This window comes from Desmodus rotundus, chromosome 11 (genome assembly GCF_022682495.2).
Source record: "Desmodus rotundus isolate HL8 chromosome 11, HLdesRot8A.1, whole genome shotgun sequence".
Taxonomy (NCBI): Eukaryota; Metazoa; Chordata; class Mammalia; order Chiroptera; family Phyllostomidae; genus Desmodus; species Desmodus rotundus.
In genome coordinates, this window is record NC_071397.1 from 14,797,878 (window position 1) to 14,909,827 (window position 111,950).

At 40.6% G+C, this 111,950-nt stretch overlaps 2 protein-coding genes across 3 annotated transcripts; both read right to left on the reverse strand.

The window, feature by feature from the left end:
• Positions 1-42,369: 42,369 nt before the first annotated feature.
• Positions 42,370-65,037, reverse strand: ADGRF4 (adhesion G protein-coupled receptor F4). Of its 2 annotated transcripts, XM_045193223.2 has the most exons (11): positions 64,807-65,037; positions 63,540-63,570; positions 56,729-56,837; positions 56,051-56,105; positions 53,362-53,513; positions 51,932-52,183; positions 49,698-51,074; positions 47,557-47,598; positions 47,070-47,129; positions 45,987-46,043; positions 42,370-43,175 (listed from the first exon to the last, which is right to left on the reverse strand). In XM_045193223.2, the coding sequence occupies exons 3-10, from the start codon at positions 56,813-56,815 to the stop codon at positions 45,996-45,998; spliced, it is 2,073 nt and encodes a 690-aa protein (XP_045049158.2). In that variant the 5' UTR covers positions 56,816-56,837; positions 63,540-63,570; positions 64,807-65,037; the 3' UTR covers positions 42,370-43,175; positions 45,987-45,995. The 2 variants fall into 2 exon arrangements, with proteins under 2 accessions (XP_045049158.2, XP_024413383.2); XM_024557615.3 differs by lacking the exon at positions 63,540-63,570.
• A 2,009-nt stretch (positions 65,038-67,046) lies between these two features.
• On the reverse strand, positions 67,047-105,048 carry LOC112302403 (putative adhesion G protein-coupled receptor F2P). The gene is made up of 11 exons (XM_045192982.2): positions 104,879-105,048; positions 92,990-93,090; positions 90,611-90,711; positions 86,162-86,204; positions 85,308-85,459; positions 83,130-83,363; positions 80,876-82,237; positions 76,667-76,708; positions 73,444-73,503; positions 69,454-69,533; positions 67,047-68,369 (listed from the first exon to the last, which is right to left on the reverse strand). The coding sequence occupies exons 3-10, from the start codon at positions 90,680-90,682 to the stop codon at positions 69,486-69,488; spliced, it is 2,013 nt and encodes a 670-aa protein (XP_045048917.2). The 5' UTR covers positions 90,683-90,711; positions 92,990-93,090; positions 104,879-105,048; the 3' UTR covers positions 67,047-68,369; positions 69,454-69,485.
• Between the last annotated feature and the right edge of the window lie 6,902 nt (positions 105,049-111,950).

The following is a 111,950-nucleotide window of genomic DNA, read 5'->3' on the forward strand; positions in this document are numbered from 1 at the left end:
ACAGAAGCCGTTGTAGTGTTTCTATTAAATTTTGACTTTGGAAAGTTTACAAAAAGTCTCTGATGGGCTCTGTGCAAACATATGTCACACAATACTCCCTGCCTGAAAGCTGGGATCCTGTGTTATACCTGAAATAATGCATACAGCTGATGTCATGACGTCCTCTGAAATGACTACTGTTGTTTGGAAAGGGCAAGAAACACTGCTATTGTGAACGCTGCAACCTGTTTTGAACTTGCTTATCTCAAAATGAACCACTAGATGTCAGTGTTCAGCCCTCTAAGAAGCCAAGTTGGGCAGAGCCTCTCACCAGGCAAGTGGCACTATTGTATACCTTGCAGTTGGTGACAGGCTGATCAGCAGATGTCAATAAACTTCTCCAAAAGACACAGGTTTAACCCCTTGCTAACTGCCAATTCACAGCTGAACTATGACTTCATAACCCACTCCTGACCCCCTTGCTGCCAAGTTAACTGAAGCCCCTGGCTACTTCCTTCCACACCCAGCTTGAAGAGAGCCCTGTGGTTCATGGTCATTTGAAATCCTTCTTCCCAGGAAGTGACGCTTCCAGGAGAAAACTCTGGCTGCCAATCCATCCCATTGTAACACCTGCCCCAAGTCCAAGTTTATCTTCAGAACTGCTCATTCCTCTAGAATTGACCCATCTTCTGGTAAATTCACCACAGACCCCCCTGCCCACTGGCAGAATCATAAAATGAGGGTTTGAGGGCAGCTGTGATGCCTGCCCTCTGATCTGGAGCAGATTGTTTGAACTCTCTGGCCCGCAAGCATTTTGTCTGTAAAATGGGCATTACCATTTTAACTCACCACTCACACTGTGAGAGGAACCACAGGGTATTGGATTTGCAAGTGCATTGTAAATGGGGAGTCCTGTCTACTTCTTACATGCTGGGACACTTGCTGTCACCTAAACTTGACCATCCATAAAGACACAGCAACTGTGTGACAAGTTTCCTCAAGGTCCTATATTAAATAACTGCATGCTTGTGTAACAATTGAAGTACTTATTGAGCACTTACTATTAGTCCAATGCTATGAGATGGGATAGGACATATGCATCATGCTACCTAGACTTAAGGAGTATAATTTTCACTTTGGACAGAAACAACATGCAACTAATGATCAGAAAATAATAACACAAGAATGTAAACCAAAAAATATTGCTTTATGTGGCTTTGGACAATTTTTAAGCAAGAAAATAATTATGTTATATATATGTATATAACATGAATATTTAAGATCTCAGCAATTAAGTCAATTGTATGTGTGTGTGCTTGCCTTGATTTCAGAAATTGTTCTTTGTATATGGGGAGGTCCCCAGGGAACTCCAGAGTAAAACTCAGTGTGTTGGTATTGATAATGATGTTGCAAAACTTCAGCTGAGCTTTGAGGGCCTTTAATAGGTGGTGAGAATGGTGGACGGTATTTTTAGAGGGGGGAATAACATGAACAAACATCTGGAGGCAAAAATGAACATAAAGCACATAAGGGATGGAAGAAGACTGGTTTCATTGGAACAGTGAGTCCCCATGGTGAGGCGTGATAGCCGCCTTGGCTTGGTGAAATGGGATTCTGTTCTCTGGGGGCTAGAATGCCTGGTGTGAGTTGCTTTTGACTTATATAGGGGTTATTTTTTCTAGAATTACTGATCAAAATTTGTACTATAAAAATAGTTTGGAAATAAAATATTTGAGGGTGTGCATTTTCAATTCTTTTCAAAAACACAGCTTAGGTAGTTTCCCCAGGTTAAGTGAGAGAAGTCAGTAAAGTACCCTAAATAAAAAGGGCATGTGGGAATTCTTCACTTTTCCCCAGAGGCTAAAGGCTCCTTTTCAACTTCACACTTTACAAGTGTTGTCCCTCTACATGTAGTGTCTGTGCCCTTTCTTCTTAGTCTATGCAAATTAGTCTCCTGGACCTCCAGGCCCCTGTCCAAAGCCCACATCCTTCAGAAGATAACTCTGGCTCCTTTAACAGCTGCTTGAGAGAAGAGCCCCTCTTCTCTCCCCTCCCTACAATACTCTGAGGGGCACTTAATCAGGGCACATTTATTTAATTCTTCCTCCTGTTTACCTACACATGCACAGAATAACTTCAAGGCCTCCAGGAAAAGGGAGGAGACACCATTGCATGGGGAAAGGGCATTGGCTATGGGGCCGTATCATTGCTTGGTGGTGTTGGCGTCCCATCATCTGACTGGGATTAAAGCAGGGAGTCGCAATGGGACCCCCACAAGGGTCTCTGGAGGACAGCACTCACTAGATGGCACAAACAGCGAATGCAACGTTCAGTCATGGTTCTGCTCACGCAGAGACCTGTTTTAGGGAATTCCTTTTTCGCTGCTGCACGGCCTTGGGTTACCTCACCGTGTAAGTATTGGTTGGTTATTCCTCCCCCCTCCCCCCATGGCACACAATGTCACATTATACCTCTCCAGGTGCTCAGGACCCTCACCACTGCATCCCCAGTTCCCTGGGACAGCATCCTACCATCAAAACCAATGAGTCTCAACCAGCTGTACATCCAAGTCACCTGTGTGCTTAGTTTTGCTTTTCATATGTTACTTGTCAATTGTATTCTAGCTGTTCTTTAGATAGCATGGTTTGGGGACAACTTCGGAGACTGTGATAGCTACAAAAAGATCATTTCCAAGAGTGCAGAATGCTTTCCATAGGGTGCAGAATTTGCCAAATTTTATGACTGCAGAAACTTTCTTTTCTTTCACAGTATCTCATGGAAATAGTGCTCAGAGGGAAGTATACATGGGGAAATGCTGCTCTAATAAAACTGCATTACAAAATCAACACTTTAAATGACATATTTGTGACTGGGAATTTGAAAAGTATATTGCATCTAGGGAAAATAACTTTAAACTAAATAAAGAAGGTTGTGGGTGCTGGGAAAATACTGCAAACCACTGGAAGTGCTTCTTTGAAGAGTCTAATATTTCGGAAATGATGTTGAGGGTTGAGGGGATTGCTAGAGAAGCATCCTTTTTAAAAGTGGAGAATAAAGTAAATGATTTCTCAAGATTCCTCCTGAATTTATGGTTCTATGCAAACATATAAAGTAAACCTCTTGGAGTAAATTGTATGTAATTATTCACATTACTCACATTAGCATAATCCTTTAAGCAACAAAATATACTCTACTGCCCTCATGTGCTAATTAATGGTCCTTTTGACCATGAAAAGTATTTAAGACTATTCTCAAAACAGCTTATTACAGAAAAGTCTGAGAATGTCCCACCCTCACTGCCCATAAGAGTTATAAATATTTTTGTTACTATGATTAACCTGAAAAAAAAAACTCAGTGCTTTCATAATTAAAATTAAGAGGTAATTTGAGGCATAGCCAGACCCAAGTCCTCACATTTCTAAACTGAATGGACTTGCAAGATGTCTATTTAGCAGGTGTGAAAAAAAGAATGACAAAGTATCACCTCCTAAAAGGAAATAAATGCAATGAATTATCATCAAAGATGACAATCTAATACAGTTCAAATTTATCCAGCCTTAGATTGAACTTCAAAAAATATTAAGTGGATCAAAAAACTGTGGTACATTTATACAGTGGAATACTATGCAGCAAAAAGAAAGAAGGAGCTCCTACCCTTTGTGACAGCATGGGTGGAACTGGAGAGCATTATGCTAAGTGAAATAAGCCAGGCGGTAAAAGAAAAATACCATATGATCTCACCTATAAGTGGAACCTAATCAACAAAGCAAACAAGCAAGCAAAATATAACCAGACACATTGAAATTAAGAACAAACTGACAGTAACTAAAGGGGTGGGGGGAATGAGACAACAGGGGAAACAAGGGGAAGGGTCAAGTCAAGGAACAGGTATAAAGGACCTATGGACAAGGACAATATGGGGTGGGGGGAGGATTGAATGTGGATGCTGGGGGTGGGTAGGGAATAGGAGAGGAATGGGGAGGAATGGGGACAACTATAATTGAACAACAATACAAAGTTCAGAAAAAAGAAAAAATGTTAGGCAACACATTTTCTCTTTCTCATGCTACATTTTCACTAGCTTAAGGCAGGAGTTAGCAAAGAGCTTGGATAGCTATTTATACAAAGTATCTGAAGGTATTCTACTCACAATGAGCTTTCCCACTAGCCTGCTCTGTCCTCTGAAACTTTTACCATGTTTTGCCTTAAGGCATCATGGTTTCTAGATTTATTTCTAGGTATATACTATCCTAAGATTTGAATCTTTCAGCACCCATGAAAACTTTAATAGGAAGGAGTTCATGAAATTAGTTACTTGATACCTCGCAGCAGCCAGTGGAGCTGAAAATAGGTGTGATCAGGTTATGTCAATTATGGCACGGGGAGGTGTGGGGGTGTGTGTGCGAAAACCATGCAATCCCTGGTATCCTGGGAGAACACGGAAGGCCGTGACATGTCCAGAAAGTTAACAAGGAAGCATTCACGAGTAGGGAAAGCATGCCAAAGAAAGACGAGCAGCAATAATTGAAATATTCAGCCTCTAGGGGTAAAATTTCTTAATGTTCAGCCTGATAAAACATAAGCAAAGAAACACAGTTCTGAAAATATTAAGAAGTCCTGTGGACGGACAGCTTACATAGGCCTTTGTCAAATGAGAGTTTGCCCATTCTCACTACTGTCTTCCAGGATTGCCCACATTAAGCCTGCAGGAGAAAGGGTCTCTAGTTAAAGTCACTTAACGTCGACTTCAGAAACTGTGCCCCTGGCTTCAGCCAGTGCTTCATGGTGAGGGGCCAGGAACCCAGGCCCAAACTTCCATGAGCCTGACTGTGATGTCAGCCACCACAGGTCCCTCACTATGTGCAGGAGGCACATTGACAAAGGCCAGAAAGTGTCGTTTTCTTTGCCGCATTTGTTCTGGTCCCTCTACTCTCCAACCTCCAGCTCTGTGGTCCTGTCTGAGCACTATTCTGCCCACCCCACTCCTTTGCTGCCCACCCCACTCCTTTCCTGCCCACCCCACTCCTTTGCTGTTACTTTCTTCTGTAAAGTAAATATGTTTTGTTGACATAATAGGATGTTCATAATATATTCAGTGGGAGAAAATCTAATGATCAGTGTCAGGAAATATTTTGTAAGAGAAAAAAATATAGTGGGAAATATACAGAAAGATATATGTTGAGGGGTTAAATTTTAAATTATGAATAGTAATAGTATAGTTATGATGTTAGTGATGTTAGGAGTAATTTTTTTCTTTGCCCTTCATGGGGGTAGTATTTAATATATCCATTTTCTAATTATGTGATGTTACTTTGATAATATGTATTGTCTATATTTTAAGAAAAGATTCGTTACAGATTACTCATAACATTAGTGAGATTCTCCACCCATTCATTCATTCATTCATTCGTGTAAAGATTTAGTGATGACAGATGATGTGGCAGGCCTTCCTGAGTCCATGAGTTACTTCCCCTGGGGCTTTGCCATTTACGGGGTGCCTCACGGGACCGGAGATGGAAGATTTTTGCACAAAAAACTCCATTCATGGCCCTGAAATCTCTCCATGCAGATGGCAGTTCACATCTGCACTCCCGATCATGAGCCTAGCACTGCCTTCGATGGGTGTCAGGTACAGGTTGGGGCCCCAGGTGAAACCTTGGGGACTTAACCCCAGTAATTGTGTCTCTTCTTACTCACCAAGCATTCTACCACTCTGAAATTCAAAAAGCACAAGCCTGAACTTCATAAGGATTTATTTTTCTGTATCAGCAGCTATAGGTGCTTAATGTACGTCAAGCAGTAATGATACCCATACTAATATGTTATAGATCAAATCTGGATTCTAGTGAACAGATTTGGATTACTTTGGCATGTATTAAGATATAATATTTTATATGCATTAGAAATAAGCTGTAAGCACATTTACAAAGTAGCGATCAAGAAATAAAATAAGTAATTGGGGGGCTGAAATATTCTTGCCTGCTCTACAGGGGAAATGCTCCCAGCCACAAAGAACACTAGCTATCAGCTGAGGTTAGCTGTCCAACAGGAGTGCACACACACTCTTCAGGTTTTTCTGCCATGGTTCAATATGATGCTAGAGAAGAAATAAATCGTGGTTTTCTTCGACCCACTTGACTAGAAATATGGCAGGAAACAGAAATGAAAAGGGGGAGGGAGGGAAGGGGGTAAGAAATAAAGAAGGAAAAAAGGAAGAAAAATTATTTTCCTCCACAAAACCAAGCCAGCAAGAGAGCAATCAATTCAACTCAATATCTTCTGAGCCATGTAAAAAAGGGGCAGAGTTGTCTGTTGAGAATAATAACCTCCGTGCCAGCTTATTCCTAAGCAGTTCAGCTTGAAGCAAATTGACAAGTCGAACATAATGGGAGAATTGTAAGCAACAGAGAGGTCTGATTTAATATTATCTTAAATGTTAATATTAATGTTTTAGAAGTGTCAACTCTCTTATCGCTCTCATTTCAACAAACTGTTCTCTTCTGAATTTCTCAGTAATACATTTCAAATTAATTTATCCCACACTCTCTCCAACCTATTCCCCCCAGGCAAAAGGGATGAAGGGCAAATTTCATGTGATAATTACTATTTTAATCACCAGCCCTTAGTAATTCTCTGTCTCAGAACACAAGGCCTCTCCAACTCAAGTCCCAGACAATGTTGCCCAGCTCTGGCGTGGGGTTCATTCTTCTATCCCTCCCATGCGCCCTTTCCAAGGAAGCAATCAAATAGTCCAAAGTTCTGCAGATAATCAGGGTAGCACCTGGCCTAGAGATTAGCTCAAAAGTATCCAGGACACTTTAAACCTCGGAGACGAAACTAGAACCTTATATTCCCATCAGCATCATTATAGAACACAGGACCTACAAATCCTTCCTTGGGGACATTTTAATTCCTTCTCCAACCCTCCCATTCTGCTGTAAAAGAAACAGGCAACATAAAATAACTTTGAAAAACAGAGTCCAAAATCCGCTACGCACTCCCCACATGCAAATCTTCCTGCTTTGAGATCATACACCTGCACAGGTAATGTCAGCTGTGATTAACGCTTACGAAGTTGCCATCGGTAATCATAACGGTCAACATCAAATACATGCAGAATTTTCAACAATCGAATCTATTCACTCTTTCTTAACAAGAAATGAACCACGCCACGCAAAGTTTGAAAAAATAAAAACTAGGAGGAACAAATTGATTAGACACACAGTTACTTTGACAAGAATCTCAGAGTGCTTCAGACAGATCATAAACTATAATTTTACAGTATCTTATTATTCTACCGCTGGGCACCTTCCTAGTTTTACTCTTGATCTGAAATTGTTTCTGAGATGTCTTTTAAGCATAAGTTGATAAGCATTAGTTGATAGATTTCAGCTTAAACTCAGCAGGAGAAAACAAATTCTGGTTAATGTCATCCATCCCACTGTGGCATTCACAATAAAGATTTGGACAGAAAGGCTCTCACTTGATCTTAATTCTTACAACCACAAAAAGAGGGGGAAGCCCCTGAAAGTGAACTAAGAACCATTGTCTCTGTGCCCTATGAATCATGCCGTGGCTATCATCATAATTTCCATTAACCGGCTCTGCAATCCAGAGTCCTATTTTCCAGACACTACATCTTAGAATTTGCTGTTTTTTAGTTATTTTATCCCCTTGTAAAACTCACCAGTTTAAAGGCCTGCCAAAAAAGAAGTTTCTTTTCCTGGGCTTCTCAGGCTGAATTGCTCAGATCTTGCAATGTCTTACTCTTGGTTCTCCCCAAAGCAACACTCTAGTTATTCTGCACTTCAGCTGATTTCAGACATGACCAAGTGAAAGGTATTCATTTCCTAGACTGTCCTCCTTTCTCCACCCCTCCGTGGAAAGGACCAATCGTATCATTGGAAAAATAATCTCATCTTATTGAACTATGAGGAGAGATGCAATTTTTGGAAGCTTAACTTATTGGTGATTAAAAACCCAGCAGCAGCACTTGGCTCTTATAATTGATCAGAAACTAGAATAGTGCTGTTTGCTGAATGTGCTTTAAGGTACCGCATGCTCGCCTTTTTCTTTTCATATTTAAAAATTCTAATGTTAATCTTGAAATAATCAAGGATTAAATCCTGAAGCTTTTATTAATCATTTGGGTTTTTTTAGCCTAATTTTTATCAAAATGTACTGCCTTCAATTACCTAATATAGATGCTTGAGAAAGAGCACTAACATAGAAAAAAAGAAGCTCACAAATACTCTTTAGGCTCTGTTTCTGTGAGTTTGAATTTCTTTTTACATTCCTCATACAAGTGGTACCATGCAGTGGGTCTCTGGCTTATTTCACTTAGCATAGTGGCTTCCAGTTCCATCTTTGTTGCTGTAGAAGGATTTCCTTCTCTGTGCATGGATTCATACTTGCCACAAGATGAGATCTCTGACTGTGGCTTTGGCAGACCTAGTTCCAGGATTAGTTGTATTTACAATGCATATGAAAAGATAACGAATGGCCACAGAAAGTAAGAATTAAGCATCAAAAGAAAGGCCCGAACATTGGAATTTTGAGGAGGAAGACATCAATGCATTGAAAGGTGTTGGCATTTTCTTTGCAATATAATAGTGTCTATCTGACCATGGGGTGATATTATCTATTTAACAGGAAAATATATTAGTTCGTTCATTATGAATCAGGAAATCCACTAGGCACCGGGAACACAACAATATACAGGACAGACAAAATTTATCCCTGCTTTTATAGAGTTTTCATTTTATTGGAGGTGGATGGTCACTACAAAAAATTGATTTAATTACAATTGGGTTAAGTGCCTCTCCGATAACCATTAAGAAGAATTAAAAATGTCTCCAAAATCTGTATCAGTGAATCCCTCTTTTAGAGGTGGGCAAATTCAAATTCAAAGGCCAAGGGATATGGGAGGGTGTACTTGATGAGCGCACTGAGGTTGGTAAAAGCATCAACCCCGAACAAGGGTCCATTTATTAGATCCAGCTCCTGACCTTTGCTGGGCACGTGGTATCCAAACCAAGAGGAGAACCTGTAAAATGCTCATTTCACATCTCAGGGTCTCAGCCAAAAGATCTCGGTGATGCCACCATATGTCAATTGTAGTTCCCAGCATCTGGTCCACTGAATTGTGTTCCCCTGTTACATATTTCCAAATACCCTTGAACTTCTTGTAAAACTAGTGACTATCTTTTTAATGCATCTCTTCTCCCTGAGAGAAAACTTCATGAGAACGAGGACTGCCTCTTGGTTGCTAATGGTGTGCATAGGGCCATACACAGTAAGAGAAACATGCTCAGTAGGCATTCAATAAGTATCTTTTGAATAAATCAATTAAAGACTGGAGAAGAGTTCCATGTTAGCAGTGGGCCCAAGGGGCAAGGAACCAGAATGAAGTTGCAGAAGTCCTGTACAGTAAGACTTAACAGCATTGATTTGTTCTCTCATAAAATAGAGCAGAAATTTCAATTTTTTAAATCTCTCTTGCTTCTAAATTCTTCAAATTATTAGTCATAGTACCATTCTCCTCATCCTTCAACACACCTTGAACTTATAAGCTCTTTTTAAGCTTTGGGCTCCACATTTTGATTTAAAAAAAGATTTTTCTCATCCATTTATTTTTCCATAGTTCCCTTTATCTGTCACTTTGACTTACCACCAAAAACACTCAAGGAGATGGTTGTAAGTTAATGCGGCTTCCCTGGGATTTCACATATAAACCTGGGCTTCAGGATAGAGGAGGAAACATTCCCCCTTTTACAGAAGGAAAGCAATCATTGTAAAAATCCATCTCAATGAAAGTCCCTTCCACACAGAAAGAAAACGCTATGCCTTAGCTAAACTGAAATAATCCGAAACTGAAATAATCCAATTTGTTGCTTGAGCTAGAATGAATATTATGCCTAGCAACACTTTCTCCAGAATGTTAGCCTGTATCCAGCTCCCTGGGTCCATGTTTTCAAAGAATTGCTTCCATCTTCACTGGGAACAAACTGAATTTATCAAGTTATTTTAAGAGATGTTTAATAATTATTTTTAATATCCTTGCCCTATAACAAATTACTTGATAAATACATTAGTGCAGCACTTAAGTTTTAGTATAATTAATTATTTAAAGTTTTTCTTATTTCCACTTTAGGGCCTTGCCACTTTCTCTGGCTGGACAGTTCAAGCCCCAGATACCTTCAAGGACATCTTCACTTCCCTCATCTTCTGCTCCAGAGACACCTTCCCAGTGTGCCATTCACAGACCCCCTCGCTCTGCCCAGCTTTGTGCCTTGAGAGAGTTTCCAGGTGTGACTCCGGAAGGAAGGGTCCAAACTTCCTGAGTTGAAGAGATGGAATTAGGAGATTAAAACAAACAAACAAACCAAACGCAACCAAAATAAAACAAACCCAAACAGGAAGATGCCATCTCTAATGAGGCAACTGATCAAAACTGATCCAGATCTGACACAGATGTTAGAATTATCAGATTAGTACATATAAATACATGTTATGACTGTATTCCATGTGTATGTTCAAAAGTTAACTAGAGACATGGAAAATATAAAACTGGTAAACTTGAGGAAAAAGCAATAGAAACTAAAAAAAATAAAACATGCTGAGACAACAGAATATTTTTAAAAATTAGAAGTGAATCAGTAGGCTGTGGAAAAACTTTAAATAGTTCAATATATATGTAGTTAGAGTTGCTTTAGCATAAAAAGATTCAAATAAGTAATTACTGAATTTTCCCAAATTTGATTAAAATTATAAACCTATAGATCCGACAGTCAACAAACTCCAAGTATAAGACACATGAAGAAAAACTACACCAAAACCTCATAATTGATTTCCTTAAAACCCGTGATTAATAGAGAAATTTAACAGGAGCCAGAGGGAGGGGGTGAGGGGGGGATAAAACCACATCACACACAGAGGAACAATGATAAAATGACAGGAAATTTCTCACCAGAAATAACCAAGAGAAAAAGCAGTGGACCAGAGCATTCAAAGCAGTAAATGGTGTAGAGGGGATTTATCTAGAACTCTATAACCAGAGAAAAAATGTATTTTAAAAGCAGAGGTAAACACGGACACTTGAAAATATACAAAAGCTGAAAGAATTCAGCAGCAGCAGATCCACACTGTAAGAAATGTCCAAGGAAGTCTTTAAGGCAGAAGAAAAATGATGCCAGATTGAAATATGAATCTACACAAAACAGTGAAGAGCAACAGAACTAGAATTATGTGGGTAAATATATACATTTTCTTTTCATTATTTAAATCTCTTAGAAATGTAATTGCCTAAACCAAAATAATAAACATATTATACAGAACATATAGCATAGGTAAAAGTAAAGCAAGTGAAAACATTACAAAAATCAGGAGTGAAGGAAGAGAAGTATAATATTGTAAGGTTCTCATGTTAAATGTAAGGCACTCCATAACTGACAAACACACAGCCATTATTAAGACTACTGATTTATGAGAACTGAGACTATATTTCTCCTATATTTATCTTCATATTAATGTGAAGAGGTAATGAGACAGGGTGATCCTAAAGCAAAGAATTGCTCAGAAATAAATGTGTGTGAGCAGTGATAAAACATCAGGAGAGTAAGAAATGGGAATAGCATTAGACCCTTCCCTTCCACATTGTAAGAGAAAGCAGGTCCAGCTGCCTGCCACTGAGAAACCTAACACTCAAGAAGCAGGTGCTGATGGAAAGGAAAGTTGTTTATTTTCAGGTGCCAGCCACTTAGAAGATGGGGGTCTCATGTCTCAAAGCCCATCTCCTGGGAAGAGAAGTGATTCACGTCTCAAAGCCCATCTCTACCTCTCAGCACAAGCAGAGGTTTTTATAAGGGGGGAGAGGGGAACAGAACAAAGAGATTGAGGAAGGGGGCTGGAAAGTTCTCTACTTGCAGACCAGCACAGTCCCTTCAGATGAGGCGAGTGATGGTCTGGCATGCATCATCCTGGTTTAGTCACCCTGGCTTCACGTCATCCTGGCTCCACAGCTGAAGATCAGCAAATCTCCTAGAGCTTGGATGCCTGAAGGTTAGAGCCTATATCTTTTTGAAATTAGTTCCTAGGATTCTTATACAAATATGCTGTTCATCTACAAGCTACTTATTAGTCAGAGTCAGCACTTACAGAAACAATGTCAAAAGAATGGTGGGGTGGGTTACAACTTCCCACTGTTACTACATGGCAACCTGCCCCCACCATAATGTGAGATGCCCTCTCTGACAACCCATAGCAGTCCATGTCCCCCAGGTCTGTGCCCCAAACATGGTAGAATGTGAAACACAACTAAATACGAAATCATCTGCACACAGTATAAAATATTGGTAAGGGTCTATAGGCTCAAAAATAATGAGAACAAAACAAATTCTTTTCAAGAAAAATAAAAATTAATCAGCACCTCATGGAGAAATTTGTCACTACTACCCAAAGAACTTCTTTTCACCTGTGATTAAGATGGTACTATGCGGCTATAAAAAAGAAGGAACTCTAACCTTTTGTAACAGCATGAATGGACTTGGAGAATACAATGCTAAGTGAAATAAGCCAGTCAGAGAAAGACAAATACCATATGATCTCAATTATATGTGGAATCTAATGAACAAAATAAACTGATGAACAAAATAGAAACAGAAGCATAGATACATGGAGCAGAGTGACAGCTGTCAGAGGAGCAGGGTCAGGGGGGCGCTGGATGAAAGAAGGTAAAAAGATTAGCCAAAGAACACATGTGCGTGACCCGTACACAGAAAAGAGTGCTGTGATGCTGGGGTGGGGTGGGGGGCAGAAGGGGGTGGAGATGGAGACATCTGTAATAACATAAACAATAAAAACAAAAAAATTTCAAATTAAACAGTTTAACAATAAAAAATAACGGCAGTTTTGCTAATAATAACAACTCCTGTATTAAGTGGCTACTATAGGCCAAACATATACTTGTGTGTGTGTCTGTGTGTGTGTTTGTCCAGTAGTGCTGTTTACCTCATAAATATGAATAAGAAAGCAGTCCCCAAAGGGACGTTAAAAAAATTGCTGGTCTTAGATCAATGAGCCAATTACGCTCATCACAACCATATTTTAGATTCTTAAGTTATTATTCCTTGTTTAAACCCACACTACCCTGGCTGATCAGTTGAAGACCCAATGCTTCCTCCAACAATGCTTCCTGCCCAAATGAGGCAGTAAGGACGATGAGCCTATTCGTGAATGCTAGTCGAACTCCCTGGGAAGTGTGCAAATACTGAATGTTGTGATTAAATGAAACATAAACCCTGTCAGATACGAAGACTTGGAAAAGAGCTCTGTGGGTGTGTATTTTGAAGGGAATTTATATAAGTTCTCATTGAATTAGGTCTCTGGAGAGGTACAGGGAGCAAAGTGCAGCTATACTTCCATTCACAGAAAGTTTCAGACAGAAAAAAGTGGGGTAAAGTCAATGGTATTTTAAGACATACTTATTTTTAGTACTAACTGGATTTTCATTCAGACATAATCTGAGAACCCCTCAGGTGACATTTCTGTGCAATAGAAAAAAATACTACAATAACATGAGGACAGAATTTTAAAAATCTATCAACCCTCAAAATGTATTTTAACAGTAAACAAAAATTTCCCAGACCCTCTCATGTAAAGCATAACATAAATCTGACAGCTAGTCAGCTAATGACAGGAGGGATAAGGGACCAGCAGGGGTCAGGGATAAGATATTATAATGATACATGAACAAAAATAAATTTCATCTACAAATTGTATATAAACTGTTAATGTTGTTCATTATGTATTTTCAAGTCATGCAGTTTATACAAGTATTTTTTGCTTATTCCTGTGTCCTAGTTATATTCTTAATATTGAATGAAATAATACAACAATGTATATTATAAATAATAAAAACAGAAAACAGGAATAATCATTAAAGGTTCTAATTACATACATACAGATGGGGGTGTGTGCATGTTAGAATCTGTTCGATCAGGTCCATGCATTAGTTACTCTTGCCTTAGACCCAATTCTAACGAGCTTAGCTATTTAGCTTCTCTGGCAGCAGGGTATTGGAAAGAAGAGATTAAAAGTACAGAGGTAGCACAATGTCCTAAAAGTTCATCCATGTTGTGTTTTATGACAGAATATTCTTGCTTTTGAAGGCTGAATAATATCCCATTTTAAGTATATGTGACATTTTCTTTATCCATTCATTCATTGCTGGGAAAACTTCGGCTGTTTTTACATCTTGGCTCACGTGAATAGTGCTGCAGCGGACATTGCAGTGCAGATACGTCCTTGATGCACCGTTGTCAATCCCTTTGGATAAATACTCAACAGTGGGATGGCCGGGTCATATGTAGTTAAGGGCAAATACTGCATGATCCCTTACATGAGGGTGTAAAGTAGTCAAACTCATGAAAGCAGAAAGTACCAAGTGTTTACAAGGGCTGGGGGCGGGAAGGCAAAATGAGGAGCTGCTGCTCAAGGTGTGCAGGCTTTTAGTCATGGAGATGAAAGACTTCTAGACATTTGCTGGGCCACAGTGTGCGTATAGTTAGCAATAGCATACTGTACACATAACAACTTAAGTGGGTAATCTCATGTTAAGGTGCTTTTTTTACCTCAATTAAAAATTTAGAAAACCTCAGAGGAAAACTAGAGATGTCAGAGACTGAAGCAAGAAGAGGCTGGATTGCAATAGCCACTTCAGAAGATAGTTGGGTGGTTTCTCTCAAAATTAAACATACCCTTACCATGGTCCAGTAATCACGTTCCTTGGTATTTACCCAAATGAATTAAAATTTATACTCACACAAAAACCTGTACACAGATGCTTATAACAGGTTTATTCATAATTGCCAAGCCTTAGAAGCAGCAAAACATTATACATTTGTCAAAACCCATAGAAGAGCCCTGGCTGGTGTGGCTTAGTGGATTTAGTGCCTGCCTGTGAACCAGAAAGCCACAGGGTTTGATTCCGGGTCAGGGCACACGCCTGGGTTGTGAGCCAATCCCAGTTGGGGGTGTGTGAGAGGTAACCGATGGACATCGATGTTTCTCTTCCTCTCTTTCTCCCTCCCCTCCCTTCCCCTCTTTCTAAAAATAAATAAATAAGTAATCTTAAAAAGAGAAAACCCATAGAATGGGTAGCACCAAGAGTGAACTCTAGTGTAAACTATGGAAGTTAGATGATAATGATGTGTCTAGGTAGGCTCACCAATTCTAACAAATGCTGATAGTAGGAGAGGTTGTGCGTGTGTGGGAACCGGAGGTGTATGAGAACTCTCTCTCCTTGCTTCTCAATTTTGTTGTGAACCTGAAACTGCTCTAAAAATAATTTATTAATTAAAAAAGAGGTGATTGTAAGTCACAAGCCAGCAAGGGAAACTCAAATATATATAATAACCAAAGTAGAGATTCATTAAAAAATGAAAATGCAGAGATACTGAGAGTTGAGATAAATAACTCTATGGTGGTATATGGTTGTAGCACCTGGAAACATCAGTGAATGCTACAGCATGATGTAATAAGGAATTGCTATTCATAATTATGACCTCAATGTAGTCGTGACACCAATATTTATTATTTCCCAGGTAACAGACATTGAAGGGAGAGAAGATGTAGCTACAGTGATGTCAGTCATGCATGCTTAGTTCTGTGGGCTTTAGCATGGTAAGAGCCAAAAAATGAGGACACGCAGTGCGGTAACTACACGGCAATGCAGAAGGTTTTCGGTGCTGTAAGTGAGGTACAGGCCATATACATGACGCTTGGGAGCTCAGCCTGAGACAATAGCAGACAGCTTGATAGTACAGATGACCTCAAGTGTGGGAATTTGAAGGATAACTAAGATTTCAATTAAATACATTAATATTATGTTATATGCATTATTATATATTAAATAAATATACATAAATAAAAATAAAATGTGACTAGCTTCTGGAGTCCTACTTCCTGGGTTCAAATCCCAGCCCCAATACTTACTAGTTGTGTGCCTTTTTGGGCAAGTTACTTAAGATGAAATAAGTTAATATAGGCCAAGGGTTTAGACAGGGCTTAGAAAGGCTTGGTGTCCACATTTAAACAGGGGCATAGTGAGGATGAATGAATCCCAAGGATCTGTGCAAAAGGAACAATATGATTTATGTGGTCAGGCAACAATAAACAATCCTTGTATATGAGCATCCACCCATACAAGTCTGTGCTAAAAGTAAGTCTGAATGAATAGAAAAAAAAATAGCAGCGGAGAGCACGGGTTCATATATCAGGTCAGGAACTCTCTGAAGCTCATTTCACCAGCAGCAAAATGGGGATGCCAGCATAACGCCTATGTTAGTAACAGGGCTGAGGTGAGGAATAAAGGAGATTGGCTTGTGAAACACACTGCTCAATAAAATTATTAATAGTTTTCTGACTACCAAAAGGAAGAAAACATTTTTGAGTGCAGCCAGATTATTAAAAAGACTTTGAAATATATTTATTAAGCCTTAATAGACTCATAAACCTGATAGCTTGTTCTCTAGTAGAATATGACTTTTCTCAAGAAGACTGTCTTTATCCCTAATACTCTGTCCCCACCCCAGAGATTTGGGGGGCTGGGGCTGGGGCCCACTGAAAGTTCCCACCCTCTAATTACGTGGTTCTCTCACCTGCAACCAGCTCTCATCCTCAGGTTACTTGAAGGCGTCCCAAAAGTCATCTCACTGACATAACGAAAGACACCTTTATTGCTCTCAGTATTTAGGAAATCGCAGGATTTCCCCGGCTCTCTGCCAGAAGATGAGGATACCAAATAGATATTTCTTATTATAAATCAAAGTATCACAGATCACAACTACCATTTCAATGAGAGTTTGGTTAAATTAAGCATCTGGGTCTTCTTCAGATCAGCTCTCCTGGTACCTTATTGTACTTTTTATTCTTGTGAAACTAAAATTATAAATTAATTTATTAAAAGGACCATATATATATATCTATTAAATTTTTTGTTGTTGGTTTATTCTAAATTATAAAGATCTTTTTAATTACTGTTTGGTAAGTTCACTACCCTCCCCAAAAAGGGGGTAACCCATAAATCCAACAGGAAGTGAAAGGTTAATTGAAATATGGTACGAATACTGGAGGTCATTAATGGGTATCCATGAAAATGGTATGATAGTATGAAAAAATGCTTGTAGTGCAATATTACACACATAAACTAAACTTTGAAAGCTTTACGAATCTAATGTATCACAAACATGTAAATGAATATTTGCATAAAACTACAGCAAAAGGTTCATTCCAGGTAGTAAAATTAAGGGTGATTTTTTTGCTATTCTTGGTCTCTCTTCCCAAATGTTCTATAGTCCTTTGCTGACTTTTAAATCAAAGGAAAATGTTAAAAAAAAAACAAGGATGGAGATTTTAGATTATTATTCTGAGAAATCAAAAGAAAGTAATTTTTTTCAAAATTATTTAGCAATTTCCCTAGTTCCTGCTTCACTGCAGTCTTTCCAGCCTGGCATCCTGTATGGCTTCAAATGTGTTTCCTGTCTGCTTTCTCTCCGAGTAGGGAAAACCCATGAGCCAATAACCATGTATCTCACTGATCCCTAATTACCGACGTGTTTTTGTGGCTCCTGCATCTGGTCCGTGACTCTTTCCACCATTAGTCTCATGCCACTTCTGTCATGAAGTATGTTCATCTTCCCCAACTGGAGATTTTTTTCTTGTAATTTTCCTCTAAACTGTAGTCTGTTTGCCTTACTTTTTGCTCATGCATTTTTCTGATCGTAGGCTGCAATTTTGCTCTAGGAGAAAGGCTCTAGAAGTACGACTTAGCATTCTGATTTCTTGGTTAATTTGCAAGATGGTCCTCCTTTATTGAGGGTCAATATGCTTATTCCAGGAGGAAGAAAATAAGCTACTTGTAATAAAATGAGTAACAGCAAAAACCCATCTGATTCTCTCAGCTACATTGTTTATGGGGAAAAGAAAAATCAAGAGACTAGGCTATAAACCGAGAGGAATAGGGCCTGCAATTCTCGCCCGACCCTCTCAAATTCTCCGGCTTCCCAAGGCATGAGCAGACGCCGCCCTGACATGCCACTCCCCACTCTGTCCACCAATGACGCTCTTTACCTCCAGTTCTTTGATGACTCTTCCCAGTGTTTGTTTCATCACTAATCCACCCAGCTTCTCTCGCCCTTTCCAATTCCTCCTCATACGATCTTTCAGTCCCCAACACTGAGGATGGCCTCATTTGTTATCTACCCTCTGAGCGTCTCAGCTGCTTCCAGCATAAGGCAGCACACATCTCCTCAGGTGTTGCAGCTCTCCCAGCCCCTCAGTGGCCCATCCCTAATCACTGATTACCTCCCACGGCCCCATCTGCAGACACCATCACACTGGGAATTAAGGCATCAACATTTTGGTGGGCACACACATCTAGTCCATAGCTTATGTCAATGTTAAAAGTAATTACCAGAAAGATAAATGACTTCCTTTAATATTTTCTGGGTCTTCTATCTAGATTTGCTAAAACAAATATTCTTTTATGTAATAAAGAAAATCTACAGCAAGTGCTTAGAAAGGCTCCTGCTTCCAGCCATAAAGGTTTAACTTGGAGAAAACCAATTCTCCTACTGAGAATAAAAACGGAAGTTTGTGAAATGCAAAACAAAGAAACAAACAGAAAACCCATCTGAATGAAAGTATCAAAATGGGCAGCCAGGACCTAAGTGGCTGAGATCACACAGGGGTGCTTGATATTCTTCCAGGCTTTTCCTTTCAAGGCACTTGCTAATTCATAAGTAATGTGGGCAAGTAGGCTCAGAAGTTCAGTGAAGACTGGATAACAGGAGAAATTTTAAGTAGCATTTTCAGCAGTCTCACATGTCTGGAAAGATATATTTGGTGTTTAGAGCTACCAATACAATCAGAACTTGACCAACCAAAATTCTGTAGACAGGAGAAGCTCAGAAAAGTGAATTTAATGTCTATGGCCAACAAAGAATGCCTGGTAAAAAGGCTTAAAATCTCAGCAAAACTATTGGCAATCTCATTGTGCTAAGCAGATAAAAACTGGAGTTATGTGTCTGTTTATTGGGAAGGACACTTATAAACAATCCAAGGCTTCAGAATGACTGCATCTTATATTAAGGTAAGGTGGAAATAGATCAGGTCTTTTAAAAGACTGAAATAAAGCTTAGAATCAGCCTAAACCCTGATTGAAGTAAGATCATCTGCTCTTCTCTGGAAGGTAATCATCCAGACTAGAGTGAGTGGGCTCATATATGCAGAATCATGCTGTATTATATAATATTCTGGCTCCCTGCTGGCTTTGTGTGCAGTTATTATATAAGGGAGTTTGGGGATTCCTGCTGGAAGGACATGTAGCTTGCAGTGTGCGTGTGGCTTGCCCACCCTTGAAAAAAGGCATGTCAAGCATCCCCACAGCTCCATGACTTTTCTTCCATCTGCCTAAATCCAGAGGGGACCTGCCAGGCCTTGACAGGCTGCAACACATATACTAAGAAAAAAGAAAAGACATAGAACTAATGATAAAAATACAGGAATACACATGTTACAATTTAAACAAAATGGTGATTTACATGTTTAATATTTATCAAGATAAAAATTTTACCAGAGGAGTAGAATCAACAATAAATATAAAATGGAAATTTTAGAACTGAAAAACACAACAGAAATTAGAAATGCAAAAGATGATAAATTAAAAAGAAAATTAGACACTAACATAGCTTCAAAATATAAAGTTGACAGAATAAAAGGAGAAATAAACAGTTTCCTAATCATAGTGGGAGGTCTTAACTCTATTTTTAATAGAAGTATTGGCAGCAAGGAAAACAGCACCACAATGCTACCGGCATTCAGCAAACTTGGTACTTGAGTTCTGGGTAAGAAAGAATTCAGAACCAAAGACTAGGGCATGCTTCTGAGAGGGAGAGCACACCGGGTCCTCTGTCATAAAAGGGCTTTTATTTTATTTGGGGGGAGGCAGTAAAATAAGTTTAATTTACAAAAAACAGGTAGACAGCAATATAGTACATAGAAAGTTAAAAGGAATAAAGACCCATTATGAGGTTGATACAATAATAACATAAATAATATTACCTTATTCACTGAATCTTAGATACCACCTATTAAAAGATGTGTAATTATGTATTGATTATTCTAGAATCAAGAGACAATTGACTCTGGCATATAATCTATGACACACTATTGATGATAAAATACAATCTTATTTGTGAAATGTTAAAATGTGAAGAAAGTATTGAATATGTCATTCAATGAATGAATACAATATTTCCTAGTGAGTACAATGATATCAACTATTTAGTGAGTGCTTTTACTTGTTAGAAATTGTGCTAAATGCGTACATTAATTCACTCTCTAAATCTCTATGAACAATTAATATTTCAGGTATTAAATCCCATTTCTATAAACTCAGAAAACCATAGTTTAGAAAAGTTAGGCAACCTGCCCTTGGCTATGCATCAAAGAGAAAGAGTCAGGATTTGTACTTGAATTTTGTCTGATTAAAAAAAAAAGATAGGAAATGATGAGTGACTGAACAATCATTTAGAGGGAAAGAGAATTCTCTTGTCTTAAGGGCTTTTAAAGATGAGGATTTCAGAGGAGGTCCCAGGGGAAGATCTCAATAGAATATTCATCAGCTTTCCAGGTATGTTCTTTCAGGGTTGTGATCATCTCCACTGATTGGTCAGTGCCAAGGCAGGGGTCCTTAATCGACGCAGCTGGTCCTGATGTCAGCCATGACATTGCTTGCATGGTTTTGCTGCTTTTCTGGGTCTGGAGCTGAAATGCTAGATGAGGCCTAGCTGAGGCCTAGATGTTATCGCTAGGAGTTAACGCTTAAGGGAGTGGTTGTGCAAGGGCCCAAATGGGAGTCATATAAGGCCACTCTTTGGTCCCTTGTACCTCTTCCAAGGGTTCTACCAAATGACTAGTGACATGCCAGGGAAGGAAATGTCAGGAGAGGGTTCAAAGTGCATGACTCACAATATGAAAGTTCAGGGGATCTAAACCACATGACCAGTGATATGCTAGGGGAGGAAAGGTTACCCTCAGGGTGAGGTCCTTGTTTTCCCAATTTTGCCCATTGCTAGACACCTGGGGCTTTTCACCCTGGAGACCTTCTGTACCTGGCTTTTGTCCTTGACCTATTTATGTCTAACTGCCTACCACAGTACAAATGCAAAGTAAGTAAATAAGAAAATAGAACTATGCTGTCCAATGTAATAGCCACCAGGCACATGTGGCTATTAAACACTTGAAATGTGGCTACTGCAACTAAAGAATTAAGTTTTTAACTTTTCATGTAAATTTAATTATAGTTCCATTCAACTTTAAAAACTGAAGGACTCGGAAATACATTTTGTTAAATACAAATTTTTTGTTTTGTAGGGCTGCATAATACTTTAAGTATTTCATTGAACAAGATATTATTGCTGTATGTATTCAATGTGCCCACTGATTGCCCAGGCCTAGTATTAAACATAAAGATATCATCAGTCTACTTGGTGTTACCAGATTGACCAAGTTGAAAGAGGTCTTTTCTGCAAACCAATGCACCATTTTAATGGGTTTATTTGAATATTTTATACACATAGCCAGAATCAATCACTTTGTAAAGTATATATGTAATTAATTAAATATTCATTGTAATTATAATGTAAATTATTTTTCTAACTTAAAAATTAGTAGGGACAAATTTCTAAACTTGAAATTGTCTTCCTACAGGTGCAGAAATGAGTAAATAGGCAGAAACTGGAACTATAACTAATACAGTAACTTAAAAAAAATTATTGTAACTTTTTTAAAAGACTAGGGAAAAGAGTGCAGCAAATTTTACAATAAATGGCTATTTTGACTTTTTTATGACAACAAAGTCTATAAGTTGTCGTGTAAAAACTCTTTAAAGATACAGTGAAAAATATTTAGAAAAATGTTCAGTCTTATATAAGAAGTTTACTTTCAACAATGAAAACAGAATTGGCAGAACTAGCCACTGGAAATTAGAATTGGATGTCCAATAAAAAGTGTTAAACAATTTTTAACAAGAACAAGCCTTGTAACCTTGTTGAGCTGTAAAAGAGCTTGGATTTTTACACAAAATGTAAAACATTTTTAGATAAAGATATAGAAAATAAGCAGTAATTTTAGATATGAAAGGTTTGCTGGAAAGTTTCAAGAAAAGCCTGCAAATTTTAGCTTTTGTAACATATCTTTGATTAAGCCATCAAACCATTGCCAATAAAATACAAAAGCTTTCTAAAAATACAAAAGATCAATTGACTGAAAATTTGAAAATTGGAAATTGTTTCCTTTAGGCTTAGATATGTCACACAACACAACAGACTGCCCGATTAATATTTTGGATATGTAACTTCTCAAAGGAGTTGTTTTACAAAAAAAAAAAAAGTTGGAAATTCAAAGCCCAAAAATGTAAGCTTGTGGCATATCCTTAAATCTTTTACATCTGTCAAAGAAAAATTTCAACTAGATACAAAAAAATAGTTTCTGCCACAATAGGTAGTACTCCAATTATATTAGATCAACAATTCATATTGATTGAAAATTTAAATCATAGACTCTTGCTTTCCTCATTACTGTATCCCAATGCATGATACCTATTGAAAACATTTGTGCTCATCTTTTTGAAACGATCTCTATGTAAATGTCAGGTTCAGAGTTGTTAAAATTGTTGGGTATACATATGCAAATGCTAGAATCCATCATCAATTTGTGGATCTATTGAAAGAAATAAAAGACAATATATTTAATTACCTGTGTCCTTTGCCAATATTCATTGGTGGAATTGTACAAGACTTGAACAAATATTTATTGTATTGTTAACTCCAATTCAAACTTTTCTTGAAACAAAAGGAAGGTCTTTCAAATATGCCATAATCAAAGACAAAAAGTCAGGGGTTTGATCTTCTTTTTCTCACTGGAATCACACTGCATATGAACAAGATACATTTTCAAGCTCCAAGGGAAGACAAAACAACCCTAACTAGACAGCTATGATAATTTAACATCAAAACTTTCTATAATACAAGTTGGTAATATGTTTACACATTTTAACATGAATCAACACATAGAAGATTTTAATTGTAATTGGAAATATTATATAAATTGACTAAACACTACAGAAAAATCTGAATGATACTTTCTTGATGTTGATAAATGTAAAATTGCTTTCAACTTTAATTGCTTTGAAATTGATGTTAATAGTACTGAGTTGGCACAAAAGCTAGTAAATTTATTAAACTTGAACATATGTAGATTTGCAAATTATATGCTTTTGCTTAAAAAGTTAGATCAAGTATTCTAAAACAGATAAACCAGTTTTTTCAATGTGAATGTAAATATTCACGTTGACAGAAATGAAATGTAAATAATCACATGACAAAAAAGAAAGTGAGGTTTTGCTCTTGATTCAGGTATTGAGAACTTTTAAGTTTGGTTGAAACAATCTGGATATGAGTCTGTGTTCCCCTTTTCAGCAGTAAATTTATGAAATTTAAATAGGGATTAAATTTAGCACTTGCATTAAGATGTGCGGAAAGTGTAAAATATCCATCAAATATTGAAGGCTAAATATAAAAAAACTCATTAGTAACTTTATATTAATCCTACTTTGAAATGATAATGTTTGGGGTATAGCCCATTAAAGAAAATGCATGACTAACATTAATTTCACCTGTTCTTTTATATTGTAATATGATTACTAGAAGATTAAAAATAAAGTTACATCACAGCTAAAGAGAACAGCATTAAAATGAAAAAAGAACCAACTCTATGGGGAAACATATTTGCCAATGATACCTCAGACAAGGGCCTGATCTCCAAAATACATAAAGAACTCACATGACTCCACTCTAGAAGACAAACAACCCAATTAAAAAATGGGCAAAGGACTTAAACAGACACTTCTGTAAGGAGGACGTACAAAGGGCCCAGAGACATATGAAAAGATGCTCAGCATCACTAGCCATCAGAGAGATGCAAATTAAAACCACCATGAGATACCACTTCACACGGGTCAGAATGGCCATCATAAACAAACAACAAGTGCTGGTGAGGTTGTGGGGAAAAGGGAACCCTAGTGCACTGTTGGTGGGAATGCAGACTGGTGCAGCCACTGTGGAAAACAGTATGAAGTTTCCTCAAGAAGCTAAAAATGGAACTGCCTTTTGACCCAGCAATTCCACTGCTGGGATTATACCCTAAGAATCCTGAAACACCAATTCAAAAGAACCTATGCACCCCAGTGTTCATAGCAACACAATTTACAATAGCTAAGTGCTGGAAGTAACCTAAGTGCCCATCAGTAAAGGAGTGTATCAAAAAACTATGGTACATTTACACAATGGAATTCTACGCAGCAGAAAGAAGGAGCTTATACCCTTTGCAACAGCATGGATGGAACGGGAGAGCATTATGCTAAGTGAAATAAACCAGGCAGTTAAAGAAAAATACCATACAATCTCACCTATAAGTGGAACCTAATCAACAAAACAAACAAGCAAGGCAAATATAACCAGAGACACTGAAATAAGGAACAAACTGACAGTAACCAGGGGTGGGGGAACAGCGGGATAATGGGGAAAAGAAGGAGAAGAGTCATCAAGGGCCATATATAAAAGACACACAGACAAAGCTAAAGAGGGGAAGGATTGAGGGTGGGTGGGGCGGGGGAAAGTTGTGGTGGGAAAATAGAGACAACTGTCCTTGAACAACAATAAAAATAAATAAATAAATAAAATTACATCATGTGATAGCATTAAATTTCTGTTGGACTGTGCTGATATAGGAGATTTGAATAGCAAGACTGATCAACTTTACCTAATTAATACATATAGAACACTACATGTAGCAATGCTGAACATACATATTTTCTATGCACATGGAATAAAACACTACCTTCTGGGCCCCAAAGCTAGTTTCAATAAGATCAAAGAATTGAAATTAATAAAATTATGTTTTAAAGCTTATAAATATATATTCTGCACACTTATAATAGTGGTAAGAAACAAAAGAAATAAAAATTTCCAATGCCAATATAATACTCAAAAACCCGAAAATATGCCAGGTAGTCATATATCATGCAATTATTGAAATGGGAAGCCTGAAGAACACAAAGCAATAGGAGAGAAATAAAGGTTGCATAAAAATATAGAACTCAAAATCATAAACATACCTACACAGATGTAACAGTATGTATTTTAAAAAACAAATATCATGTAAAAGGTCCTTAGAGGATATTTGGATATTATTTTCTTTAAAATTATTAAAGACTATAAAACATTTTAACACATGCTTTTCTAACTTGAAAAAAAAATGAGATCTTACTGGATGCAATTCCTGAATTAAAAAAAAATTGAAAGACGTATAATGAGCAGCACTACAATTACATTTTTTAAAGCTCAACTTGATTTCTCATTTATATCAATGGGACTTCTGATATGATCATTCACTATATTAGTCACAAAATAACAGAACTTTTGATCACTAGAATAACTATAATAATGGGATTTGCTTTGTTAGATATAGTTAACAAAATAATTATTATGATTCATAAATAGATTTTGTTTTAATTCTGGGAGAATTGATGGATGGCTGTAAAGGATTTTCTTTTTTTCCCCTTTTAATTCTATTTTTAAATATCACATAAAACTACTTTTAGAAAAATAATGAGCCATTCAGGTTCATTTGGGTTCACTGCATGCAGAAATAGGATAGAAAACAAGCCATTATAGAAATTGACACTTATATTTGCACGTTCAGTACTTGTTTTGCAAAAACCAAGAAGTGTGAATATCGTCCACCAGTTGGCTGATTTAGAAGAACCTTGCTCTACAAAGTCGCTAGTAGTCTGAACTTTTAATTGGATGCTAAAAAAATATCATTTGCAGTAATCAGAAAATTCAATATTATAAGTAAAAAGAATAATAAACAAGGAGCCATCAAAAGCTATATTTATTTAAAGAGAAAAGATTAAATTGGCTTACTAGGGAGAGCAGAGTGAATTACAGTAAAGTCCCTCAGAGCACCAGGCTCCCATTAACGCACTGCAAGTCTTTGTTGCAAGAACCAAAGAACATTTTTCCTCTCTCCCTGTGACTTCAGGAGGATGAACATAAATTGCTTTATTTCCTAAATTTCCCTTTATCTGCCTTTGCTATTTGTCAATATTTTCTACTTTTTTGTAAGTTTATATTTTTATTTTATAGTCTTCCTCCTTTAAGCTACTTCAGAACCTTCATGGAATAGCTGGTCAATAGTGAAGAAAAATTTCCCAATAAATAGGTTAAATAAATCTTAAATTTTCCTATGTTCTCTGTTGTCAAGATCCTGTATTGTAACCTATTAACTCTACTTCTCAATGAACCATTCTCCATTTTCTGTCTTCTTATCCCAACTTCTACCTTATACTACAAGTTAACAAATACGGTGATCCACAACATAATGGCAGATGCCACCCCTAGGATTCATTCATTCATTCATTGTATATTCACCAAGGAGAGTGCTGTGCTGGCCACTGGTCTTCTGTACTGGGCGGGTGCCAGCACTTTGGCCTACTGGCCCCATGCTTCTCTTACTCTTCACTGGTCTTTGGTATGAACATCAGGTGAAGAGGAGAGGGTCAGGCTGTAGCTCACTGAATAAAGGCAAGAACACAATTCTCTGCTAGAGCATCCGGACGAAACATGGCCCTGCTGATGCCTTGATTTTAGGATCTCCAACCTCCGGACTATGCGATGACACATTTGTAGTAATCTAGGCACCAAGTTTGTGGCGACTCGTTACAGCAGCAATATATCTTTTAACACTAATTCCACTCACATATTTCTACACTGGGTGACACAGCACACCACACAACAGGGGGTTAATTTCTTTGGAAGCAATTGGCAATGTACATCAGCAGACTGAAAATGTTGCGTCATTGCACCTGGCCGTACCACTTCTAGGACTCTATCCCAAAGATATCGTCATAAATTTGAGCAATACTCACTCTGGTACTATTTATATTTACAAAAAAATTGGAAATAACATAAATGTCCAATGATATGGTTGTGAACTCCATAAATTATATAGCATATTAATTATGTATGAGATATAGAGCAATTTAAAATATACTCAAAGAAATGTTAATAACATGGCAAAGTAACTATGCAATAATAAGAAAAATAATAATAATACAAAATTTGTATGTATAGTACATCCTTGCTACATTTTTAAAAAATGCCTGGGTAGGAAGAAAACCAATCAATAAAAATACCATAAAATGTAGAGAATGGTTATCCTCTAGATGAGTAATTTTTATTTTTTAAAGAAATATATTTATAAATTTCCCAATTTTTCTACAATGAACATGTATTACCTTTACAGAAAGTAAAAAGTAATGTTATACTATGTTGTTAACTCACACCACAATTCATTCTGGAAACAGATTGCTTATGAAAAAGGGACCTTCAACACATAACAGGGAACAGCTAGTTTAAAAGGAATCACAGAGGTTCACTCCAACAATAAACCAGGGCACCATCCTCTCTCTGGAAGGAGCTTGTGCACAAGCCTGGGCCTCTGGATGGCCTGGCTCTCAGATCCAACAGGGCTTGCATTCATGAGACCTGTAGGACTGTAATAAACAAATAAGCAGTTCTTAATGGGGTCATGCCCAAGCACTTGCAGAGGTTATGCCTCTGGCGGCTGAGCACAGAGAGTGCAGGCAAAAGCACCAACCCCCAAGTCTTTCCCTGAAAGGAGTTTGATTGCAGTTTCCAAGCTGCAGCCTGAGGGCCCAATTTATACTTAGTACAATTCTAGGGGACGGCTGTGATCCTCCTGGAAGCCTAGGACAGCTAGTGGTCATTGCCACAACCTCCTCTCTCCTGCTGCAACAGTGAAACTAAATGCCGGTATCTTTCCGAAAGCAGCTTGTCCACACATCTAGTGCCCCAACTTATGCAAATGCCTCCTGAGCACCCACTCTGATTAGCAGCAGTGCTTCCATCACAAGTCCCACAGGACCATATCAAGCATTAATAAACTGCAAACAGGGTGGAGCAAAAGCGGTTCTCAGAGGGAAGTAAGTTTATAGCCATAAATGCCTGCATTAAGAAAAAAGAGAGACTTCAAACACCCTAACCTTACAAATAAAATAAAATTAAATTAAAGGAATCAAGAAATAATAATCTGCACATTAGAAATTACAACATATTTTTAGAATATAATTGCATGGGGAAACAATGTGTTTTGCATATGTAACTTTTATGGATAATTAAAATTTACTTTTACACACACTATTTCAAAGATTTCAATACTTTTATGTTCAGGATTTTGGGACTGTGTATCATACATTTTTACTCATCATTAGATTAGTAAAAATGGATCATTAGACGTTGGGAACATTACTGGAGCCGAAAATTTATACTGTAGTTATCACCCAAGGTGTTTGTGGGGGTCAAATGAAATATATCAAAACAGCTCCAAAACTGAATTATACTATAAAAAAGTAAATGTTAGCTACTATATCCTAAGTGATTCAAGGCTATTATTGTACACATCAATGTTTGTTAGACGCTGGAATAAATGATGTCTTGTGAATTGTCAACCTACTCAGCATTTTCGTGAGTTCTGGAGTCTTTTTTTTAGAATTTAGGCTGTGTTATTAAATAAATAATAGAGGAACAAAATGCATCTCAGCCATAAACATAGATTAGTGTTTCTTATTTCATCAAGAATTACTGAAGTCGTCGGACACCGGGTAATGGTCTAGGCGGAGAGGCAGACAGAAACTGAACACGGAGGACTGACACCCGTGCATCTGTGCTGACGTACTTGGTTTCACTGTGCTTTTGTGCTACTGCACTTTGGCTTGTACAGGTTGGAGCTGTGTGGCGACCCTGTCTTAGCAGCCTATCCATCATCATCTGTTGAAGGCTCAAATAATGATTATCACTTTTTAGCAGTAAAATATTTTTACGTAAGCTGTGTACAGTTTTTTAGGCATAATGCCATCAGGGCACAGTTAATAGACAACAGGATACTGTGAACATAACTTCTATATGCACCGGGAAACCAAAAATCCGTGTTTCTCACTTACTGTGACAGTTCCTTCCGTGCGGTGGTCTCAAACCTACCCTCACTGCCACCACGACAAGCTTGTGCACAGATACACACACTCTGTTCCTGCTTATTATCAATGTTGTCATTACATTAAATGGGCAGATATTCTCTCTCTTTTTTAAAGAATCGATACGTTATTTTTGTATAACTAAAACTTTGATCATCAACTTTAAAATAGCCTACCCTGTATTCTCATACACGAGAAAAATGTAGAATCTGATTTCCCATCCTGTAGGAATTTCTTCTTCCCCCGGCCACCCAACTTCGTTCTTGAGTACTTTGTTTTTTATGTACACATGGCTCAGTTCTGAGAAGAGAAGCTATGAGAAAAATAAAGCAATCACTGAGTTCTCAAGAATATTGTATTTACACTTCCTGAGTCATTTTGATTCATACAGGTAAAAGTCAGGGTTTAAATTGGGCAAGTTCTGGCTGGGCGAGTTACGCTGTTCCTAAAATGGAACTTGGAGAACGGAGGTGTGCCAATAGTGCAAAGTGACTCATCATCAGCCACAATTAGACTCTCTCGGTCGCCTGCCAAGTGCTCGACAGACCTGGCCCAGAGCTGCACAGCCCCTGTTAGAGGCTCCCTTGACTCCTGGTAATCTTCCTCAGTTACTGAAAACTATTGATCCTGTTTCCACGCATGTCCATGTTAATAGGCTTGTCCTCAAGTGTCCCCACGGACATCACAGACCAACTCGACCGGTTAAATAAGCAGGTTGAGTTCTATTAATATTTTCTCTCTTCTAAGTAAAAGAGTTGGACACCACCAACTGAGGCAAGTTTTAATTTGTTCTTAAAATAAAACAAACGTCTCTAGTTGCCCCACTCATATGAGTCCCTGCATTTGACAGTGATTCAGCGATATAATTGGTGTCAAGACAGACAGCGGTCCAGGGCAAGACCGAGATAGAAGAAAAAAAAAAATCACAGGCGAGACAAAACAGGCCATATACACATAGAAATCAAAGAATTTAAATTCTTGATCTATCGCTTTTTAGCTATTTGTGATTAGCCATCAAAAAGGAAATAGGAAATAAAGATACTCCGTTCTCAATATTTTAATCTTCAAAGTACAGAAAAATCTTCCATGACGGTACATTAGCACTTCCAGCAGCAGTTTATATGGAGTTTGCACAATGATACATTTTTTAACCTGGACCACATAGATAAGAAAACTTTACTAATTTTTAGTTTGATGAAAACAGGCAATAGAGCAGAGTGACAGATTTTATTATTTCTTCAGGTGCATAGGAGGAAACCAAAATGCTGAGGGTCCTTGTTTGGTTTGACAGAGCAATTGTACAAGTCCTTACCCTGGGAAGGAACATAAAATATCGGGCACCGCATTACTACGGGGGCAAGAAACATCAGGAAAGACAGTTGCGTTTTTCTTCCTGGGATTACTTTCACAAGACAGCAATATTTACAAAACTTCAGACTCTTCAAAGTTCACATTATTCAAATTATATTTCTAAGGAGACCAGGACAAGCTGATATATTAGTAACATTCACAGATGTCTTCACGCTGCACAGGGAACAAGTTGACGGTTTTGCACACGTTCTCAATTACAAGCCAAAAGCAGGCCCGTAAACGTCAATTTTGCCAGCAAGCCGAAATGGAGAAAGGAATTAATAGGGGTTTAGTCAAACACAGTGAAATAAGAAGCATGTACAAAATGCCCACTGGAAAACAACACAAGGAAACAGAAACCAATCTCTGTTTCTCATTTTGTTTTTCGCTTTTGTTTGCCGACATGTTATGAAAGTCAAACTCTAGACAAATAATGAAGATTAAATTTCAACAGTTTTCACTGAGTGGCCTGTGTCCCTCAGGACAGCGCTGGCTTTACACGTAATGCTTCCAATTGTTTTCCAGTTGAGTCTGCTTCCAGGGCAGACTGTGTTTCACTCCCTTTGCCTGCACCCTGCAGCCCCCTGAGCAGGGCTAGACACCCACTCTCAACCGATGAGAAAGAACCCAGGAGCCTATTGTTCTCAGTGTCTCTGAATGTTTCCTGGGACAGTAATGTAAACTTTGGTCATTTTTTTTCAGGTACCGTCAGTTAGGTTTGCCTCTCTTTAAGGGAACTTAACTCAGTTTCCTGGCCTGTTGCTCTTTGAACTTAATACTTTATTGTTGTGGAAACAAGATGAATCCTCCAGCCCTTATTATTATGGGTGAGGAGAGGTGCAATTGGTATTTACCCCATAAATCTTCCAAGATATCTGTAAGGGGGTCAGACAGATAGAAAGGCTTGGGGTAATGCCCAACCCCCAGTGTGGAAAGGGAGAGCTGAGGTACTTTGTCTAAGAACATTTCTCCTTCTACCCCCTACCCCCACTATCTAGGATAGACAGGGAGCTCCAGGAACCCACCCTCTCCAACCTCTACTCAAAGCCTTACCCCACTCCCTCCCTTGGGTTCATGCTGTTCACTTTATCCCTGTTTATTAGAACTGTCTCAAAAGCCCCAAACCCCAAGGTCTTCCCTCACCCCCCACATTGTTGTTGCATGGCCTCCACACATCCCCATTTCTGTCCATGCCTTCCACCTCCCCCCAGATTCTGAGATCTTTCCGCTGTACTGTCCAGATTCACAACAAGTCATAGAGGACAAATCCCCTCTGTTGTCACTCTCTTCTCCAAATGTTTGTTTACCTCTTTGTTCCAGCAGAAGCCTAGTCTCGGGGGCCATTGTGTAGCCTGCATCCATTGCCAGTAGTGGCCACTTCCCCTGGACTTAGAAGGGGGATATGTGTCCTCCTTGCCCCCCTTACCCTCCATGCTGCTTTCAGGCCATCTTCCCCTTAATTCTGAACCTGTCATCTATTGACCCCAAGTCATTCCTCCTCATCTTCCAAGGGGACTCTTTGTTCACTGTCACTCACTCACTTTGGTCCTAACCCTTGGCAACTGCAATATACTTGCAGTTGAGAATTCCATCACCGGAGCCATGTTCACTGTCAGAACGTAAGATCTCACCATCACCATCGTTTACAGAGCTGTCCCCCCTCCATCACTGCAGGAGTGTACGTCCCACTCTCTGCCCTCTAATGTTTTGAGCCAACTATCCTTCCACCTGCTGATGCCTACAACCCTGGATCCTTCATCCTCAGTCTCTTTCCTGTTCCTCACCTTCATGGTGGTTTCACTGTGCTCCTTACCAGCAGAAATTCCACAGTAACCTCTGGCCTCCACCCTTTACCCTCTCATCCCTCTCTCAATTGCTCCCACATGTTTGGCAAACCACAATTAGGTGAAAGCCAATTCGAGGAATTCCCTCCCTACATCCTCTTTAAATTTATGGCCATTAATCAAGTGGCTCCTTTAAGCTGCTCAGCAGTCAAAGGACACCCCACTCTCCAAAATGACACAATCTCTCCCCCCAAATTCCCACACCTTATCCCCCACTTTCATTCTCCCCCACTGGCTTTCCTTCCTGTTTCTCTGAGAAAATTGAGGCAATCAGTGAAGAACTTTCGAAGACTCCCACCATTGCTGTGACTTACCCATCAACAACATACTCATCAACTCTTGCTTTCTACCTGCTACCAGAGCTGCTATTATTTATGCCAGCCCCGACCCCTGGTCACTAGATCACAGCTATGAGCAGTTGTACATGTACAAGTCATGCTAATATTTCCCAATGTCAGGAAGCTTCTGAAAGAATATGAAAAGGACATTTTATTACAGTTCGCCAGTAGAGGAGATTTTGCTATTTTCTTAGACAACAGATTAAGGAAAGACTTATGTGAACATTACAGCAGACCGTGGGCAGCTGTGGAGTAATGGAAAGGCCACTAGTTTGTGTTTTAAATGCTAGTTGAATTAAATCACCTTGAGAAACATCTAGATTCACAAAACCTTGAGTTTGAATCATCATTCTGCTACCAACTGGCTTTATAATTTGAGTAAATGATTAAATAGCAAAGGTATTCATTTTCCTGTACATGACAGCCCTACCACCTATTTTATGGAAGATTAGATATATTGAATCATGTAAAATGTACCAGATATATTAATACATCCTTTTCCTGTTTGCTTTTTTCCTATTTCCATTCGTTATTTTTAATATGTAAGACATTTACATATTTACAAAATTAAGACCATTATCATCATTTTCATACTGTGGGAGGCAGAAAAGGGCTCACCCACCTGCCACATACACACCAAAGACGTCCATATCATAGACTTCCGAACCTGTCAATATATCGCCTCACATGCAAAAAGCGACTACAGATGTGATTAAGGATTTTGACATGGGCAGATTATCTTGCATTATCTGGGTGAGCGCAATATAATCACAACTTTCCTTAAAAGTAGAAAAGGGAAGTACAAGAGTGAAGCAAAGGGAGAGAGGACTACAGAAGAGAAGGTCAAGGTGACCCGATGGGAGGAAGACTCAACCCATTGTGCTGGCTTTGAAAATGGAAGAACAGTGTCTAGGAATGTGAGCAGCCTTAGGAAGCTGGAAAAGGCAAGGAGTTCATTCTACTCTAGAGCTTCCAGAAAAGAACCCAGCCCTGCCGACATCTGATTTTACCTCAGTGAGACTCACTTGAGAACTCTGACCCAAGAACTGTCGTATAATAAACTTGTGTTGTTTTTAACCACAAGATTTGTGGCAACTTGTTACAGCAGCCTAAATACCTAGTGCATGTGCGTATCCAGTCCAACCCTTTCCTTAACCCCGATCCCCTCTGCTGCTAACAGTAACCATATTCCCACTGTCTGCTTATCCTTCCCGTGAACACATATTTTAAATAAACAAACACATGTATTTACCCTAATATTTCTTTCTTTCTTACACAAAGGTTTCTATACTGTATACAAACAGCTAGGCAGGTCTCACTGGCTGCCTATTTTCCATCACCTGTCCTTGCAATACAATGCTGTTTTCTTTTTCAGTGTATTATCTGTTAACCTAAATGAATCATTTCAACGTTTTAAAAATCATTTCCTCACAAACAATAAGCTTAGTGCCATGCTTGGAGTACAGTAAGTACTTCTTTTTAGGGGGTAGCTGTAAAGTGATGTCGTCAAGTTAATCACTGTAAGATTTCAGCCACCAGGTGGCACCTAAGTGTTTAATTTGTTAAGATCAATTGTCTGCACTATCCCTTTGCTACATTTTAAATCAATTTGCGAGTGAATTACTTATGACTCCATGGTTACACATACTATATTGGTTTCTATCACTGCTCGTCCTTTGGGGCCATTATTAAGTAAAAGAAGGGTGACTTGAACACAAGTGCCGAGATGCCACGACACTCAATCTGGTAACAGAGGCCAGATACTAATGGGCAGGTATGGTACAAGGCACGGCTCTGCTGGGCGAAAGGTAGGACAGCATGAGATTCCACCACTACTCGGAACAGCAGCACTTTAAAACTTAGTTGTCAATTATTTCTGGAATTTTCCATTTAATATCTTCAGACCAGGTTTGCCCATGCGTAACTGAAACCATAGAAAGCAAACCCGCAGATAAGAGGGACTACTGTGTTTGCTAAGATTATTGACAGCGTGCCTCTCTGAATTAGGGGCTGGGTGCTGCTTCGTGAGCCCCCTGTAACACTGGCCTCTCCGGTATAGGAAAAAAGTAAGCATTAGGTTTACCCAAAGTTAACCAGGACTTGATTCTCCAGTCGCTACAGGAATCGGCCTCACAGCAGTATAAGAGGGCACTAAAGAGGTATTATGAAGGTATTATAGCTGCAATACAGGACAAAGCTTGGGACAGCTTTTTAACAAATGTAGTTTCTCTCTCTCTCTCTCTCTCTCTCTCTCTCTCTCTCCTGAGGTGTTGTCTGTGCTTAGAGAAATAAAAAATAAATACAAAACAGTGCTAACAAGTTTCTGTGAGTTATGGAGATTAGAACGAAACCCCTACTAACAAATGAGTCATAGAGAGAGGCTCTCACAGCTACACGGATCCAACTTTCAGCAGCTCTGGGTACCACCCACTGCTCACTTTGGCTATGGAAGGGCCACTTCTGAGCACACCTCAGTATGCTAATGGCAATGGAAACTTGAGAAACTAGTCAGAAAAAAAAAAGGATCCTAGGACATCTTAATCGTCCTTCATTTATTCAGATAATGAAGTGATATAAGAACAGTAAGGCAAGAAAAAAATAAGAGATGTGAGTGTTAGAAAAGAAAGGGCTGTCTTTATTTGCATGTAGCTTGGTTGTATATACAGGAAAAAATCTACAGAGGAGCTATCAATATATAAATGAATTTAGCAAGATTGTTGGATGTAGGTGTAATATACAAGACTATTTTTACTTCTACGTAACATCAATTAACAATTAGTCATTAATATTTTAAAAATAATACCAAAAATTGTTTTAAAAAACCAAACACCTAAGAATAAACCTAATGAAATAGATGTAAGACTCCTACACAAAAAACTGCAAACCAAGTGGAGAATTTGAAGGATCATGGATCAAAAGACTAACATGGAAACATACACTATGTTAATGAATTCAAAGACACTGTCTTGCAAAGCTAATAATTCCCTGTAAAGTCAAGGCAATTCCAACCAAACTTCAGCATGTTATTTCTGTGTGTATCAATGGGACAAACTGGCCCATCACAGCCTAGAGTTAGAGTTAATAGTACACCCCCTTCCTGCCCGTGTGATCTGGGCCCGGTCACTTAATGTCTTAACCTCACCTTCTTGGCTATAAAATGGAGATGATATCTCCTCATAGGATTCCTGTGAGGACAAAATGGACTTACTTAGATAATATTGTTCATAGTTATCTTCTACTTCTCCTTCCTGTTTAATCTTCTCCCTCCTTCAGTAAACTGTAAGCTCGCTTGAAGATAGGGACAGGATATTGTTGACAATTATAAGCCCAGTGTAGACACTCAACTCATCTAGCTTACAGCAAATAAGGTTTCTTATATATTTCCCCTTAAGCTCAGAATCAGTCCTGAAGCCTAAGGCAGGGCTGAGGTTGAAGTTGAAGATCAAATGACCTCAGCTGGGGAAAAACTCTGAGGTCCAAGTGGGTCCATTACATATTGGAGACCCTTTCTGTATACTGATTAAGAGATAAAATTACATATACATATATATTTCTGTTTCATGACACCTTATTGGAGAGAACTCGTTATTTTTGAGAACTTCTCTACTGAGCTCTCATCGATGTAAGATGTGGGATGGAAAAGATGGGGGTTCAAAGAATGAAGCCCTTCCTGAAGTATTCTGAGGCCTCAGCAGAAGAAGTTAATGGAGAAGAAGAGGAAGGAAGGGTAGGCTGGGCCACGAGCACTGTCTGAGGGGTTTAATATGTGGCAGAGGGCACAGCAGCCAAAACAGGCATAAACAGTGACAGTCCTTCCCAAGGGGCTGACTCATGGACCAGGGCTGTAGCCAGTTTATGGGACAGTGCCTGGGGATGACTGTCCAGAGGGGGAGTCAGGAGTCTGGTCCTGTAAGTTAGACCTCAGCACAGAGAACTAGTCACAGCGCAAAGGAAGTTCAGCAAACCTGACCCTACCAATACTGGGGATAAAGGAAACAGCACCAGGCTAAAGATGCTTAGGACTCAGGTCTCACCCTCAGCACACCTAAATCAGAGTGATGGCCGCAAATCTCTTGCCCTGATCCTGGGGGCACAGGAAGCTCTGAGTGTGCTTTGCAAAGAGATTGGAATTAGGTCAGAGGTGGGCGGAGCTGAGGTGTTAAGTAAAAGGCTTCAGTACGACAGCAACAGAGGCTAGGACGCAAGGGCTGAAACAGAGCGTGGGCCACAGGTGACTCCACTGACCACAGCAGTGGTTTAAGTAGGAATCCTGGAGCCTGCTGTGTAGACCACTGCTCCAAGATCTAAAGAGAAATATTTGCCTAGATTCAAAGCATGTTTCTTTGATTTAATTTTGGACTTTGAGAGTCAAGATTAGAGAGGAAAGAAACCAAGAAGGACATGTGGCCTTAGGCCGGAAGGACAAAAAGTGTCTGTCCTTGTGGATCCCAGGTACACGGTAGTACGTTTGCACAGAGAAGAGCTCATGAGAAGGAGAAACTGCCAAAGCGTCCACCTGCAGTTCTACTTTGTGAGCTTCTAACAACAGTCTGTCAAAGAATTAGAGATTCCGGATTGTAGCCACCCTTCTTTGCTCTTGGTCCGCAGTGACAGATGAGGAAATGGATGGATGGAGCAGTTATGGCATTCCTCAGGTCACGTGACTAGTAGCACTTGGGTGCTTTCAGAGTTTCTAGAGCCTGAGATTTCCTTGTTTTTCATTCCTATATAATCACCCTAAAATCCAAGAGTGCTAGACTGCCTCCACACTGCGCTCTGTGCTCCTTCATAAGTGGCTTGCTCACCCTCAGGTAAAAGTCACATCCCAAAGTACAACCATCTTGTGTGGCAACGCTCAAGGTCGGGGACTGTGCTTTCTCTTTACAAGGTCCTAGCAGCCTGCAAGGTCATTGATTGGCAGGTCCCTGACAATGGTAGAGTAACTTGAAATGTTTAGACTCCAGATTACTTTGGCTGCCATGTGGCTATATATATTTTTAAGTGAGACTTACTTCCATAGGGCACAACACATCATTAAAGGTTAGAAAATTTTCACCAACATTCCCCCAGTCCACCATGCAGAACATTCAGACTGTCAATTACTTCCACTTACTCTGAGTAAAGAACAGCATTGGTGTATTAATAAAAATAGCAGACAGTGAATGATATCATTGACCACATGCCCTGGAAAACAGCCTTGAGGTGGGGATTTGCTTGCATAAAGTTTGTTGGGGAAGACTCCTGAGGGCACCCATGAGAGATTGAGAGAAGCAGGAGAGGGTTGAGGAGGATTGAACTGTGGTGCATTTGCAACACAAGCCTCCGCCAATCCCACAAGAAGCTCTGGAGCTGGGGTGGTCCTTCAGAAATGTTCCAGTTTGGGGCAATGGAGATGGGCCTATATATACAACATCACTCCATCTTTAGATGCAAGCTGATTTTGGCATGAGCTGGGGAGAGGCAGCTTCCTTCTGTCCTTGGAGGGCAGTTCTTAGGGAGGAACTCGGCTGCGAGCCATCGGCCAGCAACAGTCCTGGCAGCTGGAGGAGTGAGTGTGCTGGTGCTGAAGGGAAAGGTTTCTTCAGGACGGTTGCCTTGGTAATAATATAAACGGGTGATGCCTTTTCACAACAAACTCTTTGCAGTATGGAATCACATCTTATTTATCCATATCTAATCTACTAGCTGTTCTGATGTTCTTCACAAAGTCACCTTCAACAAATATTTGGATTACATTTGATTTAGTTAAAGTCTGTCCTGCTATTTGTATATTGCTATATTTTATTTCATACTCCGTATGATACTCATGATGATGATACATGTCATTGGGTATTTGTCCAAACTGTTAGAATGTACAACACTAAGAGTGAACCCCAGTGTAACCTATAGACTTCGAGTGATCCTGATAAGTCAATGTGGGCTCAGCAGTGGAAGCAAACATCCCACTCCAGGGTGGGGGGCGTTGATAATGCAGGAGGCCGTGCATGTGTGCAGGCAGGGTGTATGTGAGAAATCTCTGTACCTTCCTGTCAGTTTTGCTATGAATTTAAAACTGTTCTACAGAAAACTACCTTTTTAAAAAATCTCTGGGCATGTGTATTAGTTACTGATGTCTTCCATAACAAAATGTCACAGACTTGGTGGCTTAAACAAGAGAAATTTATTATATTTTCTCACTATCCTGGAGGCTGGAAGTCTGAGATCAAGGTGTCATGGGGCTGGTTTCTTCTGAGGCCTCTCTCCCTTGCCTTCAGATGGCTGTCTTCTCCCTGTGTCTTCCCATGATCTTTCATTTGTACTGGTATGTGTCTTCTCATAAGGACATGAGTCGTATTGAATTAAGATACACTCTTATGACCTCATGTTAACTTAATTACTTCTAAAAAGGCCCTTTCTTCAAGTACAATACAGTCATATACACACTGAGGTATGGGGGTTAGGATGTCAACCTATGAATTTTAGGGAGCACAGCTCAGCCTATACAGCATGTGAGGAGGGCTCATGCTTTTTCTGCCATTTTACTGGCAGAAAAACTGAGACAGGGAAGTTGAATGGCTCAAAACTCAGCTCACATTACCTATCTCAATGGGTTATCTTCTTAACTGTATTGTCAATGTAAAAACATCTCTCCCCATGGAATCCTTTGTACACTCTTAATTGTTTAGCATACAGAGGGCTGTTACACTAATCTTTCGTTAAACTTACTTTGGATTGTGAAATTAAGTGCTAAAGTCATCCAAGAATGGAAGGCATCTCCTCCACACGTTGTTACTCTGAAATTATCGTTATTCTATATAGCATTCTTTGCTCTCTTGCACCTGGATCCAGATGCAGTTATAATTTTTATTCCTGAAGCAGATCCCTTGCTCTGAAACCTTCTTCCCTACCCAATGACCAGGCCAGCCTACTAGAAGAACATTTGAAGGCCACCTCTGAGTCTTGTTCATGAGCCTGATGAAAGTTCTAATACATAAGTTCTTGATTTCACTTTTCTAGTCTGTGCCACTAGCCCTCTTGTGCACAGAGCCAAAAGCACCTTCAAAGAGAATGCTGTTACATCCTCACGCTCCCATCCCTGGACAAATAGAGCGACGGGGAAAGGGAACTAACATTTCTTTTATGAAAAAAAATTAATCCTCACTTGAAGATATTTTTATTGATTTTAGAGAGAGAGGAAGGGGAGAGAGAGAGAGAGAGAGAGAGAGAGAGAGAGAGAGAGAGAGAGAGATTGTTGTGAGAGAGAAACATCGATTGGTTGTCCCCCATACATGCCCCAGCAGGAGTCAAACCTTCAACCTAGATATGTGCCCTGACCAGGGATCGAACCTGGAAACTTTTGGTATATAGGACAATGCTCCAACCAACTGAGCCACCCGGCCAGGATGGAACTAACATTTCTGAAGCATCTACCATGTGTTAGACACTGGGGCAAATGCTTCCAAAGATGACATCTTGTTTACTCTCCACAATAGCATAAGATGTGCTTTATATTACCATAAAATGGATGACTGCCAGGGACTAAATAAATTGTCCAAGTCACCCCTAAGAGTATGAAAAGAACAGAATTGAAACACACATCTAGCTCTCTCCAACACCTGTCTTTTTCTACTGGCCCACACTGCTTATGCATGGTGGGCATCCCAGAGTCAAGCCTCAATCCACACCTACCCTATGCTAAACCCTCCAGACCCAAAGGCTGAGATATTGATGCTTTTCACTCTCTGACTCTCACAGCCCATTTGTGAGTCTGAACAAAAGATTCTACCCACTGTCTTAAAATGTCTTCTGTAACTTGATTGCTTCCTGTGTAATGTTTCACCATTATCCATTTTATCAGCTAAAATCTTTCCTCTGCTGGCTCATCCTACCCTGCACTGAAGGCTGTTAAATCTTGAAAGACCCCCTGCAGGAGAAAGTTGTGGGAAAATGCCCGGACATGGGTTTCATTCTCTGGCTGCCTCCTTCAGTGGTGCCACTCCTTGATTGGCTGCTTCCCAAAGATCCTGCATCTCTCTGGAAACCAATTCTCCACTCCCTGAGCAGATTGCTAGCTCTTGGAGAGCTGGGTTGGGAAACCAAACATCCTGTACAAGCCACCTCTTCTGTTTGTAATGTAGAATTTCAGCCACACCTTTTAATGGAATTAACTGGAGGTGGAAGGGTGGAAAGAGATGAGAAAATATCACCTGACCACATAAGGCAAATGAAAAATGGGTTTCTTAGTGCGAGTACAAACACTGAGTCACTGAGTTGTATCCAAGATGAGAATTACCAGGAGAGAAAAATTCCCAGGTGAAAATTTATCTTCGAGCTGTATGCCAGGCATCTTATGTCCCTAACCCAATTTATCCCATTTATTCTATGGATTTTATTGCCAATTTTGCATCACATGGTAATTTTTAGAAATGCATGTGACCTGTCATTGCAGAACTAATTAAACTCAGCACCATATCCCTCTTAATATGCACTGAAAACAGGAAGGGCTTAGGAAGATATGGAAAAGAAAGGAGACTAAATGTCCTCCTTGGACAAGTGTCTGTTCAGGTCCTTTGCCCATTTTTTAATTGTATTGTTTGTCTTCTTGGAGTGGAGTCATGTGAGTTCTTTGTATATTTTGGAGATCAAACCCTTGCCTGAGGTATCATTGGCAAAAATATTTTCCTGTATGGTTGGTTCCCTTTTCATTTTGCTGATGGTTTCTTTAGCCGTGCAGAAGCTTTTTAATTTGATGAGGTCCCATTTGTTTATTCTTTCCTTTATATACCTTGCTTTAGGGGACACATCAGTGAAAATATTGCTGTGTGGGATATCTGAAATTTTATGTTCTCCTCTAAGACTTTTATGGTGCCACGACTTATGTTTAAGTCTTTTATCCATCTTGAGTTTATTTTTGTGTATGGTGTAAGTTGGTGGTCGAGTTTCATTTTAAAAGCTATCAACATTAGGGAATTATTAATTTAACCTTGTCGCAAATGGATCTACTGATCTAAAGGCAATTTTTGGCTTGAATTACATGATGCTCTGGAATTTCTAGGCCTTGCATTGAGAGAAATAAAAGTTGTTTTTATAATGGCAGGAATCAGGAAGGAAATGTTGGTCAATGAATTAGTGCTCAGGAACTTTCATAAATCTGCAAGTTAGATTCATGTTTCTCACTGCGAACAATTTATTTTAATTTTATAAGAGGAGCATAATTTCCAATTGACTGGAAAATTTTATCACTTGAATAATTACTATTGGGTTTGACACCAGTCCCTGTATATCAGTACTTTGAAAGTACTTGAAAGGTTTTGAAAGCAGTCCTGCGAAGAGGTGCACACTCTTTGTTTGCATGTTTTGTGAAAAGGGGCCACTCAATGGCTTTTATGTTTTTGCTTTGATCAGATCGCTCTACCCATAACCACACAGCCAGCCATCTTCAGTCCTGCTGACTGGTTTGCTGTTTAAAACCAAACTGGTGATAGAAATTTCATTGGACATTTCTGAAGGACAGTAGTGCTGTTTGCCACGTATTTCCAGGTCTCACCTCACCAGTACACAGTAGGACTGTATCCCTGGGCCTCCTGTACATCTGATCAATGAGTTCAGGTAGACTGATAAAAGGATTGATACGTAAGAGTGTCGTGGTACTGATGGAAATGTCCATCTTGAATGAAATCACACATGAAGAAGTTGTGGAAGGTAAATATTTCCATTTTCATTTCTAAAATAACAACGAGAATCTTCTTTTCATACAGTGGTTTAAACAGACATACAACACACACAAAAACAACAATAGTAATACCTTCAAGGGTATTTTTCGTGTTTCACAAATGAGGAAACTAATGTTCTAGGAGCTAAATTAATTTTACTCAAGGTCTAAAATAAACTAAAATTAAAAAAACACTTAAAAAAGTCCTCTTATTTCTCTCCTGTTCCCTATCTTTGGGAAATCTGCCATGACTTAACTGTCCCCAAAGCAGATTCAATATTTCTCTTGACACCCTGCTTTCCCACTCGCACCCACAACCCCACCTCTGAAACCGAATCCAACCCTGGTCCCTCTAGATGCCCAGGGTCCACACAGCATGGTGGATGACTGAGCCCATGGAGGCATGGAGCCAGATGTCCCGGGAGTGAAAGCTGATCAAGTCCGGCAGGGCCTCAATGGCCTCAGGCGTCTCCAGAGGTCGTCAAACAGCTTGCAGGTTGAGTCTTAATCTTGCCAAGGTTGTCCAAGAAGCCAAGCTCTTGCAGGTCAAGGGTAGGTAAAAGGGTTGGTAGGTCAAAGGGTCAGTAGATCCCCTTCTTTAAAGCCTAGTCACCAAATATTAGCCTCAACTTTTCCTCAGGAAACACTTTCACACCCAGAACTTAGGTGTTGCTCCAGATCAGAAGAGAAACTCTCCCAAGGAAGCATAGCTGTCTCTTTTCATCCCAGCCTTCCTTCTCCTGGAGCTCAATTCTCAGTCCAGGAGGATGCGGAACATCAGTGGGAAATGGGGAAGCCTAGGCAAAACGGTTGAAGCACGGGTCAGCAGAAAGAATGACGGCTGGCATTTACTGACAACTTAATTTGAACCGGGCACTACTCTACACGTTTTTAATGTATTAGCTCATTGAATCCTGAAATATCCTGGGAGGCGTGTACTCTTACGAGCCCCATTTTGCAGATGAGGAAATGGAGGCACAGGGGCATTACGCAATTGCCTCAAGGTCACACAGTAGGAAGGTTATTCTCCCAGGTTTGCTGGTCAGTGCCCTAGCCTTCCCCACACTCAGTGATCGGTGCCTGGTCTCCCTCCTCCGCTGCTCCCTAAGCTTGGTCTCTAGAATGGCTGCAGCTCTGCATTTACAACTTCACACAGAGAACAAACAGAGTTGCTTCTCCCTGGGTACTTGTCAAACAGTGCTATTTTTCACGGTGTAATAAACAGTGGAAACTGTTAGGTGAATTTCTGGCATAACAAATATGTGGAAGAGATTTTATGCGAACGGAGCCATAAACCTGAAATCGCTCTGGGTGGAACTGGCTCTGGTTGGGTTCTATGAAAGGCCCACCCTTCATATAACCAGCAGAGGGCGCCATGTACCTGTGGCTTCAGCATAAAAATGGGGGGCCCCACCAGACCCTGCCTCCCAAGATGGGGTCTCCCAATGAGAATCTATACCTGAAGCAAACTGCCCGTTTTTCACAGCTCTGCCATCCTTCACTGACCCTGGGACCTCCTGACAAGCCTGTCCCCATCAAGTTTCTAAGAGCAATCGAATCCGAGGTCTCTGGGGTATGAGGAGCTTCCACCACCTTCAGGGACCTCAAATCTCCGCAAGTCCAGTCCTGACCTCCCTCCCTGTTTGAATTCTGCTCATCTCCTGAGACCCCGTCAGTCTTCGATTTTGTATTCTGAATTAAGGCCTGAAATACTACCTTTACCCTGTGATTTAGCTCTGCCCTGGACTATGACCCTGCTTTGCACTTACCACCAATCCCATGCGCTGAGTTGTAATTCCGCCCTAAACACTCTGATCTCTGCTGAAAGACCTCCCTCACCCTGCCAGCTCTCCATTCTGGACAGGGGAAGGTCACTTAGTGTGAATTTCTTGTCCCTGTTCTTAACACTTGTTGGGTCCCACTATGGCCTGCCACAGTGCAAGCTGTTGTTCCTGAATCCTTCTGATACCACATGCAAACAGAAGTGATAAGCACAGCCCAATTACTGAGAGAATTCAATAAGCCCTGGGCCAACAGAGGGGGATATGCTGAAACAATGTAACCCTCGATTCACTCCCACCTCATAGGGTCAAAAATATAAATTGAAGAATTATGTGGATTTCTTTGGGGAGAGTTGTGAGTGCATTCCTACCTACACTTGCTCCTACTACGGGTCTAAGCCTTGTGCACCTCCCCAGTTCTACTAAGTAGCGTAGTCCCTGATCTTGGCTTCTACTGGTTTTCTCCAACTTTTACTACAGCCACTAGCTGGGCGTAAGACTACAACTATGCCTCTCTGCTCCAGAATGGCCGAATATACCATCCCCAGGAGGAAGGGTCTCTGTCTAAAGCAGTTGAATAAACTCCCACACAGCTCCAACTGGGAAGCTGTGCCTGAAGGTAAACTGGAGTTTACCTTAATGGAAAGGTAAACCTAAATAGATCATCTGAACTACCTCTCAATTAGTGACTAATCAGGGAATGGTATAGTGATATTTCACCACAGAGGAACCCTATGGGCTAGAAAATGGGCAGAGGTTAGAAGGGTTAACCTTTGTTAAGTTTCACTAAATCCTCCTACCTCCTTTTTAAAGTTCTCATAAAAATCCAAATTGTAGGATCATTGAATTAGGATAATATGCCAGTGTTTTCCTCTGGTTTTCCAGCACCCCACGTATGCCAGTCAATGTATATAACAGAGCCCTCTTACTCTCCCTCCCTCTCTCTGGGACACCAGCGCATCAGGTTGTACAATGTGTTTACACAGGAAGTCCCTTTAGGGTTCTTTGGTTCCATGAGATTTGCCTTCGCTTTGTCCCATTGCTGAATGTATGAGCCATGACTCAGAAAGGAAAGGAATGTAAGGGAGGATATGTCTGTTGCCAGGTCATGCTCAAAAACAACACCTGAGACCCATCTGCATCCAGGCAGGGAAGCCCCAAACCTTTCAAACACAAAACCACATCAAAATTGATCAATCCTATCCACACTTGTCTATTCCCTATCACCTCTCAGGACTCTGGCTGCCATTGTGTGCCTTCTCCCCTTGGTGGCTGCCTAATATTTGTTTTCCCTTAATTTCCCCCGTGTAGAACGTCTCAGAGGTTGGCTATGAGTAAACAGCGGCAACTCCTCCCAAACCCCTGAGGAATGATTCGGGGTGGGGAGGAGCAACTTCATTAGGGAGAGACAGACTTGTTGTTCTGTGATTTAAATCAATTAAGTTTTCCTTCTGACAATTGGGCTGTTATAAGTGTCACCACTCACTGCCAAGATGGAACTAGGTGTGCAAGCACTGTGGACAGCAAGGTGTATCCCGTGGCAGTGCAGGTGTGATGAGAGCATCCTCTTACTGGGGACAGAAAAAAAAAGTGTGTTTAAGAGCTGGTCCTGCAAATTGAGATGACACAGGTTTTTAAAGAAGATGTGTGTATTTTCATGTACCCGCTGGGCAATAAAGAAGTTTCTGGTCTGTGAAAGCTATGTCCACCTATTCCCTTCCTGCCTGCCCCAGCATCACAGAGGAGGGAAGACCATGCTCAGAAGGGGCACTGAGTGGTCTGTCACAACTTGCAAGTGAAGCTTCTCCTTGAGTTTTTAATACTTACCTCTCATCCTCAACGATTCATTAACTTAGATCCATTGGTTGGGCTTAACGATGCATTCTATACAGGAACAAAAATAACCGTGATGTCAATGAGTAATTGCACTGACAGAAACGCACATACATTATTTACGTAAATGCCCGCCTAGAGATAAACATGTAAAAATAAAGACACGAGGAGAAGGACCTAGACTGACACAGCAGCACAGAATTAAATTATCATGTCTCACTGAAGCTAACATCAGAAGCTCAATATTATTTTTATGTTTCAGCAAGAAAGAAAAAGAACAAAAAAACTTGTCAATTAAACCATAACATGCCATTGATTGGAAGATACATTTCAATTTCGGAGATGTTAAAAGGTGAAGAAAATGGCTGTCGTCGAATTGGTGAACTATGTTGAAAGTCACACTTAATCCTAGATAACCATTACTGCTGATTCCTAATGTGTCCAGAAAGTTTGTTGTTTGTTTGTTTTTAAGGAAGTAGTTCTTATTTAGAAACTGTTAGTTGAGTAAATGACTTCTTTCTAATTAACATAGCAATGGTAGCAATTTTCCTCGGTGTCTGGAAAGAGAGATGACAAAGGTCACCTTCAAGATCTATGCATACACAGATGCTTCAACGCAACAGAGTGTGGTTTACTGAACCAGTCCTGCAAGCAGAACGTTAAATCTCATGGTGAGCTGGGTGGCTTTGGGCAAATCTCAAGTACTCTGAGCCTTGCTTCCCTTACCTGTGAAATGAGTGAGGTACACTAGAATCTCACTTGTCATTCATCTCTCACTTCTGCCCCCTAGCATTTTATGAATCTGTGATCCTGGATCCATATTACCTGTATCAGTGGTACAAATGTCAGGTTGAAATACGTCCAGTGTGGAAAATTCTCTTGAGGGGTATATTCTGCTCACTGTAAGTGTTAGCAGGATACTCCAAAATTTGTTGAATGAAGAAATGAATGAACGAAGGTAGGCCTTAATAGTTCTCTTTGCTAACAAATCCTGAGTGCTGAGCTATGGTATTTTTCTCTGTGACTCTTCTGAGTGCTCTGACCCTCTAGCGTTGAGACTGAAAGGCAGCGGCTTACCTCTGCTACTCTTGGCTGCCCCTTCAGTGAAGCCATCTTCATCCTCAAAGCATCTCTTATCTGAAGAAGCAATGACAGTGTAGAAATGACGACATCCCCAATGCCCAGACCCCTGTCCTGAAACTGTGAGACCAGTAACACTGGCAGAAGCAGCATCGGACGGCTTCGCTCAGTGCTTGGCAAGTAGTAGTGCTTAGATACGGGTTGAGGGGTAGTTGTACCAAGGTTTACGATTAAGGTTAAAATTGTGGTTAGAGTTTTTATTCTTTTCACCAGCTGTACTCATATACAGCCTCCTGCTGACTTGATGAAGTGCAGGAAATGAGAGAATGGAGTTCTTTCCTTTCCCCCTCACAGCTGATACCCTGAACCACCCCCACAAACCCAACTCCCATGGACCAAGTTCTCTGATCAAACCTGCTTCATCCTCCCGCTTCCCTCAGCCATGTGGAAATCATTTACGATGAGTGAAACAAATTCAAATTACCTTGTGGTCCATGATGGTTCCAAATAGCAAAATGAAGAACCCCTGTGGCAAAATTCAACAGAAGTATGAGAGACAGTTGTAGAGGCAATATCCCAGCTGTTATATTAATACCACTCTGGTAGATACCTTCTCGGACCATTATCTCACATTAGAAACTTTACTTTCTGCTGGTTCAAATAAAAATACATTGATGGCTGGTATGTTTTCTTGAATGTACCTCAGAGAAAGAGGATCACTTTTGTGTCTGTGCATCGCAGTTATTCATACTTATTAAATGGCTACAGATGTAGGAGTTTTCAATCTTATTAAATCTGTGTATTTGCTTCCCAAATATTGATATAGTTGTTCTCATTCATGATGACAATAAGACACGACATGGGATCTTGTAGCTCAAAGTCACAATCGTGGAAAGTGTCTTGAGGAAATAAAGTGTATTCTAGACTAATTTCACACCAGATTTTCAGGGTTGGTGGAAGAAGTTTCTGCATAAAAGAAAACTACAGAAACTGATGAAGTCAGTCTCCTCAAGTTTATATATTTTGTCACTTACAAAGTTCCAATAATTGGAAGGCAATCTTTTTAAAAGCTGGGAGTTGAAATTCAAGAAAATTCTGGATCCTGACATGAGAATGGAGGGAAGCCTAGGTTTCTACAGACAGTTTTATGGTGAATAAACACTGATCAGAGGACTGAAATGTTAGCATATGAGTCACAATTGCTCTAGTATTTTCTTTCTTTTAAGAAAAGAGGAAAAATAAATCATCTGAACAAAACCACAAAATTTTCTAAGGATTAATTAAGTTGCAAAGTAAAAATAGCATGAGATCATTAGCCCCCAGAGTAACTGGTGAAAATCTTCTCTCAAGAGTTGGGGAAATTTACATGAGCCCAAGAGCTTTTGGTTTAAAAAAATATGCAACAAAAAACTTAAGGCAAAGGTTTCCCTGTAAAGTAATGCAAGGAAAAGAGTGAAATAAGTGTTCCCCATAGTTATTAAAGAATTATGAGTAAGACGTATAATGTATTTGAGTTGGCATTTATTGGAAGCTTGTTTTATATTTTGTGCCACATTTTAAAATAGAGTGATAATGGCATGTTAGTAGGAATACTTTCCTGCTTTGTTGTGCAGTTATATTTATTTTATGTAAATACCAGTCATTTTTTTCTTTTTGTTTCAAAGAAGCAGATAATAAATACTTTAGGTTTTGTGGGCTACAGAGTCTCTGTTACAAGTACCTCAGGTTTGCCGCTGGAGCTCAAAACAGCCATGGGCAAAATGTAAATGAATGAGTATGGCTGTATTTCAATAAAACTATTTACAAAAACAGTCAGCAGGCCATAGTTTGCCAACCCTTCATTAAAAACATAATTAAGACTATAAACTTGCCAAATTGTCTGTTACCCATGGGTATGGAAAGCAGTGTGGCTAACGGCAGTTTACCACGTGTGCAAGCTCAGTAGCCAAGGTGGAGTCAAAGAGCTCCGAGAGGGGTAATCGTGCCAATCAAGCAGGTTAAGGAAAATGGCAATAGAGATCAAATTCCATCCATCTTTTTATCTTATGGGTGAGAAGGTTGAGTCCCGGAGAAAAGTGGCCTTCTTGGGATTAGGTGACCTGTGGTAAGATTTATTTCTATGTATAACCACCCACAATTACATGACAGGGAATAGAGGCATGGCAACTCCTGATTGGCTAACACCCAACCAGAAGGGACACCATGGAAAATGACTCATTTCACCGAGTTCTCGAACTACTTGAGAAAAGGTGAAAATTGTGATTGTTTTCAGGCATGATATGTGAGGGTAGCCTCACACACCCTTGACCAAAGACTAGTCCTTAAAAAGCGCAGGCCGACTTCTTCTTACATGGAAACTTGAGGAGGGAAATAGGTGGATCAGTGGGGAGAGAAGGAAGGAAATTCCCACGCAACCTGATCAGTTAAATGCAACTTAATAATACTACATTTAAATGTCCCTAAGTTATGGAGGGAAATGGAAGAAATATTTTATGTTCTATATTTTAAAATCAGAGCCATTTTTGTTGGAAAACCAGAATAACAAATTATAAAATAATAATGTCATATGTAAAATATTCATGAATGATATCAATTAATAAAATAAGTCTCCCTCTTGGAACTTACCTGGAAAGCATTGAGCAGGGCAAAGATTATGTGGAATATCAGCGAAGTGCCTTCTATCAGAGTGGCTATTCCAAAACCCCAGGTCAGGCCCAGCAGCGGGGTAAGGATGGCAACATTTTTACTGATCCTCCGAATTATGGCCACATCCTGAGACTTGGAGCTGCCGATAAAGGGCCTCTGAGTGTTGACAGCAACAACCAAAACCACAAGCAGATTCACAGCCACAATGACCAAGGCTGGGATGGCAAATGCTAAAAGGGCTTTGGTGTTATCCCAGTTGAGCCAACAGGCATCACGTCTCACGTAGCCTTTCTCTGGCACAGTGACAGCAACTGTGGTGACAGCAATGATCAGCGGGAAACCATAGCCAATGACAAAGCCAATGGCCATCATGCGGGACTTCATCATCCTATGAAAAACGACCAATATTCCATAGATGATGAGCAGTGCTTTGAAGAGCATCCAGAAAAACAGAGAGAGGTAGAAAAAGTGGCTAAAAAATGTCATTGCAACACACCAGTTGTGGTCCTGGGCCTTTTTGCTAAAGTTAGAGGATACAATGAACCACACGTTAGCAGTCAGGAGCGACACGGCTATGTTCACGATGCACACATGACGCATGTATGATATCTCTGTGACAACAACCCGGGACCACACCATAGCTTCAATGAACAGGCAGAGAATCAAGCTAAGGATGGAGATGCTGAGCCCAATGCAGGTGATGTAGTCCAGGACTTTGTTGTCTATAGATTTGGGGGACATTAGGATGGAGAAGGACATCACGGCGTTGGTGTAGTTACACCGGCACTTCACTTTGTTCCTGGTGTCCGATGTCATTTCACACACGTTCTCATCCCATCTCCTTTTCCTGGGGTGCCAGCCCACGCACTGAGCCCTGGCACTCCGGGATTTATTGATCTTCTCGAACGTGAGTAAGACTTGCTTTAATCTTTCTGGTAAAATCACCGAAAGGACCAGACCATTTGCTGCCCTGGGGGGACTCACATTTTGCAAGTGGGCTTCTTTCAGAACAGCCCCCAAGGTGGGGAAAGCTATGCTGATGGCTTGGGATGTTGATGGCAGCTTCCACAGCTCATGCTTGGGAATTTCTATCATTCCTAAGATATCCTCCGTTGTATTGTTAACGTTCCTGGAGAATCTGAAACTCTTCTCGGAGGTATTGCGGCTGAGGTGAAACCCTTTCGTCTGAATGAAGGGCTCATCCACAATGTTCTCAGTCTCATTTTGGATGTGGAGGTGCCGAGCGAACACATTCGCCGACTGCAGCAAATCCGAGCTGACGTTCTCGTCGGGGATGAAAGCCCAGTTTGAAAGGGCCGCTGTGTCCAGGATGTGGTTGGCCACCATGCTGTAGCTCTGCAATGGAGAAAAGTGGGCATTAGGCTAAGAATTTACACTTTATTTTACAAAGTTGGTTTCTAAAGTCTGAAATTTCTGAATCTAATGATCTGATCTTATTTGACATATTTCTCTCCAAATTTCCCATTCATTGCATCTCATGCTAGTAAGCCTGCAGGGAAGAGAAGTAGAAGAATTCTAAAAATAAAAATAAAAATAAAAGAAAATGTATTATTGATAAAATTTATCTGCTTTATTATGTGCCTAGGGACGCATTTTCAAAATGCAGTCTGTATAACCCAAGTTTCCCATGAAATAATAATAACTATTTAATGAGGGAGGTTCGGGGTAGATTCTCTAACTGAAGTTTGAGAAATACCATATCCCTATGTCCCCCATTCTTACAAAGAGTGCCAACATTCACAATCACATTGAAAGTTCTCAAAAGCCCTGCCTCAAGGAAACCTGTTTAAGTCAAAGCCCCTACACCTGTCATGCTGTGGATGTCTCTATTAAAAATGAAAGCTCGGTTAACATTTCTCAGGACACCTATGTGCTACAGAATAAACATTTGGAAACACTGGAGTAGACATGAGCTTGCTCGCAGCCATCACTATGTGACATTTTTCTGGAACTATTAATTCTGTACAAAAATGTGTAAAAACAATTATCAAGAAATTCTAACTTCTTGACAACTTCCATAAACCAGAGGGAATCAATGTTGAAAAATGGAAGTGAAATTTCTGTTATTGTTTTTACACTTCTTGTGGTGGATGTAATTTTTATCCTGAAAAATATATCTGAAACTGTTAAGATGCAAGATTTCGGGGCAAATAAGGGTCAGTTTTTTAATGGCATTAACAAAGAACACCTACCTTCATTTTCTCTTGGGTAACATTATCAGACAAGTCTGTAGAAATATTTTTCAATATCTCCACAATAAATGCGATATTTCCAGATGTGGCTTCCGAGGATTTCACCACATTGACTATGCAGGCGTAGTCCTGCACACAGTTCTTGCGGATTCCTTGTACCACACCCTCTATGGGATCTGGCGCTCGGAAGTCGAGGATGCGCAGCGGGATAGAGGGGGCTGCGATGGAAAGGCGTGACGCACTATTTAAGTCCTGTTTTAAAAAAATGTTGTTTTATTCAAAAATGGTTAAGCAACTAACATGTATCAGACTAAATGAGTTAAAGGTACAAATGATTCACATGGAGGAACCAGAGAGAGAAGCAAATGGTCCTAGAAAATGGTTTTGGTGCTGAGAAGAGCAGAGAGGGTAAGGTGGGGTCACACACACAGGCAGGAAGTGCTAATCAGATTCCTGCAGAGGTCAGCATTCTGACTTTTCCCACTGGAATTGGCTCTCAGGGCTGTGACTTTAACTCAAGTATTATATAGCAAGGCAATTTTCTCCAGAGGTGTGGAGAAATTCTAGAAACAAAACTTGTCTGATTACTATTATGTTTTTTTTTTTTTAAGAGGAGCCACGTGAAATTTCTGGGGAGGGGGTGGCAGTGGAGGTTGGCAGGTCAAACCAGGAACATAAAGGAAGTGCAATTTCAAAAGCTGAGTTCACTAATAAGAAGAAATTATTCGCTCACTTCCTCTTACTTTTACCCAGCATCACCCAGAATGGGACTTTGGATAAGTCAAAGCAGTAATTCACTACACTTAATTCACTTTTGAATGTCACCGCCTGTGCTAAGTGACAGAGACCCCACAACAACCCCTTTGCAAAATCACTACTGGGGGTTCAGGAAACTCTGAGATCCATGTGTCTCTCCAGGACTGGAGAGAAGGTAGGTGGACGTGGTGCTTAAGTTAAAGAACATAAGATACGATATTTTAATTTGAACTCAGATTTCTTGTATTCATTGGATTTCTATTTCCTTTGGGTCAAACATTTCTCCTTTCTTTTGGTCAAGTGATTGAAAGTATTAGAAAAAAAAATTGAAAATGAATTTGATTCTAGACACATTTAGTTGATTAATTGAATAGCACAAGAGGCATGCAACTCCATCTTTAGAGCTAAAACTTTAACCTCCAAGCATTTACTGTTGTGTATATGAGTTTCAGATCTGTTTTTGAGAAAAGATTCTGAAAGGGAGCAGAAGAGAGTGGGGACAGAGGAGAGAATCTGAGTTTGGGTAAGAAAGGAAGGAGAGACCAATTCAGTCCACTCTAGATCTCCCTAAATCCTGATTTGAGACTTGTCACGCTGAACAGAACACACTGAAAATGCCTCTAGCACCTCCTGAAGGACTGGCTCCTGTAGCCAGTAATACACAAAGGCATCACCTTAAAGAGCATTTCCACAGAAAGGCTTGTACATGTTTCCGTTGATTTTTGCCACTTGTTTTGATTACACGTAAAAGCTATTTCTCCACGAAAGGGCTGAGCACAAGGCTCGCTGCAGTTGGATGGACTGAAGCAAGGTCCACGGCATTTCTCTGAAAAGGAAAAAAGAGGGAGAGGAAAATCTAATTAGCAGTTCTACGTTTTGATGGGGGCATCAAACTCATACTGGAGATTTTGGGTTGCTTCTGGACAAGGTGACATTGACCTGGGTCCTCAGCAGTAAGAAAGGTCTCCTGGGCAGAATGAACAGCATGGGGCAAGGAGGGATCACTGTCATTTAGAAAGGCTGGTTCAGAGCATCAGAGTGGCAGGAGATGAGGAGGGGCAGCAAAGCTGTGATAAAGTTCTGAAGGACCTTGAATGCTGTGCTAACATGGGGGTTACCAGAAAACAAGTTTAAATTTGTTTTTGAAAAATAATTAACATAGATCAGGGGTCTGTAAAAGTTTCTGTAAAAGATGGGATAAATGGCATGTAAAACACAGGAAGCTCAGTTAAATGCTAATTTTATTTTCACATACAGTCAATTCTCATTATTTGCAGTAGTCATTTTCTATGAATTCACCACCACACACACTGAATCAGCAGACTAAACCATGGCTCCTAGGTTAGTTTCTGGGAGCTTCTGCTTGCAACATTTTTGTCAATAAATCAGTATTAATCTATGTGTGGTCTATGTGTGTTTCTATTTAAAGTCACCTTACATAACACATATTGTTGAGTTGTTGACATTGAACTCATGGTCAGTAGCACTATTGCTCATGACAGCATATAAACAAAGCTTGTCTAATGCAAATACGTCCTCCATAAGGTGCATCACAGCTCTGTTAGGAATACTAGATGACACTTCAGCCCTACACTAGGGGGCCATATTAAACAGCAAGATCATCAACAGAAAAGCAAAACGCATGGCACCACGCAGCCCACAAAATGAGTGCTTGTGCATAGCAACAGCTAGAACAAGAAGGCGGAGCACCACCTTCAGTCTCAGCTGGAAACTGCACCATGGCCAACGCAATCTTTTTGCTCTTCAGTGAATGTCTGTGAATAGTTGAGAAAGCTGAGAGTGTTGAGTAGAGATTAGAAATACATTTCAAAGAGTAGGGGAGTTTGCAAGTACAGCATCCACAAATAATGAGGATCAACTGAGGATGTTAAGATGAACAGTGAACAATGTTGTAGGGTATGTATGGCCCATGTACTCATTGTTTTTCCTGAAATTTAAATTTAATCAGACATCCTATTTTTTGTGTGTTAACATGAATACACTAGCCATATAGTAAATATTTTCAACACTGTGGGTCATACAGTCTCCGTAGCAACTACTCAACTCTGCTTTTATAGTAGGAAATCAGTCAAAGACAATATATAAATGAATGGGCATGTCTGTGTTCCAATACAACTTTATTGACAAAATCTGGTGGCAGGGCTAACTTGGTCCATCAGTACAGTGGATTGACTTGAGATTGGGTGCCCAGGAATGAAGCTGTTGAAGGATTCTTGGGAAGAATTTCCCTAGGATAGTGGCAAAGGAATGAAAAGAAGTAAATGATGCTGAAAGCTGTTGAGGTGTTGACATCAATAAGGTGTGGACCATTCGGCTGTGAGTTAAGGAATGCATCCATATTTATGGCTTGGGTAGCTTTGTAGATGACTCCATTTACAGAGAAAGGAAACAAGTGGCTTTTCATCTTTGCTTGCCATTTATCCAGTGTATTAATTTGGCACATTATTTAAGCTACGTTCGTCCATAACATTTGGAAGGGTACCATGACATTGTTACAAACACTGAGTGAGACAGCATCTCGTGCAGCACTCAGGCCATAAATGCTCAATAAAGTTACCTCCCTTTCTCTCCTCCTTCTTTTCTCAGTTCCATCTCTAAGTAGATTGATTGGCCACCAAAATTATACTTGGCCATGACTGTGCAGAATCTAGCCATTTGTATTATTTGGGTGAGAATCATGATTTCACTCTCTTTCAACTAACGATTACTTCCATAGTTTGCCTTTCACTTCCTAAGAATGACCAGTCCAAGCAAAACAGTATCTATCTGACACATTTCAGCATACCTCCCAGCACCAAAGCATCACAGACATGTAAACAATGCCCAAAATATATTTGAATGAAGGAATGAATGAATTCTGTCCTCACCCTTTTCTGCTTCTTATTAACTCATTAATTCAGATTTCCCTTATGGGTTTTAAAATAAACACCCTGGTGTGACTCAGTGGATTGAGTGCCGGCCTGTGAACTGAGAGGTCACCGGTTCGATTCCCAGTCAGGGCACATGCCTAGATTGTGGGCCAGGTCCCCAGTTGTGGGTGTGAGAGAGGCAACTGATTGATGTTTCACACATCGATGTTTCTCTCCTTCTCTTACTACCTCCCTTCCCCTCTTTCTAAAAGTAAATAAATAAACACTTATCTACTACTCTAGAATATGTGAATATTTGCCAACTTGCTTTGTTAACTATGCTATGGATAATGGCACAATTGTAAGAAAACCTATCAGTACTGGTAAACCTTGAGAACTTAATTAGAGATTTTTATCTTATTGGAATACTTGTGGTCTGGGGACATGCTTGCCATGTCTCCAGATGGAAGCAGACTCTTCTGTACCCACATACCTTGTATCTTTCCAGTCTTGGGTTTCTCATCAAAACGCTGACGTTTATCTCCATCCTGTAAAACATAAATCCCCAAAGGTCCTCTTTACTGTGGAACTCTCCTCTGTCATCTCAATTTAGAGGCTCCACGAGGATATGAAGAGAAAATGTGTCCCGGACTGGGAAGAAAAATGCAGCAGGTTCATGTGCTGATGGTGTCATAGGAACTTGCTGAAGGAAACATGGATATGAGCATGCACAGAGAACGCACTAGCCCTCCAAGCAGGCTAGAACCTTGACGGTGGTCACTTGGGCTGTGAAGGTCAAGTTAGTGAATTGGGTACATCTTTTGGAAAGTTTCAGTACCCAGAGAGAACACAGAGACAATTATAGCAATTAAAACCCCTTAAGCTCTCCTATAATTCTCTTATCTGTATTTGTGAAATACAGCGAATGTACTATACCAGATATTATATATTCTTAGAAAAGAATAAGTAAACTGATGCTAGAAATAAACATTAGGTCCCAGCCCCCTCTCAACATTTCTTTGTTCCTGTCTTTAGAAAACTACCATCAGCAAGAATAAAATGGCAATCATTGGAAAATTTCTTTAACATGACATGTTATTCATTATAAATCTAGCCATCAGGAGGACTGCCAGTTTTCCCATAGGGTCACATAAGAATGCATCAAACTTACTTTTGTGTGGATCTTGGTTCTATAGTGAGAACATTCTGTGGCCAGAAACAACATTAAACAGCAAATCAGGGTAGGTGGGGGCTTCATTTTCACACATTAGGATCTTCGCCTACAATAGAGAATGAAGGTGGATGGATCCAGATGAAAGTAAGAATGTCACACACATAACACAATACTTAACAGACTGAAGAGTAACTAACCACTTAGTCACCCCACTGGGTACTCCAAAATGTTTATACCAAACAATCTACCCCAAGGAAGGACACCAACATCTACATTCAAGCCAGCTAAGATGTAAAAAAACAGACTATTGGCTGTTGACATGTTTACAAACAGTAGGCAAGAACGATGGAAATACCAGGGAGAATGTATGTTCACCAAAGCATCACTTCCTATTTAACCCATAGTTTCTTTACTAGTGACTTTACTGTCCTTTAATAGTTTCTTTACTATTTAATAGCTTCTTAAATAGTAAAATTTATTACAAATTTTAATTTGCCAATCACTATTCTAAGCACTTTTGTTTCATTAAACTCATTTAAGGATGTGATACAAGACACTATTACTGTCTTCATTTTATCAATGGAGAAAGTAAGGCTCAATGACTTGAGAAACTATAAGCCAAACACTGAGATAAAAAAATAAAATAAAATGGTGGAGCCAAGAGTTCCACCCATATGGTTTGCATGGAGATCAGTTCATAATCTCCATAGCAGGGTCTCTCAGTGACGGCACTATTGACATTCGGGGCTGGATAATTCTTTGTTGTTGTTTGTCCTGTGACTTACAGGATGTTTAACAACATCCCTGGCATCTACCTACTGGTTGCCGGAAACAGCTCCCTCTTCAGTTGCGATGGCCAAAAATGTCTCCAGACATTGCCACCTGTGCCCTGGGGGAGAAACTGCCCCCAGATGAGAATCACTCTCCTACAGTACACTGTTTCTCTAGGCGTATGTAGTCAAGTGAGTTAAAATGAAATGATTATGGACTATTGTTTGCTATTCGACAAGCACTAAGTCTCCTTATTAGATTAATAAACTATTATGCAGAAAATCTAGAGGCACTAGAGGATGACTCTCTATTCTTTTGCCACATCTCTGTTTCCTGTCTTCTTCTTGATAGTTCCACCTTCCAAAGCCAAATCTCCAAGAAAGTATCTTTACAACAGTTGACATTTATGAACATCATCAGGATCACTATCAGCGCACCTTTCTTTTAGGATAGAGGCAGTGAAGACTCCTTATTGGGAAGAAAGTCCCTTAGAATGACTTTCCTGGTAGTGCAGGTACAGTACAAATGTCATGAATTTTAGAATCAGCAAGAGCTGTATTGTAATCTAGTCCCTGCTGTTGATGAATTAGTTGACCCTTTCTAAGCCTATTTTCACATTTATTTCATGAAGTATAGGATAATCATTCATTTTGCCAATGAATATTTCTCAAGTGCCTTGCATTTGCCAAGAAATATATCAGATACAGGGGTTACATAAATAAAAACTGCTGTCCTTTCCATAAAGGGCATCCAGTAGGCAATACAAGAAAGTCAAACCGATCGTGAGAAGAGAGGTCATCTGCATCTCGTACCTACCGAGCAAGGCCTGGGAGCCTAGCCTCGAGCATACAGAAGTTCCCTTATGTTCAAACAGAGATAAACTGTCTCTGACCCTCTAGACTCACAAGGCAAGGCAAGCAGTGGCCTGGGAGCAGACAAAGCTCACTCATCTGGAGTCAAACTTTTCCTGGCTGGGGTCAAACTTTTTCAAGACTAAGATGGGTTTTCACAACTCCAGTGGCCTTCAGTTGAGATGACGAGACACAGACACTTATAGGGAGGTTTCCAAATGGCCTTTGAGTTTAAAATTGCCTTTGAGTTCCTAACCATTGAACGGGGAGAAAGTACTCTGATTTATACCTTGGTCTCGGAGAGCGAGTCTGAGTGAGCAGGAGAAAGTGCGCACAGCAGGATGACGAGCGGAGTGTGGTGACAGATTGCGTGGGTGCTGGACTGTGTGTGCAGAATTCGTGACCTTACAGTGGGGGCGGAAGGAAGTTCTCATGCACACAGCCTACTGGTGGATGGGCACACAAAGCAGTTTGCCATGATAATATCGTTTAGATAAATTTTTAACTGATGATCATGAAAAGAAGTACCAGAAAAACCAGTATAGGCTGTCCTAAATGTATCCATGAGTTTCACCTATATACCAAATGTTTTATTATGACACAATAGACACAGATCATACATTGTGATTCAGTGTGTACAGATGAATGTATGTGTGTGTGTATGTGTGTATATATATAAACTGAAAAATATGTATTTTTTATATTTTAAAATCTTTTTTAAAAAATAAAGGTACTTAGCCTTCCTACCTACAAGAAATAATGGACACTATGATGTGTCATGATTTTTATCTTACGTTACACTCTGTTCTATGTGACATTCTCTTAAAAGTTGGTTGTTGCCACTAAATTGAATTCAAAAACTAAATTGAATTCATAACCCTATGGACTGTGACCTGCAATTTGAAAAGCATAATTAATATAGACTGTAAGATTCATTACTTATCAAGTTGAAAATTGTTTACTTTTCCCACTAAAGTGGTCATTTCGATTCTTTCTCTTTTGTTTTGTTTATAATTCTGTTGAAACCTCTTCATTGTATCAGGGAGAAAAGATACCTACATTTAGGACCAAATAATAGGACCGATGCTGAGGATAAACACAATTCTCTCCTATCTGCAGAAGATGGTTTGAAATGCACAGTTAAATGGGTGAATGCCTGCTATCTAAGGTTCATAGAAGGGCCACTTTCACTCTCTAAGTTTTCAGTATAGGAATTTTACTTAAGCTAACCTTGCTGGGAGAAAGTCAGGCATTTGGCATAGTGATGTGATGGGGTGTAGTGTGAATTATGGAGTCCACAAATGTTTCCTTCCCCAACCAGTGCTGGGGCCTCTAAGTGTGCAGCTCCTGAAAGGGTTCGAGTGGAGGGTCCAATAGTCATGGCATGTTATGTAGATCGTTATGCTCTCTGTGGAATGTTATGAAATAATAGTACATTTCATGGATTCATATAAATTAAAACATTTACTAGCAGAAATATATGTGCAATATAAATCATAAGCATGGACATAAAGGCATAAACTTTGAATTGAGCATAATTGGTTATTTGTAGGGTTTCAGTTAATTAATTTTAATTAATTTGCTACTTGATCATTCATGTTATTGTAGTCTGCTCTAAGTAACCCACATACCATTTGGTATAATAACTATACGGAAAATTTCTTTCAGTTATTACTAATGTGTGTGGGGCAGGGGTGGGGAATGCTTATGATGCTGCCCAAGAGGAGTTGTAACATTCTTATTTTTGCCCATTTCAACTGGCAAGTATGAGTCCGATGGATAGACGTTTTCAGGTTAGTCCCAGCTGGATTGTTTCTCTTCCTCCCAGAGATTGTCGAATGGGAGCCCTCCCTGCAGAATCAGATCCTGGCTGAGGCCAAAAAGAGTGCTCTGCAGAGTAGACAGCGAGGAGTGTTTAAGGACTCTGAGAATGGAAACATTTTAAAACTAAAAAGAAGCATTTCCAATGTAATTCAAAATCAGAGGTTGCCATTTTATAGAACAGAATGAAGGAAGCACACTTTCTTAGATGTAGCATTGATAAAGATATAGCAATTAAAGTGAACTCTGAGTCTGGCATAGTTCCAAACTGAAAAATGCCTGCAAATACAAATAAAGTACCTCTCCAATATCCAGCAGAGTGTCTGCATATAGTAAGTTATGTCTTGAAATAATGAAAAAAAAAGAAAAGAACAAGGACACAAAATCTAAAGACATTAAATTAAGTGTGACAGGAAGAGTGTGGGTTTTCCAGAAGAATATCGGCGAAGCACGGACAGCACCATTGTAAGAAGCTTTCAGATGTGATTCTAACCGAGGCCGCCAGTCCCTCGGGAAGAGGGGTGGAGTCAGCGCCAGGTCCTTTGCTACACGGGGACTCCAGAGCTGTCCTGTCTACGATATGCTCAGATTACCTTTATACCATTCACCGACTTCTGGTTCTACAGTGTGTTCGATTTATCTAAAGATTGTGTGTATTTGTGAAATCCCTACTTCCATAAATTCCTTGGGCTTGGTGGCTGGGAAACACTGTTTAAAAGAACCATCACTGGCTACTTAAGATCCTAAGGTCTCATTTTTTATCGATCCCCAAATGTTACATTCATAAAATAAACTTTGATCACTAAAAATCAGTCAATCAATCAAGATCCTACTACCCAGTGGGGGGAAAAAAACCAGTAAACAGCAATCCTGACAGAATAGTGTTGTAATAGGCATATTTATGCTTTGGATCCACCATTTGTTTGCCAAAAGTTTGTAGCAGGTACCAAACTAAAAGAAATAAAAATGGAAGAAAGACATTGAGGACGGTAGTACATACTGACTTAGATGTTCTATGAATTCAGCAAGTCTGCCTGCTTTACTCTTAGTTGGAAAACAATACAGTTTTATCTGTTATATTTAGCCAACATACTGTGTCCTGAAGTGGGTTTCTGCAGAACACTGGTCTCACAAAAGCCTAAGGGGTTCCAAAGTCAGATCAGTTTGGGAAACAATGTGTACCACCATCACCACTGCCGCCTCTCACAAATGCATGCGTAGCAAAAGTTCTGGGGATTATTCCAGTAAAACAACTGTTTGACCCCAGTTTTACCGTATTTACTTGATCACCATAAGGGCTTTGGGAGGACTTAGGGCTGCTGCTCAAGGACAAGGTGTTATCTTGGAGTGTAACCCATGAATCTGTCCCAACTCAGGCTCTACATACACTGATTAGGCATCGACCCCATGCCAGTCCCTGTGCTGATACTTTCCAAGAAGTTCCATGAAGTCACTCACTCTGGACCTCAAGCCGCCCATCATAGAGTCATAGTCCTGGCTTTAGTCCATCCTGATTGGCAGTGGACAGGTCATCTTTAATTTGTACAGTGAGCCAAAATTACCCTGAAACATGCTGCTCAGGGTGGAGAGGTGAGGGAAAGCAAGCTTGGGTGGCATGGCAATGAGAAGCTTGGAATGGTCACCAGGGAAAGGAAGGTAGACTCAGAAATGGAGAACAAAACAGAGAAAGAGATAACAAGATGCAAAATAACTCCTGCCGGAGCCTGTGGCAATTTTGCCTTTAGAGAGTTATGTGGCATTTACAAAAAGCTCCCTCCAGTTTGTATACTAGTCAGTCACCCAGTAGAGGCAACTCCGCATCTTGTTCCCAAAGTGTCTGAATGGTGACATTTCAGAGATAAAAGCAACAAGGACCCTGGAATGTCAGCTTCTCAGGACCTATAAAAATAATGTCCCAAATTTCTCACCCCTGCTTCTACAACCTGCCTCTCTGCGCATCCTTGTAAAAGTGTGATTAGCCACTACCATCCACTTGTGTTTCTCATTTAATAATAGACAGCATTCCAGGCTGCTGAATGGAAGCCAGGCTCCCTGCTCTGACAGAGAAAATGCTATTTGCTGTTCTCAGAGGCTTAAAGGAAAATATAACTAGATCCAATAGTTCCAGAAGAAACTGTCTCAGAATCTGCCTTCCAGGGGATTTGCAGAGAAGGGTGCCTCCCATACCACTGCTGTTACTAAGCCGTAATGACTTAGTCACTTTAGCCCCAGGGCCTAAGAGAAATTGGGCTGCACCTAGTGGAATAGGCAAAAAATAAAAAAAAATAAATCATATTGCCATCAGTCAGGATGTGAACACGGAGGGAAGTTTCTCTGTCCCCGGCACCCCAGCAGAGTGTGAAGGACATAAGAGACTGTACAAAGTTGTGGACAAGTGAAAGAATGAATGAATGACCCTTGCAGAGAGCAATGCCAGCTTCTAAAATTGTTGTTTTAGAATCACAAGGCAACCTGTCTATCTCAAAGGGGCAGGTGATCATATTTGTGACTCCAGATAATTTTGGAACATGGTCATGTAAGTAGAAATGCTCCCAGCCTTCTATGGACATCCTTTTTCTTGACCCTGGAGCCTTATGTTAAAATGGATTGTAAGGTCCCATCAAGGTTCAGCCAGACGTAGTGTCATGCCAGATGAGTGATGTCAGCCACAAGCACGGCAGTGCAAGCGCCTCTTATTTATCTCATCTTCCTTGTACTTAGAGCTGAGTTTCTGAATGAGTTGGAATTCAAAAATATAATTTGTCTCTGTTGGTTGTGGAGCTTATTTCTGATGGAGTTGTAGGGGATGACTCACACAGCCTCAGGCACCCCGCCTGTCTGAACAGGCTGAGTGAGCTGGCATCTGGACTCCCAAAGAAAATAAAAAGAGGTACAGCCTGGGAACCGTAACTGCAGTCGGGGAGGAAGGAGTACCTCCAAAGGTGTGATCTCCCAAAACTCTTCATGCAAAACAACACCCTAAGGTGAGCTGCGTGGGAATTCCTATAAACTAAGTAGACACTTTCCCAAAGTGTTTCTCTCCATCGAACTTCACCCTAAGGTGACAGGGAGGGCATTTTTCAGTGGTTTGCTAATCTAGGTGGCATCTCACCTCATAGTCCTTGGCCAGTCCCATTGGTGGGAAGGACCAGTTCTGGAAGGTTAAGTGGGGAATGAGGAACTTAGAGTTAGGTGGCCCACATTTCGGGGTGTGCGTCTGTGCTTTGTTCCCCATAGCCTAATTTCATAACTGCATGCCCCACTATTCCACTAGTGTAATTAGAACTCTGATTATATAGACGGAGGGCTAGTGAGTTGTTGGTGTGTCTTGGCCTCAACAGCACAATGTATGCAGTCACTCTTACCTTGCCATGGATGAGCTGTTTCATAAAGAGCCTTGGGGGAAAGAAAGATAGAAAAGATCTATTAGAATCAGAAACATCTCATCCTTGGCTATTTTAGATGGCTTTCAGCCAATCTCTTTGTAGCTCAACATCTTTTCTGAGAATTGCAGTGTGGATTCAAATGCTGACAAGTTTGAAGTATCACGTAATTTCAGAGTTGGAAGGCATTCAGCATCTTAACCAACTATGTTGATACTGAGATGGTTTTAAAGAAATTGACATACTGAGCAACTGCTCTGCTCCATGAAGAGAGCTCGCTGGCCTGCTGACACTAAAAAAGGATCGCACCTTGTGATGTGACATTTTTGCACTCCTACAATTGTCTTCAGAGAATAAGACACATAAACACCAAGCCATGTGCTAGTGGCCACTGAACATGAGGGGACGTGCTTCTGTGAAAAGGATTTAGCAACTTCTAACTGGAAGAAATGTTTCCTTGTAAACTGATATAAAGACAGCTTTGTCAGCCCACTAGGAGAAAAAACTACTAAAGAATGATTTACTGCCCTGGCCGGGTGTCTCAGAAGGTTGGAGCGTTATCCTGTACACCAGAAGGTTGCAGATTCCATCCCCCATCAGGGCACATACGTAGGTTGCGGGTTTGATCCCCAGTCAGTGCACATACAGAGAGCAACCAATCGATGTTTTTCTCACATCAGTGTCTTTCTTTCTCTCTCTCTCCCCAACCCACTCTCCCCCAACTCTCTCCTTCTTTCTCTTCCTTCCTCTCTCTCTAGGGTCAGCAGACATGTCCTCCCTTGGGTATAGGCTTAAAGGGGGGGGGAGGATGGGGAGAAAATACAGACAACTGTAAATGAATAACAATAAAAATTTTTTAAAAAGTCATATCTAAAAAAAATCTAGCTTTACCTTTAGCCTAAATGAAGGGGATTGAAAGCTAGTTTGCTCATCCTTTTATCAAGTAAGGGGACAATCAGAGAAGAGACAGCCTAATCGCCTGACAAGGTGTTTTGCATTTTCACTCCTAGGAGTGAGCAGTTTAGAGCCTGACAAATTATTTTTTTAAAGACAAACAAATGTAAAAAAGACAGCAAATCACCCAAACTGGTGCCCGCCAATTTCTAGATAATATTAGCAAAGGTTCGTACCTAATCAAGCATTCCAGAAAACTCCATCCTAAATCACACAGCTTCCCCATTCTGTAATATGTGCAAAAGCGATCCTGTCCTCAGGAGGAAAAAGGTGAGGGGGCAGCACGTCTACTCACAGCATCCAGGAGACAGAGCAGCCCCGCAGGAAGGTCGGCGCTGGGCTTCCCACCACCGGGCCCCACCATCACGGGTGTCCGCCCTGGCACCTCCCGTGGGTAACTGTGACCCTTCAGTGGCAGTGGTCCTTCTTCTCCATTTTATTGAAGGGGAAATCCGGGAGGCCCCGTGCAAACCGGCCGTGCGTTGTGAGAGGCCAGCCTGAGAATTGCAAAGCTGCCCAGGGTTTCGAGGCTTGTGTAAGTCTGTGATTCACCCCGCGATGGGGCTGTCAAGTCAAGCACGCCTAAGAGAAATTACAGGTTTCTCTTGTCTGAAGCATATCCATTGAAATGAGTCACTTGTTTGTCCTTTAATTTCTCACCTTTATCTCAGACGATCACATGAGACTCCGTGCTGCCTCTGTTGCACTGGCACAAGTAGGTTGTGGAGGATGAAATGCAAGGTTGTGCCCCTGTTCCTGATGATTTTTAAAGGCTATCAAGTTTTTGCTTGTACTACCGGTGAACTTGGGAAAAATGGCTAGAACATTGACCTGTAAATCCTGATCTAATCCCTACCTTAGCACCAGAGAGATTTTTGTTTTAATTTTTAGTTATCGGGCCACGTTGTTCTTACTGAGCCTCTCACTGGGGCCACAGCCACGGGGTATTCAGACCAGAAGGCACCCTCTCCACTTGCAGCAAACGTCACGTGACCTGACAGGGTAGCCAGTTTGTTTTGTCCTCATCACCAAATAGCCCCACACATCCTCATCTTAGTGTCTTCTATTCATGTACATTCTTGGCCCCAAAGCATGACGCAAACCTCCATTTAAATATCACCAGAGGAAATGTTAACAATAAGGGAGAATAAGGAAAGGCACTTTTATTATATCTTTTACAGTAAGGAAGATCGAGAAGGCGATGTTTGTGGAAATAGGTCAGTTCCATTGAGGTTGCTAGTGAAGTACCAGGTCATCTGGCAGCTGGAAAAGCCAGTATCATCAAACCTTTGGTTGTGTAATTAAAGAATTTTATTAAACATAGAAGACACCTTGCAACTGTAATAGCATAATCAATAAAATATAATTTAAAAAAAGAAGACACCTTGCTCTGCACTTCGGGCTTACAAAATTGAGTACAGAGTAACAAACATGCGTTAGCCTGCCCAGACGTTTACAGTCTTATCTGGGAAATATATGCACACAAAAAGACTACAGTTCAACAACGTAACAATAAATACTAGATGTGCAGCGAATGGCACAGATTATAAATATTGAAGGAAATCAGGTGGGGAGAATCAGCAGTTCCGGTTGGACTAATGAGGAAAGGCTTCGCAGAGAAGGCAAAGAGGGAAGCAGAGCTCAGACAGAGGGTGCCCTGAGTAGAACCCGTGGCGTACACTCTTTCCCAGGCAGGGGGCCGTATTTTACAACCGTGGTCACATTGAGGGAAAGGTTCGTGCAATGGCAAGCTCAGCAGATTTTGCTGGATGACACCCCTTGTGTTGAAATCAAATGCTTAACTCTTTTATTTAGAAGTCATTGGACTAACTCCCACGCGAGTGTCTACATCCAAACTCACGGTTTAGCTGCGTGTTTGCTTGTGTGTGCGCATGAATTCTCAGGCAGTCTACTGAAAACTGCTAACATTTTAACGGGCAGATGTTTGCAAAGTACTATTCTACTATTTACCTCCATCTATTCATTTAATCTTTACAGCAACCCTATGAGGTAGGCTCTAATTTCCTCAAGTTATAGATGAAGAAATTAAAGTCTAAGAAGTTTAAATAACTGCCAAAGATCACCTTGTATTAAGTGTTCTAACCATGCATCTCCCGTAGATGCTGTTAGCACCAATGTTTCCTTGAGCCACCTGAGTCACTTCTCGGTGAAGTGTGAACAGGACATGGAGTGTGTTTTCACCCAGGGTCTTCCACAGTCAACCTAGTGCAGGCAAGTTTATCGACATCTTTCAGGATGGGGCAGACTGGGTTGTGGGCTGCAGGAGACAGGGAACGGCTTGTTCAAGGGATTCCCAAATAATTCCAGAGTATCTCTCTTAGCATCCATGGGCCTTTCTTGGTTAATAATAATCCCTAGGGAGACGTTTTCCCTGCCATCCTGCCAGAGTAGAGTGTGCTTTCATACTAGGTGTAACTGCTCATCACACAATGCATATGAGAGAGCACGCTCTCTCTCTCTTCCCCCCCAGCCCTCTTCCTTGTTCTCAGAGTTCCCATTTGTGAAATGAGACAGCTGGACCCAGTATTTTCTAAAGTTCCATATTTATAACACTATAATGATTTGACTTCATGAGATTCCCTCCTCATTTCAATATAGTACTCTGTGTAAGTGACATTTCTTTGCACTTGAAATCTCTACATTGAGAAACCAGCATTGTGCCTGTCCAATCCTTTCACCTGAAGAGACCCTACAGATACACGGGGAAATGTCCAGCTCAAACCACTTTCTGACTTCATCTGAGAAAGGGGCAATTGTTGTTCCAAAATGAGCAGTGCCACTTGAAACATGATCCATTCTTCAGGTTGGTGTATTTTTCTACCTTCTGAATGACCTTTTTATTTTATTTTTATTTCTAAAACTTTCCTGTCTAGAGGAAATATTGAGAGGGGGGTGAAGAGAGAGAGAGAGAGAGAGAGAGAGAGAGAGAGATGTCCCAGTCATTCACAAAGTGAGTCTCATGGTCTCATTTGTAATGTAACTTCATTAATGCAGGCTTCTTGGCAGGATACTTAGGGGTTTCCCGCTGCCCACTTTTCCTTTATCCACTAATTTTCTTCTGCTGCATCAGCCTGTGTTCTTGCTTTATAAAGGAGCTTTTAAATATTTTTTTCTAAAAGAGCTTGTTTTTGCAGTACTGCTTTCCTGTCAGGTGGCTCCTGCTTTGAATGTTGAATTTGTTTACATACAAGAAAATGAGCAGCACTCTACCTGAAACATGATATTACCCCCTCCTCATCCCAGGTTTCAAAAACAAACATATTGCTGGTGAGGGTTAATATTACATTGTCAGCATAGACAGAGACCCTCAGTGGCTCCCTGTGTTTGCAGAAAGTCCAGGACTGGGAGCCTAAAGATCAGTTTAAATCTGGAGGGTGGGATGTGCCAGCAGTAGGATTCCTTTTGTACAAAGAGCCATCAATGACCTACTTAGAGTCAGCCCAACTGTTGGTAACTATTCATGAGGGCCTCTCCCTCAGCAACCCACAGAATCCAGCCAGGTGACATCCCAGGCCACCTTTGCCAAGATGAGCCACAGCCTGGGGGTAAACGTGACCCACAGCCTGGAGCTGGAGGCCCTGACAAGATGGAGGTCCAGCTGTGGCTCATGTAGTCTTTCTGTTCCTTCGTGGATGCCCAGAATGGCACATAGATGTTGCCAGTTGATGTGGGAGAAGCAATTAGCAGCACAGAAGTAGGTAGGCAGAGAGGCCTTCCATCCTTTCCGCATGTCGCTCCTTCTGCCATCAGCACCACAGCCTTCATACTCCCCAGAGGCAAGAACACAGGAATAAGCACATTTCTCCTGGAGGCTCTGCCATTCCTGGAATGTATGACCTTGGCAAGAACAGAAAATCACAGCTTTAATGTATAAGCAGCAAGACCCAGAGCCTCACAACAACTGCATTATTGATTCACTCTTTCTTTAAGCTGAACCACTTTCTTTCCTCTCGGAAAATACCCCTTTCTTTGTACAAGGCCCTTGGCTGTTGCAGAAGGTTTCAGCGACAGAGATTGCTGGAACCCAATGTATTGGGGTAGGAGTGCTGGGCTCCCTCTACATATCTGGGCACTTCTCTCTGCATCTCTCTCTCCTTCTGTCCCTATCACTCTGTATGTTCTCTGTGAGTCTCAGTCTGTATGTCTCTCTTTCTCTGTTTCAGTGTTCCTCAGGGTCTCTCTCTGCAACCCTTGTCCTCTCTTTGTGTCTCTCTGTTTGGGTGTCCCGGTGTGAGTGTCTCTGTCGCCCTGTCTGGTCTCTCTCTAGATCCAGAGAGACATGGACACAGAGATCGGAAGACTTTTGCACGTGTCTGTGTAGCTGGATGGCTCCTTCCAACAGGGAGTTGCCATGCCCCTGGGGAAGGATCTCCATTTCTGTTTCCCCCTGTTGCTCCACTCTCAAACAGCATTTCTCTCTCTCTCTAACTCTCACAGTCTAAATTCTCTCATCGTGTGTTTGCTTCTGCATTATCCCTGAAGCCTCACATAGATAGTGTTTATCATAATTCCTTGATCCTTTAACGGGAGGAAAAAGGTTTCCTACAGTAGGAAATCTGGGGATATTGTTGATAACAGGGAGGGTGTCCTGGGGCGGGGGAACTAGAGCGGGAAGAGGAGAGGGCCAGGCTGTGTGGAGCTGGCAGCTCTGCTCACTCTCCTCTTAAATACACCCACGCTGATTTAAGAGCATTCTCAGACAGGCCTGACTGTTTCACAGGACAGCCCAAATTTCAGTAGGACAAGAATGAGAAGTGTGAGTGTATCTCTGACCTTCACTAGATGAGAATAGACTGTATAAGGAAAGTGCTTTCAATCAAGAAAAAAATAATTTCTCTTCGCAAGTCATCAGACTGTGATCTATTTAAAGAAATGTCATATATATGGCATGTATATGGGGACCCACTTGCTTTCCACTCACCTCCCAAATTAGGAGCGCAGTAGGCTGGTTTGTTAGCTTGGCCCTTTGGTGGGGTGACAAGAGTAATCAGAAGAAAGGTTCTGTTGAAGACAAAAGTGTGATTTCACTTATTATTAGTCTGTTTACAATTATCACAATTATCCAAAGCACATGGAAAATTGTGACCTACAGCAAGTTATTTTATCATTTTAATTTCTCCCTCTCCTTGTTTGTATTTAGAGCCACTGACAGCATAGGGACAGGCTGGTGGGAGAGATCCCCACTCCGTGGCTGGCCTGGCACCCTCTCTAGAAGGCGCCTCTGGTTTGGAAGGGAAATGGGAGAAGGCAGGTGAGTGGACTCGAGGAAGGGGTCGACACTAACATGTTTGCTAGCCCCCGAATCACTCCTTCTCAGCTGGCCTGCTGAAATCCTCAGTGTTACAGGCATCCGCCTTGTGATGAACCAGAGTCTAAAATACCTTGTGTTTTAGGTACATGTTGCCCAAGATAGGCAATGCATTAATTCACTGGTAGAATTATTACCACATGAGCATTGACCAACTCGCCACATTGAATATCAAATGAACACAGACAAGCACATTGATTATCCTGGGTTTGGGAACCAGGGGCTGACACTCTCCAGGCAGGTATCATAAGAAGAAAGAGTTAAATCTGGACTGTACAAGATTACCACCTAGGGATTAGAGCCTGCAAAGCAGGAGAGGAGAAAACAGATGATAAATTCTGAGTAGGGCTGATTAAACTGACTTGCAATGACCAAAAACTAGTGGGCAGAGTGAAGGAAGGGTTGGAAGAAGTTAGGCTAAATTTACTAAGTACCCAGACCAGCGGTTCTTAACCCTGGCAGCATGTAGAACCACTGGGGAGCTTAAAAAACAAAAGTGACTATGCCCTACCTCTAAGACTTTCTGGTAAAATTTTTCTTGGGTGGGGCCAGGACAGTGGTATTTTTAAAAAGCTCTCTAGTTGTTTCTAAGGGGCAGCCAGCATTAAACACCACTGACTCAGACCATCACAAACTGAGAATAACACTGCGGCTAGGATCCTGACATGTCTTTTAAAAGCAGACAAAAAAAGACTATTTTTCCAAAGCACTGAAGAACAGAATTTCCCTGTGCTGGCTGAATGGATCGATACTGAAAACACAGAAGGAAAGGAGCCATGCTAAGCAGGAAGGGGTTGAGAGTGTCATGCCTCTCTCCAGAGAGCGTGGTGGCAGACCAGAGGGTGGCAGCAGAGAGTACTGTGCCAGGTGGGCTGGTTTGAACAAAATGTTTGTAACGCTAACACTCTTCAGAAAGGCCTAGAGGAGTGTGGGGTCTCAACTTTCACTCCGTTAGGATCACCCAAAACCCAAGCCACACTGCAGACCAGTCCAATTAGAACCTCCAGGGATGAGACCCAGGGAGCATTATTTGAAGCTTCCTGATTAATTCTGATGTTTGGCCAAGGCAGGGTACCGCTGCTTTAGAACACTTTTTATTCTTAGAAAAACTGGGTGGGATTGGTGGGGGCGAGAGTGAGGCTTGCAAATTTGTTTGGTTTTGGTTATTTTCCAGAAGAAAGGGATGTGGAGTCATCAGTCCCTCAGGTATCAAAACCAAGGACTAGGAACAAGATCAAAGCTTTGGTAAGAGTAAGGCAAAAAGGGATAGAAAAATAAAGAGAAGAAAAAGAAGAGAAGAAGAGGACTAAGGAAAGCAAAGGAGAAGGAATGAAAAAGTAAGGATTATAGGGAGGGTCCAGTGCTATTATCCAGGGGCCCTGGAGGGCCCAGCCCCTTGAATGACCAACCCATCACTCCTTTCCCTGCAAATCTGCAATGCCAGCCCATGCTGGCCCACGTGCATCCCCTTGGATGTTGGTGTGGGAAACTGTAGATGGCCTCTTCTCTTGTTTCTGGGTATGTTCCCTGGGCTGACCTGGAATCCCCTCCTTTGCTGACATTTAAATTGTTTTCAGTTTTTCTCTCACTTGAAATGGCTAGTGGGTCACACCTTACATAACAACACTACAAGTGATGATAAATGAAAGGGCATGCATACCATCCGATGACTGAGCCGGCCCCTAACCTTCTTGTACAACTCCAGTAACCATGGCCAGTGGCCTCTCTTGAAAATCAGGTCATTGGATAGTTCTTTGTAATAGGATCAGAATTTGTTTCCCTTGAATTTTCAGTTTGCAGGTGGTTCAACCAATAGGAGTCGTAAAGGACAAGTGGGCTATCATGGGAATCCGAGACTTTTAAAATTCTCTTTTGCTCTTAGGGTATAATCCCAGCAGTGGAATTGCTGGGTCAAAAGGCAGTTTTATTTTTAGTTTTCTGAGGAAATTCCATACTGTTTTCCACAGTGGCCTCACCAGTCTGCATTCCCACCAACAGTGCACTAGGGTTCCCTTTTCTCCACATCCTCTCCATCATTTGTTTGTTGACTTGTTTATGATGGCCATTCTGACTGGTGTGAGGTAGTATCTCATTGTGGTTTTATTTTGCATCTCTCTGATGGCTAGTGATGCTGAGCATCCTTTCATAAGTCTCTGGGCTCTCTGTATGTTCTCCTTGGAGAAGTGTCTGTTCAAGTCCTTTGCCCATTTTTTAATTGGGTTTTTTGTCTTCCTGGAGTGGAGTCTTGTGAGTTCTTTATATATTTTGGAGATCAGGCCCTTGTCTGAGGTATCATTGGCAAATATGTTTTCCCATATAGTTGGTTCTCTTTTCATTTTAATATTGTTTTCTTTAGTCATGCAGAAGCTTTTTAATTTGATGAGGTGCCATTTGTTTATTCTCTCCTTTATGTCCCTTGCTTTAGGGGATGTATCCATGAAGATGTTGCTGTGTGGAATGTCTGAGATTTTCCTGCCAATGTTTTCCTCTAGGACTTTTATGGTGTTATGACTTATGTTTAAGTCTTTTATCCACCTTGAATTTATTTTTGTGTATGGTATAAGTTGGTGATTGAGTTTCATTTTTTGCATGTAGCTGTCCAGATCTCCCAACACCATGTGTTGAAGAGGCTATTTTTACTCCATTTTATGCTTTTTCCCCCTTTGTCAAGTTTAATTGATCGTAGAGACTTGGGTTTCTTTCTGGGCTCTCTGTTCTGTTCCATTGATCTATGTGCCCTAAGAGCTCTGAAACACCAATCCAAAAGAACCTGTGCACCCCAGCATTCATAGCAGCACAATTCACAACCGCCAAGTTCTGGAAGCAACCTAAGTGCCCATCAGCAAATGAGTGCATCAAAAACCTATGGTACATTTACACAATGGAATTGTGTAAATTTACGCAGCAGAGAGAAAGAAGGAGCTTACACCCTTTGCAACAGCATGGATGGAACTGGAGAGCATAATGCTAAGTGAAATAAGCCAGGCAGTGATGGATAAATACCATTGATCTCACCTTTAACTGGAACATAGTCAACAAAAGAAAAAAATCAAACAAAATATAACCAGAAACATTGAAATTAAGAACAATCTAACAATAGCCAGAGGGAAGGGGAAGGGGACAGTGGGGAGAAGGGTTTTCAGGAACTACTATAAAGGACACATGGACAAAACCAAGGGGGAGGGTGGAAGCAAGGGAGGGAGGTGGATTTGGCTGAGGTAGGGGGGAGGGGTATGGAGAAAATGCAGACAATTGTAATTGAACAACAATAAAGTAATTAAAAAATAAAATAAAAATAAATTCTTTTTTGCCTGTTTCATCCATCCCTTGCTCTGCTGCTGCCGGTTCAAGGTTCACCCCTCCAGGCCCTGCCACTGAGTCATTCTCCTCTGAATGCAATTAAGTTTGCTTTCCTCCCTTTGGATGTGGTTTCAGGATTCCAGAAAGAATTTGAACAGCTCAAAGAGGCACTCCCCCAGCACTGTGAAAGCTCTCTGCCACGAAGTGTTAAGGGATAGTTTTAGGAACATTTCATTGGCCAGAAACTCCAGCATCATTATCTTGTCAAACTTTTAGGTACAAAAATGAATATGAAGACTTTACCTCTGATACTCTGGAGATCCATTTTGCAGAAGTTATTCGATCCTTTAAGGCTTCTCTTATCTGGAGAGTTAACAAAAAAATTACGAATTAAAAGATTATGAGAAATCAACATGTGTTTGGGGCTGGCTAATACTGTGGCAGGGGAGTGTGTTACCAACCAGGTTCTGTCGGTGGGACAGGGATTGGTAACTTGGTGACGAGGTCTGGGAAAAAGTGGGGAAATGGGAGAGATAGGCAAAGCAGAGCGGGCACAGGAGATTTATAATCAGGGCCTTGAAATGAACCCAATGGCTAAGAAGTATAGTTTGCCAGCAGTCTGAGGGTACCTCGACATAGCTTTGAGGGTATTTTTTGGGGGCACTTGAGTAGTTGAACATTTCCCCACAGTTTGTCAACTATTCAAACCTCCTTTTCTAGAGGGCTTAACCATGGCTTAAAAAAAAAAAAAAAAAAAAGACTTTACACAATATAGCAAAGACCTTTAGAACCAGGAAAATAAAATAACAAATAACAATTATGTTTTGTTTTATAACTTTAAAGTGTTTTTTACTCCTGTCATCTCCTTTTATCCAAAAAATAACCCTGTAAGATAGGTACAACTGAGGAAATTAAGACTCTGAGATTATGTAGCATGCAAAGTCAGTCAACTACCGAGAGAAAGAGCCAGGGGTTGGGGCCTGACTTCAGGCCATCCTGCCATTTCCCCTAAATCTCTCTTACTGTACCCAGGTATTCTCTTGTCTTTTGCTATATAAAATGTTATTCACCTTCCAAGGACACGTAGAAGGGTTGTCCTCACAGTTAATGTAGGCTGAAGTCCCCTAGCTCAGAGCGACTTCACCCTTCCCTGAAAATGCCATGTTCTTCATCACACACAGGCTCCAAAGAGGTAGGAGCTCTCCCTGGTGTGGCATCCCTGTGCTGAAAGCCCATTGCAATTCGTAAAGACATATTTAAATTTCTTTCCTCCCATCTTTTTTTAATTCTGTGTTTCATAATGTGCATAATACATACTTCATAAATTAATAATAAACACATATGGGGATAGGTGACCCTAAAAGCTTAAAGACTGCTGGTATATTCAGTAGTACCCCCTTACCCATGGTTTGCTTTCCATAGTTTCAGTTATCCACAGTCTACCATGGTCCAAAAATATTAAATGGAAAATTCCAGAAATAAACATTTTATAAGTTTTAAATCGTGTGCTGTTCTAAGTAGTGTAATGAAATCTCCCACCATGCCATTCTGCTTCATCTGCATGGGATGTGAATCGTCCCTTTGTCCGGGGTATCCATGCTGTATTCACTATGTGCCCATTAGTCACTTCATAGTCACGTCAGTTATCAGATTGACAGTCTCAGTATGGCAGTACTTGTGTTCACGAAATCCTTAGTTTACTTAATAAGGGCCCCAAAGCACAAGAGAAGTGATGCTGGCCATTGGGATCTGCCAGAGAGGAGTTGTAAAGTGTTTCCTTTAAGTGAAAAGGTGAGTATAGTATAATAAGATATTTTGAGAGAGAAACCACAGTGACATAATTTTTATTACAGTACATTCTTATCATTGTTTTATTTTATTATTAGTTATTATTGTCAATCTCTTACTGTGCTTAATTTATAAATGTATTGTAAGTATGTATGTGTAAGGGGAAAAAAAACCCAGACTATAAAAAGGGTTCTAGACTACCCATGGTTTCAGGCATCCACTGGGGATCTTGGGAAGCATTGCGCATGGATAAGGGGGAGACTACCTTACAACTTTTTGTCAATTAATCATAGCACTTTTCAGTGCCCACCTTTTACATTACAATTTTAAAGGTAAGAGGTTTTGATCTTGATGAGAGCTTCCATATCTGAAGAGTTTTTGCACACCTCACAACACTTAACACTGGTACACTAATAAGTAATAATAATGCTGATGCTGATTTGGCTATAACATACTAATTGTGGTATTAGATTAATGAAAACCAATAATAGGTATGAAACTACATCATAACATAAATGCTTTCTATGTGTTTTCACTTGCAAAATTGCTTTTGTTCTTTACCATAACCTAGCAAAAAAGTAAGGGAAATCATTATTATCTCTGCGTTCTCTGTGAGGAATCTGGGCTCATGTGATTTCAGGAACTCCTCAGTAGCACACAACTAGTACAGAAAAATATCAAGGCTAAAAGACTAATACTCTAACTTTCACCTCTGGATAATTTTTAGCAGGTAATGGTATTCTCATAAGAAAGTGAAAGGACCATTATGAAATGTATTTTTTAGGAACTTTGCATATTAACTTGTTAGAATAGCATTGATGGTGAATTAATTAACTAATTAAAAAATTCCTGCAGTGGAAGTGGCTGCATCTACATCTGAGAGGGTTATTTGCTTTTCTCATTTCAAAATACCGTATAATACAAAGGAAAGTGGGTGATTTTAGAATCCTAAGTAAGCTTTTGGTGCTTTGTTCATTTGTTTAGGTTTTGTTTTACCACTCACTACCTATACCCAGTCTTTGTGTTAGGAGAATTGCTTTCTTTGTATCCATTTCTCTTGAAGGGAGAAGCCAGGAATTCACTTTTCCAGACTCCCTTGCAGCTAAGATGCAGCCATGTGACCAGAGCTCAGCCAATTAGACACGACAACTCAAGAAGCAGCTGCCACAGGACCCCAACAGGCAGGATGGAGGTGATCCCTGAGACAGTAGCACCGGCAACGCTAGCATCCACTATTTGACATTGGCTTGGTGGGCTGTGCTTTCGTGTCCAGGAGACTGGCGAAGGTGTGGCACGTGGAACAGTTCTGTGCTATGAACTGGGAACCATTCCTGGTGTGTAGCCTCCATGTCTCCAAGACAGAGAGACACCCTCCCAAAAATGATATTGTGAGTTTTAATAAATTCCCTTTCTGCTTCAACTGGTGAGAGTGGATTTCTGTAGAGATTATGTACAAGCTACTGAATCACTCTGAATGTTTCCTCATCCATAAAACTGAAAACAGGAATATCCAAGATTGTTTTAAGGATTAAAGCTAATGTGTATAAAATGCTTAGCCCCTCAAGGGCTTGGAATATGGACAACATTACTTGCGCGACAAAGAACAGTGATGTCCTGTTCAAGTGTCTGCAGAAATAATTGAGGTAAAAGACACTCAATAGGTGAACTTTACAAATAAGCATCTCAGGGTCAAGTACTGTTAATGCAGGGGGCAAAAAAAAAAGAGAATTTACAGTACCTTTGGATCCAGGATTGTTCCAAACACCAAGATGAAGAAGCCCTGAGAAAGACAGAGTAGGGAAGAAGAACCATTTTCAAAATAATATTGATAATAATAACAAATAACAAGAAATACCAGCATTCATTATCAGTTCCTGTTCTGAAACTGATAAAAGTAATAAAAAGAAAACTGAAATGAACACCCTTTGATTCAATCATTGGCTCTCTCATTTGAAGGTCACAACACCTAGGTTCATCCATTCAACAATCATTGATAATACACCTTCCGTGTGTCAGCCCCTGTTTCAGGCACTTGGGGAATCCCTGATTCATGCAAGTACATTATAAGAATTTCTTTTTAATTCAGGCAACATAAAAGTGTTTTGCATTTATCAGGAGCTGTGCATCTCACCAGAAAATAATGGTGCACGCAACAGTCAGAGGAGATGTCACCCATTGGATGGCACCATTAAATCCCTGAATAATTAGTAGTAAAAGGAACTTCCACAGAAACACGAAAAAACATCCATACTCAGTTTCATTTAACACCCTCAATCTCTTTCTCCCATTCACAACCAAAATCAGTTACAAAATGCAAAGAAAAATCAAATACACGGATCATCAGAGAAACCAAGACCCAAAGCAGACTGAATTTCTAAGTACATAACGGGTGCTCAGAAGCAAGTGTTCCGAGTGTGACACAGAAGGAAGTCACTAGCTCTCATGTCTCTTATCTTCCATAGTAAGGATAGACAGCATCGAAGTCAAAAGGAGGCTGTTCCTCCATCACTGAATCCATTTGAGCTTTCAATCTTTTTTTCATATGTAGTGGCACAAAACCACCCCAAAAGAAGAAAAAGTGTTCATCCTACTCCACAGATAACAAAAGGAAGGGAAGCTCAGAGACTCAACTTTCAAAATGTGATAGACAGCAACATTGATTAGACAAAATTTCTCTTAGAAGTGTGGTTACACAGGTCTTTGCTCACCAGAAAAGAAAAGTGAGATAATGACTTTTGATTTAGGCATCCTTTTTAAATTGCTCTGGTTTCATAATCAAATGTGAACCTCTACCCAGGCAGAGGCCTATCAAAGGACATGAGTTTAATACGAAATAATAAAGATGGTACAACCAAGTGGTCATCAGCAGGAACAGCACTGAAGCCACTGCTGCCACAATTTGCAAAAGCCCAGCTGACAGGTGGAGGACTTCACGGGGACCAGCGAGTACCTGGATGGCCAAGCAGCTCAGCCACTCCCCTAAACCTTCTAAGCTGCACCTCTCCATTCTGCCAGTCAAGCAAGTGCTCCAAGCTTGGAGCGCTTCTATCCGATTGCTTTTTTGGGTGACACTCTTAGCCTACAAGATAACTATTGAAATCTGTCATTGGTTTGCTAACAAAACGCCACTGATGGCATGATCCATAAGGTTACAAGGTATCCTTTGTGTGCAGATGCTTGGGACAAACATATCCCAGTCTGGTTTTTGCACTAAGAATACATTTTAAATCAGAATCAGCATGAATTTTGCCCAAGAATTAAATTTTTAAAAGATCTGAGAAACCACGATTCTAGCCTGTTTCCTCCACAAATATATACTCCTTTGGCTAAAGGACTAAGAGGAATTATTTCCTCAAGAGACTTTCAATTTCTTGAGGTAGGCCTAATTATATTTATATCTGCAACATTGCATAATGCTTGGCACAAAATAAATACTCATTAAACACAGTGTCTCTGTGCATTTGTGTGTCTACGCCTGTGTGTGTGTTTACTTTCTTTATTATGCATCTGCATCTGTATGTACATTTCCCTGTAAATACATAACGGGGAAATACCCCACTACAATTGCTTTACGTGTCCATGCCACCTTGGGAAAAGTTAAACAAAATATTATTCAGAAAATTGGGATATAATATTAGTTATAAGGTGTAGTTTCTGACTGAGATACATTCAGAGGTAGTGATCTCGTTATATCTCTTTTAATAGAAAAAGCACAATTTGAGCAGAAAAATCCCCAAATGTTCTCCCAGGTTTAAAAACGCGTGCTTTACTGCTATAGATTGAATGTCCCCCACTCCCAAATTCATATGTTAAACCCTCACACCCAATGTGAAGGCATTAGGAGGCACACCTTTGGGAGGCAAGTAGGTCATGTTCTCCATAAAGAGATCAGGGCCCTTGTAAAAGAGGCCCCAGGGAGCTCCCTCACCCCTTCTACCATGGGAGGTTGTAGCAAGAAGACAGCTGTCCTTCTGAAAACCAGGACATAGGCTTTCACAAGACACTGGATCTGCTCACGCCTCGATCTTGGGCTTCCCAGCCTCCAGAACTTTGAGAAATAAATTTTTGTTGTTTATAAGCCACCCCTTGTTATAACGGTTCCCAAACAGACCAGCTCACAATTACTCTCAGTATATACAGGAGAAGATACCAACTAGATGTTATGGATTGACAAAGTAGCATTCAAGGCAGTGACTTACGGTACAGGCTGGGTGGGGCAAAAGTAGTTTTAAAGTTGTTCATATGGAAAATAACACAATTAATAAATAATAATACGAAAATAAAGCCTGTGTTTTGCATCTCCCCAACTGTAAATCTACTTTTACCCTACCCTGTATAATAATCCTTTCCTTGTAAAAGGGTTGGCTGAGCTTTAAAACCAGTGGAGGTGCTCCCACAGGCCTAGGACCAGGAAATCTATCAAAGAGCCTTTCTCCCACACCTTTGGGATCTCTTGGTATGCTTAGGAATCTTTCCTCTCAGCCTGTTCCATCAACCTCAGTTTCCTCTCTTCTCAGTTCATCCTAAGACTCTTCTCATCCTGCTTCTTCCCTCTGTTGTTTTGGTCTCTCATCTCACTAGATCCATGGCTCTCCTCTCTCTCCTCTCTAGGATACCTTGATCCACTGATACACTGGTAATTGACTCTGCTAACTTGTAGCACTTGCCAATCTCTGTGGCTAAATACTTCCGCCATGGTTAATTTAAATCTAGCAACATCACTGGCCATAAAGTTAGGCAGAGATGGGCATAACATTATACAGTGTTTCCACCATACAGATACACTAGATTCAAATAACCTCGAGAGCAGAGTATACTGTGGACAAACAATTAGGAAGTGATAAGTTTTGAGGATATCTGACCTTTGTTTTTAATCTGATTTTCTACATAATTTAGTAATGTTTATGTTTACAACCAGCTTGCAAAATTCCTGAAAATATAGCACTCAACTGAGCAAGTGCAAACCAACTTCAGCACACTACTGCCAGGCCCCATGTCTGGCCTTCGCCCTATTGGAAAATAAAATTTTCCAATAACATGCATTCAGAAAAAAATATTTTAGAGGTCTTTAGAAAAATAAAAGCTTTCTTTCCAATTATTTGCTATTTACATATTTAACATTCAGTATAATAAACTTTGACTTATTTGGTATACTGTGACCAAAAAATATGAACAATAGAAAAATTCAATCAAGAAAGGAATTGTTGAATATTGAATACTATGTATCCATTAAAGAGACATATATATCCATAGTAATCTGGTAAAAATACTAGGGTGTATTTTTAAGTGAAAAAGTAAGTTGAAAAATACTACACATTGTTTTTAACCCCAATACTATATAAAAATGTATTTGTCTATTAAACATTTTTTAATTGACAGAGGTGGGAGAAGAGAGGAGAGGACAGGGGAAACCATCTTTAACACCACTCTATGTGACTTGTTTTATTAAAATAAAATGGTTTCCAAAGGTAACTAAAACTTCTAAATGGAATGAAATATAAATTCGCATATGTAAATACATCCAGTTACATACCTAGATTTTGGGGGAAATGGTATTGTTTAATCTCTAAACCAGTTAAAACTCAGCCTAGTTTTAGCTTACGTGTGATCTGTAGGGCATTTTAATACTTGCTGTTTTCCCGTTCACTGTTTTATTTCATTTTCCAAATACTCCTGTAAAATGGGAAGATCGTACCCATTTTTATAAATGAGAAAAATATGGCTTGGAAAAGTTAAGCAAATATCTCAGGAGAATGTTACACATTAGTAAATGATAGACTTGAAATTTGAATCCAGGCCGTTCTGGGACAAAAACTTTTTTCCTGACCCAATAGGCTATTCTAAATCCACTGTCCTTTATAAATAGATATGATGGCACAACCTCTTGATTACAAAACTTCTTTCTGAATTCCCTCCCTTGGACTTGGTCAGAAGCACCTGGACTTACCTGGAATGCATTGAGCAAGGAGAAGAGAATGTGGAAGACCAGGGAGGTATCGTCGATGACCGTGGCTATTCCGAATCCCCAGGTCAGGCCCAGCAGGGGTGTGAGGATGGCGATATTTTTACTGATTCTCACAATGGCTCTCACCTCCTGGAACATGGAACTGCCAATGGCAGGGCGCTGGGTTTTGGCAATCACCAATGTCACTGTGATCAGGTTTACTACCACGATGACCACAGCTGGGACCACAAAGGCCAGGAGGGCCTTGGTCCTGTCCCAGTTGAGCCAGCAGGCCTCGGGCCGTAGGTAGCCTTTGCCAGGCTCAGTGGCAGCGACTGTGATGACAGCAATGACCAAAGGACATCCATAGCCCACCGCAAAGAGAGATGCCACCAGGACTGACTTGGGCAGTGTATGGAAAACAATCAGGATTCCATAGAGGATAAGAAGGGCCTTAGCAAGCATCCAGAAAAACACAGAAAGGTAAAAGAAGTGAACAAAAAATGTTGCTGCCACACATCCGTTATGGTGTGCTGTTGGACCACTAAGAAAGGAAGCCACAATGAACCACACATCGGCCATCAGCAAGGTGGCCGCAATATTAGCAATACACAGATGGCGTAAGTAGGAGATTTCTGTCTTCGTCACTCGGCTCCAGACCAAGGCCTCAATGGATAAGCAAAGGATCAAGCTGCAGATTGAAATGCCCAGGCCTATGTACGTGATGTAAATCAGGATGGGACTCTCAAAGGTGTGGGGTGACATAAGAATGGAGAATGAGGTAAACATCTTGCTTGGTCTACATTTGCAAACAGCTTGCTGGGAGTTTTCTTGAATCATCTGACAGGCGTGCTGGTCCCATCTGCTCTCGAAGGAGTGCCAGCCAACACACAGTGTCCCCCGCCCCTCAGAATTCCTGATCTTTTCAAAAACCAGTGAGATTCTTTTAAGTTCCCTGGGCAAAATGACAGATAGGACAAGCCCATTCACAGTGTCCTTTTCCAAAAGACTGGCTTCTAAGATGGCTCCAAGAGTCGGAAATGCAATGCTGAGGAACTGAGAAGGGGAACGCACCTTCTGAACTTCATCTCTGCTGATCAACACCCTCCCAGTGACATTGTTGGGGGTGTCATTAACTCTCATTGAGAAAGTTAAATTCCTTCCATTGTTATCTCCAGATATGATGGTGCCCATAGTATGAATGAAGGCATCCGGTATGTCAATAGGATGTTTATTTATAAGTAGCCTTCTTGCAAAGGTATTGACCGAGTGTAGTAGCACGCAGCTGCTGTTTTTTTCAGGGATGAAGGTCCAGTTTGAGATGCTTTTGCTGTCAAGAATGTGGTTGGCCATGATGCTGTAACTCTGTCAATGAAGAACCAGCATTAGTCTGAGTCACTGTCTGAATCTGCCAGGACATTCAAGCTTCCCTTTTATAAAATGTGGTCCTTCAACCAGCAATATAGGCATCTCCTGGGAACCTCTTGAAGATGCAGAATCTCGGGCCCCACCCCAGAATCAGCATTTTAATGAAATCTCCAGGTGACTCACATGCTGCTCGAGTTTGGGTCTGAGGATGGAGCTGCAAGGGAGCTGCCCTCCCATTTATGCAAAGCCTCCTGTGAGACTGGCAAATGGGAAGCCTCCACCATGCTCATTTCGCTCATCAGTTCCACTTCACACCTGGGTGAAACTGGCAATTTGCTTACCCTGGTCAGAGCAGCCACCCACTAGATAATTAACATCTGTTAAATACCACTATAGAGGAATATACCAAATTGGAAACTGACCCTAGAGGCTGAACCCTCCTCTCCTCTTTACTGTCCTCTACTTTGAAGATCAAAAATAAAGGAAATGGGTCCAGTTCCATTTTACATTTCTGCAGGAGACATCTATGGCTATTTTCCTGGCATCCAGTTATTTTCCATTTTAGCAACCTGTTCTGACTCACAAATGAAAGCTTTTCTCTCTGTGGGACCTAGGATGGCTCTTAGAGGTTTGCAGTAGCCAAAATATACATTGGAAAAGCTTGCCTCAATGTCCAATCCAGCACCCACTAAGTGCTCTCTTTAAATGTTTGTTGATTGAATGTGTTCACTTTTTCCATTCATCTACTCATTTTTTTCAATAAAGATATATGTCAGCACTTACAAGGTATTTGAGATGTGGAAGTAAAAGACGTGGTCTACAACTAACAGGCGTTCCTTTCCCACACATCCCCCCCAAAATGTTCTCCCAAATACGTGAGGCCACCCACCTGCATCTTTGTTTCATCCACACTTGTCGGCAGCTCTGCCGTCGATATGTTGTGCAGGAGCTGCACGATGACGGCGATGTTGCCGGGGATCCGCGGAGAGCGCCGAATGTTCCTGATGACGCAGGACAAATCCTTCGGACACCTCCGCAACAGCTTATCTACAATGGCCTCGGATTTGGCATATTCATTTATTTTTACACTTGTTGGAAATGCTGTAAGTGTAGGTAGATCTTCCTAAGAAGCAGCAAAAAAAAAAAAAGTTTTTTATCATGTTACCTGTGTTTTAGATGTAAAAGTACCTTTACTGAAATATAGGACAGCCTTATTACACAACTGTGTATTGCACACTGCTTTTCTATTTTGCATTGTCCAAGTCACATCTGCTGTGGAACAACCTGCCCAGTACCGAGGTCTATGAACAGCGAATGGAAGTCCCAGCTAGCCAGGTGCCTAGCTCTGAACCCCCTACATCCAAATAGCATCTGTATCTTTGGCATACCACTTTGCACCACTTCTGTGTACACATACTGTGCACATAGATACATTTCTCATGCCATGTAAGCTTATTTCTTACTCTTCCTAAGGGGCAAAGCATGAGACATAAGTATGTTTCAAAAATAGAAATTCTGAACAGATTTGGATGAGTCAACAGGAACACTAAGAGAGAAAAAAGACTAAAAAAATAGTGACAGACATTTCACACAGGTTCAGGCTCTGGGTCCCACACGTTAAAGCAGGGTGGCCAACTATGGCCCCAGGTTGGCTGCCTGTTGTTTTATAAATAAAGCTTTATTGAGATTCAGCTTGCTCATTCATTGTAAGTATTATCTATGGCTGCTTTCCTGCTACAATGGCAGAGCTGAGTAGTTTCAACAGAGATCATAATACCCACAATGCCTAGAATATTTACTATCTGGCCCTTGATAGGAAAAAAAAATGCCAAACCTTGCTTTAGCGTGCCCCTTGCTCCAGCCTGCTGCTTGACAGAGGACAAGAAGTCCATGGCCTAGAGGTCATGCCTGCTCAGAACCCATGTCCCTGCTTCTAGACACCTGAATTTTCTACTCAACAACTGCAAGCCCATTTCTGGGGCCTCCCTAAGTCTGTGCTGCTAGGGAGTGACCAAATCACCAGTGTGCTCACCCATAGGCCCAAGAGGAGTCAAAGAGACACCTGTGTTCAGGCTTAGGGATGCGTGGCCTTGGCCTTCTGCTACCCTCGAGGTACAGGATAGAATTCTGGAATGGGAGACTGACAGAACCTATTTTATTTACCAGTTTATAGGCTTCATTTGAAGCATTTAAATAGGAGAGTATATATTTGTTCTGCATGTGTATCTTTGCACAGGTCCTTCAAATCAAGGGTGGGCAGCCTTTTGAAGTCCGGCAGGAGAACTTCAGGTATAGCACCCATTTTCTCCCCCTGGCTCTTCCCCAAAACAGGGGATGGGAAGGTTGCTAGGACACAAGAGATGCTACAGCACTGACTCCTCTGAATTAATCAGGAGCTGAACTTCAGAAAGATAAAGCCGCTGCTAGAAAAGGAGAAAAAGAAACAAAAGAAGAAGAAATAACATTTGACCTGATTTTATTTACTAGGATTTGATTTTTTTCCATATGTAACTACTTAAGTATATGTGAAACTATGTTCTTTGTTTGACAATGAAGTCCTTCCATCTATGTCAGCTCTATTCTCATGCTTTTCTGAGCTCAGAAGTCACCTGGAGATGGGGGTAAAATGCAGATTCAGACTCAGCAGGTCTGGGGTGGGGCTGCGTCTGAAGGTTCTCAGAGATGTCCTGTGCTGCTGGTCAGTGAAGGACACAATGGGTAGCCAGGCTCTGGGGCATCGAAGAGCTGAGAGTGGGAATGGAGAAGTAAGCTGTGATGATTCTAGACAGCTTTTCTAGCTCTGACCTAAATGATCAGGTTACTTTGTGTCACAACAGGTGTGGGAGACTGGAGCACAAATGTGTAGATGCCCGAAGTTAAGAATGCCATTCTAGGGTGGAGAGAGAGGACAGGTGGGTGTTTATGTATTTAGCCGCAAATGCCCCTACCTACTACCCTGCCTGGAGTTGTCCCCTCTCTTATTGGGTGCACTATGTATTGCTAATTTTTTTTTTTGTATTGCTAATTTGGCACTCTACTTTGCACGTGGGAGAAAACATATTGTTACCTCAAAGATGTTAAAGGCTGTAAGAGTCCGGCAGGTGTCAGTGATCTTGTACCATTTCTTCTGCCTGCACACAAACCCCACGTTTCCCGGGGTGTCAGGGGGGCAAGGTTGAGTGCAGTTGGAATTGTCCACACAGACACCGCTGCATGCACCTGGGAACATAAGAGGCGTCAGCGTCGGAAGGAGAGGTCTGGACTCTGGGCTGCACGGGCCAGTCACCAGGGTGTCAGCACTTGAAGGCGCACAAATCCTGCGGCTATTCGGTGTCTTCTTTGTAAAGCACAGGAAGATTGAAGTATATCAGTCATTGCCACGTATTTCAGTGACAAACTACTATTGTTTCCAACAATATCTTATCCTGAACTCAAATACAGAAAATAGATAAAAGTGCAACTGGCCCAGTGGAAGTGAGAGGGAAGAGCCCACAGTTCAGTCCACCAGGTCCCTGTCGCACCCCACAGGGACACCCTGAGCACCTCCTCAGTTTTCTAGATGAAGGGACAGTTTGGAAGCCATAGTACCTGATATTCTTCAAGAAACCCCCCAACGCTGGGGACCTTACAATGTATGTCATCAACGAGTTCTCACAGACCTGTGCTAGCCACAGTTCCAGTCTGAGTTGGCTCAATTGAAATGATTTATAACGAAGAACTGTCAGACCAGAGGAGAGCATGCTGGCAGGAGAGGGAAGCAGGAGTCAAAGGCACAATGTAATATGAGAAAAAGAAAGAGGGAGTCCCAATGCAAGCCATAAGGGAGTCCCGTCGGCTATGCCATAAGACAGGGCTGACGATGGACCTCTATTACAACAGATGGACAGTAAAATTTTCATTTCATTAGTAACTGCTACATACCACGTGTTCCAGCAGACACCTCCTCCTTGCTTTTTCTGGCAGCCTAGAGAGGGACAATCAAAATTCACATCAAAATCCACCAGTGATATTCCAGCCCATGGATTTACTTTAGTCATGGACCAACAGCCACATCTTATCGGCTATAATGCCAGGATGCCACCAAAAGCTTAGACCATGAAGCGTGTCCCACGACCACATGTGCCCGTCAGCCTGGACAGCTCTCTCCCCCACTGCTATTCAGTAGGAGCCCTCCTTCCACTCTGGTGGGGATGAACTGCTTTCTACCTAAGAAATACATTGTGAACAGAGGAGGATTCACTGGGAAGTAATGCAGGGTAAGCTTCAGAACCCACTGCTTGCATGGGCCCCTTCAAAGCATCTAGCAATGGGCTCATATGATCATATGTTCTATTATTTTTTAAGATTATTTATTTATTTATTTATTTATTTATAGACAGAGGGGAAGAGAGAGAAAGAGGGAGAGAAATATCAATGTGTGGTTGCCTCTCCCATGACCCTCATTGGGGACCTGGCCCAGAACCCAGGCATGTGCCCTGACTGGGAATTGAACCAGCGACCCTTCGGTTTGCAGGCTGGTGCTCAATCTACTGAGCCACACCAGCCAGGCCTGTTTTAGTAAATTTTCAAAAACAAAACTGTTTATCCACCATCTGTTCAGACCATTATTTTTGTCAGTTCAACTCCCCCTCCTTCACACACTCCCTCATTTGGGACAGCACCACGGAGGCTGCAGCTATTCGTGGAATCTGGACAAGCAGAAGCTGAGTTGCGGATACATTTAGCTTGGGTTTAATAGTGCTTACATAGTTTGCTGTCACTTCTGCATTACAACGAGGACATCAATACTTAAGTGGCACTGATTCCAGGAGTACTTACAACTAGTCACAGAAAAATACAGTTCTAAGTGCCCTGAAACCTCATAGGCCACATATGAAAGAAACTTGCTAAGAGGTTTCCCCAAATTTGACAACAATTCTACAGATTCGCATGGCATTACTAATAATGAATTGAGAAGCTGAAAGCAATTTTCCAAACTAGTATAATAAAATTAATCAGCAATGTTAGATGAACAATCTATTCTCTCTACAGAAAAAAAAAATTATAAAATTATTGACATACAAGTATGCAACCAGAAATCTAGCAACAAAAGTGTGGGTTTTCATTAATAAAAATGTTGTTATTTTATTGAATTGATTACAAAATAATGTTAAGCAATTGTTGAATGATTCTTTTTCTTATCTGAACTAAATATTCATTTTTCCCTAAATTTTGTGTTTATGATTTTGTATCCTTTTTTTTAAAGAGGGGTTCCCAGAAACCTGGCTTCCCGTTATCACAAGCCCTTTCCCACCTTTCCTGGTTAGAAGCCCTTCCTTCCCCGCCTGTCTGTAGGACGCTGAGAAGCAGTGTCACATTGTGGCCGAGGGGTGACTCTGGAAACAGAATGGCTGGGTTCAAGCCCCAGTATTGCCCCTTGACACCTGGAGAAAGCTCGTCTTTCTGAGCCTGTTTCCTCACCCATAAAGCCGGGTGGGAATTCTAGTACTATCATTCCATAATCTCGCCTCAGATGGTTTTTATGAAGAATACATGAGATCATGAATAAAAGACACTTGAACTGAGCCTGTGATTGTACGTGGTATTCAAGATTTAGCTATCATTATTATTCTCTGACAGTGGATTCACTGCATGTCTATGACACACAAAGCTCCAGTTTGCCTCCTCCAAGAAGTTTTGCCCAATCCGATTCAAAATGATACATCTTTTCTTCTTTGGCTCCTGTAAAATTTATTATCCATACCACCATATCACTCACTCAGTGTGTGGCATGTGCTCCCCTGACCTGCTGTCTCACTCTATAATCATTTTTACATATGCATGTTAGCTTCTCAACTGAAAGTTCCTTAACAACATGGATTGTGTATTGTGCTTCTTTATATCCCCCTAGGTAGCTACGTCAGTACATATACGTATATATACATATTTGTATGTATATACTGGCACATTTGTGTGTATGTGCACCCGTGTGTGGAATGTCAGTCTATATTTTCCTCCTTTGCACAAGAATTTTGCCCTCTAGTGGCTGGAAAGAGCCTTGGTACAATTACTCCAACTTGCATTCCTAGATCTCAGTCATTGGGGAGGAACTGGAAATTCAGTGACACAGCTCTGTGACTAACACTTGGAGTTTGTATTCCTTTTTTTCCCACAATCTTGTTTCTCTCTATGTTATCAAGATGAATCTTCTGTTTTCTCTACCAAATGAGAGTTTATGGAGAACCTGATTGAGCATTTGGGGTTTGTCACAAGTGAGGAAGGTATCTCTGACTCATGGAATACAACATCCTTCAAAATGCTGATGTAAGATGACTTTCTCATTTCACAATCAAGAGAACCAAGCTGTATCGTGTATATGGAAGAGGAAGGCCTTTCTCTAAACAAGAACACTGACATAATATTTTTGGAGTTCTGAAAGACCTTGCAGTCTCACCAGCCCAACCCTCTGATTTTACAGATAAGGAAGGTGAAGTCTTAGGCAGGTGAGGTGACTCGTACCAGGCCATGCAGGGCACTCCTCTTCGAGCTGGGACTAGAACTCAGCTCCCCTAACTCCTGCAACACTGCTCTTTCCACCAAGTCAACCCACAACCAAGTGGAGAAGGCAGAGGAGTGAGTATGGAAGTACAAGCATCTCAGGAAACCCCAAGCTCATCTTCAGAGGGCCATGGCCTCCAATACACCACAATAAAGATACGTAAGAATAGACAACTCTGAATAATGCTTGACACTTTAACAGACTGCCGTGAAGTCACATTACACTAATCAGATAAGTGGGCACACCGCCGTGGTATGCTCATTATAAGGTATTCTGGAAACTCTGCCTTCTTCAGTAAAGGACCTGACTCACTTCTTCCTCGCTAATCTGCCAAAGCACACCTATGTACAACTCCTGGTCATTTCGTATCTAGGGGGGCATCTGATAGGAGCTATGTTAGCTTCAGATACCAACAATCCTCAACCAAATACTGAAATAAATAAACAAACAAATAAACAAACAACCACTTCAAAACCTGCCACCGGCTAAACCTGCAGAGCTGCCTAGTGACTAGGCAGGTCAGGGAGGAGTAGCACCCAGAAGCTCAGCATCCACAACTTGCTTAGTAAAAACGAAAGGATGGCATGTCCAGGTAAGGTGACCCCAAATAATCAAGAAAGCGAAGCTAACCTCCAGTGCTCCGATTACTCTTCCAGTTCCGTCTTGTAGAAAAACGTGGAGGAGAAAATGAAGGAGGAAATAGTATCGTTGTGTGGGGTTGGGGTGCCACCCGAGAAAGGCCTTTCTGGAGGAATCTCTGTCTAATCTCTCCCAGAAACTAGGGACCAGCTCAGTGTTAGGGAGAAGGGGACTCATTGGGAAAAGTTCCACCCAAAGATAAACTACTTAGAGAGAAAAGTAAATATCACTTGGAAACTCTTAGAAAGAATTTCCAAAGCCATTCTTTCTTAAAGAGGCTCTTCTTAAAAAGGCACATATTAAAATGGAAAGATCAAGAAACTGAGAATTTGAAGACAGGTGTCCTGGGCTTGCCCTCTAGCTGAATAGGAATATGACCTCAACAAGTCACATCCCACACCATGGGCCTCAGCTTTCCCATTGATAAAAACAAGGGAGTTGGCTTCACCAGTTGATCTCGAAGCTTCCTTCCAGATCTTGTGGTCCAATAATAATACACTCTTTCTCTTTCCCTCTCTCTGATTCTCCACACCTTAATTTAAATAAGTAACTAATAGAGTGATTAAAATGATTTATATAGTATGAGGAAAAATATTCCAGAGAGAACCATAGCACTCACTGCCCCACAAAATGTACAAACAGTACATTGCAACAAACTCCATCCCAGTTAGACCTTGCCTAGCCACTGACTGTCTGAGATGCTCATTGCTCCTTCCAGCCCATCCATGGTGCTCACTGTCAGGCTTTGCAAAGGAGACACCATCTGGGATGGGACAATGCTTCATTGTGGCAGACCATTCCTAGGGCCTGCCCACACTAAATGCCATTAAATGTGTTCGTCCGTGTGACACCCTCACCACACCCACAGTTCCAAGTGCCCCTGAGGAAGTGGCACCACCCTAGTTATAGCAACTGAAAGCTTCATCATCAAAGCACATAGAAAGAAGAGTTTATCACCTTTAAATCATTTGAGCCTCATTTTGCATATCAGGAATATACAGAAAAAGTTGATGGGAAAATAAATTGCAGCTCTTGCTAAAATGGGTTTTGGTTACATGTAGTTGTCATTTTTTTCTTGCTGAACCATTCTACCACCGACTTCTCTGTCCATTTCAGCTTAGATAACATAGAGCTGGATTATAGTTACCGTTTGATGTCCCCACCATATCATCTCCCCACCTCCCTTCTCTTACCTGGCATAATGTCCTGCAGGACTCTGTGGGCAAAAGAAACACTAAGCAGCACAGCAAAAACATATGAGTCATTGTCTTCAACACAGTTGCCTTTCTTGCTTCTATAAAAATAAATGAAAAGACAAAAGGTTTCCAATCTGAAGATCTCAAAATTCCATGCCACTGCAGATTCAGCCAGCCTATGAGAGTGGGTTCTGTCCTTAGTGCTGTCTACTAAGAAGTCCCTGCTTCCAAGGTGGCCATCCTCCCTGTGGTCTCCCTTCCGTAGACTTCCCCAGGAAGCTGCATGTGAGCATCAGCTGGCACTGGGAGGCACAAGCATTTGCTGAGATAACCTCCAGCATCTTCTGTGGGCTTGCATGTGATGCCTCAAGGGGGAATCCCTCCAAGGGAAGCTACCTGCCCAGGTGTAATAAATAACAGCCCAGGTTCAGGGGATGGGAATGATGGCTCACTCTCTGGGTTAGGCAGGGCTGAGAAACGTGTGGGTGGCTCTGGTGAAATCTGAGTTGAAATTCCTATGTGCAGACTCAGCCTAGAAATATACTTGTAAGGAGAGTAAGTACCAGGCTCGGCCTATTATCCCTCATTCCCACCTAACCCTGGAGCTGTATTTTCTTAGATAGGTAGCAACTTATTTCTGCCAAAACTGACATCAAAATGTTGCCTTGTCACCTAGAACAGTGCTGGACATGTGGCGGGTACACAGTGCATTCAATAAAGGAAGAAGAAAGGAGGAGGAGGGGGAAGGTGGTTGGGAAGAGCTGGCAATTTGCATCAGGTCTATGCTCTATAGAGGAATTATGTAAGTTTAATATTTCAATCCTAAACTTTAATTAGTTTAATATTTTTTATCCTGAGTGAGATCCCCTTTGAAAGGCATTGCTTTGTTGTCAGATAGAATGATTTGGAAGGCTTGGATGTCACCAACAAAGTTCAGGCGCTTTGCAATGGTTGATATTTGCTATTTGACCATTTTTAGCCAAGAGGGAATAGTCTTGATCCCAACCATGCATAATTCTATAGCAAACAATGACATTATTTTAAAAATTAGGCAAAGTGTATTTTTAAATCATGGCTCTTGAATTGAAATACTTGCCTAGCAGAAAATCCACTGAAATCCAATGATTATTTAAAATATTTTGTGTTATCTGTTTCAGCTTATTATCAACACAGCTTTCTGAAGGTCTATAGTTCTTTAAGCAAAGGGATTACTTTGTTGATGAGCACTTTTAAAGAATTTAGTAGCAACCCAGATGGTCACACAATTTTAAGTAAATTGCAGTCGTGTTTGCCTCCTTTATTCCAATCTAAGTCATTCAATGAATGGAAATTCCAGGATGCAAATCATGAATGTGACTTATCAGAATCATCACCAAAGCAGTTACTGGGTAAAATCATCAAAAATGGAAACAATTGAAACTGATGAATTTGTTGACACAATTCTCATGAAATATGAGTGTGATTCCATGTTTTCTGAATTGCATTGACTAATATATTAAAATTTCCATCATACACAACGCTCTTCCTCTTAACTAAAACAAATCTTTAAAAAGTGATTTAGGGAAAGATTCAATAGAACAAATACTCATGGAGTTAGCAGTAGTCAGTCCAATACTCGATAGATACATTTTTCAAAAAATGGAGGAGGAATTGAATGATTATTTAAGGTTGATGAATCAACATGAAAACCATTCTGTTTGCTTAAGATGTTTAAGATGTATTGAAAACGTTTTATTATATTGTCATTTTGTTTTAAATTGTATGTATAGTGAAATTTTCATTTTTATCAATATGCTTTTTGATTATTACAAAAATTATGTCTCCCTGTATGATAAAATAAGCACTTTATGTTTTATGTGGTAATGACCTTCACTAGATTTTGTGGAATGGCCTGTTTTGATAGTTATGCTGCTACCCAGAATTTTCTGATACCTTTTTTACAATCCAGGTCTACTTTTTCATAGAATAACTGGGATCACAATTCTAAATACTATCTTTCCCCAAGTTTCAGCAACAGTGTGACTCTAATTTTTAGTGCAAATTTAACTTTTTTTTCAATTTTTTAACTAGAAGGAATGTTTTCTAAGGTTTCCTTTGGATTTTGCTTATAAAACTGATTGCTCTTTAAATAAAGTGGTGTATTTTAATCTGAACTTAAATAGAACCATTTTTCATCCAGATATGTTCATATTAATCTTTTTTCACATTAGCTCTTTTTTTACTTCCATGACAGAGGAACATTTAGATGAAGCAAAAGGACATAATGGCAAAATAGTAGCACAGATCTGACGTTCTGACCACTCACTCTCCCCACACCCCCCAGAGCCTTTGTCCCCATTTCGGTTTGAAAAGCCATAGGTCCCTAATGGTTCATACCTTCTTTCCCAGGTCGGCCCAGACCTTTCTGAAATGCAGGGGTAGCTGGAGTATAACTCCTCCCTCTCAAACGAATGTTTGAAATGTTGGTTCCATGTAGCCTAGGCCAAAACATTCATTAGAGACATTCACTTCAGAAAAAGCTCATTTTTCAAAAACATACAACTTAAAAAAATCTGTCACCTCTGGTAATTCACACCAAAGAAGAAAGAGAAGGAGGAGCAAGATTAGGAAGAGGAGGAGGAAAAGGAGAAGGAGAAGAGAAGAGGAGGAAGAAGAAGAAAAGGAAGAGAAATAATTATATCAGCACTGAAATTTTGCAAAGTAAAATATGCCAAATACAAAGTGTTGGATTTTTTTTAAATTAAGAATTGCTTCACTCCCTCCCTTATAAGAGAAAAATGGAAGATCAAAGTGTGCAATGATCAGATTGCAAAGAGATATCTCCAACCATCTAACCTAGAATGGTTTTCCATTCTCTGTTACCTGCTTTCCAAATCCAAAAAAGGTGGTTAAGATGTTCACTGATGTGTTTGTTCAGCAGAGAGAAAATGAGCCCCTCATGTCCAAGCAATGTCTTAACAGCTAGAAATTAAATAAGGGTGACTTCTTCTCTGTCTCCTTACCACCTCAGAGAGTCACAGTGTGATGGGGCTACTGAGGCACTGCCAATGGGTTGGGAACTTGGATGGGACTTGCTCCCTAGCAACCCACAGGCCCTCAGACTCAAAGCTCGTGTAACAGATGTGACAGGAAATATTCCAAAGTTCCAGATGCCACAAAATGATTCTCATCTTTGTACACAATTTAAATTCAAAGTATGTCTTCTACCTCCATGTCGAATTCCCCCACCCAAAACCTCATCATTGCCTGGCAACTGGCACAACTCACTAGCAAAAGACAAAACTGGCGGAAAGAAAACATGAGCAGAATGTGTTCTCTGTATGGCTCCATCAGAAAAGCATTTGCTTAATTTAAATACACATTTACCCACATAAATGCTAGAGACCAGAGCAATTGGGGGGAGGGGGTGATTCTGGAAAAAAAACAAACAACTAAAAAGAAACTCTACAACTTGAACTCTTCGATATTAATTAGAACGAAATTATTGACTTAGCAATCACAGCATTCACAAACAAAGGCAAACAAAACTCCAGACAGAACTTCATCAGCCACCCATGAGCACCTCAATCACCAGCTTTTTCAGCTGACAGTCTGAGGCTACCACTTGCATGATTAGGTTTTGTAATGAATTCCTGAGGCTCTAAGTGAGATCCACAAAATGCTAACAGAGTTCCCAGACAGACTGTGGGAATACACATCGGATGATCTCAGGGGTGAAAGATCTATTATTTAACCATCCCACTGGTTCCCCTCTAGTCAATGACCAGTCCCATCCTTTCTGCCTGAATGCAGACACTATGGAAGGAAAGAGAATATAACAAATAATTATTGTTTGTTTACTATGTGTCTGGCACTATGTCCACATTAGCTCTTTTGATGCCATCAAGTAATTCTGTGCAACTGAAGTCATTTCCACAATGTTCTAAAATAAAGGGGTAAAAGTTGATCTCACAGGTACTAAATGGCACATTTGTGATCTGAACCCAGGTTTGTGACTTTTTTCATTATGTTATGTGGTTTTTCTAAAATAAGAAAGAGCTGATTTTTGTATGGAGTTAATTCTTTCACAACTATTCACATGTAACTTTTACCTCGACATCACACAATTTTATGAGGTAGGCAGAGAAATTATCATTTTCCTTTTCTTATCAAAGAGGAAATTGTCCAGATAGTAAGTGGCTTTCCAAAGGTTACAACCCAAGTTATTGGAGGAACCCAACTCTCTTTGGGCCCCTGATCCCTTTTTAAACTACATCGTTGCACCCCTGTCCTTCTTCCTGTACTCACTGGAAATGTGAAAGGGCAGATCACGATCTCTAACCAAACCTATCTACCTGTCCTCTATCTATCTATCTATCTATCTATCTATCTATCTATCTATCTATCCACCCATCCATCCATCTATCCATACCCTAACCCAGAGACTGAGAGAGACAAAGAGTGGGGTAGGTGAAGGAGGGACAGAGAGAGATATCCAGGTTTAAATGACCTTAAAGAAATTTACATGCTAAATAGAATAGCTTTCAGAATTCCTTCTGTTTTTATCCTGGGTCATCTCCCATGCTGCGTCCAGATACTCAGGGTCTCAGTCTAGAATCGTTTGGCTCCAGTCTAGAATAATTTTTTTGGACAAAGCTCTTTTGAAGCAATCTTTCCCATACCAAGGGTCTCCTTTCTTGGATCTTTCAGAACTCCTGTGTGCCAAGAAGGAAGAGTTAACTAATCTGATAAGCTATCAGTCATGTGAACATGAACACTGTTTTTATTTTTTTTATTTTAGTCATTTCAGGTAAGTGTACATTTTAAGAAGGATTTTCTAGAGGTAACCTCTCCAGCAGCAGAAAGTTAGGCACTGACCTATGTCAGTAGGCTGAATTCTTGGGAGCAAGTGTGATTCTCCAAACCACATCCACAGAGCTACCTACCCATATGTTTAAATAAATCCCCATTTTTCTATAGAAGCCCAGTTTTTTAAAATATGAACTCATTTTCATTGGTTCCCCTGAGCCTTGGTCAGTTTCTCTAAATCTCTTTGGAATTGGATACTTTCTTCTTTTGCATGCAGGTTTCCAGCAATGATGAGTGAAGGTGATTCCTTACACCTGGGAGGTAAATTGTAAATGGGACTGAGCAAGCACATGTGGCATCTACGTCAGACACTTGGCAAAGGTGTGCCCGAGAACCTCGTGAGTCACCACAAAACCAAGAGAGAATCTAATCTGACAGTCAAAGGCTTCCAGGGTAAATTTAAAAGACTGTAGTGGTATACAGTATTTGGAAATGAACTCTAAGTATGCAGGTAAACCCAAATGATTGCAACACTACACAAGTTTTGGGACTCTGTCACACAGAAATCTGCAAGTACAGAAGAAAAGCATGGCATGTAGGCTCTATGATAGTAGTTGCATATAAAGTAGCTAAAATATTAATAGGGAAAAAAATAGATGTCAAACAATAACCAAATGGATGGTAAAGTAAGATAAATCTATATTAAAATTACACAAACATTAAAACAACATGTATGAAGAGCTTTGATAACATATCAATATGAGGTAGTAGTATATTATAATTTTATAATATTAACGGGAACAACAGTCATTAAGATGCTCTGTAAAATATACAATAGCCATTGAAAAAACATCAGTGGGATTTCTCAGTTAAGATGTTTCCCTGGAAATGAACCATAGAATAGCTCGCCCAACACTAACAAAATATTGAAAACCAGCAAAAACCTCACTAACTGCAATAAAATGAGAAAAAAATGTGATTTAAGGGAATAACTTCAAAACTGCTAAAGGAAAGAAAGTGACAATTTTGAACTAGAGTAGCCTGTAGAAGTAGGGCCCATCTCCTAACCCTTACTCTCCTTTTCTCTTTACCCTTTTAGCCAAATGACAGAAGAAAATTTCAGAAACCCCACTAGTACCCAGAAATCTAAAGCAAAGAAAAATATGGTAATTCTTTTGTTTTTCCTCTTTTAACTAGACAATTTTTTAATTGGGTGTTGGCGACACACTGTAAATGGGGAAGGGAACAGGGACTGACTCTCTGGGATGGAAATAAAGACTCCAGTGTGATCCCGAGTCAGGGAAACAATCCAGAGATCAAGGACATCTTCTATCAGCATAGGCCACCCAGAAAAATGGAGTCCTTTCTGGTACAGGACACTTAACAAAGTCTCAGTAACAGAGCTGAGCCTACCTCTGGCTTTCAGTAGGGTTCTTCCAAAGAAAGTCGCCAGCAGGTTAGGGAGAGCAGGGGGAATTGGGACATGGGGGGTAGTGTCCTCTCTTTTCCCTCCCTCAGTGGTCACCATCCACACTGACTGCTCTCCTCGGCTATGGTTCCTTTTCGGCATTCTGTCTTCCAGGCTACAGTGTGCCCCAGGATCCAGTGACTCCCTCCTCTTGTCTCTTGAGGTCTAGGAACAGATTCTTGCTAATCCCCTGGCTCCCCATCATCTCCTGTTGGTTCCCTTAGCCTCCTTGCACCTCTGTGCAGAATCTCTCCATTAACTTCTTTTCAGTGTATTCTTTTCAGCTAAATTCTTTTCAGGTAAATCCTTTTGCAAGTGCTGGCTATTTCTAGTGGAGAGCTCACCTAAAACACTAGGAATAAGGCTGCCGCTCAGTAATTTTTCCTCCTACTATTCCCTTAGACTGAAAAAAAGTGAATACAGCACAAAATACCCAGACCTCTAACCAAACCATCATGGCAAAATCTAATGCAGTGTCATATAGAGAGAGGGGAAGGACAAGAAGTCACTCGCTGCGTATCAGAGCAAGGTAAGCATGAGCAAGATAAAAAGAAATGCCTTGCACCACTGCAAACATATCTTGGAGAAATGTTTTTTAAGAAAAGCACAAAAGAGCAGAGCTTATGAAAGATGGCCAAAACTGCAACATAAAACACTGTATCACAGACACATGCAATCAGTTCAAGTCACAGAACAAGTTAATATAGAATTTTTATCACACATGTGCTTCAAGAAGAAATGATAAAAATAACCGATTGAGATAAAACCTCAAAGATCAAAATAACATTATGAATTCATAAATTAGAAAATTTAAGCAGCAGAAGAGGCAACGAGGAAAATTTCAATAAAGAAAAGACTCGAGTTAATCAAGCAGAAATGGTGATAAGAAAGGAAAAGAGCATGAAGTGGAGAGAAGGTAATATTAAGGGAAGACAGAGGAAGATAATCCAAAGCAAGGACAGCTGTAGCCCCTGAAGAAGAGTACCCATCAAGTGTAAGCAAAATTACAAATTGTGTTCAGATATAATGCAAGTGTATGTCCATGAGATGTAGAAGAGAGAGAAGATTAATGGGCAAGTGAAATGAAACAGTTAAAAACTAAGGGGTGAAAGGAAAATGGAAAAAATATGAAGGTGCTAAAACCCCATCTTTCTAGAAGGGAATAAATCCATACCGCCTCAAATTAACAGGGATTCTTTTTTTAATTGCTGCCTCCAATATCAATGTATCTCATAAATTTTCTTGTAAGCATTAGAAACATCTAGAAAATAATGGATCTAGAGTTTATTGGGAAGGGGAAAAATCTTAGATGTTCAAACATGTCTTAAGTTTCATTGTTTTTTCCCCACTTAATTAAGTGTTTATTTCCCACTTAAATAAAATTATATTTATTCACTTTTATTAAAAATAACAAATATAGAATAATTAATTATTTATAACTCTGTGTCTTCTGCTTTTCTTTATAGCTATTAATCAATCTATCATGTCTTTATGTATAAGCACACATACACAGAAAAATACCTGGAATAATATTTAATCAGTAGCAATGGTCATTTCTAGGTATCAAAATTGGAGATGATTTCTTTTTCTTTTATGTTTAAAATTTTCTTCTCTCTTTTAATTATTTTACAATAAGCATGTATTATTTCTACCAAAACAAAAACATGGTTTAAAAAGGAGGCAGTGGGTAAGAAATACAATTGAACCACATATATTAACAGTTGGTAATTCTGGAAGTGGAAATATAGATGATAAATTATTGTCATATTTATACTTGAGGTTTTTCTAATGTCTAAATACAATTTTTGATAATAAAACATAAATAAAAACACTGGAAAGGCATCAAAATTTTAGCAATTACCAAAAAGGATAAAATATTTTTTCATGTTCTTTATCATCTATTTTTCTACAAATAATGAGATTTACAATTGGAAAAAATAAACTTTTTTGATATTGAGTGGAGAGCATGTAATAAGATCTGTGTTCTTCCCCCAATTCTGTCATGATCCTTTTTATAACATTCAGCACTTCAGAAAACTATGGCAAACAGTGATAAACTCTCCCTAAGGGGGGTTGGGGAAATGTCACCAATAAGGTGACATTTGGTGGACCTTGCCAGGGGGCAGAGAAAAAGCTAGTTCAAGCAGAGAAACAGCAGGTCTAAAGCAGGGAGTGTGGAAAAGCCAGGCGTGTTCAGGGATGACTGAGGTCACAAGTGGGAGTATCAAGTGTGTGATGGGAAGGTGCCATTGGTAACTCATCAGCTAAAGGTACGCTAATGCCACAGTGAGGCCAGTTCTGTGCCACAGTAAAGCAACGGGATTCTTCCATGGAAAATAAGGACCTGTCAAGTGACAGCATCCAATTTCACTTCAGAAAGATTACTCTGCCAACAGTGCCCCGGGAGGTCAGAAGGTCGAGACAAGAGCCAGGAAACCAGTGAAGAGGCCATTCCTCATCCAGCTGATCGACAACGAAGTCCAGAACCACAGAAATGGCAGGGGGGTGGGTTCAGAAGTTCTCAGATAACCAAATGAGTCAGAGAAAGGAGTAAGACTAGAATACTATAAAAGGCTGGGTTTAGACGAGTAAGCCAAAGTTTAGGGAAGAAAGCATATGAGGAAATGTAGCAGAGAAAAGGATGATGTTGATTATACTAGACTAAGCATCTAGGAGAATTTGGATAATATTAATTAAGAGAGGAAATACAGAATAAGTAAGACTCAAAATGAACAGAAATAAATGAGATAGTCGAGCTGATATTTACGTTGCATTTAGCTGGAACAATTTGTGTCAAGATTTATGTATTTCCATTAATGCAAATTTTCTCCTGAAGCACTTCTACCATTGTTCAGATTTCAATGGACTTCAGCATTTTTTTTACCATTAAAACCATCCCATTATCCCTAACTGATAACCGTGGGACACATCAGGCTGTAATGCTTATTACTTTTGCAAAAGTATCATTTACGTGGGAGAAGACTCAGAAGCGAAAGAGCCCAGCATCAAAAAGTACACAGTAGCTGTAAGGTAACTGTTATAAGATAAAAATATTGACAGCTCATCACATGAGCATGATTTCTGACACGTGGGTGTCTATACTATTTATGTAGTATGAATCCTCAATTATGCTCACTGATGAGTGATCATTTGTTTTCTCTTTGCAAAGTGAGAATATTAAAGTAAGAAATTTTAAGTGGCATCTTTCCTCTGATCAGCACAGCAGTAAAAGGATGAAAAATGTGGACTTCTGACTCAGCACTTTAATAATCATACTGAAATATGAATAGTTATTCAACCAGAGATACTTTTAATTAGATGGTAAATTGGAGTTTCAGATTACTTTTGAAATGATACGATATGATATTTTATGATATTTTTGTGAACTTTATCTCATTTGACATTTGGTATTCTCTCTCATTTATATTACACATATGACAATAATTATTCATAATTCATATATATGAGAGAGCCATGACTAATTATTTGCCAGTGTAAACAGAAAGAGAAAATACCCCACAAGTTGATCTTCAAAAATATAAAACAATATAAAAACAAGGAACTATCTAACTCAAACCTGAAAGGATAGTTTCATCAGTTAATTAAAAAAAGACCTCTTGTCCTTTAGTGCCTTACATTTCACATTCTTTCTTGTATTTCCTACTTGTCTCCGTATTCACTTTAGTTCTTGCTGGGTTGTGTCCTTTCAAAGTTCTTTTAATGAAGGTTTCTGAGTAGCAAACTCTCTTAATGTTTGAGTATCAGAAAATATTAATTTACTCTCATTCTCTACGTTAAATGAATGAGTGAATGGCCAAAGCATTGATGTTTCTATTCAAAAAGCAATTTCTTTACAATTTGGTTCTTGGGCAGGAAGGGACTTTCGCACCAACTAAGTTTTGAAGTGGTTTTCAAGACAGAAGACTCCAGAAAGAGAACTGCAGCCAAGGAGAACTAGGACGCATGGGGCTCTAGCAAAAAGGACAGGCATCTCAGAGGCACAGCCAGCATTTGGGAGGGAAGCTGGCCTTCTGGATCAATCACCTGAGGAAGAATCGGTACTGAAAGCCTATAGTCAGGACAAGTATGCAAAGACCATGATGATGATGTGCAGCCGTCACATTCAGCAGTCGTGAAAACAGAGTAACTGTTTTTTGCCCTATAACCAAATTAAATTTGCCCTGGAGCCCTTATTTGAGTCGATGGAAATTTTCCCCATGTACATTAAACTCATCAACTGTCAGTTTAAATTAGGTCTCTTTTGATCAAGTCAGCATTTCCTCATTCTTTTTCTCCTCCTTTCTCCCCAGGGATGGTGATATTCTGACAACAGCTTCAGGAGAGAGTCATGTGAACATAAGCCTCCCCCTATGCTGGCTTCTGCTGGGCTTTGGGTCTCAGTACTTGGCCCTGCTTTGCCCACACTGAAACATCTGTGCCCCACTCCTCTCTCTACCTCCCAGGTCCACAGAGACCACACCAATTCTTTATTGTCTCAGTAAGCAAAGACTGCCCTGGGCAGACCCAGTTTTGGCCACTTCCCAGGGCCTGGAAAACTCCTCATGCATCTTCACGCATTCTTCTTCCTCTCTCCTCCTGCTCTGATTCCTTTAAAAATCACCCAAAATACCCAGTTCTTGCTACAGGAAGCCCAGTTCTCTTTCCCGGACTAGCTAGAAACATGTCACCATTCATTTTTGCATCAGCTTATACATCTTCTGCTTTTCGGCACCAAAACCATTCTTCCAAAGAAGAGACTCCATGGTCATCGGCAACTCAATGCCCCTAGAGATGACAGGACCTCTGTGGGAGAATCACGGTGCAAGGAAGACAGGAAAGCTGAGGTCTGTGGGGATAGGGACTATCACAAAAGGTCTCTATGCCTAAGCTTGCACTGAAGTGGCAGTGTCGCTGTCTTCCAACTACAAGAGAACTTGAAACTGCTTAAGGCCCTCAGAATTCTTGCCAGACCCTTGGCAAAAGCCCACCTCTTCAGAGACAAAGCTGAGATAGAATTTTCTGCAGGACAGTTTAAGGGGGTGGGCAGTGACTCAGAGCCTACTAACTGATGTAGAGAATTTCCTTTTAGACATAGGAAATTTTAAAGACCAGATGTGTTATCATGTAACATGCATACCTGCTACAATGGGAGCCTTAGGCCTAGGGGTGACCTTCCTTAATGGTAGTTATTAATATATATTATTTAATGCATAGCAACTTGTAAGGTCCACTTTGCTAGGGACAGCATTTTAATTTTTGTGATTAAATATTGGTATATTTAATTTGCATTTTGCTATACAAAACTTTCAAACTGAGAAAGAATAATTCTCCATCATTCCATCGTTTTAAAAGGCATAGTTTGGAACATCACTATAGTAAGAAATAACGGCTTTAGCTTATCAATAGCCAGGCGTTCTCAAATTTAGCAGTTCAGAACTCAATTTGCATTTCTGTTGGAGGAATATACTGGATACTTTATTATTATTATTATTATTATTAGTAGTAGTAGTAGTAGTAGTAGTAGTAGTAGTAGTATTTATTTTGTCTAGCTGTCATCTCAGCCCATCCACACTGATCTGGAAAATGCTTACCTGCCCTTTTTACTGTGCCTGCCGCCATTCTGAATGGCGTGCTTGTCTTTGCTGCCTTCTTTAAGAGTCGGCAGCTGATCCAAGCTGGGCTCCCAGTCCCCCACAAGCATCGTCAAACTTGAACAAAAAAGGGATCCTCTCTCTTTTAGAGAAGCTGAAGAAGACAGAATCCCCGTAACAGCAATTTCCAACTTTGATTGCACATTAGGATCCCCAGAGGAGCTTTTTAAAAAATTACCAGCCTGGCCCCTACGCCAGGCCCACTGAGTCAGCTTTTCTGGTGGTAAGGCTTCAGACACTACGATTTTCCCCCAAAAACTTTGTATTTTGAATAACTTCATTACTACTGAGAAGTGGAAAGCAGAGAACAGTGGAGACCTATATACCTCTTCACATAGACCGTACTAATCATTAACATTCAGGGATGAACAGGCTCTTTACAAAAACTCCCCAGGTGGTGTTAGCACACAATTGAAAACAGCCTCAGGTGATAACAATGTGGAATGGAGCCCGCCTGACTGCGGGGAGTAGCACAGCCAGGACAAAAGGGGGCAGATGCCCCAAGGACAAGGATACAAAGTGAGTCCTGTTGACTCACAGGACCCCGTATTTCTTACCCTGACATCATTATAATTAAACCACATTTGGGGCTTAAAGTATGTGACTTAGGAGATTGTTCATTAAAATCAAAAGTTTCAGGAATGATATGCAGAAGCAACAAGGTTTGACAGCCTAACCCTTAAATAAAAATGAACATGGGAATCATTGGCTTGAGAGATGGAAATTATATTGAGAACCATATCTTTTCAACAGAGTCCATAAGTTTCCAAGATAATGGGATTAAAGAGCATGAGACAAGATGCTAAGCTACGGTTTTGTGGAAGTAGCTACTGTGTTCTAAAACAGGCCATTTTTCCACTGATGCATTAAGGCAAACCCTGTACAACACAGGTGCAGTACCTAAGGGGGAGGGGAGGGGTCTGCCCCAGTGGCAATAAGTGTTTTTATCAATGACATGGTTTAGAAAGAGCAGAACATGCTGATTATAATTTGCAGACTGATTTTTAGTTGGTTCTATTTTTTTAGCCATATTTACAAATATTCTCTATAGACCCTACACTCCATTATTGCCAGGCTCAGCGCAAAAGAATTCCACCCCCAACCCTTGCACCTCTGCAACCAAGTCCAGTTTTGGAAAGACCAAGCTGTCATCAGGCTTGGAGCTGTCCACTGTTCTCATTATCTTTGGATAAGAGTCTGGTTTCTGCTCACAAATTTTCATTCGTTTTGCAAAAAGACAATGATGCTGTAACTCTATATCATGAAAATACTGTAGAAAAGAGATTTGGGGCTTGGTGATCTTAGGGTACAGTCCCTGAAAACATAAAATACTAGTTTTATAGTCATAAAATACAAGACTTACAGTCTTTTAAGGCTAATCATTTGTCCAGCTACAAATAGCTGAAATCATTTATCTGAGCCGCAAATAAGTCAATTTTCCCAAACTCTAAGAATCTGAATGAACTTTGAAAGAGGAAATTCAATAAACCAAAAATAATGTGAGATTAATTCAAGCCTCCCTCTTTATCTGTAACTTTAGAAAGTAAAACATATTGTGTTAAAATTCAAAGGATAAAAGTTTTTTAAGCAAAACTGAACTTTCAAAATTTATACTCAACAAGTACTGACAAAGAATCCTTCATAAAAAGGGAGAAATAGAGTTAGGTACCAATTACAAAAATACTTTCAGGAATGACATGAAAACCAATGGAAATATAGACATTTGGCCACTCTCTCCCCAAGTACAAAGAATGACACAATACAGACAAGCTTATGAACCAAGAGAAATCTCTCCAAAGTTTACATTTATCTTGAGAAAGACTGGTCTGTGAAAAATAACATCTAGGGTCAAGGATTTTTAATGCCGTAAGTTGTTGAAAGTACAGGATTTTTTTGTGAAGGTATAAAAATATTCCTCTGTTTTCTAGGAGATTTTAAACCTGGTTATGTCTTGATAATAAGTCAAAATTGTAAATAAAACACTACAAAGTTTATGAGGAAAAATATTTTTTAAAAAGTTCATTAGCCTCAGTATTTGCCCATCACTTTTAGATTGTCAGCAAAAGAAAATTCCTTCAAAAGTTCAAATGGCCTGGCCTCTGATATTTGGATGGGATCAGAGGAACAACAATAATAGATTAAAATAAAAAATACTTTAATACTAGACTCATGCTCTTATTGAATTATGTAGTGTGCCTCCAAGTTAACAAATTATTTTTTAACATATACTCATTTCATATGTCTTTAAACCCCAAATTACAAAGCCTCGCAACTGTGGAATCGTAATTTGCTGGTGATTTCTGAAATTCCTCTCCACAGAAAGTCACTGAAGGAGGAGAAGGATGTGGGGCTACTCACTGTGCCTAGCCAACAAGAAGTCACAAGCAAATGTGCCCCGATCCCTGGCAGCCGAGACAAGAGCTGGCGTCAGAAGCTTTCCTTCACCATATCGTGCCACAAATCAGCAGGCCGGGTTCCTATATCGCTGTCAACGTAGCCCTGAATGGCAGATTCCCAGGCAGAGGCAGCCAACCCCACCAGCAGGGGCCCTGCAGCCTGACAGACCAGTTCTGCATGGAAGAAGCTCCTGGAATGGGAGGGGCACAGTTGGGGAGAAGGGATGAGTCACACCCTGGGTGATAAACAGACACACAAAGAGCAAAGGCTTCCCCTTTTTTGGCAAGGGATCCAGGACTCTGGTGGTGGCACGGGATCTGTGGTGCTTGGCCATGGCTATTAACATCCATACGAATCTGCCTGGATGTAAAAACGGGACATGGAAAACACCCCTGATGATGTTTGGAGTTCTGCCTTTGTCTGGTTTTCGGGTCATTGGGATTATGGTAGTATGGTTCTCTGTTTTCTGGTTGTCCCTAGTTCTAGGCAGAAAGGGGCATTGCCATTCCTAACCTCCTTGTGATTTGATAGGGTCGAGTCAGCTGTTTTGGCATGGTGACCAATGATTGAAAATGGTAGCTACTCCATCAGCCTGGGTCCCTGAGCCCAAGGACCTGCTGACCTGTGTTGGGCATGAGCAAAAATTACTCTATTGTTCTTAGTGGCTGAAATTTTAGGAACTTTCTTTTTCAACCTCAGCATAACCTAACCTCCACTGACACAAGAGGAAGGCACTTGGAAATCAACATGGGCAATGATTTATCTTTCTAACTTACGAACACTTAAAATTTTTTTTCTTTTTTTTTAAGCATTCATGGACTTTCCATCTCTCCCAAGCCCATATTTCAATTTTTCAAAAAACACACTCTGGTTAATCTAGGGTGTGGCAATTTTTAAAACCTTCACTAAGAAGTTCTTGCAACATAGGGAGAGGCACCCTTGTTTTAATCTCAGTGCTCCCTCACCTTCATTTTGCTTGATGGATTTTGCTCTGGATCTTCCAGAGAGTGACCAGATAATTGAGAATCACCTTTGGAGCTGAAAGCCAGTCAAGTCCATCCACCAGGTGGGGAAATTCATTGAACTTCATATCCTTAATGTGCCATATATTTGAGGATATATTGGTTTACATAAAATATGGCCCTCAACCACTAAGAGGTTACAATTTAATTGAGAAGAGGAGAAACATAAATGTGAAATACGTGCAAGGCCTTCACTGCTAAAAGCTGAAGCAGTGGGTCTAAAGCAGGGAAATGGTGATGGAGGCAGTCGGTCCAGGGCCACTTCCTGGGGCATGTGGAGGTGGGCCCGTCTGGAAAGACACAACCAAGTCTTACTAATGAGCAGTGCTCCGCAGCAGCAAAGACTAAAGCTTGTTCACACTTTATTTGTTCAATACGCTTTTATTGAACATCTGCTAGAGACCAGAAATGTAAAAGATGGAAGCGTTCTTGGAAATCACCTGCACCCAACCTCACAGTGCGCAAATCAGTAAACCAGCACGGCTTTTATTATCTGACCCTCAACTTTTTAAAAGGGAAGTGCTGGCATCAACCAAACAAGGCAGAGCTCCTGATCATGACTTCAGCGTGGTAACCAGATGCTCCCTGACTCACGTGTGCTATACGTATTGATAGTGCCTTACGGTCTTCATCATGTTGTTTCAAGTCTCCAGGCCTCTGTGCACGCTGTGCCTGTGCCTAGGACAACCCTCCCACCTCGGTTTGCTGGCAAACTCCTTGTGCTCAGTCATGATTCAACCCAACTGTCTCTTGAGAAAGTCTGCTCCAGAGCCTGGGTGAAACTGAATATTGTGTTTTTGCATACAGTCACCTAGTCATTAATTTTGTGATGTTGGAATCTGAATCTTCCCCTGTGAAGTCATCTTCACCAGGGTTGAGATTCACCTTGTCTTGTTCATCTTGCTGTAAGCTCATGTGAAGTTGGGTCATATCCCTCTTCTTTTCCATTGGCCTCTACTGCAGCCTGAATGGTCTTCACCCATCTCTAACCACAGCTTCACCTGGCTCACTCATCCTCATCCTCAAGTGCCTTCACTGTCTCACCTTCAGTGACCATCTACCCTGGCCTGGTACCACCATGGTACATGGTACATGGTACATGGGACTGACACCACCTCATTGTTTAGGTTTCAGTTCAAACATCACCTCCTCAGAGAGCATTCCCTGATTTGGCAGCCACCATTTACCTACCCAAGTTCATTCTGTCTTCTTTCTTGCCAAAATTTTTGATTAGATGACTCATAACTATTTTGAACCAACTGTGTCAATGAAAGTCCTCTGAATTAGGTGAAGACAGGTGACCATTTGTGTTCAATAAGTTTTAGGGGGAAGTCCACTGAGGAAGGAGAAAGCTTCTGGGTAGGATTTTTTTTCCTGATAAAATGAGGGAGCTGGACTACCTCTTTCTCCCTTCTGAATTTCAAACCTGTAAGAGAAGGTAATGTCTGCAGCTGTGGCAACCGTCTTGTCACCATGAGGCAACAAGTCTGAAGAAAATGCCAAAATGTTTAGCATGGGGGCAGAGAAGGATGGGAAACGCCTTGGTCATTAATGACACCACTGAATTACTAAACCTACCCCAGGATAAATAACCTCTGGGCTTTTAAATTAAAAAATTAATGTCCCTCACACCTGTGCCACTGTTAGGTCTTCTATTACTTGTGGCCGAAGTAGCTTAGTTGATACTCTTAACACCCTGTCAAAAGCAGCACCCCAATTATTCTCTCTCATATTTCACTTACTTTTTATCCAAATAAATCATAAAAATGATATTTGGGAATGTTATTCCTTAATTTTATTCCTCAAGGATTATGGGGGCATAAACCTTGTCAATTTTATTAGTGCTGTATTTCCAGGACCTAGAAAGTACCTGACACTGTGTATGAGCTCAGTAGGTGTGTGCTCCATAGGTGCCGAGAGGAACGAATACCTCTGGTGACAACCCTCTGTGTCTTGTCTCATCACAGACTGTGAGCTCCTGTAGGTCAGAGACCCAGGTTTTACGGATTTTCATTTCCCTCAAACCTAACAGGCTGCCTTGCTGGAATATAGTAGGTAAATGATATTTTATGAATGGATGCGTATGCTCTCTGGGTCCTTTCTTCAATGACCACTTCTCTACTTAAGATACAACTTGTGAGCATCCAATATTGGGCGCCTCGATAAAGGAATTCTGAACTGTGGTTTCATTCGAGTTGAGCTTACGAGAAAATTTTATGATAGTCTTAAACTGGCAAAAGATCTTAAAGACTGACTTCATAGATCAAACTTCTAGTTGCAATACTTCCACTAATGTAGAGTTGATCATCTCAGGAGACAGGGCTTACAATCAGGTTGCAGTCATACTACCTGTGAGTGGGCTCAAACAGGCCTCTTCGTGATAGACAACCACTGTCAAGCTGCTATCTACTCATCCTGTTTCTGAAAGCTAACCCTGAAAGAAGTGGCTTGTCCATGTCTTCACACCAGCAGCTGGACCTGGCAGGAATAAAACTACCGTATTTCACTGACTCTAAGATGCTACTGATTGTAAGGTGCCCATTGCTTCACAAACTACTAAGAAAAAACAAAGCTGATGATTAAACTCTGACAATGCTAGAAAACTGTGGAACAACACCAGAATGTATCCCACTTTCAGAGGAATGTCTTAGATTTGACCAATATAAAACATGGTGGTGTCTCTTTAAAATACTGAATACAGGATTCCACAGCCTGCCGCGTAGTTGGTCAAACTTGCTGTGATTCATTGACAGGCTTGTTTTACCACGATCCAGGATGACTAATGACATACATTTGCTTTCTTCAAAGCACTTATAAACTTCTCCTCACCCCGTACATTATCAACAACACCTGACATTTTGCAGAGAAAATAGAAACCTCCAAACCCACAAACTGACCTGCATGCACTCCCACCTTCTTCTCCTTCCTCCTGTAGCAGGTGAGAGGAAGTGCCTGTGGTCCTGTTCAAACTCGTTCCCTCTCAGTAGCTCTGTCCCCTTCTCCCCACACTTCCTCAGGGACAGCATTTCTTACTCTATACCCCACCTCATCAATTTCTCCCTCTACAATGCATCATTCCATTAACATCCAAATACGTTTAAATAACTTCCCTCTCCAAACAAAACCTGGCTGTTTTTCCTCTCCAACATGCCAAGAAGGCCAATAAGAGGAAGGAGAGGAACGTGGGAGCAAGCCTGCAGGAGGCCCTCACTGGTGGGGTCAAGAAAATCCCGAAGCAACACTTGAGCGACACTGAGAGTGAGTGTCTCCTTAAAGTTTGTGTCCTGAACCCCTGCCTGCTCCCCTTAGTCCCTGGCTCCTCTCTTCATTCTTAGCTCCAGTATCCCTCACAGGAGGCCTTTTTTGGTCCATCATCTCTAAATAGTGCCTCCATCCTTCTCCCCACCCACCTGATAATCCTAAACGACTGCAACCTCTTTGTTTATCTCAGTTCATTTATTCAAACTTATAATTATCTTCATATTTATTTATTGCAAGATTATCTGTTTATCCACCCAGCCTCAGGGAAACTAGAACTGTACACGCACAGTAAATACTTGGTTTTACATTCACAATTCCTTCAACTATCCCTGAAAGAACATGGCTTCAAATTCTATCAGTCTCTGCTCACCTTCTTCTGCCTTCTGGGGGTAAAGGGAGGAGAGAAGGACAGAGTGTAAGAGATGCCACAGGACTGATGTGGGAAAAAAAGTTCCTATTAGCTTTTTGAATTTCCAAGGATGAAAAGATTTGAAGGATTACTACACCCAAGATTCTTTGAAGGACCCAAAGAAATTGTGACACTTAATCCAATATTCAATATGTAAAGGCAACAAGATAATACAGTGGCCTCATTTCTGACAAAATACAATAAAACTTTTATTTCACACATAAGAACAACACTTAACTTTTGACACATTAACTTCCCTCCCCCCCCGACACACACACACAAAAAAACATTAGAAAAATGTACTGATCAAGCAAAGCCAATTATATTAGATCTACACGTTGACAATCTTAGTAACTTCCAGAGGAAGGAAGTCAAGGGGGGGTAGGGTGATGTTTATAGGGTTTTCAGGCCTTGAAGATTGGCACACTGGTTGGGATTGGGCAGAGTTTATGGCATAATGGCTCAGCGGGGTGAGCACAACCCCACAAAGGTCTTCTTGAAGTCTTCATGAGCACGCTGTTACTCGTGGTAATGAGCTGTTTTGCACGGCTCAGCTTATCTTCCAGGACTCAGAATTTCCTGGAGAGCAAGTACCTAAGTTCCTTTTGCTAAGTTTTTGTGTCATTTCACATTGGGACAGGAAGCAACGCTCAGTTCCCACATTGTTTAGCCCAGGTTTGAATTCTTGGCCATTGGGAAAACTTCTTTGTAAAGTTCTACAACTCACTCTAACAATGTTAACTTATGTTCCTCCTCCTTTGCCCTCCCCTTACCTTTTTCTGACTCCATTGTTTAATAAGTCAATAAACCTATTTCTACCTTAATCAGCAGAGGATCTTATTATCTTTCTCCTACAGTGTTATTATCTACCACAAAATTAGCCAACTGGCTAACTTCAAGAGGCTGAACTCTGCTGAAAGGGGCTGTGATGGTGAATTACTTGCAGGGGTGAGACATTTCCTTTTCATTGTATTCATCAATTCAACTCAAGCCCCCTCCTTGATCTCTTTTTTTTTCCCCCTAAATGGTCCTTTCTGCTGATCTCCTGTGTCGTTTAATATTTGTATTGTATTTCCCTTCCAGTTGCACCTCCCAGTACCTTTATTCAGTGTGCACACTACTGTTTTGTCCTGGGGCCCTGCAGGCCTTGGTCTCAGACAAAGGCCCCTGGGTGCACCTGCTCCGCTGCCTTTACAGAGTTGTGGACTCAGAGGCAGACATGCTCAGAGTGTGCCTGCCTTGTAGAAAATGAGTGTAACTGAAGAAAAAAATCTGGAAAAGGAGGTACAGGTCACACTGGGATGTGCTTTAAAGATCAGGCTTCAAAGTGCTGCGTAGCAGCTTGTGAATCCTATCTGTCTTCAGATGGGTCAAGAAGACTAATGAGGTGGGATTTCTAGCAGACTATTAGCTCTAGGAACCCAATGCTTCTTGCTAAAGAATGAATCCTCATAGGAGAAAAAATCAAGGAGAGATGGGAAAGCAAAGTCAGAGACAATGAATGCGTCAGCGTCAGACGGCATATTTGAATAGAGTAGGGAATTAGCTTATTAAGTGGCCTTTAATCTCACCTTCTTCTGTCTAATCATGTCTTTGTATTAATGTCATCTATATAGTTACCATAGAATTTATCATCCAGGATAAACCAACTGTTCAGAGTCACCTGGGACGTAGGGTCTGTGTGCTCTAGCGCAGTGGTCCCCAACCTTTTTGGCACCAAGGACCAGTTTCGTGGAACACAATTTTTCCACAGACCAGGGCAGTGGGGATTGTTCTGGGATGATTCAAGTACATTATATTCAAGCTCACCTCCTGCTATACAGCCTGTTCCTAATAGGCCCAGACCGACACCAGTCGGTGGCCCAGAAGTTGGGGACCCCTGCTCTAGACCTGCAGACTGACGTAGCCTTATTAAGAGAGATGCAGGGAGTATAAATTGGTACAACTTCTGTAGAGCACTTGAGACACATCTATCAAAAGCACTAAAAATGTTCATACCATTAACTCAGCAACTTCTGGGTCTTTATCTTAAGGATATGAGATGTATCCAAATATTCATGTAAAAGAATGTTTATTATGGTGTTGTTTATAATAGTAAAAAATCTGAAATTCATGTAAATGACCCAAAATCAAACAATAATGAAATTAGTTAATTATAGTATAACCATCAATGGAATAGTATATAGCATGTAAATTCATGTTTTGGGGATTATTTAACTTTGTGAAAAAAGACAATAAAATGTCAAGTGATGAAATATTTAATATATATAAACACAACACAGAGAAAATTTTAAAAAGCAAATTAAAATATTTGTAGTAGTAATCTCTTCTCTGGTTACTG

What these genes read in the sequence shown, in the direction of transcription:
- ADGRF4 (XM_024557615.3), bottom strand. Translation starts at nt 56,815, where the DNA reads ATGAAGCCCCCACCTACCCTGATTTGCTGTTTAATGTTGTTTCTGGCC. An exon ending in CTGTGGAAATGCTCTTTAAG is followed by an intron (nt 52,184 to 53,361) that starts GTGATGCCTTTG and finishes TTTTTAAAACAG; the next exon opens with GACTTAAATAGTGCGTCACG. An exon ending in GGCAGCCAAGAGTAGCAGAG is followed by an intron (nt 46,044 to 47,069) that starts GTAAGCCGCTGC and finishes GTTCCTGTATAG; the next exon opens with AATGCATCGTTAAGCCCAAC.
- LOC112302403 (XM_045192982.2), bottom strand. Translation starts at nt 90,682, where the DNA reads ATGACTCATATGTTTTTGCTGTGCTGCTTAGTGTTTCTTTTGCCCACA. An exon ending in TGGATGAAACAAAGATGCAG is followed by an intron (nt 82,238 to 83,129) that starts GTGGGTGGCCTC and finishes CTTCATTGACAG; the next exon opens with AGTTACAGCATCATGGCCAA. An exon ending in GAACAATCCTGGATCCAAAG is followed by an intron (nt 73,504 to 76,666) that starts GTACTGTAAATT and finishes TTAACTCTCCAG; the next exon opens with ATAAGAGAAGCCTTAAAGGA.